The 144,179-nt window shown below is 31.3% G+C and overlaps 1 protein-coding gene across 1 annotated transcript; it reads left to right on the plus strand.

Annotated features, from left to right (window-relative positions):
- Positions 1-1,975: 1,975 nt before the first annotated feature.
- Positions 1,976-105,136, plus strand: LOC142331576 (uncharacterized). Its single transcript, XM_075377578.1, has 2 exons — positions 1,976-2,383; positions 102,069-105,136. The coding sequence occupies exons 1-2, from the start codon at positions 2,381-2,383 to the stop codon at positions 104,499-104,501; spliced, it is 2,436 nt and encodes an 811-aa protein (XP_075233693.1). The 5' UTR covers positions 1,976-2,380; the 3' UTR covers positions 104,502-105,136.
- Positions 105,137-144,179: the final 39,043 nt, after the last annotated feature.

A 144,179-nucleotide genomic window follows, 5' to 3' on the forward strand; every position in this document is an offset into this window, starting at 1 on the left:
ACACCTATTCAAACAATATTTTTAACGAAGGCCAAAACAGCTAAAATATTAGAAATTATAAATAATTCCCTTGTCGTCTACATAAATATTATATTCTGTTTTTATTCTGAATAATGGAAATTAAATCTTAAAAGTGAGTATTTTAAGTACAGATCCTATTCAACATCCTTGTTTTTGGGGATTAAATCTTTTAATGTTATGATTATTCCCTTCTGTAATTAAATTTACGTTCACTAAATTTTACGCGATGCTTCGTTATGAAATACGTTCCGCTGGACGGGTTTATTTAGTCGACCGAAAACGCATTCGATTGAACACTTCTTGATGATGTTTATACTTACTTAATCGCGATTCCGCAGGTTGTTTTATATATATTTTTTTTTTTTGTACAGTTTTCTTTGAAATTTTACAACAGCAGATGAAACACGGGTTCATTATTTACGTCAGAGACAAAACAGCAGTCCAAACAGTTACTGAGAGCAGGTGAAATTGCACCAAAGAAAGCGAAAACGGTTCCATTTGCAAGAAAGGTCAAGGCTTTTGTTCTTTTGGAACTCTTATGATGCGGTGCAAATAGATTGCCTGGAAAAGGACAGGACCGTTACCGAGAAGTATTAAGCTTTATTTCTGGACCGATTGAAGGTTGCTATTTCGGTCAAATATCCACATTCGGCCAAAAAAGAAAGTACGCTTTCACTACGGTAACGCTCCTGCTCACACGTCTCGGATTACTGCAAAACTTCACGCCCTACTCTTCCATTTGTACCGTATTTGCCAGATTTTTCGAAGCGATTACTTTTTATTTCCAAATCTGAAGAAATGGATCGCCGGGACAAAGATTCACTTCAAATAACGAGTTCAAAGGTGAAACAACCGCTCTTTTTTTATACCGAGGGTATTAAAACCGTTGGAAAGTCGTCGGTCTAAATGTATCAAATTGCAAGGGACCGTGTTGAAAAATAAAAAAGAACCCGGCGTTTACTTTGACAGGTCGATTATTTTCCGAAAAAATCTCATGTACGTAGCCAAATATTCGTACCAAATTTTAACTTTTTCGGTCGACAGATTTTCGAGATGTGACGGAAAAATCACCTTTGAATCCGATCGAATTAAAACCTGGAGCTTTAAATAAATTAATAAGAACCTTCAGTCTTCTAAATCTTAATTTTCTACGACCGCTAGGCATCAGTCAAAACTTCAAAATCGCCAAAAATATCTCTTCCTCTTTTTTGCCTAAAATTTAATGTCATCTACGTCTTATACGGAAGAATTTCTAAGTCGCACTCAAAGAATTTTAGTTAGCAAGTCCGAAGATATTAATCAAAATGTAGGATAACACAGCAGAAGATGGAATTCTGGCTATCTGTATGAAGAAGGCTTTCTTCATAATTATTACAACAATATCTTTATGTTTAGTTAAAAACATATTTCCATATTTTGGACTTTTGCTAGATCGTAGTTTTTTGTGGTTTCTCATTATTACTTTTCTCTTTTTTTATCAAACCTTTTTGAAGGATGGCTTTTTCAATACAAACAGGTCGTTTTGTATCATATCTTATATTAAAATAAATCTCAAAGAATGTATCATAAATATAACACAAAAAACAAAGAAAAACAATAAAAAAAGGATTAAAAAACTTTGTCGGTTTTTTTTTTAATTTTAGGTTTTTTAAAATTGTAATTTCAGTGTGTTTTAAGAGAGTATGAACATATGGATTAAATGAATACGTAATTTCACAACTTTTTTTTAGGACAATAAAACAACCTTTTAAAATTGTATCACGATCAAAATTATTCCAAAACACTACGCCTTTTTTTCATTTTTTTTTTTTTAAATTTAAATGCATTTTTAATAATGGCTTAATTTTTTTATCTGTGTCGCTCTAATATTAAAAAAAGCAAAAAAAAAAAAACAACTGAAATCATGTATATAGACTGCCGGAAGAGCGCAAAAATATATTAACTATGACGCATGTTAAGTCCGTCTTTGAAGAACTTGTCGTAGTCTTCGTCCGGTGAATGACAATAACAAATAGAGAAGGAGGCGATGATAATGAGGAGCGGTTTAGAAAGCCGAGAGCTGGAGTCGAGTTGAGAGGACCTGCTATGGCCTTCATAAGTGGGGCACAAGTTTGTTGTAGTCGGTTTGACTTTCCTGCAGCCACAATCCTTTGCTATTATATGACTTCAGTTCGTCCTGCAGACAGCAGAGTAACATCGTCGTTCGTATCCTTTCCAAGCAAACCGGAATAAGATACGATTTTTAATTAGTCGATATAGATTTTGTACGACGGTTTTTAATACCGGTGATATATTTAGTAAAGTGAAGTGTAAACAAATCTATCGGTATTCTGTGTAATCGACATATAATTCTGCTGCTATGGTAAGTAAACGTATACGTTATATATTTTAATATACGTTTAAATGAATTTTTACGTATAGAAATATAAAATAACATCTCATATATAATAAATAGCCTACCTGCATTTCTTCATATTAACTTTTTTAATTTCTTTATTTCTGATAAAAAAATTATATAAATATCCGTTAATTAAAGGTGAAAATAATGATAATATTCACTTCCGGAATATTTTTCTTTAGTGTAGTCCTTATCTTTGTCTAACGAAGAAGCCGATTTAAAAACCTTGCCGACAAATAGAAAACCTGAAAAAAGTGAAATTAAATTATAATTTTAGTTTAATTATATTTAACTTTTATTATAAAAAAAAGAATAGTTGTCTGTAATTCTACCATTTGTTAAAAAAAAAACCAAAAAGTCATTAATCTAATGCATATAAATACTTGTTTTCTTATATATATTTTTAATTGTAAATTTTTTTTTAATTTTATTTTTCTAATGTGTACGTTGCAATCTTTTCAACTAGTAAACAATAAGCAACCCCCACACGACCCGATAAGATGATTTATATGACATGTCGATGAGGAAAAACAGAAAAAGAAAAAACCTGTCAAGAACACCACTGTATCTACTGTCTAGCAATAAAATCCCGTATAAAAACCATCTTTACTAGGACTTGAAACTCAGAATCTTTGACTTCGAAAATCTGCTGTTAAGGAAGAGATTAGTGACGATCAGTTAACCGCTAAACAGTCTGGTGGACACCCAATACTTGAGACAAATTTTATATTGAAGTACAAAAAAAAAATAATTTGTAGTATAATCTACAATATTACATTATACATACATATTACATTATCTCCGGGGATAATGTAATATGTGACTTATCGTTTTGATGTCGAGATGTACAAAAGATTTATCAAACTATACAGTATGACAAAGTACGTTGTCGGGGTCGAAAACTTTGCATTAATTCTTAAAAGGTATCCTATACAGAAACTATCATATACTGGTGCAGAACATAGGTGCTGAATAATTTACTTATTTGGTTAACAACCACGTCATGCAAACTTAGTTTGAGTACATGACGGGTGGTCGATCGGTAATAATATTAAAATGTTATGAACGTTGGATTTCTTAGTCGCTTTATATTTGCTGCTCCTCGCAAAACCGTAAATTTTTTTTTTTTAACTTAACGAGTGTATGTAATAATGGATATTGCCAAGATATTATTACCGAAACTATGTCGGTGTTGTACGTGTCATCATAGAGTTAATTGCCTTTACCTATACGACGTCACGTAATTTATTTATTAGCGTTGCACAAAATCCTTGAGATTGTTTTCGTTATTGTTTAACTTATAGAAACGTAGTTACCGATCTTAACTTACGCGTTTATTATTCTTTTCCCTAAAAAGATAATAAATTGTTACTTTACGCTGTAAGTTTAAAAAAAAAAAAAAAACTTTTATTTAACTACCGATACGAGTATCGTTGTACATTTCCATAATTGTTTATAAGATTAAAAAATAAACTTATAAAGTTTTAAAATCAATATACCTGTAAATAATGACGGGTAAATATTACATTTTTGTTTATCGAATTATAAAAGCTACGTCTGGGGGTAGACGTCAATTTCATTTTATTTTGCATGAGCGAGAAAGTAGGAGAACCGAGAGAGAGATTGTAAATATTTTATTCCTACAATAAACACAAATAACCTTTTCTGATGCGATCGCTATAATTAACGAATAATTTATAAATAGTCTATGCTAATACGAATTCATTTATCGGTTAATCGTCAGACCAATCAGGTATGAAATAAAAACTCCCACCGTTCGGCCAACCTGTTTCAGAAGTCCGATAAGATAACTGTGATATACTGTATTCACGTATCCTGACAGTCGAGTGTTTAATCCTCTTACTGGATACAGTACAAACACAACTGACTAATTGAACTTATACGGAAGACTATTTCGTTTTAATCTTTTTTATATCCTAAAGTACGAACGATATAATAGCTATTGACGTAAAAATAAATTACTATATATTCTAAATACGTATAGAAGAAATTTAACTTGGATTTTTGTAGTTTATTCTGATATCATATATGCTGGTACTTGTACTCATGATTTTTCTTTATTATCGTTTGTAATTATTTGATTCTAGTAGATTATTAGAATATTCCGGTGTAATACACGAGTAAAGACGTACTGCTAACTTTGAAGTTTTGCCAGTTTTACAGATAAATACATAAAAGTTTTACTTTCTCGGAGAATATAAGCGGAATAACTATGTTAAAGGGGAAATTATGGAGAATATGTCAAAAATGGGTATTGGGGTTTTTGTACATCTTTACGTTTTAGGATTCAACCAGTTAATGTAAACAAAAAAAAAAAAAAACAAACCCATCGGGTTGGTCTTGTGGTGATCTCGTCATCGCAAAATCAGCTGATTCTGAAGTCAAAAGTTCTGCGGTTCAAATCCTAGTAAAGGCACAAAAAAAATAATACTTTTATTCGGATTTCAATAGGAGATCGTGAATACCAGTGTTCTTTGGTGGGGATAGGTTTTAATTAACCACATATCTCAGGAATGGTCGACCTTCTTTTTTTTTCTGTTTAGTCTGTGCAACCACCGTAAGGTATTACTTCAGAATATTAATGGGGATGATATGTACCGATGTAAATGAAGTGTAGTCTTGTGCAGTCTCATGTCGATCGTTCCTGAGGTGTGTGGTTAATTGAAATCCGACCGCCAAATAACACCCGTATCCACGATCAAGTATTGAAATTCGTATAAAAGTAACCGTCTTTACTAGGATTTGAACCTTAGAACTCTCAACTTCGAAATCGGCTGATTTACGGTGACTTTGCGGCTGAACCGCTAGACCGACTCAGTGGGTTAGGAACATTCGACCTGAGACTGTACAAGACTACACTTCATTTACATTCGTACATATCGTCCTTTGAAGTAAAACCTAACGGCAGTTCCGAAAGTTAAACAATCAAAAAAACACAAACTATTTACGCGTGTAAATATTTATGGCCCTTTCGTTTCTTAATTGATCAAACAGATTTTCCCCAAATTTGGCTAAAATATTTCTATATATGACACTGATATTTTTTATAAATTCGTAGAGAGGGGGGTTCGCAAAAATCAATTTTGATTTTCTTTAGAAGCATTTTAGGAAAAAGTTTATTAAAACAGATTTTTTACCTTTAATGTTTAAATTGATAATCCAAAAGGTTTCAAAAAATCACTCCCCACCTCTTAAAATTAAAAATATGTTTTTTGTTCTTTTTCTTTATCTCCCTTTGGTTTCAATATTTTTCAAAATTTATTTAAAATTTTATACATCATATACGAGTATAAAGCCGTCAAGAAATATTTACAACTTTTCTAAATCCCGCCGACCTAAAATCTTTTTTTTTTGAAATTTTAGCCTCTTTTACAAAGGATGCTAGATTTAGAGAATATTTTACTTAAGAAAATTTGTTAAGCTTAATCTATATATGAATATTTAAAAAAAAAATTTGTTAAAAAATTTATCTCCTTTAAGAAATATATACTGTGCTTTTTGTTTCTTTTTTCGGTTCTAACTCTTAATTTTTATTGTTAATAGCCGGGAAAGTCATGCATTACGTTACAGCTTTTTTCACACCAAAGTATTCAAGTATAAGTTTGTAAAGTAAAATTAGAACATTCTAGAAAACAAAAGCGGATTTGTAAACGTTTTATTTCAGATTCTTTCAATATTATAAATTAAAAGTGAAAAAAGTGTATACGTGGGTTAAGATTGTACACGTAAAATCTCACTATTAAGATTGATACAAAATAATATATATAATAAAAAGACATGTATTACTTTAACAACTTATTACGTTTTAGTAATAAACTATTAAAATAACATTTTTAATGACTAATATTCGTTCGTAGTGATAATCTAACACGTTGTACATTACAAAGTATAACCGACAGTGATGTAGTTATTATTACTATTCCATATAGCTACTTTATTATTACTACTATAAAAGATTAATGTAGGTCAGATACGTTCAAAATAATAATAATAATAATAATGATATACATTAACAACAAAATTCTACCCGGCTTTATATTTATAAATAAAAAAAAGTAATAGAAATTTAATTAACAACAATATAAAATGTCTTTTATAATCTAATGAAAATTGCAATTCCCTCTATCTTCTATAGATTTTAAAAGGCGTGGCTTAGATAATTTAAAATTATAAGCTTAATTTTTACAAATACTGATGTCCTAAATAAAGCCAGCTATAATGATAATAAAAAAATAAATATAACAACTGTTGTCCGAAATCCTTAAATTTGTATTTTTTTTACATATTATATAGGATTCTTCAACAATGTTATCCATTCAAAAAAACATTTAATAAATAGAGTGATTAAAAGCATCAAGAAAAGGCAACTAAAAACACATTTAAATCGAATCATCAGCTATATTTTAATAGGATAATCAACGGTTCTAATAGTTTACATATATTATCTAAGAGTCTACTGGATATCGTTTTGTCAGTTCTAATAGCCAAAAAATTCTGGTTTGGTTATCCTGAAATGCAAAATATTAAAAGGTATTCTAACTACACGATGAAGGGATTTAGCAAAAATAGTCCGACCAAATTACACTCAGAGAAAAAAAAATTGTTACCTGGAATTTTATGAGTGGAAATGGTAAAGGAGCTTTTAATAAACGCAAAAATATAAGCGGAGGTGGTGGAGGGGTGATTTAGGGGTTGCGGGGTTGAAAAAACTTTCCGATACAAAAGTTGTAGGTCATACAAAAATCTAACTTTGTAGAGGTTACTTTTTAACATAACCTCAAAATTTCCGAGAAAAATGCTAAAAACTTTTTTTTTCGTTTTTTATTTTTCATTTCCGGAAAAATAAGTTAATTTTGACGAAACTTGGTGAAAGTATACGTTTCTGTGTCTTAAATAACCACAAATTTTTTTGATGTCAACTTTCGCTGGAAATCGCGATAATACCATTTTTCACCTCTTTACAACTCCACAAAACAACCCTTACGAAGAAGCATGAGGAGGAAAAATGAAAATGGAAGCTGGCAGCGTTTGAAAAATGCCATGCTTGACCGTGAATTGAATCCAGGAACACCGGATGAAAGGCGGAGACACTATCACTCTAGTACAGAGACAGGGAATTTTGTTTTGAATTTTAAATTATGGTCTCCTCCATTTTATATTAAAATATTTTATGATTTATATTCTGTGGATGAATATTCATAAAAAAACATTTAGAAGACAAAAATAAATAGCAAATAGATTTGGGAAAAAATTCGTATGAAATATTCCTTTTTATTTTGACTGAAGGTTTACGGGTAAACATAAGATTTGGCAATCGTAGGAACAGATCTTGTGTTGTAAATATTCATCCAATGTGTGTTTCCGCTTAAAAATACAAAACATTTTTATCGTCAATTCTCTCAAAATAACTACAAAGTCATACAGTTATTAAAAATTCATCTTTTATTAAATTCGTCATAATTTCTTAAAACTTTTCATATTATTATTTCCTATCGCCTAGGTTTGCCATTAAACCATTATTTTTATTTTCCCTCCTCAGTGTCGAATTCCAACGTATCTGAGGCCTCGGAGATGGAAAATTCTGATCCTCCGAAATAAATCTCGAAGGATGTCTTGCTGCCAGTATCTGATACCGGCTCAGACGGTGCGGTCACCAACACATCTGAGTCAAGACTCGATGCACTCCCCGCTAATGGATGTGGTACGGCTAAAGTCATCACCTTCTCATTTAATAGCCTCCTCGCTTCCGGAAGCTCCATATTTCAAAATCACTTTCTTCTAGAATCTTTACTTCAGACTTTATAGTTTCCTGTATCTTCTGAGTTTCAACTTTGACTATAACTAAATCCCGCTCAGACCTCTTCGGTGGTTTGGCGTCACATTCCTTCATTTACTGAGTGGTCGAAGGTTCTTTCAATATTAATTTAATAATCTTTGATTTGGAGACATCTGGTTTTTTTTCGTAAGTTTTAGACTAATTCTCAGGATGGTCGACTCGTCAATTTTTCTTTAATAATGCGATCGACTATATTTACTAGAGCTGGTGCCAGTTGAGAAACTGTGTCGTCTGGTTTAAATGGAGCAGCAGGAGCTGCAGAAATCTGTGTATAGGACGCAATCCTTGGCGTTCTGCATTGCACGATTTTCCTTTTTTCATAGTAACTGAATTTTGTGTTGTTTTAACCTCTTGAACAGCTATTGAATGCTTACAGATAGGTCAATTCCGAAATTTCAGTGAATCATGCTTACGACAATTGACGCATACAGTTGGATCCTGCACGGGTTATCGGGATGTAACAGTTCTTTGCAGACACAGATCTGTTTCTTCATACAACGTGCCGCAGTGTGTCCGAATCTCTGACATCCAAAGCACCCCAATGAAATCGGGATAAACGAACATACGTCCGATCAATGAAATCCAGTCTTTATTTTCTCTGGATACTTTGGTTTGTCGAGAGTGAATACATGCAACGCGGAGGATGTAACTTCTCCATTGCATCGATTGTTCAGTCACCGACGCACTACTACTCCTTGATTATGTATTTTCTCGACGATTTCTTCCTCCGTACAATTTAGCAGGTTCCTGGCCAAGACCAATCCTTCTGAGGTGTTAAAGTTCCTTGCGGAGAGACCCCGACGTCCGTGACTCCCATTTTCGTCGCTTTCGTTTTTCTTAACGATTCGTTGAGAGGTCTCTACAAATACACCAGCACTAGCCTTTCTTGTCTCCTTTAGAGGCCTGCTGTGACGCTTCGAGATATCACGAAAGGACTAATCCTAGAAAAATCGATTCGTTGAGAGGTCTCTACAAGTACACTAGCACTAGCCTTTCTTGTCTCCTTTACAGTCCTGCTGTGACGCTTCGAGTTATCACGAAAGGATCTCCTTGAAAAATCTCCTTCGTTTATCCTGATTATTAAATCAGGCTTTCCGGTCAAACCTTAGTTCATTCGTCTTCTCAGATTTCGTAACCCCTTCGCTCTTTTTTCGCTTCGCTTCCGAAGTAAAAGGTTCTCCTGGATGAGGTACTTTACGTGGACTTTCTGCCACGGACGTTGTGGGTGTTATTGTTTCCATAACCTATAATTACGCCATTTAATATACCACAAGGTGCGAGCGAAGAGACTGTTGGAAGTGTCCCGGATCATTCATCCTACCAGAGTTCTCCCAGTCAGCCGCCTCTCACAGGTTTAACCCGAGCCGGGGAGTCAGGTACTGCCTGACCCATGATACCGATATCTCAGAGCTCGCACGTAGCAGTAAGGGCTCAGATGTATTTTCCCACGGGACAATTCCTGCCAAGGGCCAAAACGATTGACTCACATTGGGCAGCGCAAGACGTAGGCAGAACAAACTCGCAGCAGCCCACCATCAACCCTACAACCGGGAAGAGGGTTGAGCACTCCCCGTTCACACTCTGCTCAGCATCGGCAAACATAAATCACGATCGTGCCTCCCGCCTCCAAACAACGAAATCGAAAAGCCCAATCGCAACCGGCTCGGCTAGCTTGGGCCTGCCAATCCCGTACCCCACAGGGAGCTCCTGAGCAGAACCGTTGAACCATTGGTTACACAGTAGTCGGTTTAAACTCATCTGCAGACATGGGCAAACCGTCGCAGTTTTCGTTTTTGAATCTGTTCCTCGACTGTTGACCACGGTCAACAGTTGGCTGTTGACCACGGCGATGGCGGATATCCTTATTTCGGCTGCGATTGCAGTGAGACTCTGATGATCTGGCGCAGGCATCGAATTTGGAACACTTCAAGTTTGCTAAGGTCTGTCTTATGTAGTGTCCGCATTTCTGCTTCTTACATATTTTAAGGTTAATTGTATAACACAAAAATTAAAGGAATATACAATTGTATAAAACCATTCTAATGACTGATGATTCAAAAAAGGTGTATAAAAATCATTATATCATACCCGCAATATTTTCTCATCGACTAAAAGATCCTACATACTAAAACTGAATTCAGAAATAAAATATTAAAAAGTAAATAAATAATAAAAAAAAAAATATTGCGAAATATTTTCAATTAAACTAATAATAAAACCGATTCATTAATTATATTCTAGTGTAAACCGACCATCATGAGAACAACGTATTTAAAGTTAAAGTATTCTAAAATTTAACTTTAATAAATTAAATTAAAAAATTAGGAATTTAATAAAGTTTTTACATAACTTTCTGTAATAAAATATAAGGAAAAAATAATAATAAACGTTATAAGCAAATTAAGCGACTTTACTTATAGATTAATTCACGTAAGAGGTCAGTGGCATCACCAACGAGGTTAAAAAAAATTAACCGTTATTCAGAACTGAAATTAAAATATTTCAGGTTAACAGAACAACATTAACTGCATTCTAACAAAATAAATAGGTACAAATCTAATTTAAATCATGGATGTCAATTTATCGATCCAATGACCTATCTTTTAATTGACTATGAATAAAAAATATTATTACGTAAAATTAAAATTATTTATAACTTCTTATCTGAAATAAATTTTCTTACGAAGCAGTAAAACTGTTTATCCGAACATCCACATTCCGGTTTAATTACCGAAATAGTACGATTCGAACAAGCCTGGATGGTATCAAATTTCATAATTTATTTTGATGATAGGTATAAAAGGAGGAATTCATCCTGTTTGCGTAATTTACGTTCAATTTATTTAAAGGTCAGTTTATTTATTATAATAATCTTAATCAAATCCTTTGATGTCATTTTCAATTAATTTGTTTAAATTCGCAATACACATCGAGTTCTATTGTTTTCCTAAAAATCAAAACTGTAACCAAAGTTTATATTAACCTTTACTATTTTTACACAAAGTGATCCACATAAAATACGAGTAACTTTCAGGACATATTCTACTAGTGAAAATAAAGAAGAAAGTACAAATAAATGTAGGTTGTAAACGTTTCTTAAGCAAATTTCAGCTGGCGAATGATTTCGCCTTCGTTAAATAAATATAACGTCAATTTATTACAATTCTTTTACCAGAGTATATCCAAATTTGTAACATCTTTTATTAACATTTGTTTTTCTAGTTTTAAAATGTTTCTGCTCAACCTATAAATACAAAATGGGATCGGTTTGCTGAATAATAGTTTTAGCAAATTTCAATTGAATATAGAAAATAGCAAGATCCCCTACATAAAATTTTTATTTTCCACACACACACACACACACACACACACACACACGCACACACACACACACACACACACACACACACACACACACACACACACACACAATTTTTATGTTTAAAGCTAAGGCAATTTTAAACTGTAATAAATGCGTCACATTTTTTTTGAGGAAAACGCGGGTAAATTTTTGGCATAAGCAATCACAGAGTTCATTTTCTTCCATAAAATAAGTTTGTTAAATATATAATTAACGCATATTAAAACAAAGATGTTTTTATATTTACTTCTATTAAATTTTTTGTTATTTTTTTGATCATTTGCTAGAGTGATGCTTAAAAAACCGATTGTGATATAGAAATGCTTATTTTTTCATAGTATTGAAAAATTTTATGAAATGAAAAAACAAACCTGTGTAAACAGTAGTTATAACGATAGATGAAAAAATTCCAATAAAATAAATCTAAATAAACTATAGCTGATAAAAGTATAATAAAATTATCACATCGAAATTGGTCAGCAATTTTATAGTTCATCGGTGATAATTATTCAAAGCTACGAGTACTAATTAATATTAATGTAATTTATTTTATACTATTTAGATTTAAATTTTAAAATTAGGTAACGCTTACATTTAAAGAGGTAACGAACATGTTGAGGGTTAGAACTTGCTCTCCTTTGCGGAAGGAATACAATTGAAGGTCCGGCCGGACTAGTAAAATTTAATAATGGGTTATAGAAAAATCTACAGATTTATTCCCTACACGAACGAATGGGTTCATTTATCTACGATCTCATACGGCACAACTAACGCTGGAAACTATTGGAAAAGCGGGTTGGGAGCTCCTACCTCATTTTCCTTACCCCTTGGGATTTTTACCTGTTTGGTCCGGTAAAAGAAGCTTTGCGTGGTATCAAGTTCAACGACAACGAAGAGGTAAAGAAAAAGTACAAAACTGGCTTCGAGAAAAGAATTCTTCGCTGAGGGGATAAGAAGACTCATAAAAAGATAGGATAAGCGCAGAGAAGTTGGTGGGATTACGTGAAAAGTAGACAAAAAAATTGCATTTATTTAATAATCCATTTTTGCTGTACAGCTACTTGTCTGTTTAATTAGGGAATGACCCTCGTACTTCCTATACCAAACGACTTCTAATAAATATTATACTCTTATATAGTAGTTATTAAGCTGTAATATACATTCCTTTTATTACGTAATATACATTCCTTTGATTAACGCTCACCAAAGGTGAGCGTTAATCAATAACTACTGAGTTTCTAACTATTCTGGTGGGTGGAGCTTAAATCCATTACTTCTAATTCATTGTAGAAATATTATAAGGTACTGTTATTTTATAGACTAAAATTTACGCTTATTATAATAAATGTTAGAAATAGTTACAAAAAGTCGGATTAAATAACTTTCTCTATGCCGTAAGTAATTTTAACATTCATTAACTAACGGTGAAATTAAACGTTACTTGTACATTTTGCAATTCAATTAGTAGTAAATTCCCACAGATGTTTCAAGTTTAAGGTTACTTCCTGGGAAATAGTATTTATTATTATTTTTTTATACCGTTATAAACAAGTTTAGTAATCACTTTTTCAGTGTATATATATATATATATATATATATATATATATATATATATATAATCATTCTTCTTGTTAAACAGGAATCGATTAAGGTAAATTGAATGATTAAAATATTTATCTTTTATTCAGTAATCCGCTATTTTTCCAATCTACTTGAAGGAAAAATATACCAATAAAGAATAAAATGTTACAAAGAAGTAAATAAAATTGAAGATATACAACTTCCAATCTCCGTGGCGGAGAGGAAGCCTGACAACCTTTCACCAGAAGTTCCGGATTCGTATCCCGGTCAGGTATGATAGTTTTCATACATTACAAATTTCTATAATAATATTTCAACACACAAGATTCTTTGGAAGCTTCTGTGATGAATTCAGACAAAAAAAAAAAAAAAAAATCAATAACAAGAATTATTTTAATCTGCCGGTCTAGTGGTAAACTCGTCGTCGTAAATCAGCTGATTTTGAAATCGATGTTGTCAGGTTCAAATCCTAATAAAGGATTAATTTTATTCGGTTTCAAATACTAGATCATGGATACCGGTGTTCTTTGGTAATTTCCCATTAACGCCCATCAGGGCCATTAATGAGGGGGGGGGGATAAAGTGGCAACCGGAAGCGTCACAAGGCGGGTGTCTTCCTCTACGGGGTTTGGGTGTTCTTTGGCAATTGGGTTTCAATTGCCGGCCTCCGTGGTGCGAGTGGTAGCGTCTCGGCCTTTCATCCGGTGGTCTCGGTTTCGAATCCCTGTCAGGCATGGTATTCTCACACACGCTACAAATCATTCATTTCATCCTCTGAAGTAATACCTAACGGTGGACCCGAGGTTTAAAGAAAAAAAAAACGCCAAAGAACAACATTATCCACGATCTAGTATTCAAATCCGTATAAAAGTAACTGCCATTACTGGATTTATATAGGTTGGATATAAATAGAGCACATCTTCAAAATTTAAGAAGTGCGCAGCGCAGAGCCTTAACTGTATGCACTGGTACTTTTAAAACAATCTCCTACGAGGCTACTATCGTACTGGGAAAAGCTCTCTCAATAGATTCGGTAGTGAAGGTTCGGGCAGCCATGTAGAGATTGCGAAGAGGCCGGGAGGCCGAGGTATTTGGGATACGGTTTCGAGCCGGGGCAGTATCGAAGCGGAACGGTGATCACAATGCACCGGATCTAAATTTTGTTCGGTTGTCCATCTCCTGCCTGCGGAAGAGGCTGCAGAGTCTCGCTATGGAAGCATGGCAGCTGGAATGGGACACTGCGATTAAGGGAAGATCCCTGTATACGTTTATACAGGATCTGGGGGGATGGTATGCCTCCAGCTCGTTTTTAAGGGCAACGGGTGCCCAGGTGCTCACCAACCACGCTAACTTGAACCGATATCTGTTTCGGTTTCGCCTGACAGCTGATGAGCTGTGTGTCTGCGGGAAAGTCCAGTCAAATGAACACCTGATGTTTGACTGCCCTGCTCTTGGTGGGACCAGAGACCTTGGAACTTAGAGGTCAAGAGGAAATCTGGCTACTCACAAGCGGCGAGTCAATGTGGCGAGAGCCGTATTGTCGGACCGTGTGGGAGTTCCCAGATGCGGTTGCTTTTTTCAATCGGCATCCGTAGTTTGCTTAAGGAAAAGACTCTTATCGCATCGCTGTGGGAAGCTAACCCTGAGTACGGCTGACCACAAGCCAATTATTATGGCTCCAAGCGATATTAAATGGTGGACAGGTGGTTGATGGCATTCAGCAACCTAGGCGTGGCAGCGAATTGCTGCCTAGACGAAATAAATTTTATTATGGATGTCATATATACTTTTAGTAGTTGACGGGGTGCGCCTACCCATTTTAGCAAATATACGACAAGTGAGCGGTTGGCACACGTAAGCTGATGGTGTATGGCACCACGTTTAGTCCGCTCACGCTGTTAGGTAAGCTTTAGGAGCTATGTAGGATACCGGTCGCTAAGCTGTTTGAGGCTCAGTAGCCGTTTGCGGCAAGACAGTCGGTCTTATGCTTTAGGGCGATCGAATGGGGCGGCGGCAAGAGAAGTGCTTAGCAAACAAACAAAAACTCTGTAAGGATGTTCATTCTAATGGATATTACATTTACTACTTCATCTCTTTTGTATTTCGTAGAAGTTACTAGGTCCAGTTTTTCCCGATAGGAACTTCAGCCGTTAGACTTGTCTTGCAGCAGCCACCAAACAGAAACAGCCTTAGATCACTCATAGGAAACTTACCTACCTATCAAGAATACGCTGGCTTTATTCAGTATGGATCTATACGGTCAGTCCTATACTCCAGAACCAAAGATGCGAAAGAAGTGATCCGAGCTAAGCAAAAGAGATGATCGATGAAAAACTAATCTAAAATATAAAGAACGATGTATCTACGGAGGAACCTACATACGAGACAAACAACTCGATGAGGAAAAAGGTTGACGACCCCAACCAGGCAGCATGAGTCATCCCGCTCATCTGCTTTTGAGATCGAACATTTTTACCAAAAGAACATTAGCGGTCAAGCAATTTAGCAATTTTAGCTTAAATAACTTAAATATATGCCGTAACAGATTTTTTATCCGGCAATGAAATGGACACAATAACAGGTGCAGAGTTCATAAAGGAACAATCTCGTTTATCAGAAGTGTTGTATGATATGTAAAAGAATCACGAATCACGTTAAAAAAAAAACAAAAAACACCGTTAACCCAGACTCTTACTCTTGAAGTTTTCATCCTTAATGTATCTTTTAGATTTATATTCCACGGTTATCGAGTCGTGAAAAATATCAAATTAATTAATAACCTATATTGGCAGATGTCTCCCCGGTAGGGGAAGACACCCCACCGCTTTGTAACAATCCCGGATCTCCGTTCCTAGTACTGATGAGCCTTACCAGAGGTCATCTTTTAGACATTCTAAACTTGATAACACAACAGTCATCAGTTTGACCTCTGTCAGGATGCTACCGATGCGACAGTCATTTCGATTAGTATTTACACAATTTACTACTGCGCTTTGCCTGGCCTCTTCCAACCACGACCGCCTAGCGTAAGTTACAACCCTCAACCGTCATATTGTAGTGTAAACAAAAAATAACAATAACTTACTCATTCTTAAAGAATTAAAGAGTCTTCGACCCGATTATAATCATTCTGTAACGTCAGTCTGAATCTTGTTTTTCGAATTGCGTTTTCCAAATCTTGTTGATTTCATAAATTTCTTTATTCTTTCATGTTATATCCTTCTGTTTTTCTAGAACCACTGATTCTCCTTTAGATTTTCTAGGTCAGTCAGATTTGCAGTTTTAATCCAGTATGAGAATAGTCATCTGACTACAGTATTATAACGCCTCAATTTTGTGTATATAGAAGGATCCTTTTTTTTATAAATCTCTTTGCCTAGCAATTTTAATCTCCGTAATTCCGAAAATTCCTTGTTTATTGCATTTTACTGATTTTTTCTTTTAAATACTTAAATTGGGTTGTGACATTTATTTTTCCGTACTTGTCTCTATTGGTTTTTTGTGAATAATCTTTAAAGTTTTTCATGATTTCCGGTTTTGAGTAGAAAATTTGCAAACCTGCTATTTTTTTTAGGTCGTCATTGTTTTTATATTTATGTTGTTTGACGAATTAATTCATCGTAGAATTTCGTATGTAGGAATATGGAAATGGAATTTTTTAGAGTATGAAATACCCCAGGCCTGACCGGGATTCGAGCCCGGGATCCCCGGATGAAAAGCCGAGACGCCACCTCTCCACCACAGAGTTCGACAAATTCATTCCTATCTATTTGTTCTTATTATTATTATGTTTTGTTCTGCCGATTCGTATTTGAATCGTACAGATATACGTAACATTAAAAGATAAACATAAAACTTTAAAAAAATGTTTGATTTGCTTTCTTCCGTTTACAAGTAATACACAGTTGTTCATATATTAATATGAAATCAAGAAGTGTGACCAAAATAAAAGCGAAAGTATAGTACTTCCGTTTGAAACACGTGTTACTTCCAGAAATAACCTATTACATCTATAGGCTATGCATAAGCACATGCGTTTAATAAAATAGTTCATGAATATTCATTTCTTCAAGTGATGAAATATTTTTTTCCTGATTCATACAATTATTATTATTATTAAATCAGTATATATATATATATACATTTTATATAATCTTATTTTTGATAAAATTTTATTTGTTTAAGCCATCTTTGGACCATGTTTACATAATTTACTTTCTTTTCCCAAAATTTCCTCATTATCTCTGTTTATTTTATCTTCATTCTTTGCTCTATTTGATTCCTTTAAGGTTTTATTTTTTCTTAAAATTTAAAATAATCAACCAATTTTCTAAATGTATCTCTTTCACATATAAAATCTCTGTTTATCTTTAGTTTCTCAAGATCTTTTTCGATCTGTTTTTACCAATTTCTTAAAACATTTTTCTCAATATATTCTTTTAATAAATAAATAAATATATATATAACATTTTAAAAAATTTCAGAATTTTAGAAATCAATAAATATATTTTTTTCTTTCTTTTTTGTTAATCTCCAATTTTTTCATTTTTATAAAATTAAGCTTTCCTTTCATTCGCATGAGATTAGGATTTCATCAAAACATGAAAGTAATTTTATTATTCTTAGAACATTTATTTATGAGGTTTTTAACGTACTTTTAATATTGTCTTAATTAGCATCCGGATTCGCTTTCATATGTTTAATGCACAACGTATTGGCTATTTTCAGTTCCAAGAACTATAAACATCAACTAGTCTATAATGAGACAGGCATATTTAAAGAAACAATCTATTTATACAGAGTGTTCCATGAAGAGATAAAGAAACTTTCAGGACATGTATTACTGGGGAAAATAGTAAAAAAAAGTATATAAACGTAGGTTTGGAAACGCTTTATTTTCGAGTTACGGCTAGCGAAAGATATCGCCCGTATTTCAGCTTTTGTAATAAAAATAAGCGCTACTGAATTTTTGGGACCCAAATAAGAGAGTAAAGTTGGTGGTTTCTTGTGTAATTTAAGCCTGGAAATAGGATAAAACTGGTCTCAGAACTCTAAGTACTTTTTAAGATAGCTGATGTAAAACACAAACTTCGGTATCGAAAAACAACATTTTTTTTTTAGGTTTGCAGTAGAATAGTTTTATTAAATGACTTATAAATGCAAAAAATTGAGTAATAAAACTTATAGAGAAGTTAATTTTGAGAAAATTATTGTAAATAAAGTCAGTAAAAAAATAAATAATTTTTAAAAATCGGATTTTTATTGAAGCAAAACAGACGAATAATAGACAGAAAACGTACTATTCTTGCTGTACCTAATAAAAATTCATTTTAAAAACAAAAACGTTAATTACTGAAACTATTTTAAACGAAACACAAAATTTACAACATAAACCGATAGTTTAGTTGTGTATATTCAATAATTTATTCAGGTAAAAACGAAATAATTACTTAAAAACCTAAATCGAAATTTAGGAGCATGTATGAGTACGTATTTTTAGAAATATTTTAAAACATTTTATCGTATAGGCTGGCAATACTAACAGCTGGTCAACAATAAAAATTGTGTACTTCGTACATTATTTTAAACCGCAAACTTTACTCCTTAAATTGGATTCCAAAAGTTCCAAAAACTGTACTAGTTTGTTACTTTTTCACGCAAAAACTAATCGACCGATCGAGCTAAAATTTTTCAGTGAACATAGTCTTTATACCGGTAATCCGGTTGTTACCGCAACCGGATTGCTTTCCTTGCCGTTATTCAACTTTACTATCGACAAACCGTTGGCCGGTCTCCACTTGGAAAGTCAATGCTTCTCAAACGGGCTATGTATGTAGCTTGCACCAGAGTCTCCTGAGGGGACAATCTGTAGGTATACATTCCAGAGAGAAAAGCTGTAATGATAAGTCCATTCTTTAGATTGTTCTGTTTACGAACTGTTCCAAGAAAAACACAAAAATTAAAAAAAAATTAAAAATATTAAATAAAAACCACATTAAAAAATCTGTGTACCACATGTACGCCCGATAAATTACATTTCAAATTTTATTTTTCTATAACTCTGGTACCGATAAATATAAGTACCACTTATGATATATCATTGAAAAGCTCTCGATGAGGGATTATTACTACGGTTAAAAAAAAGTCCAAAAACCAAAGTTTTCAGGATTTTGGGCTTTTTCGGACACTTAGTCGATTACAATCAAAAGGGAGGAGCACGACAAGATGTTATAATAGTCCTAAATCAAAAACTTTCAACATCCTACGGCTAATCTTTTTTGAATTACGCGAGGTACATATGTACGTACAGACGTCACGACAAAACTAGTCAAAATGGATTCAGGGATGGCCAAAATGGATATTTCCGTTGAAATACGAAAACTGAAAATTTTCACGATGCAATACTTTCTTTACTTCGTACAAGGAAGTACAAAACACAAAAAAATAGAAACGAAGTACGGTTACCTTCTCGTAGTGTTTTTCGGGCATCGCTAAGAACTGAGCAAAGTACTCTTTTACCCTTTTGCGCTAAGGTCGCCCTTTAAGACCCTTTTGTATTTTAAGACGGAGAGCCGATTACTCTGAAACTGGCCTGACCGTACCGGCCTATTTTGTCCTGTGCTGACCAAACATTTTAGATTGAAGAAATTACAATACCATGATAAATTATATAAATTTAACAGCTTTTAATTATTATTTATTAGTATTATTCTCACAAGGATGAGGATAATGAACGCAATAGAGGTCCGGATGGCGGAGCCCCTTGGCTAGAGGGGAAGAGCGAGCTTTATTCGCCCTGACTGTATAGTATTTAATAATTATGCCGACATATATTTAATTTTATTGTTTACGACTTAAATATATATTTATTGTAAATGGAATTAATACGACTTTCTAAATCGTTCTATAAGGTTAAATCAACTCGTATCCTGTCATTTGACAAGCAGTCACAATTCCGTCGGCTGTACTACTAGGGGAAGCTTAGGCACCAATCCTTAGTATGCTCTTAGAATGTTCATATTATTTTTTTAAAGATTCTGTTAAAAAAGTAATTAAAACAAGTATAAAAATAATTTCAGATCCAAAAAAAATTCATAAAAACTTTTATTTAGTGTTTACAAAGCACGTACAAATATAATTAAATACGATAAAAATATCCCGATAGTATACACTGTTTAATTTTTTATTTTCGTAGTGTCGTAATAATATTTCTCGACTAATAACTAAAGCTAATTTAAAAAATTTCATTTAATAAAAATATTAAAATATTTTTCTAAATAAATTATACTTTCCTAATTTATTCGGAAGCTAATAAAAAACAAATTTATGTTACAGGGAGAGAGTGAATGAACTATTAATAAAAGAATTGATTAAATCTGCGTTTATTTAATAAAAAGGTGCTTTAAATTTTATTTTATCGATGTATTACCGTAAAAAACTGTAAAAACGTGAAAAACTTAGAACTGAATAATCGGAATGCCTTAGTGCGGAAATTATTATTTTTTTCCATTTATAAGTCCTGAATCTACTCTTTTCTTTTATTGCATTCTTTTTGTTTCGGTTTTACAACATGAATTATTCCAATCTAACAATTTGGTAGAAAATGTAGTTATATTTGGAAAGTAGAGAGATTTTAATAAGAAAATATATAAATCGTAAGATTATTCCAAAAATCTGCTTTTGATAAGTAACCAGCGGTTCAATTATCGGTTGAAAAAAATCTCAAAAAACTAATCTTCGTGTTGAAGGCTAAAGTAATTAAAAATATTCATTTCCCAAATAAAAAAATCAAGAAAAAATTCCTGAGTCTAGCAAAATTAAAATAAATATCCAACTACTATTACTAGTTTAAGATTTGATAATATCATCTAAGATATCGATAAATTATAATTCCCTTGTAATTTTATTTTGCAAATTATTTAAACCGAGAAAAACAACCGTATTGCTTCCTTTACAGGCCTCCGTATGGTGTAAAAACGTAACTTTTTTTATTTTAGTACTACTGGTCGAAAAAAATAAAATTTAATTAGTTTTATTTAAATTTATTATTAATGTAAATTTAAATCAAGTCGTATTTTAATCGTTGTAAAAACATTCTCAACAAAGCTGTGTTCTCACACCGACTTTTCCCAGATGAAATTAGAGATTAACAGATTTGTATCGTTAGGGAATGATTTGGTTTTTCGGTAGATTATTATTAAATTACGGAAATCATTTATATAAATGAAGAAAATACTAGTTGTACGCTTATTAAATTACGTATACATACTTTTTTACAATTAGAGGTTAATAATTATTGATAAATCAATATATTTATATTAAAAAAAAAGTTAAAAAAAGGAGATGAAGTCTGATTCAAACCGATATGTCTTCCCTTTATACGATCTAAATATTTCATTAATTAAAATTTTATCGGCTATAACTCTGGAACCGATGAAAATAAGTACCGCTTATGACATATCGTTGAAAAGCTCTCTCTATGAGGACCGATTACTGCAGTCAAGAAAAAATCCAAAATCCAAATTATTTTTTGATTTTGGGCTTTTTTGTACACTTTCGGTCCAGTCAATTGCAATCAAAAGGAGAGGTGCACAATTTGATGTTACAATAGTCCTAAATCCAAAATTTCAATATTCTACGGCTAATAGTTTTTGAGTTACGAGAGATATATATGTACGTACAGTCCCCGCGCCGAAACTAGCCTAAATGGATTCAGGGATGGTCAAAATGGATATTTCCGTTAAAATCTGAAAACCGGAATTTTTCGCCATCACAATACTTCCTTTACTTCGTACAAGGAAATAAAAAATAATAGGCTCAAGAACAGTCTTTGCAGAATACCACACTTAGTTCTTTAAAGGTCATTCGCATAGCGTTTGATTTTAACTATCTGTTTTCGGTTACGCGTGTAACTTCTAAGCCGACTAACTAAAGTTTCTAAAATAGCAAGTTCTACAAATTCTATTTAAAGAATCTTATCTGCGCGGAATCAAAATATTTGATCACAAATGTACGAGTAAAAGACAATTTTTCTTCCTCGTCCAACGAGATGAACATATTTTGTATTAAGTCGGTTACTACGTTTTTTGTTCCTACAATCGGGTGGCATCTGTACTACATTGTAGAGGTGGTCATTATTTTGTAGTAAAGCCGGAATATATACTTTTTATAAGTTTTTCTAGGGTATTTGTCAGATTACATGTAAAGAAACTTATTCTGTGCTTACAAATCATACGCTTCTCACCTTTTTTCAGTTAGGATTACCGTTTAATTTTTATATTAATACCAGCGATTCGGTTAAAAATTTATTTTACCGGTTCAGCAGTATATTTTTTAAGAAGTTGTATTTCTTTAATATCAATATTATCATTCTCCTTAAAATTAATAGATTTTAATTTTTTAGAATTAATTAGTTTTAAACACGCAGTCAGCGTATATTAGCTTCTCGTTTACTGCGCATACATTCCGCCTTCTCTCAGCTGTAAGAACCGGACAAAGAAAAAAGGAATCAGTGCAAAAGCGGATAGAGAATAACTTGTTTAAAGTTCACAGCTTTGGCATACCGAGGATATAGCACAATAAATCAATAAATGGCTGCACAAAAAAAGGAACAACTAAAACGGTATAGATACTTAGATTTCATGTCAACAGAACATTACAAAAGTGAAAACGAAATAAAAACAGGAGTAGCTATGATCGATGAAGCATTTAAGAGAAAAAAGATAACTGTCGACTAAGGCGGAGTTAAAATTGAAGTAGGGTATCGTAAAGTTTTATGTTTTTGGAGTATGTACCTGTATGAATGTGTAATATGTAAGAATAATAAGGGGAAAAAGGAAGGCTAAAGCACTTGAAATGTGGGCGTATAGGAGATATGGCTGGTGGTAGGCTGTTAGTAGAAAAGGCAAAAATCTGGTGGTAGAAGGGTAAAAGGCAAAAATGTAATGAGGAGAGCGAACTAAAATACAAGCTTTATTACAACAATCCCGAATAAGAAAGCCGATCGACTGAGATATATCATGAGATAAGAAAGATTAATTAAAACCGAGCTAAAAAAAACGATAAAAATTGGCATACAAAAAAGTAAGCATTATAGACCACCGTCTAAAAGGAAATGAAGACTATCAGGGTGTTAAAAATTTAACTGGGAATAGCAGAGAGAATCGAAAGGGACTTAAGGCCAGAGACGAGCCTTAGGCAGATACACTAATGATGATATTATTATAGCACATAGCTTTTATTTAAACGATAAACCAAGGTCATATCTTTCTTATAACTATGCCTGTGTTTGTTTAAACCGGATATACACGCGCAATCGTTAAATATTCAATTCATATTTATGAGGATTATGTGTACACAGAGTTATTTACCGCTAAACGGTTGCGTATGTTCCAAGATTAAAAGAAAGTTTTGTTGTAGAGCGATTGTTTCGTATTGTTTTAAAAAACTGAACGAAAAAAATTAATAATTAAAAAATTGGTATTTTTTTCTGCTTACCCATCTTCAAGTCCTTTCCAAGAAAATCGTTTGATTTTCTACGTTTACTATATGAAATGGTAAAAACTAAAAATGTTCACTCCACTAAAAATGTACAACCAATAAAACGTAACATAAGATGATCCTTTTTTGGGATCGGAGGGGTGAATTATAATAAAATTTTATTACATTACGGTTATTAAAAGTTGAAATAAACCGCAAAAAGTTTTAAAAAGTTCAAAAACACGATATTTTTAAAATTTGATTGGCCCCAAATTTTTTTTTTTGAGTCGCTTGCACTACTACTATACCTAGGAAGACGTACAAAAATTCATTTTAAAAATGTAACAAATAAAAAGATATCTTTTTTTTGATTTTTGGGAAAGGGGGAGAACTCGGGAGAAAATGTTTTTTTTTGACGGTAAGATAAGCATGCACGCACGTTAAGCGAGTACGGTTTGGTTCGTTAAGCGAGTGTTAGTATGGTTTGGTTACGTTTGAAAACTTTTTAGAAGATCGATCCGAAAGAAAATACCTACCCCTATCTCCCCTGTAGATACTGAACCCAAAATTTATCGACAAATTTCCCCCCCCACCCGTACACGAGTTTCTGCACAAAATTTCATCAAAATCGGCTTATGAAGTCAAAAATAATTAAGCTTCAAACACGCCAACACGTGTACGTACGAACATTACTCCCCAGTTTTTTTTTTGTTTTTTGGGTTCCAGGATCATAAAACGTCGAGAAATGAAAAAAAGTCTTTCTCGACTGACTACCATATTTTTTTTCTTGCGGCATAGCTATGATTCCAGAAAGTAATATTTATTTACAGTTAATTAAAATAACGTACAATTAATTTATTTTAGTAATATCTCTTTATAATTTCACGGGAATGATATTTATTTTAAAACTATACAGGAAACATGTTATTATATATAACTGAATTTTTACGGGCATCGACTGCTAAGGTCATTAGCCCTCGTCACATTCTTTAAAAGAAATTATTATCTCCATCAGGATCGTCATATGTAAGGATGTAAAGGGCCCTTACATTTTATTTAAAAACATAAACTTCAAAATAAACATTAAAACATAAAAGACAACTGACAACACCCCGGGGTGTAAAACACTTACGGGGTGTAAAGGGCCCCAATATTAAAATTTGGGATAGGTTCTCAAAAGACCATGAAATTAAAATTAAAATTAAACTTATCAATACCATATCTTTCTTTCTTTCTTCTACGAAGTCTCATTTATAGTTTGTTTAAGCACCCTCGGGGCGACCAGAACCGCCGTTGAGCAGTATATCAGTCGTGCCAGGGTGCCGTGGCAGTTGAATCCTTCTTATATCAGGCCATAGGCATGCACGGCGTACACCCATAGCCTCGCGCCCTCAATCCACTCTTGAGGGTCCCCCATGCCATCATCGGAAACATGTTATTATTATAATGTATCTTTTCTTAGAAGTTCTCATTTAAGAATTCTATTTAATACCTCCACTTTTTGTACTTTATACGTGTTTGGTTTTTCATTTTATTAAAAAAAAAAACACAAAAAATTGTAGACTAGATGTAAGAGTGAATATTTTAGCTGTATCAAATTTTGTTTTGTCCCCATCGTGTATTCATATGAGTATAAAGATAGAACGTTTTTACGAATAATTAATTTAAAGAATCGTTATAAATTTTGGGTAAAATTTAATAAAAAAATATTCTTTTTTATTTATAACCCGGATGAAGCCGTGTTTATGATTAATATCTAGTAAAAAAAAATTAAATTTCAATTAATTCGTAACCTAAATTCAAATTTTCACTTGTAATTAATTCAAATTTCATAAAAAAAAATAAATAAATGAATAACTGAACGAGCGGGTTCATACATGTTGCATAATATTGCATGAAATGAATCAACAACGGAAGAGAATGTACTTTATAATAATATTTATTAAAAATAATAGTACTAAAGCTATATAGAAATATAAATAATAATTTTGCATTAAGAAACTCGGTTATAGAATATAAAAACACTGACAGGAAGGTAAATGCTATACTTTCACCGCTTGTCCTTAAAAAAATTTACGTTAAAAACTAATATATGTTTTTTTAATGAACACAATGTGCTCATTATAAATATGCATAAACTACCAAAAGAAGTAAATAAATAAAAATATCTACTCGTTTGAGTTTCTGTACGGATGAGCTTGTATAATTTGTACGTATATGTTTCTGTTAATATGCAGTTAAGTTAAAACATTTCTCTTTTTAAACGCGTATCGTCAATTGTGAAATGCTGACTAACTGTATATGCCATTACTCATAGAGGACGCGACTTATTTCGTTCGCTTAACGGTTTAACTTCATATTTATACTGTTATTAAATATGTGAATTATTGATAAATTAATAATAATGTTAAGAAGTTTTTTAGGCTTATTGATCTGTAGAAATAATTAATTGCTAATTTATTTAACAACTAGGTTTAAGTACAATAAGAAAAAAATAATCTACTCTTAATTTGAATTTAATACAACTAAAATGTAAAAATTATTAAGTTATTTCATTAAAGAAATGCTAAATAAAAAAATAAAATATATAAAAAATATAGTTCATAAAAATATGCAATAATAAGACCGGTATATCAATAATGAAAATTAGTAATTAAGTTATTAAATGTTTTCCATTTTAAATTGATACATATAAAAACCTGAACAAAATTAATTTTATTAAGTTAAAAATTAAAGTAGATTAAAAAGAAAAAAAAAATTCAATAGAAAGAAGTAGAAAGTAAAAAATTATAGTTTTTCAATTCTTCTTTAAATAATCTGTGACAAAATAAAAATAAATAGCTGAATTTAAAAAGGTTGAAATTTTAGGAACAATTAAAATTATTATAATTATTTATTTTTTACTCTTTGGTATATTCTACTTTTATATTCGTTCATAGCGCTCTATCATTAGGGTAACTCCTGTCACAGCTACTGCTCTCCACCTTGTTCTTTTCTTTGCTAATCTCTTGTTTCAGCATATTTTACCTTTTCCATAATCCCATCCTTCAGTTGAAATCTCTTCCTTCCTTTCCTTTCACACCGAGCCTTCTATCGCATCCACTAATAAACACTTTCTCATACAATGTACTAGCCAGTTCCTTTTCTCATATTCAATAATATTTAGTTTTTCTTCTTCTCTCCAATTCTCCTTAATGATTCATTTGTTACACTGTCCTACCATCTGACATTTATCATTCTGCGCCACATCCACATCTCAAAAGTCTCAATTCGTTTTATGTCTGCCTTTCTCATCATCCAAGTTTCAGCTCCATGTGGAGCATATTATTCCAATTTTTATAAAAATTGGTTTTATTACAAAAATTTTAGTATATTACTATTATTATTATTATTATTATTAAAATTATTATTATTATTATTATTACCTCTACTACTACTACTACATGAAAGGAGCAAAACTAAAACTTAAAATTGTCTCCCTTTTTCTGTTTAGACTCCGGAACCATCGTAAGGTATTAATTCGAGAATGAATGAGGATGATAAGTATGAATGTAAATGAAGTGTTGTCTTATACAGTCTCAGGTCAACCATTCATGAGTTGTGTTGTTAACTAAAATTCAACTACTAAAGAACACTGGTATCCACGATCTAGTATTTAAATCCTTATAAAAGTAACTGCCTTTACTAGGATATGAAATTTAAAATGCTATAAAGAAAATGCTATTCAAACGAAAAAAAAAAAACTGATAAATTATTGCAGGACTTTCCCGGCCATCAGTCATAAAAATTATGTTATGAAAAAATATATATAAGTATGAATGTAAATGAAGTGTTGTCTTATACAGTCCCAGGTCAACCATTCATGAGTTGTGTTGTTAACTAAAATTCAACTACTAAAGAACACTGGTATCCACGATCTAGTATTTAAATCCTTATAAAAGTAACTGCCTTTACTAGGATATGAAATTTAAAATGCTATAAAGAAAATGCTATTCAAACGAAAAAAAAAAAACTGATAAATTATTGCAGGACTTTCCCGGCCATCAGTCATAAAAATTATGTTATGAAAAAATATATATAAGTATGAATGTAAATGAAGTGTTGTCTTATACAGTCCCAGGTCAACCATTCATGAGTTGTGTTGTTAACTAAAATTCAACTACTAAAGAACACTGGTATCCACGATCTAGTATTTAAATCCTTATAAAAGTAACTGCCTTTACTAGGATATGAAATTTAAAATGCTATAAAGAAAATGCTATTCAAATGAAAAAAAAAAAAAACTGATAAATTATTGCAGGACTTTCCCGGCCATCAGTCATAAAAATTATGTTATGAAAAAATATATATAAGTATGAATGTAAATGAAGTGTTGTCTTATACAGTCCCAGGTCAACCATTCATGAGTTGTGTTGTTAACTAAAATTCAACTACTAAAGAACACTGGTATCCACGATCTAGTATTTAAATCCTTATAAAAGTAACTGCCTTTACTAGGATATGAAATTTAAAATGCTATAAAGAAAATGCTATTCAAATGAAAAAAAAAAAAAAACTGATAAATTATTGCAGGACTTTCCCGGCCATCAGTCATAAAAATTATGTTATGAAAAAATATATATATATACATTATGCATCACGAAGTTCTACCGAGACTTTCATAACCTATTATATTAGTGAAAATAATGGGAAAAAATTCATATAAACATATGTCCTAAAATGCTTTTTTTACGTATTAACACTTTGAAAGATTTCGCTCGGATTTCAGCTACCCCACTGAAATGAGGTCGTTCTGAAATTTTTAGTAAGTTAGTTAAGAGGTAAAATTAGTGATTTCTTATGTTATTTGACTTGATAAATTTAATAAAATAGGTCCCAGAACCATATCTGCAGTAGTTTGTGAGAAATTTGGGGTGAAAATCAATAAATTGGGGTAAAGATCCCTACGTTTTATGTTTAACGTACAATAATTTTGTTAAATGAGCGATAAACACTTAAATTAAAAAATAAAAACTTATACATAATTTAATTGTGAACATAATAATGTAAGATAAAACAAAGAAAAGTTAGTAAAATTTGAATTTTTTTATTTTAATCTTATTTAGACCAAAGTGTATTACGCGTACCAATTTATAATAAAGGTTCAAAAATGAGCCCGCCATTTTCAACACATTTCTTGACACGCTTCTGTAATGCTTTTTGTTCTTCAGAGCTGTTCTTAAAGGCGAGGAATACATTTTAAGAAATTTTTTTCTAAAAATATTCGTGTATAGGTTAAGCTTAACAAATTTCCATAAGTAAAGTTATCTCGAAATCAAACTACACATTTAATAAGGGTAAAATAAGAAAAAGAACATTTTCAAAAAAAAAAAAATGCATTTTAGGTCCGGAGTCTGTAAGTAAAAATTGTAGACATTTTTTGATAGCTTTATACATTAAAAATATTTCAGACAAAGGCAGACAGAGTAAAAGAACGCAAAATGTTTATTCAATTTTAAGAGAGTTTTGTTTATTAATTGAAAAAAAAAAGGTTGGATTATTTATATTTGCATTGAATGTAACAAATTTACTTTAATAGAGTTTTCTCTAAAATGCCTTGAAAGAAAATCGATTTTTTTGCCGTATCCTCCCATCACGTTAACGAATTTTGAAAAAGTCAATTCCCCATTTATAGAAATCTTGACCAAATTTAAAAAAAAATCGGTTTGGTCAATCCTAAGATATAATGAAAAAAGCAATGCGACAGATGTACGTACACACATACATACATAAATATATATATATATATATATTTTTTTTTTGGTCAAGATGAACAATAAAATTTATTATCTTTATTGAACCGGTTTTATTACATTTGATTTATTACAAAAATTTCAATATTTTATTGTTATTACCTTTTAGTTGGACCCTAAAATATAAAGATCTGGAAAAAAAACAGTTTTTTTCATACTGATATACAAGATACGAAATATATACTGCAAATTATAGTTGTTTAAAAATATATATATTTTTTAAAAATAACACCTGAATTTCGATACAACGGTGGTTAGTAGTGGAACGAGACATTAAATGTTGAATCTATTTACGAAATTTAACGTACATTAAAATGCTGTTACCAACGATACGTAATCCTTGGGTTAACAATTTTCTAACTTTAATTTCGGTCGGAATAATGTTTTTAATTATTAAAAACTCAATAGCTGAATTTGTTGTAACTAATTCATTTATTACAACAACTGAAGGCGAACAGGTTAAATCCAAAAAACCTTATTGAAAAAAGTAAATTAATTTACTAGTATAAAATGCAATCGTATAACTAAAAATAAAATAAAATTTACATCGATTATATATACGTTAAACTAAAAAATTACAACGGTTTGTGAATACAATGAAAGTTATATAAATCACGATAATACAAAACTATGATAGAATAAAATAAACAAAAAATAATTAATAAATAAAAATTTACAATTTTTTTTTTATTATAACGTTACATTAACTTTACAAGATTTAAAATTGAACAACATTTAAATAATCTAAATTTGGAGTGAACATTAAGAAGCTACAGATCCAGTCGTTTGTAACTTAAAAGTTAACAACGAAAAGAAATGAAATTGAAGAGGACTTTGTAAAGCTGTTTACAAAACCACTTAACTAAATCGATATATCAAATCAAGGATACTGTTTGTCATTATTTAAAAAATCGCTGATAGTGTTATCCAATAAATTGACTGCCGTATAATTTCGATGTCGATCCAAACGATTTTGATATCGTTAACCGAGAGATTTCTTGCCTAAAGGTTCGTAATTTAAAATAATTATATATGAGGTTATTTTGCAGTGCTTGTCTGATAACGTTCAAGTTTATTAATATTGAAATCGTTTGCTGTAACCCACAATTCAAGCCCGTAAGTCCAAATTGGTTTCAAGATGGATTTATAAATCAATAATTTATTTTGTACTGAGCCGAGATCTGTGCCTTGGTAGCCAGTACGTGTTTTTAAACTTTAAATCCAACTGAACTCGCTTAGATTTGATATGTTTTACTCGAGTAAGGCGCCGATCAAGATGAAAACCTAAATATTTACGTTCTTGAGAACTTGGAATTGGAATTTTCAAGGTAGAGAGAGTTGGGCAGTTTATCTTCAATATAAGATTGAAACGAAATGTTTTTAAAAATTTGAATTAATCTTTTGAATTCTTGACAAACCCTGTTAAAATCTTCTCTTATCAGCAGGGTAAAGAATTGTTTTCCATACGCGTCGTAATCTCCGGCGTTATTCTATCTTTTCTCTGATGAAGACCGGATATGCATTTTGAGCTGGAGGAGCAGAATCCAAATTGGGAGTGGAGGCCCACGATGGATCAGTTTGGTCGATTCGTGTACCGCATTATTCACATCGGCCGCTGGTTTTAAAGGCACGTCCAACCGTGCATTTCCCTCCAAAACGTCTTCAAAACGTCGTTTACCGGTCAATTTATTAAACAGAGTGGGAGATCGAGCAGTTATCATAACGTCAAAAGATATCGTAAGCACAACAGGTGTACGATCTGACGACAAGTCAAAATGCGGTTCTACGTGTAAATCGTTTTCAGAAATACCTTTGAAATAAAAAAAATCCAGTTTTTGAATTTTACTAAGATCTGAAGGCCAGTAGCTTGATTCTCCAGAAGACAAAAATTCCAAATTATTGTCAGTCATCGATCTAAAAAGTTGCCTGCCTTTTGGTGATGTTAGTCGAGCCAAAACTTCTCCTCAACTTTGAGTTGAGATATGAGAAAACATTGGTATGTGACTGTAAAGCTGGCCGCGAAGCGGCCAGGGGTTGCACTCCCCTAGTATCGTATATCTAAAAAGAAATCTAATAACCTTAGAATCTTATGTGATGATGAAACTCCCATTTTTCGGTTTTCCATTGCACGATTTTGAAGTAATCTTTTTATCAATTAATCAGTTAAAAATTTAATATAAGTGTATTTGTAGATGTAATATTTAGTATGTATATATATATATATATATATATATATATATATATATTTGCTAATTTATAAATTCCATGTTTTATAAATACTAGTAAAACACATAAAAATTAACTCAGTAAAAAAGACTATTAAATTACAAAGAAAAAATACATTAAATAAGTAAAAGATAAATCGTACTGCAATAAACTATTACGTTAAATTAACTATTATTAGTACACATCATACTGTTAGATTATTTATTTTTCAAGGAACGTGTTTTAGTACTCCTATATGGTTAGCTGTAAAACAACATATTTCCGGTTCTTAAGTAAAAAATGAAGAAGAAACAGCAGTTGTTTTTCCAACGCGTACTGAGTTCACTGTTTTTTATTTAACGCAACATTATTCATTGTTAGTAAATAATTAACTTTGAAATAAGAGAAAACAATTTAATCCATTACAACGTAATTTAACTTGTACATCTAATAAATTTTCTTTAAAATAAATTCATAAAATATAAGAATTTTTGTGTAAAATATTCATTTAAATATAAAATTATACTAGATAATATCATTGTATAACGCAATAAATTTGTGTACACAAAAGGTTTAAACTAAGTTATACTTACTAATTATTCTGAATTACAAGCAAGTCATGTTTTATATTGATTACTAGCCGGTCAGTGATCCGCCCGCTGGACCCCTTTTGCGTTCACTATATTCATTCTTGTGAGAATAATACTGATAAATAACGAATAAAGCCTGTTCAATTTATAAAGACAGTGTATTGCAGTTTCTTCAGAGCTAAGGTTTGGTCAGCTCAGGATTCAAAACCAAGCGATCTGAAATATGCCGATTTCAGAATAATCGGCACACATCTTAAAAACAGTAGTAACAACTGACAGGTCTTCGTACGGATAAAACGTATTTAGCGCTGTGTACATATAATTTATGCTGCGAGTTCACGAGAAATTTTTATTTATTTCAAAACTACAATCAAATTTTTAATCTGAGCATAAAATTTCACGTTATTTAAATTTAACCTGATCCAGGAGAGAAGAAATTGATAAATAATATAAGCTTGAAAATTGATTTTAAATTTTATAAAAGAAAATTACAAAACAAAATTTATGCATTATTAAGATAGAAAGTCAAGTGAAAGTTAATAACTTTATATCAGAGTAGAATTTTGAAAACAAAGTAAAACATCTTCAATATTAGAAATTAAAAAAAAATCGATTTAAATTACCATAAATAATTTACCGCATATGAAAGCTATGTAAATACATTGTTAACATAAATAACTAAAATATATATTTTATTTATTTATTTTTGTTGTATTTTTGTTTTGTGTATCGATTTATTTACAATCAGTTTCTTTAACAATGAAACTATAAGTAAATTGTACCGTGTAATTATGATGTGAATCCCAAGACAATACAATAAAAGTTTAAACAAAGTACAATGCGATAAAAAGTGTAATGAATAAAAACATAGTTCGTAACGAAGTACAAACGAAAAAAGGGAATCGACGACATGGCTGCCGATGATCGCGATCAGATAATTCAGCAAGTGTGTTCAAGTGAATTTTTTAGTACCCAATTTGATTAATCAGCAGATGTAACAAACATTTCTCGGTTCTTATGTTTTTTGAGATATGAATACGACAGGGATGAATGGATCAGAGAAAATATGTTGTTTTGCATATCAATTACCTTATAATGTAACAGAACAATGTCTTTTTGATGTTTTTTATGAAGCCACTAAAAAATTTAATTTAGATTGAAGAAAATATGTTACAGTACGTATGATGATGCTAAGGTGATAACAGGAAAGACCAGTGGATTTCTGAAAAAAATTAAAAGCACGTCCTATACGAAGAGCGGAATGGACACACTGCTTCCTTCATATCTATGCGCTTATGCTCTTGCCACAAAAGATCTAAACATTTTTTTTAAAGCTGTAAAAATGGTTAATTTTATTGTCGATCATTATAGAAAAGGCTGTTTGCTAAAGTATGTGATGAAATGGGCGAAAGAAAAAAAATCTCTTCTTTTCCACAAATGGAAAAGCGCAGAAAAGAGAAAGTTAACTCGGTTATTGGAATTGCGAGATGAATTGATAATATGTTTCCAGAATAAACAAAAGCCATTCTCAATGATTTTATATAGGTGTTGGCTTAGTTAGCTGATGTATTTTCGTATTTAAATAATTTGATTGTGAATTTACAAGGGCGAGATAAAAACATTAAATTAAGACAAAGTTGATGCTTTCATTAAGAAGCAGATATCTGGATTATTCCCTTCAAAGCGAAGATTTTGATATGTTTCTAATCACTTCCGATTATATTAAGAAAAATTTTGATGAGCAGTATGAAGATGTATTTGCGTGTGCTTAAAGTTCAGTTGGTGGAATATTTTTCGGAAGATAAAACCGATTTCTCGAAGAGATAGTTACTGATCCAGTTAGTAAAATCGTTGTTGCAGCTAAGTTATCGGTTCACGACCGGCTCGTCGAAATGTTTGCCGATAAAATGTTAAAACTACAATTCACATCTGATTATTTAGATACTTACTTAGGTCTATCTTAAATGTTTTCTGTGCACCATAAACATAAGAAAGGGTGTGACTTTTTTGTATAATGTTATGACAACATTATATCTCGATAAAAATATTTAATTTTATGAGATTTGTTAAAATTTTATTGTAATAAAAATTTTTCGTTTATCTTTTATATAAAGTATAAATTATTATTTTTTTCAGTCTGTTTGTTTATTTCTTTCAACGATCTCACATCACGCGACAACCAACCGACCGATTGCTTTCAAATTTGCAGGATACATTCGTATTATCTCAGGAAAGATAGATCCTAGCCCCCTTCGGGGTGAGGTTATCGATTAAATATATTCGTTAAAGAAAAAGATAATTAATAATTAAATTAATTTCTATCTCCACGGCAACAAAAATAAGTTGTGAAGTTTTCCTCATCAAAGGTGTGTGTACTTTAGTTAGCATAGTTATTATATTCTACCGCTAGACCAACCCGGTGAACTCGTCGTCGCAAATGAGCTGATTTCAAAGTCGAGATTTCTAAGGTTCAAATCCTAGTTAAGGCTTTTATGTGGATTTGAATACTAGATCGTGGATACCGGTGTTCTTTGGTGATTGGGTTTTAATTAACCACACATAAATGGTCGACCTGAGACTGTACAAGATTGCACTTTATTTATATACATATCCTCATTCATCCTTTGAAGAAATACCTTACAGTAGTTCCGGAGGCTAAACAGAAAGAGAGAGAGAGAATTAATGTGCCCGCACGTGTGTGTGTGTGTGTGTGTGTGTGTGTGTGCGTGCGCGTGCGCGCGCACACACACACAGAGTAAATACTGTATACAGCAATACAGTATAATTATATACAAGTAAAAAAAATTACAAACAAAAGAGAAATCTGACAATAAAGAGAAAATATCATTCTGACAATCGTTATCAGTAATGATGTTCCTGTAAACAATGTTTACGATGTTACTAATTCAATAAAATTATTTTAAGCACCGGTTAAACTTCGCAGAATCATTTACGACTGAAAGTTATAAAGTATTTGTAGTCTACCGTTCATCAAACGATTAATAAATACAGTTACGACTTTAAAACGTAGTTTTGTTTCTAAAAATATTTTTCAATCGATATGTTACTCTTACCGGTTTTCAAGGAATTACAAGACTATCTATTTGTCATACAGTCACTGTAGAATCCTGTGATATTTGAATGCAAGTTGAAGTTACACTACATAACTGGGCACAACATTAAAGGGCATATTCCAATCTAAAATTGTGTGAAAAACGTTATAAAGCAGTTATATGAAGCGCATTCATAAGAAGTAACAGCAGACGAGTGTAGAAACCATATGCATTAGCCTGGTAACGTACTACTACTACCCACGAGAAAGGACGGTTTCTTTACGACAAACATCTCGCACGAACGATTTCCATGGTAGTACAGCGAGGTAAATTATAACCGGTAAATTATCGTAGGTATAAATTTGTAATAACTTAAATTAGATCGTCTACATGCTCTAGCAACCGATTTTAAAAATATTATCAGATTTTTAATTAACCAAATATATGCGTTATTAGTATAGAAAGATTGTTTTTCTATAGAATCTTTCTTAGAAAATGTAAAAGATGATATGTTTGTCGTAACTTTAACTTTTTTCTTGTATAAATATGTTTTAAAATTCTTTCCCCCGTTGTTCGTGAGACACCGAATGTGTAAAATGTAAATTAAGTAGACAACCCTTAAATAACTTTAAAATAATTAAACATTGAAAAATTAAATTTAACAAATTCTCCTACCTTAAAACGATTTAATTTTCGGTACGAAACCACTTCATCCCAATTACCCAAGAAGAAGCAGCTTAAAGGTATAAAAATTGAAAGGACAGATTGAGAGAATCATTTAAAATGGAATTGGAAAATAAAAAAAATTGAGCTACGATAACTAACCAAAATGGGGGCTATTTAATATTTTTCACGCAATCTAATTTTAATTTTGCGTACCATTTTTACATGCGAGTCTAGTTGTTTCTACTTCTCTTTTAGTATTTTTCACTATTTTTTGATGATTTTATCTAAAATATAATTGAAGAGAATTGCAGGAAGTCAATCCCTCTTTCTTACTTCAGTTTTTATTTCAAAAGGATCCGTTATTGTACTCCTGTTTTCTATTCATCTTATATATGTTTTATTTTATTCAGCAAAATACGACGACCACTCGATAATTAAAGACAAAGAATATCGGATGGGGTTGTGTTGGGGCGCACGGCCGTCGGTTTCACGTGAAACGTTAATGAGCTTGGATGAAGTTCTTTCGAGTTGCAGACCGACCAACTTATCTATTAAGATAAATGGGAGATACACCATAGTATTTTTTTTTAACAAAACTGAAAGTCTCCAAAAGAAAATTTTTGTTCCTTTATTTGGCCAACTCTACAGATAAATTGGTCGGTCTGTATGTCAGCGAATAACCGAATCGCTTTTAACGTATCGGTTTGAAATAAAAACGAGACATTAACTGCGTACAAAATTTAATTTTAACACAAAACAGACAGTAAACGATACATGATATTTATTTCGACTATTAATCGACGACAATTTTGTTCAACATTGGTCTTTGATATGAGAAGTAACAGACATAAAGCATAATAAGCAGCGGTAGAGATGCTCGCGCCGTCGGCGTCGTTCACTGGGCGCGCCGTGCCAGCTTTGCGACGCTTCCAAAACAGTCTCGCTTGTTCGGCACCGGAAATTAACTTGTTCGTGGCCCATAACTTCCCCTTTCCAACAATATGCGTAATTTATATATCCGGCCGCAGATGCGGATTTACAAATGTGCCGCCTATAGGCTGAACGACCGGCCGGCACTGCCGCCGTGGGGCCCATTACCGCCTTAAAAAATTTGCCGCCTAAGAAAGTTTTCCGCCGAAAGCTATGACCTACCTAGCTTATTTAGAATCCGCCATTGTCCGGCTGGCTTTTGCGCGGGCTGAGGCTGATATATTAAATTTATATACTTTTCTACACGTTTGCTTTAACGTTAATGTTAATTCTTTACGCATAAATATTGTCCAAAATACACTTATTATGACGTAAATCGATATTATTCGACAAAATCTAAATAAAAACACACGAATCACCGCGCTATCACTTCTAAGTCGTAGTTACACTGAATGGAAATGAGCGAGAGCGTCAGTTTTGGCCGATCAGCGCTTTGCCCCTCCACGCCAACCGGCTCGTCCGTGACGCAAACTTAAAGTCGTATCGCTGAGCTGACCGTGTAAATTATAAAATGACACCGCATTTACGTCTCTGAGACTAATAGTTACGGATATTTAGAACGTTATAAATCTTTTCGTTACGCTACAAATTTCTGTTCCGGTACCCATATGATTCGGTGTGATTTTAAAGACGTTTCACGCCAAAATTGCTCTGGAGCTAAAAACGTTCGTTTAATCGATGTGACGTTTTTCACTTTTCAAAATAATCTCCAGCAGCATTAATACACTTGTCGTATATCTGAATCGGCGTATTTATTCCTGCTGAAAATAATCTTTGTCTTTATATCGGAGTCAATTTAGAATATATACTGATGTTGCTGGCATCAAATTTATTTCCAGGTGGCGTCTTGTTGAGTGAATCATACAAATAGAAATCCGATGCTGCCAAATCAGAAAGATATGGAAGTGAAATGATACTTTCCGATCCGATTTATTGTTTTCTGGAATTACCTGAGCCGTATAAGTCGAGCATTATCGTGAAGTAGAACAACACCTTTACGCTGAGATCCTACAGTGTTTCTTCAGTACTGCTAGCTACATTTAGTTAATAAGCGTTTCACAGTAGTATAAACTGTTTATTGTTCGCTGATTTTTTAGAAAATCAATAAAAACCGGGCCTTTTGCATCCTAAAAGATTGCCATAATTTCCCTTGTACTGATCGGGTTCGGGATTTCATCTTGACAGGTGAACTCGAATGCTTCCACTTCATTCTCTGTCTTTTTTATTCCGGTTCATAACGATGAATCCATGTCTTATCACAGATTAAAATACTGTGAAAAAAACATCGCCTTTGTGATGATGCTGTTGTTTCAGTTCTGTGCTCTTACGAAATCTTGTCTCCTTATGGTGATCGAACTCTCTTGGAAACAATTTTGTACTTGAGCCGGGTGATAATGTTATGAACTGTACCGACGTTTACGTGTAACTTTTTATCTATAATCTCAATTGTAATACATTGGTTTCCTTACATAAGAGTGTGTACCCTTGTTTCAAACGCTAGAGTTTAAAATTCAATCTGACTTCCAAAAGCACCGTTTTGCACTTCAGAATGAAGTTTCAACTTTAGCACTCGAAACACGCATAGACTTTATCATCTAAGAAAACCAATCGATTACAGTTCAGATTATAACTAAAAAATTACGATAGCTAAAAACTTATGATGCTCACTGAAGTTTGACCGTCTTTCAATTTTTCTAAGCGCTCGTAAAAATGTCTGCGGTTTATATAAGTTTTGTTTGGTTAAACGAGAGTAAATATTAACCGGTTTTTCGCATTCGGAAAGGAAAAAACGGATCGGTGTTCAACTGTTTCGCAAACTTAAAGAAGATTCTCCATCGTAAAATGAGATTTTGATGTTATAAACAAAACAGTTTTTAGTCAAACAGTTCATCAAAAGTCATCACAGGGTTACCACCTTACTGTTCTGAAAGTATCATAATCTTCTTACTGTTTGCTTACACAGCTATTTTGCGTTTATTAACTAAATGAACATCGTATAACACAAAATAAGAATTTAACTTCATAAATATTTACCTACAGATTCATACTTTATGAAACTTCCAAGAAGCTGGTTTAACGTATACAATAAAATTTCATATTAATATTTATTTCGTATATACACATTATAAAATATATATCCCAATTAAAACCTATTTAATCATTATTTAACTTTAATTGACAAACATCGTGACTGTTTAATAACGTATTTAATTTTTATCATAACATCTTTGTTTTATCCTAGTAATTAAATCTATAATTATTATTTCGTTATTAAAAAAAAACCTTGAAAAACAAATATCATATTCACTAAACAAAAACTCCTAATCCTTACACGTCAAAACTTTTACTTTTATTTCCATTGTAATTATTTCAGGATACCTAGAAATTAGCAGATTAAACATATGTAAAAATATAATAAACATTTTTTTTCCAAAATACGTAGAGAACATAGTTTGGGTTATTAAAAAGAAAGGCATAAAAATATGTTTTTACAAAATTATTTAACAAATGATTTCACATAATTTAAAACCCCAAAACTGTGTACCATAACAGACTAGTTAGTATAGTTCCTAACATACAATAGAAATTCGTCAATTTTGTCGCAAAAGGAACCTGGTTATTGTGAATAATACTATTAATAATAGTAAAAAAATAATAATAAATCCAAATTTATTTCAACAAAAAGAAATTGCACATAATTATAATATAAAAAAATAGCTACAAAATACTGTTACTCTTGATGACTCTGTCAAGCTTAATTGCATTTTTATTTTTCTAATGTGTACATTGAAATCTATTCAGCTAGTGAACAATAAGCAACTCCTCTTTCACGGCCCATTGAGATTAGAATATGTATGAGATATAAATGAGGTGTAGTTTTGTACAGATTTTGACCATCCATTTTTGAGACGTGCGGTTAATCGAACCCTATCCACCAAAGTACACTGGTGTTCGCTGTCTAATATTCAAATCCGTATAAAAGCAACTAACTAATAATTATTAACAAATCGATTTATTTAAATTAAAAAAAAGGTTACAAAGAGGAGATGAAGTCTGATTCGAACTGATGTGCCTTCCTCTAGTAAGATTCAAATATTTCATTAATTTAAATTTTATTTGGCTATAAACTCTGGAAGCGATGAAAATAATTACCGCTTAGGATATAATCTCTCAAAATCAACGGCTTATTACTGCAATTAAGAAAAAGTTCAAAATCCATTTTTTTTTTGGATTTGAGCTTTTTGGACACTTTTGGTCTAATCGATTGCAATCAAAAGAAGAGATTCACAATCAGATGTTACCACAGTCCTAAATCCAAAATTTCATCTTCCTACGACTAATCGTTTTTTAATTATACCAGATACATGCATACGTACGTAGAGACGTCACGCCGAAACTAGTCAAATTGAATTCAGGGATGGTCAAAATGGATATTTCCGTTGAATTCTGAAAACCGCGATACAAAACTTCCTTTACTTCGTACAAGGAAGTAAAAATTACATCGTTTCTTAATTGTACAGGTATTTTTAATTTTTATTATCGTCCTGCCATATATTTATCATAGGAATGATTTCTCTTACGCGTTTCGGCGCATCAATGTATTAGCATCATCAGTGAATTAAAATTACCCTTATCACGTTTCGTTAGTCTTACGCAAAAAAAATCTCATCAGATTAGTAGAATTTTAATCAGTTCAGGCTTAAAGTTAGATAATCGGATAACATGGAAAATTTGCGTGCTTTTTGTAAATGTATATTTTAAAGTTACGTGTTTTTTTTGTGTAAGTCTAACTTACTTAGGGTAAAGTCGGGAATTAAAGAAATTCATGAAGGAAAAAAGATCGGTCCATTTACTTCATTATTGTATTTCTGCCTCCATCGCAAAGAAATAAGTTATGAATTTTCGTCTTCAAGTTATACGTACTTTAGTTACAGTAGCTGCTATTATTCTGTCTTTTATAATTTAGTTTTTATCGTGTTTTATAAAGCCTGAATACTTGTATTGTTATTTATCAGTACTACGCTTACCATCATGAGGAACGAACAGTGCGGGGGTTCAGGGAGCGGAGCCCTCTGGATAGAAGCAAATGGCGACCGAAGCGACCTCTGCAGGTGTCCAAGGCGCCTTCTCCCTGTAACACGGGAATGAGGAGTAAAGAGAGCTGTGCTGCCATGAGGTAAGCCCCGTGACCCCGGAAGGCCCGAGGAGCCCCTGTGTTGGCGCCGGGGTTTGCCTGGGCTCTGAGGATCCGTGTTCCGGTTAGAACCCGGGTCCTTAGGTTCGGCTAGTGCTATATAATATTTGTATTTTTTAATAACACGAGTATATTAATTACGGTAACAGTAGCAGCGTTAATATTGACGGAGAAAGTTGAAATTACTTTCCCGATTTAAGTAAATACCATTTACTATTCTTAAAACGTTTCAAATTTATATCGATTTAATTTTATTTTTGCATGCGAATAGATTAAAAAATTATTTATAAAATATCAATTTTGTTCATTTTTCCGTTAGAGAAATACTAAGATAAAAATTTGAATTCGATTAAATAAATAAAAATTCAAAGAGTTCGTTGACTTTTTGTGCTATAAATTAAGTATAGACGACCGACTATGAATTGCTTACAACTTTAAAAACTTGTAACGCGTGTTTTTGTTTTTCTTTTTTAATCGAAAGGTCAGCCACTTTAAGTAATCAAAACAAGACATGTTAATGATTCTATTACTTCTTACTGCATTTCATTTTTATTACACGTAATACTCCATCAATTTAATTTACTATATGAGTATATACGGCTGAAATGTAACTCGTAATTTTCTTATTTTTTTAAATTATTTCAACTCAAATAAAAAAAAAACAAAAAAAACAGTGTTTAAAAATATTTTAGTTTAACGTATTCAGTATATCTTGTTAAATTCTGCTTTAAAAAATATATGACTGATGTAAGGTATTAGATTTTTTCTTGTAGCGAATAGATACTAAAATTAACCGGCAAACATGACTGGTCTAGTGGTAATATTATTATGTTTGAAGTTACTACTTAGAGCATTTATAAATACTTTACCTTTTATTGTGTAATACAAAAAATAAATGAGTTATATGACATAACATATTATTATACTAACATACATTAAATATATAAGTGTAGCTGCTTTATGTAGACTTAGGCTGTCACAATGTGTGTGTATACATATAAGTTACATTTTATTATATTTAACAACCGCTTTCACATTTTAATTTAATTTTATGTCGGTCAAAACAAGCTTAATTATTAATTAAAAAATAAATATTAAAACTAGATAAAAATTATGGAAAAATTACGACCAAAAATAGTTAAGTTTTTTTCAAATATCATACGATAAGTATTTATTTATTTATCTGTTCCTTGTTACGTTAATAATAATTAAAAATTTCTCAGAAGAGAAATTTTTGATTATTATTAATAATAATTAATTATTACTCGATGACTATAAATTTCCGAATTTCTTTTCTTAATAAATAATTACAGGATACAATTTTACTTTTTAATCCGGCTAAAACGAGAGAAGGGGAGTTGAAAGATATTTTTGTTTGCCGTCCTGTAATTTCAGAAACGGATGTTCCAGTGTTAAGTAATAAGGATTTTCTAATAGCTATTGAGTAATACTGGGTATATAAATATATTTAATGGAAATAAAATGACAAACGGTTTTCGCCACCGACAAATTAAAATTGTTTAAATATCATCAAATAAAATGAAAATATCGTGTAATTAAAACCGATATATAAATATAAATATATATGTATACTAGCGGACCCGACAGACGTTGTCCTGCGGCATTATTCTGTAATAAATGCACACACATAAATATAAGTAACATAATTAAGTTAAACTTAGCAGGAATGTGTTTTAAATTTCATTAAAATGACTATTAGTATGATATCAGTTTGTGATTGTTGTATTATTGTAATAGGTTTATTGATTAATTATGTGTAGTATGGTTAATATTTATTTTCACTAAATATTGAGATGTGCGTGAAAATTTAATTAAAAAATTTAAACGTAGTAAAATTAATAATTAATGTAATTAATAAATTTTCATCCACATTACTACTAATTTTCACTTAACATCATTCTAAAAAAGTACCTCCTACATATTTTTTTTTTTATTTAATAATATTGATGTTTCATGACCATGTAACAGTTTAATTAATTAATTAATAAAAAAATTAAAGCGCTGTAAAAAAAGCAACGTAGTTAAAATTTTAGTAGAAATTTTTATCATTTTTCTCATTCTTTATTTTAATATCTATTTTACCAAATTTTTGATAATTGTAAATTAAAAATAATTTTAGAAAATTTTTTATAAAATTAATCGGCTAAAACATTATGAATTCAATTTTTTAAATATACTTTAAACTATATTATAAGTAACTTATATTTTAATTTTATAAATGTTATAATTTATTTTACAAACTTAAATTTTTATTTTCAAAGAGCCGTTCAATAATCCATAAGTTGCATAGAATCAAATGAGAACTGACAATTTAAATTTGTAGATTAGTTGATTGTTATTGAATGCACGTGTATACATCATTAAAATTCATGTAAAATACTCACTTCAATACTGCACCTTACAAATTTGCACAATGTACATTTTTTAATTAAACTTTAAGACGTTAATTTCAATAAATAATAATTATATTAAGCGCGCAATTCTAGCAGACTCGGCAATGCTTCGCTATTGCTAGATCTGAGTATACATACAGATTAAATGACAACAATTGAAAGTTTAATAAAACCTTAAAAAACTGAACATTAGCAATTTAACCTTTCACTTTATAAAAGTCAGATTGTAAATAAATCCAAATGGCAAAAAAACAGCACTACCTATCGGATTTTATTCACACCACTCTCTAATCACAGTTTTCGGTGGAAAATAATTTTTTAACGAAAAGTGTTGTGGCTGCAAAATCATTACAATTAATACTGAACATTAAGAAACTTATAAAACATTACGGAAACTTATTAAATTTCACCTTTAACTTTATAAAATTCAGAATGTAAATAAATCCAATTGTCAGAACAGCACTACCTATCGGATTTAATTCAAACTATTCTCTAAACACAGTAGTCCATTAAAACTACGAATTTTAATGTAAGAACAACACTAAGCTACGACGCAAGTAACTGAAATGCGAAAAAGCAACAAAATAAAATAAAAAATTCCTAGAATCCGATCGTAGCACCAACTACCGGGTTTGACAGATAAACCAAAGATTAAAAAAAAACTTCTAAAACGCGATCGCAGCTCTGCCTACCGGACCCAATTGTGAACCTTAACCATCCCAAGATCAACAACACATAAATAAATTAAAAAAACATTTTCACTTCAGTACCTTACAAATTTGCACAATGTATATTTTTCAATTACACTTTAAAACGTTATTTCAATAAATAATAATAATATATTATTTCTCAATACGCGCACAATTCTAAACGCGATCGCAGTGCTGCCTACTTGTTACTTAATCAGTTGTGATTTTGTTTACATTGGCAACGGCCATACAGGCTCTTTGTGATTGGTCGTTGTGTTTGACAGCGGCCATCTTGCATTGATCTGATTGGTTTTCCTTTGTTTACATTTCCATCTGATTTATTAGCCTCTTATTTATTAAAATAATGTTTTCTCGCGATTATTTGTAACAGAATAATAACACAAAATTACGAAATATTTTTCTCAATTTGATCGCAGTACCAACTGTCGGGACAAACTAAAATTAAAATAGAATATTATTGAATATTCGATACTGCGATGGTAGCGCAGTCTGCCGGATCCAATGTAAAACATTCCAAAATCAACAACTACTTATAAATAAAAAATTAATAAAAAAAACATTTTCCAGTGGACCAAATTGTGTATCTAAACCATTCTCGAATCCCCTTGAACACACACAAAAAATTTCATTAAAATCGGTCCAGCCGTTTAGGAGAAATTCAGTGACATACACACGCACACAAGAAATATATATATAAAGATATATATATATTTATATTAACAAAACGTATATATTTCCCGTTCAGATAGCGCTATAGCTCTGTTAGAAGGGAAAGAATTGTAATCGGTCCAATTTGGGCATATGCGGTTTTCAACGGATTCTTACGTTTTGACACCTAAGGAACAAAAAAAATTAAAAAACCGGTTGAAAATTAATGTTCTTATATACACGTGTGCTCGGTGTTGGCCTCTAAATCACCTTATATATCCAGAACTACTGGACCGATCTTGACCAAACTTGGACCGATTACTTATATAAATGGGGGGGGGGGGCATTAATGCCATTAAATTTTCAACTTAAAAGGTAAAGAGGGTGAGGTTGTAGGGCAAAATCTCCCTCAGTATCTTGAGATTTCACTTAATTAAGGTCATATTTTTTTTACACGCATTTTTTAACGATTATAAAATAACAATATTTTTGTAATAAATTTTCAAAAGAGGATTTTTGGAAAATCACATCCTCACCCCAAAAAATGCTGTTATGTCGACTGCTATGTTGTGACGTCACATTCAGTCCGTAGAATTAAATAAATGAATAATATTTAAAGTGTAAAAAGGTAACTCGGGGTGGTTGTGTCTCGAACTTGATCACCTGATTGACTCTGTACCTGGTGCGTTAAGCCTCACAGCTACACCAGTCTACTGACCGTACAAGCAGAATTTGTTTTATGTAAGTTGGGAAATTACATTAGTTTAGTTAGTACCGTTTGTCGCCGCTAGTACCGCTACGTCCGCACGAATTAAATACGGTATGCGTAAGCGCTTTAGTTTGATCGATTGAATTAAATAAATTAAAAAATATTCCATTTAAATAAAATGATAAATATTTTTAATTAAGTTGTATGTGCGTATGTAAATGTAAGCCGTGCTTCAGAAAAAACCCATAGTTGTCGCAGCTTCGCCCGCTCTATAAAGTTACTTGCGTTTCCCGTCGCGGTCAGTTTTTTTTAAATTTTATATTTTCTAGTCAAATAACTGGAAGGCAGGTGCAGCCAGTCACGTCGCACATTCAGTTAACAGTAACAGTAGCTACGTCGGTTGAGTCGCCGCTCTATACACCGTCGCACCAAAATCGAAATGCCAAAAACCCGAAATTGTTTTTAGATATTTATCTGAAGAATATTTGCAAACTTAGATCAATCGAATATATCGTTTAGTAAAGTCGGAAATGAGAAAAATTTAGGATCATTTTTCAAAATTTCTTTACGTTTATTCACCCCTTTCAAGGCTGAATTTCTATAATATCTGGAATTTCAGAAAAATCTAAAAATTCATTTTATGATATTCTCATGGAGAATAAACACACCAATACTCAACTTGATTTGTTACAGAAAAATAAAAAAAAATAATAGTTTCAAAAAAAATTCTAGATTTTAATGTTTTAAACTGAGAATTTGGAATTTGGCAAATGCTTCTTGTACCTCAAAACGATCTCTTTTTTTGGTATGAGATTAATAATTTTGGTATATTGTCTCCTATTTTTGAAGCAAAGCAAATAAAATGTTATTAACATATCTATTGACAAGGAATGTTTGCAACAAAAAATCAACATCCTATTACGTGAAAACTAAACACTACAAAACAACAAGAAGACCTGAATGTTTATATTCTACAGGAAAAATGACACTACCTAATTAAACAATAATAGCAAAAAATCCTTAAGGAAAAAAAGGAAAATCCAAAGAATAGACTGGAAAATCCAGAGTGCAAAGAAAATAAAAACCGGTTAAAATCAAATGAACAGCTGTACCAGAGATTTGAAAAAAGAGGTTATGTTTCTTTGGACGTTTAAAAAGAATGAATAAAAACAGATTAACCCAGAAAATACTTAACTATTTCATAAAACTTAGGAAAACATACTTACTTTAATGAAATTATTACAAAGAACTAGATATAAAGAAAGAAGAAACTTATGAAGAGAAATTCCGATCTCCGTGGCCGAGTGGTAGCGTCTTAGTCTTTCATTCGGAGATCCTGTGTTTGAATCCCGGTCAGGCATGGTATTTTTCATACGCTAAAAATTTTCATTTTCCACGTATAGACTTCTTTGTAAGCTTCTGTGGTGAATCGACTCAAAAGTGAAAAAATGAAAAAAAAAACTGAATAAAAAATAAAGCCAAAAATGAAATACAAGAAGTTTTTTTAACTGAACGGAATTTGTCTTAATTACTTTATAAAACCGTATTTATGAAAATTGTTAAACCGGGTGGTTAAAAATCGAAAGCATTAAAAAAAGTAATTACTTTAAAAATATAAATTTTTCTAATGAAAAATCCGACTAAATTTTAGAATAAACATTTTTAGTTACGGAACAATTTCTTTTGTGATTTCTTCAGAAATTGGTTGTACACTCATCTTGGCGTCAGCCCCATATGTGTTTTAATTGGAACTGTGTATTAACAAAAATATCTTTTAGTGTCTGAATATGTTATAATGTTTATTAAACTTTTTAACTTCCTAGTACGAAGCGAAAGAAGTATTGTGATCGCGAAAAATTTCGGTTTTCAGATTTCAACGGAAATATCCATTTTTGTATATCCCTGGATCCATTTTGATTAGTTTTGGCGTGACCTGTGTATGTACATATGTATTTCGCATAACTCAAAAACGATTAGCCACAGCATTTTAAAATTTTGGATTTAGGAAGTTGTAACATCTAGTTGTGCACCTCCCCTTTTGATTGCAATCGATCGAACCAAAAGTGTTCAAAAAAACCCAAAATCCAAAAAAAAGGATTTTGGATTTTCTTTTAACTGCAATAAGCTCTCTCATTCAGAGCTTTTCAACGATATATTATAAGTGGTACTTATTTTCAATAGTTCCATAGTTATAGCCAAATAACATTTTAATTAATGAAATAATTGGATCTTGTAAGGGGAAGGAACATTTATTCGATCCGACTTATTTCCTTTTTTTAACTTAAATGTATTGATTTATTAATAGTTATTAACCTCTGATTGTAAAAAAAAAATATAATAAATAACAATTCAATAATAAAAAAAAAAAAATAAAGAAATGAAAAAATCAGAGGTTATTTGTGAAATAAAATTTTATGTACTTTTAAAAATGTGTATATGTTATTTAACGGAAGTTATGTGCTGTCCAAACCAAATTTTTTAATTTGCAATGAAATGATTTTTTAATGGTTTCGATGCAAAATCTATATAGCAATATATATACATATATATTTATATATATTATCATATCAAATATAAATTATATATTTTTTGTCATTGCTTAGTATTAAACTGCAATAACGAACTGAATGTAGTTTGGTATTCAAAGTACAGTCATACAAAACTTAAAAGAAAAAGTCGGTTGGAAAAATTATAATTATAATTATAATATTACAGAAAGCCTTAGCTCATGCGCAATAGTAATCTGTCATCTTTTCATTGTGTACTTCCATCTCAAAACTCATTTTTTAAATCAACTTTTGCATACGAAAATGAAATTTTCGTATGAGCATAATGTTTTTTCTGTAGTTACCGATTTTTAAAAATGGAAATAAATATAATTGTTTTTTCTTTAAATAGTTGTAATAATAAATAACCAAAAACGATTTCACAAAATTAAATAAAAAATTATATATATATATATATATATATGTATGAATAATTTTTTTTTATTTAACTTCTTTAACTAATATTTAGTGGCTGTTTATTTTAATTTCCCTTCGAATTAAAGTCGAAATAAAAAAAATGAATTTAAAAAAAAAATTTTTCTACTTTTCTCTATAGGAGATTTAAATCGGGTTGTATAAGGAGGTACATACTTGGAGTATATATAGCAGTATATAGTATATGGTGGTACATGGAGTAGATACATTTTGTTTGCTTTTCTATCATTTTCCGGGTTTTTAAAACTATTCTTTATAAAACTTTGTTATTACTTCTCTTTCCTCCCATTTTGTTTACCAGATAATCTGTTTAATATTTATATATTTTTGGAATTTAAAAATTCATTTGATTATTTTACCGACTTAAAATTGTTTGTAACATATTGAGTACTGCAAAACCCCTTATAAATTAAAATGTTCCTTTACCAATCCCCTCTGCTGATCTTTCTTCAACCACCCGACATTATTCATTTTCTTATAAAGCAGCTAGTCAAGAGGCGGGGTTTAGCTAGCGGTGTGTTTAACCTTACTGCGCATGTTTGATTTTTTTTTTTGATTTGTAGATATAAGTCAATCACTGCCTCGTAGATTTTCTGTGTAATTCTGTTAAACAATTTCATCTTTATCACTCTGATTATCATTACAGAATTCTAATCGATCTATTTCTATTAAAAAAAAGTTGACAAAAAAGTTGTTATACCGTCTCGGTATTGGTTATTTTATTTATTCTTATATCGCGGAGAAATAATGATATAAGAAAAAAAAATTTGAAAAATATTTATTTTTAAACTTTGTCTCCTCTTCTACCTCCAAATGACCTCCCAAGAATTTTTATTTTTTTTTATTTTTCTGCTTCTAATATGTTAAATGAGAGAAATTAATGAAAAAATCCAATGAAATATATACAAGCAAAAAAAAATGTTACTTAAGATCTTTCGTTTTTTATGGGTTGGGGTGAATAAAGATGAAATTTTATTGTAATATTAAGTAAAGGTTTAAATAAATTTAAAAAAATAATTTTTTAACTTTGATCGGCTCTTCCATCCCCAATATTTTCCCCAAAGTATTCTTTTGGGAAAAAAGATTTCTACTATAATAAGGAAGACATTAAAAAGAAATCCAGTTAAAAAATATGCACTAAATAAACGGATACTTTTTCAATTTTTGGGAAAGGGAAAAATTTCGGAGGAAAACTTTTTAAAAGGTAAGATAAGCTTGTTCCCGTGTACTAAGGTTAATATAAAGTGGGGTTTTTTTCACAAAATATATTGAAAATTGATCACAAAGAAACTATTTACTCCATCTCCTACAGATATTGACCCCAAATATTTACTAACAAATTGCCTCATTTACACGAGTCTTACCAAATTTCTTCAAAATCATGCTATCCAGTCAAAGATTATTAAATTTTAAACACGCCAACACACGTACATACGTATAACGTACGTACATAATATGGTAATTACCCCGTACTTTCTTTTGTCATTTGGGATCGCTAGGTCATGAAACGTGGAGAAATAAAAAAAAAACGTGCCCCTATTTTTTTGACCGGTTACCGTACTTTCTTTCTTGCAGAGTAACACTAAAGAATAGAAAAGGAAAAATAGGCGTTAGGTACTCCTGAACTAAGAGGTTATGAAATATTGAGGAAACATTTGGTGACGATATTATGAACATTACACAGAAAAAATAATACGGTATATTTGTAAAAAAAAAAAACAAAAACAGTACTTTAGTGGAAAAGGTTTTTCCTCCTTAAATGAGGAAATGTATCATGTATCAAAGTACATGGAATATGTGTATAGAAAAGAGCTGTATCATCCGTAAATGAAATTACGCTACCTCTGAAATCACCGCCATGTATAAATCATTTACATAAATGAGGAACAAAATTGGTCCAAACAACACTGACTTCTGTAGTAGGCTATGCTTAGTCATTAAGTAATTATACGCATTATTAACGTGAACTGTTTAGTTTTGATTTTTCAAAATCAAACAAAATCTTCAAAGTAAATCTTAATTAGAATTAAAATATCATCAGATTTTATATTTAAAAGAAAAAGAATTATTTTCGTAAAATATCAAACTCTATTTATATATTCTATTTTAATATCTTAAGAAATTGGACAAATCGATTGTGAGTAAAAATTTTGGATCGCTGGAACGTTTACGTCATTAAATCATAAAACCAATAATTTACGAAAAAAAAAATAAAGGATCGTAAAAATGTCTACGTAACATACTAAAATTACAATTATAAAAGAGATACATATTTTTAACTATTTTAAAAATTAAATTTAAAATCAGATACGACAATCAGAAAGAAAAATTGCAAAAACGGATTTCCTAGACGGATGCTTATTTGATAAATAATTAATGATCTCTTTTACTTCTCTTTACACGATTTGTAATAATTATTATTTAAAAATAGAAAATTTAATGCGGACGCTTACAGCATATTTCCTCTGCATTAATTTAATTATATAAAATAATATTTGGTAATTTAATAGATACTAAATTAAGCATTACATTTTTTCGAATAACTTCGAGTAACTCGGCTTTGGTTTAATTTGAGTTCAGGTAAATGCAGTGTAACTGAAGAAAAAGTAGATCGTAATAAATCTTTACTGTTGGTAAATTTACAGATATAACAAGCTAAACGGTTTCAATTTAACTACGATTATAAAATTTAAATATAAATGGAAAATGAGCATAACAACCGAACTGTCAATACTTATATTTGTTAATTTGTTGCATGAAATTAAGTCAGGGCAATAACAATTTATTAAACAACTTAGATAAGTTTATAGGTGAAACCTGTTTTGTATATATTTAAAAAAAATGTTTTTATGCAAATATATCCGAATTTCCAGGAAATAGCTGCCAATCGATTTATCCTGAATTTTAGAGGACAAATCCAAACTATTTTGTGTAATAAGTTCATTTCTCGTAAGTTAACTAATTTGTAAAGGGACATCTTTTTCGTTTATTACCGATATCCGCGAAAATTACCGAGCCAATTATTACCAAATTTTAACTGTAGCTTTCTTAGGATCCTTGAATGTCAACCAAAATTCTAACACCACCAATGTTACCGATATATGAATCATAAATTTAAAAAAAATGTATAAATAAATAACCTAGAATTTCTTTTACTCTCTTTTTCTGTCTAGCCTCCGGGAGCACCCTGTGAGTTATTACTTCAGAGAATGAATGAGGATGATATATATAAATGTAAATGAAGTATATTCTTGTATAGTCTCTCGAGACTTGCTGAGATTTACAGTTAAATGGAACCCAACCAACGAAGAACTCCGATATCCACGATCTAGTATTCAAAATTCATATAAAAAGAATTGCCTTTACTAGGATTTAAATCTTAGAACTCGACTTCGAAATCAGCTTATTTGCTGTGACGAGTTGACCGCTAGACGGATCCAGAAAATTAGAATTTCTTATAGTAAATTTAAAGTCATTGTCTATCGATTGATATTGTCTCATCGATCATTGTCAACATCGACATCGCCTTCTTCAGAGATTTATGTAAACAACTAACTTCAATATCATTGTCTATGAAAGATCAATCTGTACAGTTATTGTTATTATTATTATTATTATTATTATTATCATAATGTATGTAAAAATAAGTGAGTTTCATAATGGGAATGATGACTATTTAGATACCTAACAAATTTTTTTATGGTTTGAGAAATATTAAATTTTGATATCAAAATCAATATCTTCAGAAAGTTATGTGATTTACTAAATTTAATGTGATCGCCTAAACTGGCGAAAATTCATCCTCGCGAGAGTAAAGCACCTGTCTGTGTAGATTTTTATATCGTAAACTAAGAAGTTCAATCGCGGAAAGCCATACATATAATTGGCAGAGATTCGGTTTTCAATTACATATTAATATTTTCATAACGCCAAGTTCAGTGAGATCACAGATAAGAAAAAGAACTTCTAGGGTTACTAGAATAATTGTCGGCTACGTGAATCGACGCCAGGGCGTTTTCATCTGAATTTGCAAGATATTCTATTAGGTAATATGATAAAATATGTAACCGTTGCGTGCCAATAAATGGAATGATGAAATTCCTGGACTTTTAATATCGTATAAATTTGATTTTGGGAACACATCCTTTAAATAAAATTTTATTTTAACCGATAATAACAATAACTCTGAAAGCAACAGGCCACACGTAAAACTACTTTATTAAAAAACTACTTCCAATTTTCGAAGTTCCATAAGCGGGCGAACCCGTGATGGGAGATGGTATTTCTTTATAATTTATAAATGACTCTTCTTGAATAGTTTATAGATCTACTAATAACTGAAATACTGAAGTTCTGAGGTACTGAAATGAAACAAGTAGTCTGCTGTTATTATAGTATTTTAGTATACAACGAAACTATTTGTTCTAGTACAATATTTGAATAAATTTTTAAATATAAATTATACATTTTTGAATCATTTAATTTTAATTCCGTTACTAATTTTTTTTTATTATGCGTACTTTATCTAGTGTACAGGACTTAAATGTATTGTTATTGATTTTTGATAATGACGTGATTTTTTCTATGTATGAAAAAATATGAGTTTATTTTCCCAAATACGATTAGATTTTTAAGTATATTTATTTGGTTGTAAATGTTCTGCATTTTTTTGTAATTTTCTGTTGTTCTTTTGTTTTCTTCGTAATTGATTTTTTTTCTTTTACGATTTATCTCTTTACAATCTACTATAAAAAAAAAAAAGTTTGGTTTGTTAGGCCTATAAATATTTAACCCTACCGGGCTGGTCTAGCGGTTAAACTCGTCATCGCAAATCAGCTGATTTCGAAGTCGAGAGTTCTAAGGTTCAAATCCTAGTAAAAGCATTTACTTTTATATGAATTGGAAATTGGAATACTAAATCGTGGATACCGTTATTCTTTGGCGGTTGGGTTTTAATTAACCACACTTCTCAGGAGTGGTCGACCTGAGATCGTACAAGATTATACTTCATTCACATTCATATTTATAATTCTCATTCGTCCTCTGAAGTAACACCTTATGGTGATTCCGGAGCTAAACAGAAAAAAGAGAGACTATAAATATTAGATTTAAATTTCTTATTGAAAGCGATATAAGCGACAAAAATATTGTTTTATAAAAAATAACTATATTCTGCTATATTTATTTATGCTCGCCAGGCTGTTCCAGTAGTTAACTCATAGTCACAAATCACTTGTTTAACAGCTGATTTTCAAAATCGAAGACTCTGAGATTCAAATCCTAGAAAAATGTGTTTGCTTTTATATGGATTTAAATTCTAGTAGATACCGGTGTAATTTGTTGGTTGGAGTTCAATTATTCAGAAGATTACACCCCATTTACATGTCGTACACATCATCAAAAGAAAAACACATGCTTTTGTAACTAAGTGCAAGTTAAGTGGAAAATAAATATATTTGTAAGGCTATTAGCAGAAAAAATGTGTAATTATTTTTCTTTTTTTACCTGTAAAAAACAAACAAAAATCTGATGTGGACACCACATGACTCCCTTGTACGCCTATTAAATTACACATACACATTTTTTGCTGCTCTTCATCTAAAATTAATTTCATTTGACATCAAATATTTATATAATTATTAATTTAACAATCTTACATAAAATATTAGGATAGATAAAGTCCCTTTATTACTTGTGTTACTAGATCAGGATTATTCGTATCTTCGTGAGTTGCTGATTAAAAAAAGTTTTAGATTTCTGGTGTGTGGTATAAATAAAAGATAATAATAATAAAACTATTCTGTTTAGTGAAGTCCTGTACGCTGGTTACAAATGTTAATTTCGACCTTACGGTGTAAAGTATTTAGTTTTTATCATTGGATTATTTTGTGAATAATCAAAAATTTAAAAGAAACAATCATAAAAGAAAAAAAAAGATTATTTGAAGAAATATATCTCAAAAAACGATAAGAAGATGAATATGAAGAGGAAGAGATTGTTAAAATCAAAGAAAGTATAAAAATATTAACAGAAGATGATAAATACAAAGGGAAGAAAACATTAAAACAAAGAAAAGAATGAAAAGATTAAGAGAGGATGATGAATATAAGAGAGAGAAAATTTGAAAACTAGAAAATGTGAACAGAAATTAAGATCAGAAGAATTGTATCGACCTAAAGAGCGATCGGCAAGAAAAAACCAAATAAACGAAGTGATGATCAATTCCGATAGAGAGAATATTGGCTGATAATATCAAGGAAGTGATGAACTAAAAGATAAAAATTTTTTGTAATTTATTAAAGATCGGGCATGTATTCCTCAGAGTACGTGTTGTTGCTCAGTCACTCTGTAGTTAATTTTAATGCGGTTTAAATACAATAAGAATAATAAAAAAAATAAATAAACAGAAATTCACCTAGAAAATCCAAAAATAATACGATTCTAAATTATAATTTTCAATTAATATCAAATAATCAGCTGTTCCACCAAATCTATTACATATACACATATGTAATAATGTGTATTAAATTACACGTACACGTTTTTAAAAGTGAATAAAATTTTACTTCACTAACAAGGTCTGCTATTTTTTCATATATATATATTTTTTTATTGTTATTATTGAATACTTATTTATTATAATTTTTTTTTACAACGACGGGTTAATAATTATTAATAAATCAATATATTTAAAAAAAAATTAAAAAATAGATTAAAAAGAAAGGAAATGAAGACAAATTCCAACCGATGTGCCTTTTGATATATCACAAGTGGTACTTACTTTCATGGGTTTCAGAGAGAGCTTTTCAACGATATATCGTTGAAAAGCTCTCAATGAGGGCCTATTATTGCAGTTAGGAAAAAGTAAAAAATCCAAGTTTTGGATTTGGGGCTTTTTTTGGACACTTTTGGTCCAGTCAATTGCAATGAAAAGGGGAGGTGCACAACTAGATGTTATTATAGTCCTAAATCCAAAATTTCCACATCTTACCGCTAATCGTTTACGAGTTATGCGAGATACATTCGTACAGACGTCATGCCAAAACTAGTCAAAATGTATTCAGGGACGGTCAAAATGAATATTTCCGTTGAAATCTGAAAACCGAAATTTTTCGCAATCACAATACTTACTTTATTTCAAAAAGGAAGTAAAAACGTCACAATTGAAGTAAAATTTAAGTAAAGAGATTTTTTACAGAGAGACATTTTTACATTCATGGGTATAGTTAAATCACTACTGCAGCAGCTTATATAATAAAGAGAAAATACAGCGATCGGCCAAACTTTTATGGATCGGACTTTTTGAAAATGTAGGTACGCGTGTTGGCTTGTGTTTGTTAGTAACTCTAGTAAGACTAGTTCAACATAAATTGTTTGGAAACCGTTAAAGAAATATCTAATATGGAGCATTGATGACATTAACAACAAGATGAAAAAAATGGGGTTGGTAGTTTTCGCCATTTTAATTTTTGATTTTTGGAATAGTGGACGTAGAAAATTGAGGTTTAGCACGATGAAAGAACTTATTAAATTGTTCAAAAGTTTAAGTTCGAGACCGATTGTAAACACACGATTTACGAGTTAAAAAAACTTTTTCAAAGTTTTAAGTCAATCGCATTTAGGAGAAGGGAATATTCAACATTATTTCAACGTATTTTTACGTAGTATCTTGAAAGTTTCCGTTGGCTAAAGAGCACGATATTTTTTTGCCCTGCTGAATAACATTACACCAAACCGGGCCAATTTATTGATATAAATAATCACTTCATTAAACAAACTTTAAGGATCTAAAATACAAGGGAGATACTCTTCCTAAACTATAATTTTAAAAATTGAAAATTCAACTGTAATTGAACGTATTACAAAAAGGGGATCCAATTTAAGAATTTAAAAACCTCTTGCGCAGTTCCGCGCAACAAAATCGACTTTTTGTTTCCGATGCAGTCAAAAGTGTACTGATTTTCAGAGTACAACGCACTATATACGTTAAAGTAACGAGTAGATTCTACACGTAAGCATCAAGTTTCAGCTCACTTATCGCTGTGAGACACTGCATAAGCACGTATGAAAAATATACCGATATAAAGTTAAGATAAACTCTGAGTCAGGTTACGCTGTCTGTTGTCAACCTTAAATTCAGAGTAAGACAAGAACGACTCAACCGACCTTCATAAGATTTTTACATGCACAACTTCACATATACTACTACAGCACATCTAATTTCCGATGAAATTGACTAAGTAGTTTTAGAGATTTTCTAGCCGCGGTATGCAATACCATGATTTTCCAGCAACGGTGTTTTCGTACTCCTTGTACCTCAAAACACAAAGAAAAATTAATTTCACCCCTCAATCACACCGTGCGACCGAAACTAATACCCTACTTTTCTTCGAAAAGTCGGTAAAAAGTTTGCAATTTTTTACAATCTTTAATACTTATTCTCTGTTTTTATTTTCCCGTCTGGATAGCTCAATAGTAGAGCTGTAGCTCTAGAAGAAAAAGTATTGTAGTCGGTCCTATTTGGGAATATGCGGTTTTCACAGGATCATGACGTTTTGACTTTTAAGGAACCCAAAAAACCGGATGGAAATTTTCCAGATATTAATGTACGTAAACGTGTGTTCGGTGTTGGCGTCTAAATCACCTTATACCTCCAGAACTACAGGACCGATTTTCATCAAACTTTGTCAGATTACGTTTATAAATGAACCGTTGATGCCATTAAATTTTTAACTTAGAAGATCAAGGGGTAAGGCTGTAGAGCACGGTCACCGTCAGTATCTCGAGATTTCGCCTAATTAAGGTCATATTTTTCTTAGGCGCATTTGATAACGATTAAAAAATAACAATATTTGCAAAACATTTTTTCAAAATCACACCCCCATTCCAAAAAATGTTGGAAAAATTTTCATAGATTAGTGGTAGAATTATCGTATCTGGTGCGTTAAGCCTCACGGCTATACCAGTCTGCCGACTGTACATGCAAAATTTCTTCTATGTTAAGATGTGAAATTACATTAGTTTACTTAGTGCTGACCGTCACCGTTAGTACCGCAATACCCGCGCGAACTAAATACGATATGCGCGCGCGATTTAATTAGAATCATTGAATTAAATAAACGAAAAAATATTATATTTAAATAAAATGATAAATATTTAAAATTATGTTTGTGTGTAAGCCGCGCATCAGAAACAACGACAGGAACATCGAACTACATTTTTTAATTGTAATCCTTGGATATTTTATAAAGTATCGATTTTAGAATGTCGTTTAATCGATCAGGGGACATAATGCTTGGATGTAAAAAACCTTTACTTGGGTAAACGTAATTAATACTCATTTTAGCGATAAAGTGTTCGACTTCAGCTATACATTCATGAAATAAAAAAAAGGGAAATTCCTTGAACTGTGTGGTCAGATTTTTTAAGTTGCAGTTATGAAAAACGTTACACGAGTTAGATATTAAGCAAGACTCGATAAAATGAAACCGAAACATTTTTTAGTAAATGATTTTAATTTTTTTTTTTTTTTTACAATTATGCTTGTATTATACAATATATTGTATTATAATATATCAAAATATATTATAATTTTGATAATAAAAACATAATTTGTTCAAGGGAACAATTTTTTATTCAAAAAATTTTATTTCCCTTTTTATTTAAGACATTTTTTTCCCCGGTTATACGTTTAATTTACATAATTTTAAAGATAAATTCATTATTTGATCAAGGGAACAATTCGAACCCAAATTTCTTACTGATAATTTTTATATTTTTCGAAATGATTTTCTAAATATTGCACATTGACGTCACTAATAAAAAGAAAAAAAAAACTATAGCATATTTGTAATAAAAATCAGTCCAGGACAAAGCCGGGAAATTTATGCAACCTTTACCGGTATTTTTTTTTGTATCAGTTCATACGCTAAGATTCTTTTCAATATAGACTGAATTTCTACTAAAATTAAGAGAAAACAAATCATTTTATCATTTACACTTATCATTATCTGTAGAATATTTGTAACGCTAGAAAGATGTTATAAAAAGTTGATGATACCGGAGATATAATATGTTGCAGTATAACATTAAAAACTTGAAAAAATCAGAATTAAATAGACCGCAAATTACAACCTGATATCAAGAAAGCAATATTTAAAGCTAAAAAGATATTCTTAATTACAATAAAACATAATACTTGTATAATAATTTCGTTTATAATTGAAGTTAAAAGTTAATATTGTATATATGACTTTAGCCCTATACACCTAATACACGTATTATTATACTTGTATTATAACGTATAATACACGTATTATAATCTTGAAAGTAAAAATCGTGATTGTAAAATGAAGACTACGCTTTCTTAACAACAAGCGCCGCAGAAAAGTAATTTGATTCATTCTCAGATTAAAATGTAAAATCTTTGTTTAAGTATAACTTGAACGAAAGTTAAAGATAACCGGCTGGGAAGATTCAAATTAGATATTCAGTCGTTTGAAAACATTAAATATAAGAAACATACACCTGACGTATAACCTTTCAACATTTCGATAAATTATAATTATTTTTTTTTCCGTCTAGCGATATAGCAGAGCTATAAATATAGAAAGAAAAGTATCGATCTAACTTGGACGTATGTGGTTTTCACCGGATCTTAAAGACAAGCAACCAAAAAATCGGATGGAAATTCTATTTTGGTATGTTCGTATATATGTGTGTGTGAGTTCGGCGTCGCACTCTAAATCACCTTATATATCAAGAACTACTGGACCGATTTTGACTAAACTTGGTCACATTACTTCTATAAATGGGGCATTGATGCCGTTAAATTTTCAGCTTGAAATGTCAAGAGGGTGAGAATGTAGAGCAAAAATGATCTAAACTACTGTTATGTTGTATGTCACAGGTGAGCGGTACAATTAAATTAATTAATAATATTTAACGTGTAAAAAAGTAACTAGGTCTGGCTGGGTATCGAACTCCGGTATCTGGTACGTTATGCCTCGCGGTTACACCAGTTTTCCGACCGCACAAGCGAAATTTGTTCTATGTAAGTTGTGAAATTACATAATTTAATTATTTCCGACCGTCGCCACTAGTACGGCCACATCCACGTATAATTAAATACGGTATGCGCACGCGCTTTAGTTTTTTTTCCCCGGTGAGTCGGAGGAATACCATTTACGTACTGAGTGTCGGGCTCGCTAACAGGTTTCGCAAGATGTTATTAACAGTGCGTATGTGTACCTACGTCCTACTGACTAAACCTCCTATCTCGCCGATCCTTTCCTTCCGGAGACGTTTTAGCAATTAAGCGTTACTCATTTCAACCCCTAGGTTGCCTTTAAGCTTAGGGGTTCAGTAGTCCCGGTCTCTCATCACCGACGCCCATCTTCGCAAGCGTAGGCGAACGGCGGCTCCAATGAGTGCTATCCTTCACCCGTTCGCTCTCCAGCTCTGTCTCCTCTTATCCAGTCTTCAGTCAGCTAATTAGCATTCCGTTCTCTGTGCTCTATTTCTTTGGTTTAGATGATCCTCACAATGCATTTCTCTACCGAATTCCATTGTTGCGGCTCTGCAAGCATGTGTGTTATAATATCGTCTATGTTGATCCAGTTTAGTCTAGTTTCAGTCTTGATTTGTAACCACCTCGAGCAGACGAAAAAAGTATGCGCACGGAGTCCTCCTCCCCCCAGTATATACACAGTCCAGAGTCCTTTATCTCAAAACGATGCAGATACACACCGAACTTCCATGCCCGGACAGGAATTGTGTGAGATGGTAACCCACCTCACCATACCTCTTACCGATCCACGGTTCTAATCTAGGTATAAGCTCTCTGGTCCGACAATCCTTGGTTCTGATTTCCCACTCGTTCTGTCACTCCTGAAAGAGCAGGTTTTTGCCCCTGTTTTGGACATACCTTGGTAGACTCTAATTAACTGAGAAGCTCTCAAGCGGATATGTGGTACTTCTGCCAAGACCTCGGCTGCTTCTCTGGAGATCGTCCTGTATGCCATCGTAATTTAATTCGTAGTTCTCCATTGAAGTGAGACCAATTTACTTATGTTTTTCTTTCTATTTAGCTCTTCCGACCAAGCGGGTAGAACATACAAAAATACCGATGTGGCTGCTGTCATTATCAGTCGTCTCTTAGTTGGTCTGGGACCCCACGTACTATATCCATAAGTCTGCTCAGTGTATTTATCACCCCTTCCGTTATTTTGGTGACTTCATCAATATGTTTATTATGAAGGCAGAACTTTGCAATCCACACGCCAAGAATGCGGTACGACTAGACAGACCGACCTTAGTGTCGATAAATATCTTTAATTTTTTTACGTCAGACCATGGCGACCATTATAGTTTTCTTGGGCGCAAGTTTCACGCCTCTTTCCTTGAGTCAACCGCTGACTCGTACTGCCTCAGTAGCTACTTCTTCAACTTCGCGTTCAGTACGTCCCGTAACTAGCAGGTCTAGGTCGTCGGCATACGCTATCACAGACGTATCTCCTCTGAACTCCAGCTCCAAGAGCTCGTCAAGATTGTATCCCAGAGGATAGGACCCAAAACACAGCACTGGGGGACCCCACCACACATTTGGAACTCTTCACTCCCTTCCACTGTCTGACCTTCAGATTTCGTTCGTACAGATAATTATTAATTACATCTTTGAGATATTTGCTGAACCTTCTCTACTTCAGCGCCTCCAGTATTACTAGCCAGAGCACACTATTAAATACATTGTGCTCATCCAATAGAACAACAACATCGCTTCTCGACCTCTGGCTCCATGCTGTAAAACTTGTGTTTACAGCTACCGTAGCTTTCTACAAGTACAGCGTGCCTACGTTCACGTCGTCGGGGCTGACAACGATCAGTGGTTGTCAGCCAACCTGCGCTGCTGTGGAGTTTGGGCTACACAGCTTCTCGTAATGTGATGCAGTAGTGCCGCTGTCAGCTAAGTAATTTGCAAAGAAGGGGGGGGGGGCGACCGGAACGTCACTAGGCGGTTGTCTTCCCCTACGGGGTTGATGTCAGCTAAGTAAGGACGTTTCTTGTTTAAATCGTGTCCCCTTTTCATAGGTTCGTGAGGCCAAAGAATCTTTGTAGATCCTCTGGTAGATTCGGGAAGCGATTCACTCCGACATCGCCGGTGGTCTGACTTAGGAGCTTTCAGCTTTTGAGACTTTTCGAGCGGGTTGTGTGAGATGGACAGCCTTGCTCGGGAAAGAGATTGTGAACGCTCACCAGGTCTGGAGATAGGTTTCATTCAGGCTGAAAACGTAGCGCCTGGTGTTTTAGTCGGTGCTGTTTAATTTCAAGCTGCTATGGAGGAATCTAGAGGAGATTGCTTGGGATAAAAATTTAGAATGAACGGGGGCCATATTTCCTTTAACTTCAATCTCCTCTCCCTTACCCTTCCTGACGGATAACATGCACATAGCTATGTCACATCAAACAGTTTCTTTGACCTGTTTCAATAAATTTGCGTACGATGTCCCTCTCTTTGCAGAACCACCGTTTTGTTTCACGGGGTTGCCGGTTTTTCTTTCCTTCCTGTGGAAGATGCAGGGTGATATCTACGTTTTCTCGTCTAGCCCAATTTTTAATAACTTTCCTAGTAGTGGCACCATAGTGGTTGCCACAACATGTGGTCCAAGGTCTACCTTACTTATTTTTTCCAGGCCTATGGTCTACGGCCTGTCTGCCTTCCCCTTCTACGAGTACGAAATAATTGAAATCACTTGTCGGTTCATTTTCCTTTCCAGCTAGTATTTAAGATGTTTTCCGAATTTCAGAACAAGGTGTGAGCTTACCCTTCTCAAGCTTACGTTTTACACCAGGCGCAACCCCGCAAACATGTTCCGAAAAATGATCCCTTTTATTGCTCAATAGATCTACGATGTAGATTGTAGCACTATCTACCTCTTCGCACGTGTAGTCCTTCTCCTCCTTATTCCTTTCAAACACGTGGTGTGGCCATCTCCTCTCCACAACTTCAAACAGTTCTTGCCGTGTTTCCGGCTTTAATATTTCCTGTAATGTCGCAGGATCTGCGCGCAAGTTTCAAATCATCGTCTCTAATCCCAGCCACCACGTCCGTGGACTGATTATTAAGTCTACACACGGACTCTTTTATCTTCTTTTTAGTGTTAGTGTAGGTATTGCATAGTTCTACAAGCGTTTCTACCTCTGTCAGTAGTATATCAATCTTTATTGAATCACTGAATTAAAAGAAAAAATATTATATTTAAATAAAATGATACATATTTTGAAATAAGTTATGTGTGTATGTCGTGCATCAGAAACTACGACGTTGTCAGTTTTTTATATAATATTTCACTTTTTTTATTTTTGCTATATCCAAGCAAAATCTATATTAATTTTGAACATTTTTTCTAAAACAGAATAATGAGAATTATTTTACTTTGTTTAATTAAAATTTCGGTTAGGTTTTATAGTATTAAAATTTTATATAATAAAAACAACATTTACATTAAGTATAGTCAGGTGTAGTAAATTTAGTTATGTTTTCAAATATCAGTAAAATGAAAGTATTAAATTTTATTACGAAGTTAAATAATAACAAATATATGTTCTCATATATATATATTTAATACAAAAATGTAGACAAATGTAACTTGAAAGTAAAAATTCAGGGACAAAAATGTGGTTGACAATATTTCCGATAATGGAATATATTATTTATTTTATTGGACGATTAAATAATTAATTTAAATTTCAAGGCTATATTTTGGCAATAAGTCGAAAATAAATAGTATAAATTGAGAAAATAAGGTTGCACGCGATACAGTTAAATAAAATAACATCTATTAATATTTTTTGTAACGCAAATATTGCCAAGAAAAAAATAATAACTATCACTTTTTTTTGCCGTCAAAAATAATTTAACAAATTTAGCAAAATTGTGTCGGTTTTGTAAGAAAACTAATAACCGTAGCTAAAAGCTTAGGGGCATTCAAATAAAAATATCAAATTTTACTTTCTTGAACGAAGTAAAGAATGTATTATCATCGCGAAAAATCTCGGTTTTCAGATTTCAACGGAAATAACCATTTTAACCATCGCTGAATCCATTTTGATTGTCGGTGTGATGTCTGTATGTACGAACGTACGTATGTGTGTTTGTACCTCGCATAACTCAAAAACGATTAGCTGTAAGATGTTGAAGTTTTGGATTTAGGATTGTTATAACATCTGATTGTGCACCTCCCCTTTTGATTGCAATTGATCTAACAAAAAAGTGTCTAAAAAAGCACGAAATCCAAAAAAAGTGAATTTTTTACTTTTTCTTAACTGCAGTAATAAGCCCTCATCGAGAGCTTTTCAACAATATATCAGAAGTAGTACTTAATTTTGTTGGTTCTAGAGTATTGCCAAATAAAATTTCAATTAATAAATTATTTGGATCTTACAAGTTGAAGGCAGATCGGTTCAAATCAGACTTAATCTCCTTTTTTAATTTAAATATTGATATATTAATAATTATTAACCTCTAATTGTAAAAACAAATTACAGTAAATAATAATTCAATAAAAACAATTAAAAAAAAAATATGAAAAAATGTCGAAGTTATTAGCGAAATAAAATTTTATATACTTTTAAAAATGTGTAGATGTAGTTTAATAGACGTTCAAGGAAGTAATATGGCTTTACATCAGATTTTTAGGTTGATTTCATAAGAAAGTTACCTATTGTAATGGATAAAATGATTAAACTTTTGGAAAATTTTGACATATCTTCCGTTTCACATCCCCCAGATCACAAAACCACCATTAGTCCAAAATTTTACATATATGTATATATATATATATATATATATATATATATATATCACTTCCTTGTGGAAACGATAACTGCCGTAATTTTGCGTATCACTTTCAAATTTATACATAAAATATAACGACCCAAAAACTCGGTCGAGTTCGTTAATAGGCAAAATCGGACCATGGGGGTGGAAATGGAGGCTTTTTCGAAAAAAAATATCGTTATAACCTTCTATTTAAGTAAAATATCGAATTCATTTAAAGTTCCTACTATTCTCTGGAAATGGACCAAGGTTTGAAAAAAGGGGTTTCAAGTACAAAACAAAACATAGCTCCCTTTTGCACTATCAAATCGTTTACTCAACATCAATGTTGTTACATTTATACGTGGTTTTAAATAAAACTTTCTGACAACATTGTCTTTTTTTTATCAATACAAAGAGACAACCTAGAATCTCTCACTTATCCTCAAATACGTGTGTTGTCAAGCAGTTCAGGAAAAATCAAATGAGAAAACGTAGTCCGTAAAACATGAAAAGTAATGTTTGATACGAGCTCGTACAATCCGAGTTCGCTTACCCCTATTTTGCCCCGGTGAAATCTACCTCCGCTTCCCGGTGTGCCGAAAGAAATTTTTTTTTATTTAGTTTTATCAAATCATATTCCTGAAGTATTTCGTTGTTTCTTTATATCAGACAAAATATACATCTTACGTAAAATAAAGCCGAAAGTTTGTCTTCTTCTTTGTTCTTGGATCACGCGAGAACCATTCGACCGATTGTTTTCAACATTACAGGGTACATTTCTGTTATGCCAGTGAAGGTTTTAAGCTATACATCTAGGCCAAAAGGGGGTGAAGTTTGAATTAAATAAATTTATTAAAGAAGAAAAAACGTGCGGTTGAAAATATATGTAAATGTGTAAATGTGTAAATCGAAATGGAAATTTCAGTTTGTAATATAAAAATATGTTTTAAGTTATTGTTAAATATTATTAAATAAACTGCTCGTAAATAAACTTGCTGACAAAAAAATAATAAAGTTGTAAAATAGGTTATTTTATGGGTTCACTCCTTATTCCCATTTTGCATTGGCAACTGGGCTAATTAATTTTACATGTGTTATCTCATTCGCTAAGTTATAAATAATTTTTGCGGTTAAAATTATATAGTTTCAAATAGTGCTGTACAATGTAAATAAATTTAAAAAAATTGTAAACTATAAATATGACCTACATTAACTTCATTAATTTTTATTGTGTGTGTGCACGCATGTGCGTGTGAGTGTGTGTGCGCTCGCGAGAGTGGTTTCTGTATTATACTTCTATGTAGATTATATTTATATTTAAGATTATATACTATTGTATAATACCTTTATAATTAATCTCTCTTATGAGCATGATTTGGTAACATTTTTTCCAAAATTTCAATATAGTTGATAGGGGGAAACATATTTTTTACTTAATGAATTAATTCATCACTGACGCTTACAGAGAAACTTATAGGTAGGAATATGGAAATGAAATTTTGTAGCATATGAAAGACGCCATGTCCGACCGGGATTCGAACCCGGGACCCGGGGATGAAAGACCGAGACGCTACCACTCCGGCACAGAGATCTGCTGATTTTTTTAGCTGTATTAAATTTATTATTATTTTTATTATTAATACAATACAGGCATCCTGAACATCATTATCATTGTACTATGTATGTATGTATGTATGTACATATATATAATATTATAAAAGCAGATATAATATTAATCATTACACCAGCATCACCTACGGTTATTGGATCAGCAATGACTACATTGTTATTTTTATTTAATAGTATAATAATAATATTAGTAATAGAAATAGTAATACCTTCACACGATTTCGATTCTATCTACTTTCTCCGTTCACTTTCCACTGTTGTTTTCTGCATTGGTATGTGAAGGTATAGATTGAACAATCTTTTATTCTGCAAACGGAAATAAAAATCTAGTCGGTCAAATATTTTTTTTTTTTAAAGTGAAATAAAGAAACTAATATACATTCATTATACGTGTCACCAGTTACAAAATTTTATCGTTAGTGTCATAGTCTTTTGATGATTTATATATTTTTTTTAAAGAAAATAAATAATGCTTTGACTGGACCCGGATGCATTTCTATTTCTAATACTCTACCTCTAAAAATCATGAGACCTTGCCGATGGTGAGTGAGCTTGAGTGTACAGTGATACAGAGTAGCTGGACCGAAGATGCAACCATATCGGAGAGGTATCTCTTCAGAGCCAGACTAAGGAATGATTCCTGAAAGAGGGCAGGAGCTCTTTCAGTAGTTATCAATGGCGTAGTAGTCAGGATGACTTAAACGACCATATCAACATCACTCAATCTTCTGAGTACTGCGCAGCTGAAAGCAATGGAAAACTACAGTTGCTTTTTTCCCAAGAAAATTTAATTCTTTGCATATTCATATAACAAAGACGAAGCCTTCATCTTTGTTATATGAAGTCCCCACCCGGAGATTCGGATCTCCGGGTGGGGATTACTAAGGTAGGGGGTCACCTGAAAATTAAAAAAATAACATTCTACGAGTCGTAGCGTGGAATGGTAGAAGTCTAAAATAGGTTGGTGAGTTAGAAAATTTAATTTAGCGAGGTTCGATGGGAAGAGGAAAACGATCTTTTGTCAGGTGATTTTAGAATAATTAACTCAGCTTCAAATAACGGGCAGGCAGGAGTAGGTTTCATAATGAACAAGACGATAGGGAAGAGAGTAGAGTATTTCAAAATGAATAGCGATAGAATCATTGTAATAAGGATAAAATCAAAACCTAAACCGACAACGATGTTAACATGCCCATGATGATGGTGAGGTAGAGTGTGTATACGAAGAAATTAACGAATAAATTAAACCCATAAAAGGAGATGAAAATTTAATAACAGTTGGAGATTGAACGCAAGCACTGGAAAAGGCAAGGAAGGAAATATAGTGAGTGAATAACGACTGGACAAAAAGAATGAAAGAGGGGACCGACTTATAGAGTTTTGCACGAAGCATAATTTAGTAATTGCCAACACCCAGTTTAAAAATCATAATAGAAGAATATACGCGTGGAAAAAGCCAGGTGATACTGCAAGGTATCAGATAGATTATATCATGGTAAAGAAAAGATTTAAAAATCAACTCGTCGACTGCAAAGCTTATCCTGGAGCAGACATTGATAGCGACAATAATATAATAATAATAATGAAATTTACATTGGGGTTTAAAATCCCGAAAATCCTGAAGAAAATGTGTCACATGAATCGGTGGAATTTAGAAAAGCTTGAGAAAGAGGAGGTAAAGAAGAGTTTTGAGGAGGACATCGCAAGAGGTCTGAGTAAAAAAGATAAGGTAAAAAATGTATACGAAGAGTGGGAGAATTTTAAAAAGGAAATTATTACATCAGCAGAAGTGAACTTAAGCGGAACAAAGAAACCTGGTAGAAAACCTTCAGTTTCAGAGGATATATTGCAGCTGATGGGTGAACGTAGAAAATATAAGAATGCTAGTGATGAAGAGAGTAAAAGGAACTATCCAAATTTAAGAAATAATATAAACAGGAAATGCAAACTAGCGAAAGAAGAGTGGATTAAAAAAAAGTGTTCAGAAGTGGAAAGAGAAATGATCAATGGTAAAATAAAGGGAATTGAAGAAGAGGTAAATGAATAAATAAATATTTTTTAAATATGAAGCAAACGACAATTCAAACAAGATAAATTACGAGTAGATTGCAAAGATAGAAAAAAATTAATCAAACAATAATCGAACCAGAAAACGGCCCTCAAAATAAGGAATGCTCAAACAGAGTGATTTTATCTACAAAGGGAAGTAAAACAAGGGATGATGCCTACCGTCGTTAAAAGTACCGTAAGTTAAAAGTTTGATAAAGGAATCGATATAGAAGGAAGAAGAATAAATTGTATAAAGTTCACAGATCATTTTTTTTTATTGTAGTAGATGAAGCAACAGATTATTCAACGACGATTTCAAAATTAGAAAACAAAGTGAAAGAATAATGAATTATAGGAAAAGTGAAATCATAAAGATAGAAGACAATAAGTCGGAAGTGTCTGCGTAAGAGAAGGAATTTCGAACCTGTTAAACGGTACAGATACTTGGTACCATATTTAGAGAAATTTGCAAAAGTTAAAACGAAGTAAAAATAAGACTAGCAACGGCTAAAGAAACACTAAATAGAGAACGATATTTATTACGAAATAAAATGGAGTCAGAATGGAGGAAGAAACATTTTATAGAATGTTTCTTTTAGAGTATACATTTGTACGGGTATAAACATGGACACTAAGAATTAAAAAAAAGAAAGCCTGGAACCGTTTGAAATGTGGGGAAATATATTCGTGATTGGAGAACACATAGTGGAGAGACAAAGTGAAAAATGAAGAAGTAACGAGGACAGTGAATGAGAATTGAAGCTTAATCAGAATGATTCCCAGTAGGGGAGCAAAATGGCTGAGCCATATAATGATAGAGAAGTACTGATTAAAAACGTTCTTCAAGGTTTTTAAATAGATTATCGGTTCTTCAAATATAATAGTTTTTAAAAATATAGTTCATTTTTAATAAATACAGTATAGTATTTTTGGTAAATACAGATAATAGTTCTTCAAAAATATAAATAGATTAAAATTATTAAGAAAACGAATAAAAATGTAATTTATTACTTTTAAGAAAATCAGGTTAGAAATTATTTTGGATGCAAAAAAAGAAGAAATTCACGCACATTATTACTTAGTTATGGAATAAAATCTGCGCACACATTTTTCTTATAAATTTATCCATCAGTTATAGCGGCACTACTCGTAATTAATTATTCGTTACTAAACGTAAAACTGATATATTTCCTATTCCCTGCGTACAAAAATAAACAACTACTTCCAATTTCAGTTTGCTGTATTATACTCATGTATCGCTCCACGAACGAGTAGAATTAGATAAATCGCCTTTACACAACATTATTTATCATCGTTATCGTTTAACGAGGGACATTTCACTATCCTGTACGCAAAACCTAGACTGAATAATTGACTGCACCAGTCAGTAACAGTCAGCGATATAACTATTATAATCTAATAAAGGTTGAAATATAATTACTACACCGCCAGATAAGATAAACAGCAGCAATTTAATATTGTAGTAATATTATTACTAGCAGGCCCGACAATAGTTCGCTATTGCTAGATTTGAGTATATATATATATATATATATATATATATATATACAAAACCTTAATTTATATAAATAACTTTTTAACGAAAAGAGATATGGCTGCAAAATCATCATAATTAATATCAAACATTATGAAACTTACAAAACATTAAGGAACTTCACAAAATTTAACCTTTCACTTTATAAAAGTCAGAATGTAAATAAATCCAATTGGCAAAACAGCACTACCTATCGGATTTAATTCCAACTACTGTCTAAACACAGTAGTGGGTTCAAAATACCCCTAACCTTCTTTCTACTGATCAGATCGAAGATTTCAATAGCTTTACACTTTCTCCGGACAACGCGGACCATTTTTCAAAAACCCGAGCGTAAATCGGTCCAGTAGTTTTTTTAGTCTATAGCGGTCACACATACGGACATCGCCTGTTATATAAGAAGAAACTCTATTTGTAAATTTGTTTCGTTAATATCTTGACACTGACGCCACCTAGCGGGTATAGTTTTTGCAAAATTTTTTTAAAACTAATATATATTCTGAATACGAGCCAAATCGGCCCATAAATATAATTTTTCTAAATATATCAACCCCAGTGCCATTTAGCGGGTCCAAACTAATTCAGAAACCTTTTACGGGCGTGCGCACAACAACTCACCAAGGTTTCATCGCGATCGGATTAATGGTATAGGAACACATACGGGACAAACAAGCATTCATTTATATATATATATATATATATAGATTTAATTTATGAATAATTTATATAACAATATTAATAATTCAGAAAACGAAAATTATGGGATTTACCCGCTTTTGAAATAGACCCGTATTTTATTAAATGTAAAATAGATAATTCAAAATCGAACTTAAAATAATTTTATTCCTGTTTTAGTTTACGGTAAGTAGTATTAAAATAATTTCTTATAATTAATTCATACTTATTTATAAAAGACTTTAATTAATACTCATATTTACTAAAAAAGGTTGAGTTTAGATCCAAAAGTGTACAATGTGCACAGTAGATAAAGCGTAAAAATAAATATCATAACGAACGCAAGCTACCTGAATATCTTCAGAAACAGAAATCGACCGCAGATTTCTTTCTTTCTTTTTTTTAATGTTCATCCTTACTTTTGTTTTATTTCTAATAAAATTTTCATTGTCATTACTCAAGCAAAACAAAATATGCCAGAGCGCAAAGGGACAGAAACAGCTTATACGTGTTCCGTGTATATAAAAAATAGACACCGCAATATAAAAAGCTTGAAATATGCATGCAAATATGCATTAAAAATGTTTAAAATATGAATGAAAAGTGTCAAAATATGCACCTTTAAATCATAAAAAAATAGTAATTTTTATTTTTTTTATTTCAAAATCAGCGTACAATTAATAAGTAGTTGAATAACTTATCGATATATTCGATAATTAACAATTATTTAACATTTTGTTACTTTTGTAAACATAAACACTAAGAGGTACTGTTGCGCGACTGCTTAGTGCTCTCTAAGAGCCGTGCAGCTAATAGGTTTGGCCGGCTACAACGTAAGATTTCATTTATTAACAAGGCACCTACCGAAAGATATAAATTTAGCGAAAATATGCATCGTCACTAGATTTTAAGGAAAATATGCAATAACCGGTGAGAATCGGCTTAATATGGAAATGCATATAATCAGGTCTCTAGTAATGAAGTTTATTATTTATTTATACATCTGTCACTTTCGGAGTATTGTTTTTGCTTCTTCTTAGTTGAATTCTTAACTACAGTATGTTATTTTTTCATTAACCAATCATCTTTTTTAATTTTTGGATTAGAAAGTGTTTGTGTTACCCCTTCCAATATTAATACTGAACTTAACACTAACATTCAATCGCATTTGTTTACTGAATTCCCTTTTTGTATAATTTATAATTTAAATTTTTTCTATATTTTGGATAATTTTTTTGTTAATCGCTTTCAAAAATAGCAGACGTTTTGAAAATTTCATGATTTTTGAATACTTTTAAAATATTTCTTTCTTCCAATCTGTAATTTATTCTGATGTGCGCTCGATTTGCGGTTTCCATTTTTCCAATATTTTCGGTATATTTGATCTACGCAAGGTTATAATAAGAAATAAATTCAATTATATTTATGATACGTGACAAACGTATAAAAATGAAGGATATTTTTTTGTCATTAAACAATAATAAATGTTCAAATATTTGAGTTACAATATGATTAAAAATGGCGTACTAAACGGTTTCGGAAAATAAGAAATTTAAGATCCGAAATTTGAAAACCTTTACGATTTTTAAACGCTCTAACAGTGGATACTGGTAACTAATAAAAAAGTAAGATAATGAAGAAACATTAATAAATATAATTAGGAAATAAAACTATTCATCAATGAAAAGTCTAGTAAGTCTTTCCCAAACGAACAATCTTATTGTTATTGTTACTTCATTCAATCATTAATTTATTTCTAAAAAAATTGTTACCTCCAACTTCTAATTAACTCAGATTATTATATATTACATATTTGTATAATATATTTACATATTATTGTTTGATTTAATGCAATTGCTATTTTATATCTATATATATAGTATATCTGAAATATATTTGCATATAATATGTATATTTAAAATATACCAGCCGGTTAGGGTTAGCTTCGTTCGCCATTCCCGTCTAGTCAGGGGGCTTCATTGCCTCTACTTTCGCAGCGTTTGTTATCCTCATGGTTGTGGGAATGATACTGATAAATAAAAATAAAGTATGTATTTAGGTTTTGTAGAAACCTAAAATAGAAACTAAATTACAAAAGAGAAGGGTGTAACTATGGTAACTAAAGCACACAAACTTTTAACGACGAAAATTTTACAACTCAACATCCCCCCCCCCCCAACCAAGGTGCGTAGGGCCTCGATCGATGGCTTAAAACAATCCTTGGGAAAATTTGAAAGAAATCAATCGGTTGATTCTCTCGTGATGTTATTGTAAACGGACAGAATCCACTATAAACTTTCGCATTTATGTATTATATAATTATAATATTTAATATATGTTGTTATAATTAGTCGAATAATGTCATTATTGTATATATAATTTTTTTTCCTGTTTAACCTTCGGGAATTACCGTTTAGGTATTACTTCAGAGGATGAATGAGGATGATATTTATGAGTGTAAATGAAGTTTAGTCTTGTACAGTCTCAGGCCATCCGTTCCTGAGATGTGTGGTTAATTGAAACCCAACCGCCAAAGAACACCGGTATCCACGATCTAGTATTCAAATACGTATAAAAGTAACTGCCTTTACTGGGACTTGAACGCTGGTACTCTCGACTTCCAAATCAGCCGATTTGGGAAGACGCGTTCACCACTAGACCAACCCGATGGGTCCATTATTGTATTAAATAGTTATTGTTTATTAAGTAATTATTTGTATGTTTTAAACTATCCTTTGGTCACGTGACCATTATTTGGTGGCTGATCAAATCGGTTGTCACATATAATGTTAATTACAATTTACAGTCATATGTGATGGTTCCTTTTAAATAACTGTTATAAATGAAAAGTTACAGATTTTTAAAAATGTTTAATTTATTTTAAAATATGCAGGTAGCGCAAATGAGTTTGTTATGGTTGTATTAGATTTCTTTTAGAGTTCTACATACGCTAAAAAGTTAATATAACGTACGGCACATTTTATTTTTTTCCATTATTAAAAAGTTAGATTTTCCATCATTTGTAGTGTTACACTTGCTTTAAAAAACCGATATTTGAATATTCATCCATTTTGGTAAACTTTACATCAGTACATTTAAAATAAGTCTATAGCTTACACGGTTATTGCGTTACGATTATTATAAAATTTTAATTTTGGCCGCAATTTTGAGGTGAACCAGATGGCCGATCGCGGCCATTTATGAATTTTTATAATCCTCTAAAGTCGCTTAATCCGAACCCAAAATAAAAATAAAAATCCCAGAAAAAATTGTTCGTACACATTCATATTAAAAATCAACAAAGAACAAACTGTTCGTAAAAAATATAAAAATCTACAACAATATAGAAGCAAAAATATATATGTTTTTAAACTCTAATTATAACAATATTATACGTCGAAAAGAAGTACAAAACTAGACGAATACGGGTACAATCAATTTTGTAATTAAATCTGAGTAAGGTCATTTTTATAATTTATTCTTAAAACAGACTAATTTATTAAATCAGATAAGGCGATGCCTTCCAAAGTTTTAACTCGACCAAGAGCTACGTAAATCTGCCTCTTGCAAAGTTTTTCTTTCCGAGGATTATCACAGCCCTGCCAAGAGTTGTAGCCTGCAGTTTGTGAATAGTTACAGCCCGGCTTAATGTACGAGGTAGCATTCTTTGCTCTACATCTCCATATCTCTTTATCTTGTGGATTGTGGTAAAACCGGTAAAACGGTTATACAACCGTCAACATCTTTCGTACTAGGACGGATAGTCTCATCGTCAAATTTTATGAGTACGGCTTCCGGTACCTCTCCTTCCGTGTATATTAAGCCGTGACGGTGAGAACGTAGCTCTTGAGTTTTGTTTGACAAATGTTTGCGTATTAAATTGACACGACGATCACGACTCTATCGACTTTCATTCGGTAAGAATCGACTGTTATATCTTCCCGTTTGTGAGAGTCTAGATTTTGACCGTTGAGAAGTCTCTGCCGAAATATTCACGGCACCTCTTTCTCTATTTTTCGTTAAACGTTAAACTTTTCTTTAAACGTCGCTGTCTCATTTGAGCAGCATACCGGTAGCAGGCCTACCGGTATTTTAATTATACAATAATATACTCGTATCTATGTACTTAATATAATATATTTTGGTCGTAATATATTAAATGTAAATTATATATACATATATTATATAAGTACTAAATACTAATAATTTATCGCATTTTATTATAATGAATTACCGGTCTCCAGATGTTTTACGGTCTATTAAAAAGAGTGAAAGTTGATTAGCAACAATATAATCATTATAATTAATAATTTTACTTTGTCAATGAACGTTATTATTTGGTATTTCTATTTATTAAACCGGTCGCTTAATATTTTTAGTCGACTTTTATTTCATAAATAAACAATTTATAAAACTTATTAAAAAATAATAACGAACAGCCGATTAAACACGTCAATACTATTTTAATGAAAAATATATATTATTTTATTTCCTTTTATACAAATAACCAATAGTATTCATTACATATCTGGAAAAATACTCGATGAGAGATTACAACAGAACAGCGATATCTAACATAACCAAGAAATAGCCGAAGTATTAAAAACAAAACTAACTTCACTCATCTCGTACTAATGTTCAAACGTAACAAAGAAAAATGTCTAATAGAATAAAATTTCTGTAACTATCACCTTGCATTAAATAATTAGCTGCAAATTTAGGCTAACAATTTCATTTTTATTATAAATAATATATTTTATAGCCGTTATAAAATTAAGTTAAATAAAAATTATAAAACCTGATATGCGTTTCAAGAAGATATTCTATCACAATACCATAAAGTTTGAATTGATATTATAAAACGTAAATTTTTCTTTAACAAATTTAGTAAAAATAAGGGAAGTATATTTAAGATAAAATCAAGTACCGATACGTCGAAATATATGTATTCTAATATAAATTTTACCGATTCAATCCGATTCATCGATTCTATCATTTGACAACTAACTAAATATGGGGTTTTTTCAAGGATTTAACGAAGCCAAAAATAATGTGTACTGACACTTCATAAAAAACGAACGTAATTAACTATGATCTCAAATTAAAAGAGAGTTTTGGTTTGTCATTTCATTAACACTTCCGATAGCATTATCTTTGAGCGATTTAAAAATAAACGCGAATAAGAACCTTTTTGTATCTATAAATACGGTATTCAAAGAAATGATAAAATTCCGATAAAAGTTAACATAAAAATCCTCTCCTGCGCATTTATTTATCGATCAAAATTTATCCGTTTAATATAAAACTGTATATTTATATACAAGCAAGAAATTATTTTAGTTTAAATAAAACATGATTGTAATATTACATACAGTAGTTCGTGTACTAAAGTGTTCTATTTTATTAAAATATTATTTTGAGTTGAATAATAAAATTTTCTCGCGGATTTATAAAAATTAAAAACGTTATAGGTTTTTAAAAACAATTAGCTTTGTATTTATTTTCTCATAAAAACCAATTTCAATTTTCGTGATTTTCAGAAATAAATTTGAAATGTTTTTCAGATTTTTATTTTTATTGGTAATTAACAAAGCGAATAAACTCAAAAGTGTATTTTATTGATTTAATTTTTTGTGACTTTCAAAAAGATTTTATCGAGAGTTTGAAGATAGAGGTTCTGGAACCATTCTGTGCGTTTTTTTACTTCCTTGTACGAAGTAAATGAAGTATTGCGATCGTGAAAAATTTCGGTTTTCATATTTTAACGGAAATTATCATTTTGAACATTCCTGAATCCGTTATGACTAGTTTCGGCGTGACGTCTGTGCGTACGTACATGTGTATCTCGCATAACTCAAAAACGATTAGCCGTAGGATTGAAATTTTGGATTTAGGACCGTTGTAACATCTAGTTGTGCACCTCCCCTTTTGATTGCAAATCAAGTGTTCAAAAAAGCCCGCAATCCAAAAAATTTGGATTTAGGACTTTTTCGTAACCGCAATAATAAGACCTTATTGAGAGCTTTTCAACAATGTATCAAATGAGGTACTTATTTTCATCGGTTCCATAGTTATAGCCAAATAAAATTTTAATTAATTAAATATTTGGATCCTTTTTTTAAACTTACTTTCTAAAATTAAATATCTTGATTTATTAATACGTAATTATTGACCTCTGAAATATTTTCATGAAATGAAAATTCGATAAATAATAATTTAATAACATAAAAAAAAAAAAAAAATGAAAACTTACTAATTTTTCTCTATAATCATTCTTTCAATAATTTCCTTGGTATCTCATATTATTATATTCTTGGAGCACAAATATAGAATGAAATATTTTAGGAGCTATAACTCAAAAATAAAGAATTTCTGGACCTACGGTTATATGAATTTTCGTTTAAATTTATTTTAAAAACATACTCCAGGAGTGCAATATCTCACTGCTACATAAACAAACAAGTTCTTTTCATTCGTTCCCGATAACCGCGAAAACTACTGAACCGATCATTACGAAATTGTAATTGCAACTTTCTTATGACCCTCGGAATTTACAAACTTCACTAATCTCACTTCTATATAAAGAAAAAAGTGTATATAATAACCTAGAACTTTTTTTGTAACTTTTAGCGTATGAAAATATGCCATGCCTGACCGGAATTCAAATTCGTGACTTCCGGATGAAAGGCCGAGATCATTTATATCAATATCGACTTCTACATACAGTTATTACGTGATTTACTACATTTAATGTCATTGTTTATAAAATATCAATTTATTATTATCATATTTTACGTAAAACCATACTAGTTTGATAATGTTGTTAAAGGTAATAACAATCATTTTAAACATTTAACGACTGAAAAGTTATACTGAAAATAAAGATGGCTGAAAAAGTTATTCGTTCAAATTAATCTATTTTATATGGTTGGTTGTGAATAGCGAAAACTTTGGGGGCAACAGCCCATAATTACTAAAAATTATTTACTACTTTTACTACTTTTATACGCAAGTAGCACGGACGAGCCGGAACAAGGGATGCTAATACATATATATATATATATACGAGGTGTGATCAAAAAATACGGTGAATGAATTTTTATAGCGGCAACTGCCGACGCTACGTCCATATGCTGTAATTTGTCCAATAGCGTGATCAACTGAGACAGGCAGGGACAAGTTGTAACACGTTTGAGCTTGCCAGTCAGCTGCCAGAGCCGGTAGAGTAATGTTGTGTTTATCGTGTCTGTCGCGCAACATGGATTTTGAACAACGCATTACATTAAGTTTTGTTTTAAGTCGCAAAAGAGTGCCAAAGAAGCTCACGAAATGTTAGAATATAATATAATATGATAGAAGGTTACGGCGATAATGCGGTAACTTTGAAGACTGTGTACAAGCGGTATGACCGATTTAAAAACGGAAATGAGTCTGTTGAAGACGAGCAGCGTGCGGGACGTCCAGTAACCTCAAAAACAGTTGAAAACGTGCAAAAAGTGGAAACAGTGGTTCGTTCAAACAGGCGAATGACTATTCGAGAGCTATCGGAAGACCTTAACATCTCGTACGGATCCGTTCAAAGCATTTTAACTAATGAATTGCAAATGAGACGAGCGAGTGCAAAATTTGTTCCCAGACTTGAGTGATGAACAGAAGGAAAATCGTGTGTCAATTTACACGGAGTTGAAGGGTCGTCTTCATGCAGATCCGGACTTCATGGCCAAAATTGTAACTGGAGATGAACGTTGGGCCTACGGCTATAACCCTGAGACCAAAATACAGAGTTCCCAATTGAAAACTAGTTCATCTCCTCTCCCTAAAAAGGCACGTCAGTCAAAATCCAACATCAAGGTCACGCTCGTTGTTTTTTCGATAGCGAGGGCATAGTGCGATCAGAGTTCGTTCCAAGGGGAACAACTGTAAACTCTGAATTTTATAAGGGTGTACTGCAACGTTTGCGAAACGACGTACGAAGAAAGCGACCAGAAAAATGGACCGATGGCTTCCTTCTTCACCACGACAACGCGCCGTGTCACACCTCGCTTCTCATTCGCGAGTTTTTGGCCGAAAAAAGTATTCCTGTCTGTCTACATCCGCCATTCTCATCGAATTTAGCACCGTGCGACTTTTGGCTCTTCCAAAAATTAAAACTGTGCTTAAAGGAAAACGTTTTGACACCATTGCTGACATTGAGAGGGCCACGACCGAGCAGCTGAAAACTCTTCCGAAAGACGCCTTCCAGAAATGCCTCCCAGTCATGGAGTCGACGTTGGGATAAGTGCATTGCTAGCCAAGGACAGTACTTTGAAGGAGATTAAATCGAGTTCTATGTAACCTTATTACTCTTTTTAATAAAAAATTATTCACCGTTTTTTTGATCACACCTCGTATATATGTCGTGGGCAAACAACTTTTACCTAAGTTAAATAAGTGAAACCAAATAGTGTTCTATTATATTCCTCTTTTTCTTAATATATTATTTTCCTATCAGACAGCATTTTGACTATTCCAATTACACCCAAAGAGCTTCTAATTATTTTGCAGGTTATGTTGGTCGTTATAGTTTTATCTGTTCCCGCCAAATCACAAATATGAATATTGCATTTACTGATTTGAGGTTATGTATCAGTGATCTATAAATATTTTAAATACCAGTTTGAAGTTTTTTTAGACTGAAGGGGTCTAAGGTCTCTTATTTGTTAGAGTTACCGTTGTAATTTATAAGCCAATTAAATGAGCTACCTGTACAAGATTTTAAATTAAATATACCTGGTTTCTAACATTAAAATTGTTTGATGTAATTGTTTTGCGACTTATATTAATTTTTCGTATCATGTATATGAAGTAAGGTAAAAAGGTTTCTACTCTTAACAGATGAGAAATATACATGTTTTACTTAAGCGATACACGAGTATCATTATATCACTTACGCCATGCCCAATTGCACGGTTGCTTTTAACTATGATATAAATAAAAAACTTTCAATACGTAAAATAACATTATAAATCATCATTAATGCGATTTAAAAATAATTTTCGCCAACCGGAAATTTCAAATAATTCGTAGTCCTCCTGCATTATTTTACAGTTATAGATAAATTTGATTGTTTATAGTCATCTGCTTCACGTTACATGATTATAACATGTTAATTATCTTGTAAAACTAGTCCACCTTATACGGTTTCGTTTGTAAAATTAAAAATATTTATAAAACCGTTAGCAAAAGCTACCCCTAACTGACACAATGGTCAGTCAAATATTATCTGTCTTGGAAAATAATATAATCACTAAAAGAAGAAGGAATAACATTTCAGTCAGGCGATTGTTATTTACATACGAAATTGATTTTGACTTTCCCGGCAAATATAGCTAGAGTAGAGGGTAGATTAAAGGGTAGATTATGAATATCATGTTAAAAATAGGATATCGGTTTTTCCAGATCTTTATGTTTTAGGGCCTATTAGTTCATCTAGACCATTCGTCCTCAAAATGGGTGATAACGCCCCCTAGTGGGCGCTGGAGAGGCCCACAGAAAATTGGGGGCGTTCAGGCGGTCTACGAAAGCGATGGCTGATTAAAAAAAAGCGAAAATTATGTTTTCTGATATTTCAAACTAAAATGTAAAGTAAAATGCAAGTTTTAACTAAGAAATAGGATGTGCCATATTGAAAAACAGTAATTGCAATTGCTGTTTTTAAGAGCACATCTTAAAAACAGCAATTGCAATTATTATTTTTAACACATGGTAAGTTTAAAAATTTTGGGGCGCTAGAAAATGTTTGATTCTCAGTGTTGGTGGTGGGCGAAAACGTTTGAGAATTAATGATCTAGACAAAAAAAAAAAAATGGTTATATGTGCGTATGTCTTTGTTATCCGTTGTTTTGACCTTATATATCAGGATTGACCCGACCGATTTTCTTCAAATTTGGCTTAAATATTTCTATATATAGGCCATTGATCATATTAATTTTTTTCTCAAAAATTTTAACGGTGTGGGGAATATCGCGAAAAAACTAATTTCGATTTTCTTCATAGTCTTTTTAATGAAAACTTTTTTAAAGCAAATTAGTTACCTAGAATGCTTATAGAAGTTATCCAACAAAATTTTTTGGGACCCAAAATAAGAAGCATTTTTTTTTTCAAAACTTTCATATATTTTTTAAAATATTTTAATAAATTGTCTTTTCAATTATTATTATTTTATTTAATAAGACTTACCTTTATTTTTTAAATTACAAAAACTTTTCGGCTTCGCTGGAAAGTTTTGAATGAAAAAGCTGTACAAGTTATTGTACGACTTGGTTGATCGACTTAGCAAGGAAAATCGTGCAATACTTTGCCAGTTTTTATACAGGCTTATATATAAATATATAATATTTTTATTTGACCAAAATGGCACTGTTAACTTAATATATTTTATAGTTATGTTAAACTAACGGCACTTTCACAGGAATGCATGACCCTAGAAAATATTGGACAAGAACAAATTCTGAATTTTAATTAGTTTTTATAACCGGTTTTAAGTTCTGAAATACGTAAAACGAATAAAGTAAAATAATACTAAAGATTAAAGTAAAAGTGTTTTATGTGAAACAAGGTTGTACAGATTATACAAGGAAAACATGATAAAAAAATTTCTTTATAAAGTAGAACGTAATTTAAATCAAAATCACTCTGTTAAAAAAATAAATTATGGTATTTAACTAAAATGAACTGAAATTATAATGGAAATCGATTAATATTTTAATATTCTAATATTCGTACATAAATTATCTCCTTCTCGTGTGTATGTGAATACCAGATTCTTCTATTAATATGTTATATGATGTGGATTGCATGCAACACTTCAGACTATTGAATAAAGAAATACTCGTAACTTAGTTCTTGTTAAACCAGTTCTTACTGACTGCAGAATACCTGTTCAACTGAAATGAAATGGGGTCACAATCTTCATCCATTCATTAAAAAAAAATAATAAAAAAAACACCTGTCCATTTTCTTGTCTATTGTTTATCAGTATTTCACGTAAATTTACCGATATATTTCATAACCATTAGTATCGATTAGTAATATCGTATAAAGTAAAAGTTTATTATTAAAATTTATAATTTTTTTAAATACGCTTAAAGATATTTGGTAAAATATTATATCTGTACATACCTGATTAGTTTTGTCTTAATTGATTATACTATTAAATTAAGTTTTAAATAAACAAACTTTTTTTCATATTTAATTGCTAGTCGTAGTAGCAGTAGAAATTTACAGCAGGGCTAGTCAAAATTGTTGTTAGGTAGGTTATTGAATTAAAACCACATTAAAACATTCTATATGTGGAACCTACTTGAATGAACTAGTTCACGTTCAAGTATTTCTTATAGCGTACCGTACTTTATTTGACTATTGATACGGATGTTAAGAAAAATAGAATTAAAAAAAGTTATATATATAAAATCAATTTCCGCCTCTAACCTATCACCTTGCCAGGACAGGAATTTGATCTTAGATCAACACAAATGACCGGTAAGAGAGAAATTGTTTTCCGCTTATTTTTATTTTTTGCAAGAATTTAATTTATTACGAATATTCCTGCCGGCATGAATTTTTTCGGTCATAATTATCTCGGTCCCAGTAAATCATTTAATAAAGGGCCATCATCTTGACCGTTTAGAGAAAGACACTCGGAAGACGATCAACCTCCTCCCCCGATCATCAAACCTCCTCCGATCCTAGCCCTGATGGGCTTTACCGAAAGTCGTCTTTTAGATCCTCTAAACTTAATAACACATCACAGCCATCAGTTTGGCTTCTGTCAGGATGCCATGCAAATGCCTCGGCAGACATTTCTATCAGCGTACGAGTATTTACACAACTTACTATCGCCTTCGTATGGCTTTTTCTAACCACGACCACCTACCATAACTTACAACCCTCAATCATCAAATTAACCGATTTGCGGAAGCGCGATCCCCGCACCTTCCTCTATCACCGAAGGTTTCACACAATATCTCTTCTTATATATAGCTTAGACTATGCGCTCAGATCATTACTTGATTGAGTATTTAAACAACAAAATACCTATCCTCATACCAACAAAACAAGTGATCGCAACAACGACAATTTTCTCCTACAATCCGATCTACTCAAAGTCCTCTTGACTTACTTAAAAATCAAGAAACAGATTCTCTAATGAAAAGATACTCTGTCCTCTGATCCGCATTTGGGAGTGAGGTCAATGCTTACACCCTTTCGGACTACAGTTCCATCATAGAGTTCTCCATACATCCATCTCATCCTAACAGCCAATATCTAAGCTAACAGGTGGTTGATGCCAAAACGCCTATATTAGAAAAGTAGACACCCAGGCGGGCCACTAGCCACGCCGTGCCAATGTAATAGCACGTGTTGCTATTATATCTATGATAGCATCAGACCCCCCTCAACCGTGCTCTGCAGGGCTAAGAATCTTCGGAAGCCAGCAACTATGTTCCATTCCCTTTCGGGTTTCCAACAGGTCAAAACCGGAATTGATTCTAGCAAGCTCTAGGTAGCTACTTTGGTACTTTCAACTTCGTACGCGGGGCAGACATATAACGTCAGTCAAATTAATGGCTCACAACAACATCAATAGCCTCACATTTCGGACAGAAGCCTGATTAATCGAACCAAATCTGGGCCACCCGTCTCGAAAATAATGGGCCACCAGTTGACGTCAATTATAAGTACATCCGCTAACCCAAATACCAATTGAACATATAACTGTAATAGACCGACAGGCTCTTATCATTCTTATTAGGGTTTTCAATCTGACTAGGAATCAATATATCTCGTCGGTGTAGGCGACCTTTTAGCAAAACAACTCGTTCGGTCTAGCCTACTGTTATTCTACATCTAAAAACGTCAGAAAATCGAGCATTAGGTGTTCTAATTGATGATAAACTTAAACAAATTCAAGAACCAAATCGCTTCAAATTGTAGTAGAGATCACCACAAATGATTGTGTAATTTTCATTAATTTACTATTATTATTTTTTATTAATAATTTTTATTACGTTTAGTGGAGGAAGTAAAAAAGACAAAAAATTATCGTCTAATATTACGGTGTGCAAGCGCACTACCAGGTTAACTGTCTGCAATAACTTAATTGTTTATCGACGGATTTTTACAAATGAGGTGTCATTTCGATCAAAATAAAATGCTAAATAAATTTTGTGAAAGTAAAAATTTGATCAAAAAAATAATTACAAAGATATATAAGATTAAAAAATTAAGAGAACGCCATTTTAAAATTTTTGAAGGTGAGGTTTTCAAAATTGTTTATTTTGTAGAAAAAAGACTCTAGTCTTAGATTTGCCAAATTTTATTAAAGGAGGTTCACCCGTTCCTGAGAAACAATTTTTTTTTGGTGTCAAAAATCAATTCCTGAAGTTCAGATAAAACGTTCCGGAAAACTTTGTATGCAGTTTTGATTTATTTTATTCAAATACAATAATAACTACAGTCATCGAGGAGGATAATGACTGATTAATTCTTTCAATTAAATTAAATTACCTTATGTTTTTCTAATTAGTAGTGATAATTTAACGACAAAGGATTTTAAAATTTCTAGTTGTATAAGTTGAGTTTAAGTTTAAAAAATAATGTTTAAATTACATCTTTAATTATCATATAAACTTAAGCGACTAGAGAAAAGTATAAAAAATTTGCATAATTACAATAAATAAAATTTTGATGCGATATTATCATCATATGGCAATAAAAATAAACATCTTAAAATTTAACCTTGCCAAGTTCTTATCATAAATTATGATACGAATTGAAAATTCTTTTTTTAAGTAAATAAATTTTATTTAATAAAGGTGAAATAATTAAGATAAAGGGTAATCTATTAAATATACACTTATTTAACGTTATACCTCACAATAGAAAAATATTTTTATTTTTTTATTTACGCTTTTTTATATTAGTTTATTTTTTTGTTTGGGTTTTTTGAAAGGAAATTTTCAAACCAATCTTGCGATGCTCAGTTTGCAATTCCCGCATTTGCAGTTCGGCTTCTTCCCAGCAGAGCAATATAATCCGCAAAAGCTAGGCGATTAGAATTCAAAATATTTGTTCCTATTTTGATTCCGCTGTTTTTATTCGGTATCCGATTTTATACCGTGATTATTTTTACTAGAGTGCATTTGAAGAACAGGAACGACAGGCAATATCCTTGACCGATTCTAATCTTGAATTCAAATTATTCGGAAATTTCACTCACGAGTTTTACTTTAGAATAGGCGTGTGAAAGTGTAGCTTTATCAGGTTCATCGTCTTGTTTATTTATAATTCTTTTAGTGTGGACATTAAGAAAATCCTATGTACGATTTCGTATGCTTTTTGGAGTTCTATGAAAGCGTACTTTTTCTTGAGAATCTGCAGCAGCCCGTTTCCGTTTGAGTTTAAATAACTGTTCCTCACACGATCTGTTTTGTCTGAATCCTCCCCGATATTCTCTCAGTTACGGATAAAATTTAGCGGAGCTTCAGATAAATTTTTGTACGTTACATCTAGCAGTGAGATTTATGGATTTGTTTTATCACTTTTTTTATTAAGCGGGTGCATTAGAGCAATCTTCCTATTGGGAAATATAAATATAGATTACATAAGATGCGATTGCAAAAAAGTATAATTTTTTAGACTTCCGGACATCAGTGTCTTAGTACAGTAGCTGTAATTTAAACAGATTTCATTTTTATAACGTTTACATATATTATAAACTAGCCGGCCTGTCAAGCCTGGACCCTCGGGTTCCAGCTAAATCTTGGAAGCAACTAAGGATCTCTGGGCCCTACTCCAGGGTCGCAGAGCTCGCTTAGTTCGCCGTTCCCGTTTTGCCAGGAGGAACCCCTGGACATCGCGGAGCTCCCTTTGGTCGCCATTCCCGTCTATATAAAGGGCTCCACCCCTTTGAACCCCGCACCGTTCGTTATCCTCACAGTCGAGAGAATAACACTGATAAATAACAATTAAAATATTCAGGCTTTATAGCGACGTGAAAAAGAAATTAAATTACAAAAGACAGAATAGTAGTAACTATGGTAACTGAAATAAAAACATATTTAACGACGAAAAATCCATAACTTACTTCTTTATCGTGGTGGTAGAAATGTAATAATGAAGTACAAGGATTGATCTTTTTTCTTTAATGAATATCTTTTATTCACAACTTCACCCTCAGACAACCTATTAACAAATACTCGTTTGAGTTTTGAAAATCGGACGATTGTTTGCAGAGATATTATAAGAGCACTCCATCGCACCTCCCAAATCAAAGCCCCAGGGAAACCCCATTTGTTACCGGTTGATGGTGATGATTGATCTAGCCTTCCACGAGGTGTCACACATCTCACCAGTCTAGCCTCACACACAATCTCACGGGAAGCCCGTTATTGTTAAACGTAATTTTTTTTAAATTTATTTAATATTATTTTATTTAACGTAAATGTAATTCTATTATTTTTTTAATATTATTCATTCGATTGATTCGAATCATTCAGCACACCCGGCTCTCACTGTGACTCACGGTTTACAGTTCATTAACTGAGCCGATTAAAGTTTGTAGTTCAACCGGCAAATCTCCATTACTACATATACATATATATTTTAGATATGAAATATATCTGAAAACTTGGATAAAAATTTGGTCGATTGAAATTCGGTTTGACTGAGTAGTTCTTAGTTTATCCGGAATAAACAAAAACCATCTTCCTGTTTATATAATAGTATACCTTAAATATTTTGTCCTGAATTTTCTTACAGATGTATCTTAGTATTTCCAATTAGTTTAATAATCAGTATGATTCCTCATGTTTAATTCCTTTGTATATATTACTCGACGCATTAAATAACCTGTTGCGATCGAATTAGGAAATTCATGTCCGAATGTTCGCAAAAAGTTATTATTTTTTTACGAGACATATTTTATGTAATTTATATTAAACGCATTTTCAATGGGGAAAAAAACACTTTTATTTTAATATATTCAAGTTGTTTTTCATTTTAATACTTAAGAGCTTGATTTTTTTCACTGGACTTCTAACATATATCAACAGCCACGAGTTGTTTAACATGATCGTTAAAATAAAGGTGGAATAAAGCCTTGCTCAGATACGGTATTATAATTATTATGCTACATTATATCTTACTAACGTAAAATTATGCACGGTCTTTAATCGAGTAGTATTTTTATTACTATGGGTTTTTACATCGGTTTTATTATTTATTTAATTAAATACATTTTCGTCTTATTTAGAATAAGAACAGATCATTGAAAAACGTTACGTGAATGAAAACTGTAACAGGAAACGAAAAAGATGCGAAATCTGTGATTTGGTAAAAGTAAGAAAGGTTACGCAAAAATATTTGAACATACATTTTTAAAAAATGGATAGATATCACTGGAATTGAGTACCTCTTCCTTTTTTGAATACAGTTAAGATAAAAAAATTAATAATACTAATAAGAGGAATTTAAATGAATTATGATAGTTTGCATGCATTTGAATTTTATAGTGTACAATTGAATTTAACTAATACGAGGTACATGAACCGTTTGTTTATAATTCTAAAAATATAAAGAACTTTGCTTACTCTGTAACAATTCACTACAGAAACTCGAAGCTTGTGTAATTTTAACAAGTAGAAATTACAAAGAAAAATTAAATAATAATACTAATAATAATATGCAGGCTATTTTTATAAATTAACCACCGGTTGAGAATTAAAACAATCCTAGCACTACAAACAACGGTTTTATGAGAGAATGGTGCAGGAAAATCAATCAAAGGCGAACTAATTTGTACGACGAGGAAGGAAAAGGGCGAAATTCCATTGTGATTGATTAACTTACTGAAAATATTAAAAATTACTGTTCGTAATAAACACCGCTTCATAATTACTGAACTTAAAGAAAATTTTCCTGAAATTCTAAAATCAATTCTTGATGAAGTTTTTACTGATAGATTAGGTTTTCCTAAGTACTTTTTAGCGTAAATACTGAATCAATTTACAGATGACCGCAAAACAAAATGAATGAGAGCGGAATTGACTTTCTTTCAGCAATACCAGAATAAAAAAATTGGATTTCTTGATAGTATTTTTACTGGGGAAGAGATATGAATTAGTTCATTATCATTGAGACAAAAGAATGTTCCAAACAGTGGATGCAAACATTCTCGCCGAACAAGCCCAAAAAATTCAAACAAACCGATTCAAACAAAAAAATTATGTCTACAATATTTTGAGACCGTAGAGATTTTTGGCAGAATCTATAATAATAACCCACCGGGTTGGGTCATCGCTATTCAGCTGATTTGGTTGAGAGTTCCAGCGTTCAACTCCTAGTAAAAGCAGTTACTTTTATACGGATTTGAATTCTAGATCGTGGATACCGGCGTTCTTTGGTGGCTGGGTATCAATTAACCACATATTTCAAGAATGGTCGACCTGAGACTGTAGAAGGACTACATTTCATTTACATTCATACATATTATCCCCATTCATCCCGTAAAGTATTACCTTACAGTTGTTCCAGAGGCTAAACTTTGGCGGCACCGTTCTTTGAAAACGGAAAAGACAGGCTAAGCTGGTGTCAAGGTACTAGTGCTTGAATTTGGTCGGAAACTATATCGAGAAATAATTTAATTGTGTATGCAACTAGCCTCCATATAATAAAAACTAGCATAAGTTATTTCATACATAATTAAAACTGTGTAGATAAAGAAATAAGAAATAAAATCAACTGCGCTGGTAAATTGTGTTGCGGAGTTCAATACACCATTAAATTATGTGTATTAATTGCAAGGTCATCAACTAGTGAGATATCTGAATTGCAATTTACTGTACTACTACGTTATAGAGTGATAGTGAAAGTAAATTTCCTTAATAGGGTAAAACATTGTAAAACAACATTAAAATAAAATAAGTTTCTCTATTTCATTAAATTAAATGTAAATTTGCTAATATTTTTGTTGTAATGATAAATTTATGTATTTATTTGTAATGACGTAATATTCCTTTTTAAGTTTCTTTACTTTTTATATTACTGCAATTTGTGTCTATATATATATATATATATATACATATACTAGAATCCCCGTCACGGCTTCGCCCCTCTACATGGTTACTTATGTTTTCTGATGCGGTCAGGTCAATGATTCTTTTTTTTTGTTTTAGTCTAGTTACCGGAAGCAGGGGCAGCCAGTCGCGACGCACATACAGTAACAAACAGGGGCATCAGCTGTGTAGGTTGAGTCGCCACGGTCAACACCATATCACTCCTAAAAAATTGACATTCAATAAACCCGCAAATGATTTTTAGATATTTATCTGAAGAGTATTTTAAACACCAAATCAAACTGAATATCTCGTTTAGTATAGTCTGAAATGGGGAAAATATGCAATCATTGTTCAAATTTTTTTTTACTTTTCTTCGTCCGTTTAAAGGTCGAATTTAAGGAAATTTAGAAATTATTCGCATGAAGATTATACGCACAAAAAATCACGTTGTATCTTCATTTGTTACCAAGAAATTAAGAAAGATAACCGAGTTTCAAACAAAAATCAAAAATCCATTTTAATCCTATAAACTCGGAATTTAAAAATCTAGAAACCGGTCTTTACATATTCTAATTTTTGTATAATAATAATAATGATGATGCTCCGAATTAATCCAACCCCACGTCCGTGCGTTAACATTTATGCCCAAGTTCGGGGCGGGCAACCACATCCTACTTCGGTACTTTCACTTAGGTCGGCCGACGGGGAAATGATCTTGCTCAGGAGCTCTCTGTGGAGTACGGGATTGGCGGATTCGAGTTATCCAAACCGGTTGCAGTTGTGCTTCTCAATTTTGCTGTTTGCAGCGGTGTCGAGGGACATGACCGTGATCTGTTTTCCCGACGCTGGACTAAGTGCGGACGGGGAGTGCTCATCCCTCTTCTCGGTTGTGGAGCCGGGTTGAAAGTGGGCTGCTGTAAACTTGCTCTGCCGAAGTCTTAAGCGACCTGTCTCGCTTACTTGCGCTTTAGAAAAAAACTTTAGAACGCATGATAAACTATCGACTTATGTGGGTCCTTGAAAAAGAAGAATGGATATCAACCCATCAAGCGGGATATCGTAAATTTCATTCCATCACAGACCGGATGAATAACGTTAAAAATTTCAAATTGAATAGCTTTATAAATAAAAAAACATTGCGGTTGCCGTTATCGATTTAGAGAAAGCCTTTGATACGGCTTGGAGATACTGCATCTTAAAACAACTACAAAATTGGGGAATAAAAGGAAGACTCCCGACTACTGGTTATTTAGAAGAAAGACACTTATACATTAGAATTGGAAACGAATACTCGTCACTCAGGAAGTTACAAAATGGTGTATCACAAGAATCGCCGCTTAGCGAACTTTGTTCACAATCACAGTGAACAAGCTTATTCCCGCTATACCACCTGATATGAAAGAAGTTTATACGTGGACGACCTTGTGATTTTTTACGCCAGCAGTCAAACTGCAATGATCAAATACAAGCTACAGACGGCTATTAACAATCTCGTCGAAGTAACAAATATGAATGGGTTTCGGTTTTCAACTGAGAAGACTTGTGCAGTTCACTACAAAAAAATCGGAATATAGAACTCCATTTTGGATAACAGACAACAGTATTATTGGATATAAAGAAACAGTTTGTTTCTTTGGTTTCACTTTGGATAGATACCTTTCATAGATGGCGCTACAACAGAGTTAGTAACTAAGTGTCAGAAAGCCCTAATATCATCAAGTGTCTGTCAAATTTGAATTGCGGCTCTAATAAAGAAGTATTGTTGAGACTTTACAAAGAAAGCATTGGTCCAATCTAGAATAGATTACGGATCAATAGCGTATGGCTCCGCCAAAAAGTCTCATCTGAGGAAACTCGACGTGATCCATAACAAAGGAATCAGGCTTGCTACAGTTTGCTACATTCCGTTCCAGTCCGATCGACAGCATATTGTCAGAAGCAGAAATGATGCCGCTGAACTACAGAAGGGAAACAATCCTGCTAAGACATGCAGCTTACGTCTTGGTCAGCCCAATATATATAAATTTTGTTTCCTTTTATAAACGCAGTTTGGCTGAACAGTATCGGAAAAAACACACTTTTTCTAGACCGGCTGGAATAAGGAGAATGGAAATCTGCGGAAGCTATGGTATTGATCTGCCAGACGTTCTTCCTGTCTCCAGAAGAGAAGCCCTTGTTATTTCTTTCCTGTTTAGCCTCCGGTAACTACAGTTTAGATAATTCTTCAGAGGATGAATGAGGATGATATGTATGAATGTAAATGAAGTGTAGTCTTGTACATTCTCAGTTCGACCGTTCCTGAGATGTGTGGTTAATTGAAAACCCAACCGCCAAAGAACACCGGTATCCACGATCTAGTATTCAAATCCGTGTAAAAATAACCGGCTTTACTAGGACTTGAACGCTGGAACTCTCGACTTCCAAATCAGCTGATTTGGGAAGACGCGTTCACCACTAGACCAATCCGGTGGGTTAAGAAGAGAATCCCTGCCGTGGTTGATGTCTACGGTGGAGAACCGCATAGATCTGAAGGAGAAGATAGAACAGCGATTACCAGACGTTTATATTCCAAATGCTTTTCGACGACTGACTGCGGAATTTAGAAATTTCACCCGTGTATTCACTGATGGGTGTTAGACTGAGAACGGCGTCGGAAGATCGCAGTCTTATATGACGTATCGCACTTTTGGGGATTATCTGCAAAACCTAGTGTCTACAAGGCAGAGTTATACGAAATTCAGCAAGCTCTTCGTTATGTATCACATTACAACGAATAGAGAGTGCTTCTCTGCTCCGATTCTTTAAGTGCAATCACTGGTTTAAGGGGAATGGCTTCGTACTAGAGTTCCGGATGTGAAACATCTCCGAGACGAAGAGAGATCTTAATAATCCATAGATTATTTCTAATAATCGTTCAAGATTTTCTACTCTATAGGTTTTCAAAAGATTGCATTTAACGAGTTTTATACTTGAAAAAAAAAAAATCTTTTTGTATTTGTTATCTTTTTTAATATTTTTTATGATTTATTTTTACAATAATGGTATCAGAGCTATAGAGGACAGCTTTACGCTGCAAGAAGGAAAGTAAAAAAAAAAATTGGGTATAGTTTTTTTGCATTTATTGATGTTTCATTACCCAGGGATCCCAATAAAAAAAAATAAATAAAAAATAAAAAATAGTAAGGGAACGTTCATACATACATAAATATGTATGGGAATGCGTGTTTCAAGCTTTATATTTTTAATAAAATGTAAAGTGTTACTTTTAATATTTTTAAAAATCTACATAATAAACTTTTAGTAACAATATTACAATAAAATTTCACCATAATTCACTTCCGTACAACAAAAAAAGAAATCTTAGTTAACTTTTTATTGACTGTAAATTTTTAGTAGAATTGTTTTTAGTTTCTTCCATTTAATAAAGTAAATAAAGAAAAATTAAAATATTTCTTGGAAAATGATTTTGGAGATGGAGAGAAAGAGAAAATAAAAAACATACTAATTTTGAAAACTTTTTTTCTGTATTTAAACATGATAATTTTACAATAAAACTTCATCCTAAATGAAGTTTTTATAAGTTTTATCCTAATGAAGTATCCCCACCACTTCAAAAAAGAAATTGTAGATAACATTTTTCTTGTGTAATTATTTTTCCACTACATAAGAATAAATAACCAACGACAGGAAAGTATTACAAGTTTGTTATCAGATTTTATCCATTGAAGATTAGAAATCCGAGTTTTTCCACTATTTCTTTAAAAAACTAACATTCAATCTCTGTTGCTGAGTGATAGCGTGTCTGCATTTATTCGGGGTTCCCGGGTTTGAATCCCCGTCAGGCATGGCATTTTTCATTCGCTACAAAATTCCATTTCTATATTCTCACGTACAAGCTTCAAATACTTCTGAGATGAATTAATAAATCGATTCGTTACAAATATAATAATTACTGGCACGTAATTTAACTATTAAATTTTGTTTTAATTTTAGGTTATTTTTCTACGCTTAACTTTTTTATAATCCAGTAAAAGAGAACTAGAATTTCGATATACTACATCTGAACAAAAATTAAAATTTTAACTTTTTCTACATTAACTTATATAATAATTGTTTTCGTAATTGAAATAAGTCAACATTTTATATAATTTGTTTTCTTCAAAAATTAGAAATAATTATCAAAACCATGTAGAATGTTAAAGAAAGTAAAATGTAAACCGATAAAATAAAGGAATAACTAAAAATATTTTTAAAAAATACTGAAAAAAAAATTATTTACCCACCTGGACTGAAAATTACAGGTATAAAATATTAATACATACATCTTTTTATGAGAACCCCTTTTTTTAACGTTTGCCCATTGTTAAGTATTTTATATGGAGCAAAAAAAAAAAAAATTCTTCTTTATGCATTATAATTTGTTATTGATATTATCGTTATGTTGCTGTTCATCAATAAGATTACCTCCTTCGGATTTATGATTTCTAATAAGGGGATATTATTCAGGTAAATTAATAAAAATTCATGATGACCTCTTGAAAAAATACTGAAGGTTATAGTTAATAGTGAAGAAAAAATTAGTCTCTTGATTGTATATGTTACCTTGTTAATTGTAGTAAATAAGTCTATATGATCAGTAATTACAAGTATTATTATATAAAAATTTTTTAACAAAATGCAATTTTGCAGCAGTAATAATATTTTCTATGTAACTTCTAATATAGATTGAATTAAGAGTTAGTCATGAATAAAAATAGATTTTAATACGATTGAAAATTATTACCTACGTCGAACAGGACTTAAAAATTAAATTTCAAATAAAAATCTCAATTTCTATCTATCTGAACAGATAGTAGCACATTAAAATCTACCTAAGATTTATGTTTAAACTCTTTTTGTTGGAAAAATAATTTTTGATAAAAATTTATTTAATTTTATTTATTTTACACCTCGGTCTTTCATTCGGAGGTCCCGTGAACAACTTTCATTCGGAGCTCCCGTGAACGAATCTAAATCAGGCACGGCATTTTTCATTCGCTACAAAATTCCATTTCCGTATCCCACGCGCAAGCTTTAAGGTTACGTGGCGATATAATAAGCCAAAAAGAAAAAAAAATTATAGCGTATAAACCAAAACTAACTTATGTACTTATGTACTAAAAATATTTACTAGCCCGTGAAATTTAAAATAAGTGACAAGAAACACTTGTCCTGTAGTAGAAGAAAGTAGTAGTTGTTTAAGAAAAACTTCAACAGAGCACTACGAGTTAAGAAAAAATGTTTAAGGCATTAAATATTTAACACGTTAAATGCTTAATGTTAAGTTAATAAAAAATGTTTGATATTAAACGATAAAGATTATAATGCGTATTCTGGGTACGCTACAGGCCATTTTCGCGCTACCCTCGTGCCGTTGAGCAAGATTTTATGGTTTTCACTCACAGACGTTCCTATTTGCCGATCAGAGTCAAGCACGTACTCGATAAACCGATCCGAGAAACGGATTGATATACTGTCCCTCCTTCAAGTAGATTCGACGCAGAGATTAATTTTTGTTGACCTGCTTGAAGAATTATTAGCGGCTACGGTCATGGCCCCGCCCTACCACACTGTAGTCATACGACTTCAGTTGAATCACCGCGCAAGACAGAGTCACTTTGTTTATTAGCAACAAACAAGGTTCTGACCCATCAGAGAGTAACAACGATGTAGTTAGTCAAAACATTTCTATAGAAACAAAAAACATATTTCTTAACAAAAGAAAATAAACAATTCTCTTATGTTAATTTAATTTTCTATTGTTGATATGCATTTACATTAAATAAATTGCCTCTGCAATTTTTCTCGTTACCTTGTTTTGTAAGCGTTGTACGATATCTACGTTACTATTATTTGCTGTTCCCCACAACTTCACTCCGTAAGTCTAGATTAGTCGTAGGATAACTTTGTAAATCAGAACTATCGGACGACGTGAGTTTCTCCGCAGAAGCCGATGCAGTTCCTTCTACTTCGCCTTCAGTTGTTTTCTTTTGATCCTACGTGAGACTTTCTGGTCAAACGCCGATCTAGTTGACGTCCTAGGTATCGCGTTCATTCTGCTTGTGGGATCAATACACCATCCACGTACACACTGGAACAGTCACCTTTAATTACAGCAAATGCGACGTGCTTTGATTTATCCTGGTTAACGTTAATCTTCCATATTTTCTGCCGCGCACAGATACAAGGTCTAATGCCATTTGCCGTGGCAAATGGCATTAGACCTTGTCTGTGCCATATAATCAAATACAGAGATAATTAAATTTACAAGTAATAGTTATTTTTTTTAAGTATTGTTATTAATTTGCCGTGGCAAATGGCATTAGACCTTGTCTGTGCCATATAATCAAATACAGAGATAATTAAATTTACAAGTAATAGTTATTTTTTTTAAGTATTGTTATTATTTTTGATTTTTGTTTTATTTAAAATATTAGGAGCTGTTGCTGCTATGCAATGTAATGAATTAAAAGGAATTTAAAAAAAATTCTTGCATAGTTCTGCGCAAGAATTTTTTGTTTATTTTGTACCAACTTTTTATTTTATTTTGTATAATATTGAAGGGAAGCTTCTTAACGCAGTTTTCGGAATGAGGAGTCAACTAAGAAAAAATGAGCGTCACTAAAAAGCGTCACACGTTAGCTGATTATGCCTACCACCCATTATGCCTATCGCGTACTTTACATACATAAACATGCATGTTTGCTAAGCGTGCTCTCATTCATTCTCTCTCACTCTCTCTGTCTTTCTCTCACTCTCTCTCTCTCATACACGGTTTATGCATATACGCGTGTAATAAATATGTAAATAAATATATTTTATGATACGTGTATCTCATTGTTAGTTCATATTTCTTATTAACAAAAGATTTTATCTTTGTGTAAATTGCGAATACATTATTTTACTCCATTAATAATTCATATAATTGCGTAAGAAGCTTAGCTTCCGTCGAGTGTCCAGGCATCGACGCACTCTTCTTTTTTTTTTTGTTTTTGTATGATTATTTGAATAATTTCTTGCGCAGAAATATACAAAACAAAAATTAAATAAGAAAACCAAAATAGATATATATTTTTAAATTTTATATTAAAATATATTTTCTGTTTATAAGAAAATAAATTTATTATAATCGTAATTCGATGAAACAATTAAAAACATCACAATTGTGATTCACATCATAATTCGACACAAACATCACATTTAAAATCGCTCACCACTGTGACTTGCTGCTTAAGAGCGAATGAAAAATATTCTAATACAAAGTAAAAATAACTTCAAATTGAGATTCTATTATCTATTGTCGACCTTAAATTGAGCGTAACTGAAGAACGACTCGACCGATCTTCATCAAATTCTAACATGCACAACTTCAGATAAACTGCTACAGCGTATCTCTAAATTGTCAGGGGTCAGCTCTTCGATTGGCTCCTGCCTTTGCTTCGTCCTACCTAGGACAATCAAACGCAGTGTGCTCCGGGGTATCTTCAGAGCCACAATGTATACATACCGGTGACTCTCTCCTACGAAATCTAAGTAGGTAGCTGGTGAATTCACCGTGGGCCGAAAGGAACTGGACGAGATAGTAATCCATCTCACCGTGATTTCTCCGAACCCACGGCCGCACATCCGGAATCAATTTTCTCGTCCAAGGAGACAAATGTGGGGGAGCACCTTTCCACTCCATCTGACATTCATCCATAGCAAGAATCAAAGCTTCTTTTTTCGGCATACCCTCATAGGATCTTTATCGCGGGCCATTTTCAATCCTATCGGCATGAAGTCAGCAATAACTTCAATGGATCTATGCGAGACAGTGCGGTATGCCGAAACTAACGTGTAGCAGCCCGCCGCTGAAAAGAATTCAATTTGTTTATGTTTCTCTTTACTTTGAGGGCGTCCGCTCAAGCAGGCGTATACTAACACTGGCAGTACCACCGAAAAAATAAGCCGCCTAACCTTCGGTCGGGGACCGTATCTATTCCTCATGAAATTACACAAGTAGTTCATGATCCCTTTAGCCCTTTTGGTAATCCATTTAGGTGAGCACTTTATGCACCCCGACGAGGTGCACCCCATTTGGGCCGAGGTACTTTATGCACCCCGACGTAGCTACTCTAACTCCACTCACCTGAATTACAATATGCCGGAGCTGCCTCCTACCACCAGCGCCAAACAGGCAGATTTGTGGGGGGCCACAGATAAATAACTAAAAACCATTTTCGGTTTTTTATTAAATTCGATTTTTTAATGGGTATAGTACGGCGGCTCAACCAACATAGCCACTATTACTGTATGTGCAACACGACTGGCTGCACCTACCTCCGGTTACTTGACCATAAGGACGTAAAATAAAAGTAATTAAAAAATTTAAAAAAAAGAAATAATTAAAAAAATAAATAAATAAAAGGATTGAAGTGCGGTCACCTCATAGTAAACTTTGTCAAGTAACGCTAAGAACCGGGAAAAATACCTTTTTACCCGTTCTTCGAAGGGGTAACTGATTCTAACTAATATTTTTAAGATGGATGCCGACTATTTTGAAACCCGAATTCTTCAGATCACCGAAAGTTTCGGGTTCTGTACTGACCAAATTGGTTGGTCTGAAGAAATTCCAACGCATTGATAGTTTATCGCAATTTTTATTTATCATTATTTTTCTCAAAAGTATGAGTTTAATGAACGTAGAGGGGTCCAGGAGGCGAGTCCCTGGCTAGACGTGAAAAGCGAGCGAAACTGGCTCTGACATGCTAAATATCCCGACCTCGACAAAAATCAAGTAACCATATAGCGCGAGCGAAGCCGCGACGGGGATGATAGTTATATTATATATATATTTAAAAGTAAATGTATACTGCAATTAAAATAAGCTACGTTTAAATACTACTTTTTTAAATCTAGAATAAAAAATAAACTTAAAATTAAAATATTTGAATTAAGACTTAATGAAAAGAATTTTTAAGACTTTCTGAAGTAGGCATCAAATTAAATCTGTTAACATCATGTCTATTTTCTACTTTTCCTAAATTTAAAAAATCTCATGCGGACACCACATGACTTCCTCGAACACCTATTAAATTGCATATACACATTTTTTGTTGCACTTCATTTAAACTTATTTCATTTGGAAGTGAGATACGTTCCTCCAATTTTTCAGCACAGTTGCTGAAATATTAGTTTTTATTAACATCAACTATTTACACAATTATTAATTCGACAATCTTACATAAAATGTTAGGATAAAGCCCCTTTATTAATCATATTACTAGACCGACATTATTCGTATCTTCGTGAGTCGGTTAACAAACGTTTTAGATTTCTCGTGCGTCGTATAAATAAAAGTTAATAATAATTAAATTTTAGTTTAATGAACTCCTGTATACCGGTTACAAATGTTAATTTCAACCTTACGGTGTAAAATATTTAGTTTTTATTATTGGATTATTTGGTCGATAATCAAAAATGAAAAAGAAAAAATCAAAGAGGAAAAAGAAAGATAAGATGAGGAAATATATCTAAAAAAATACGACAAGAAGATAAATACATAGGGCAAGAAAATGTTAAAACCAAAGAATGTATAAAAAGATTGAGAGAGGTTGATGAATATAAAGACAGAGCAAATTTGAAAACTAGAGAACGTGTACACAAATTACGATCACAAGAATTATAACAAAACAAAAAGCGATTAAACAATTGGCAACAGAAAACAAATAAACGAAATGATGATCAACTCCTTCTTAGGGAGAATATTGTCCGACAATATCAGAGGAGAAATGAAATAAAATATAAGAATTAATTGCAATTTATTAATGATCGAGCATGTACGCCTCAGCGTATATGTTGTTATTGTGAGAGTCTATTTTTCAGTCACTGTCGTTAACGTTAATGTAGATAAAATTAAACAGAAATTCCAGAATAATTAAATAAAATTAAAGAGAATCATACTAAAAAATCCAAAAATAATACGATTCTAAATTATAAAATATAATTAATATTAAGTAATCAGGTGTTCCACCAAATCTATTACTACACATTTATAAAAGTACATAAAATTTTATTTCACTAATTAAGAACTTCTGATTTTTTTTATTGTTATTATTCAATTATTATTTATTGTAAAAATATTTTTACAATCACGAGTTAATAATTAATTATTGAATCAATAAATTAAAAATAAATTAAATATAATTAATCAATAAATTAATTAATTATATTTAAATTTAAAAAAAAGTTAACAGAAATAAATTTTAAAAAAAAGTTTTCAAAAAAAGAAGTCTGACGTACCTTCCCTTGTAAGATCCAAACATTTCCATTAATTAAAATTTTATTTGCCTATAACTCTGGAACCGATGAAAATAAGTACCGCTTAAGATATATCGTTGAAAAGTTTTCAATGAGAGTATATTACTGCAGTTAAAAAAAAGTACAAAATATTAATATTTTGGGATTTTGGGCTTTTTTGGACACTTTTGGTTCAGGCGAGTGCAATCAAAAGGGAAGCTGCACAACTATATATTACAACAATTCTAAATCCTAAATTTCAACATCCTACGGCTAATCTTTTTTGAGTTTTGCTAGATACATAAATACATACGTACGTACGTACAGACGTCACGCCGAAAGTAACAAAAATGGATTCAGGAATGCATTTAATTTGTTTTTTTATTTATTTATTTTTTTATTATTATTTTTTTTTTTTTTGAGAGAGGAAATTCCTTTGGGTATTGGCAATCAATTATTTTCAGGATAAAGAAAATTAAAAATTTTCAAAATAAAGATTCATGTCCATTTACTCACGTTGTAAATATTTTTATTGAACTTTCATTATATGCATAAAATAATGACGGGTATTTTTCTATTTCTAAATATTACTTTTTTACAAGGTATATATACTACATCTAATATTATCTATATACAATGTATTATAGATATTTTATCTGATATGATAGATATAGATATTTTATTATCTGAATAAAATATCTTACTGTATCTATTGTTGATTTAAAACTGGTTTTCATAGGAAAAATGTCTTCCCATTAAGACATAATTTACAAGCGGTTTTTAGTTTCAACAACTGATTTTGTCAGATAATTCTGTGCAACAATCAATCAGGAGGAACTTCGTTTCCTAAAATTCAATTGATATTAAATCTGTCATATATTGAACTGAGAGGATAAGAATGACAATCGGCATCTTTCCAGACAGAATTGGTATATATTGATTTTGTATTTAAAAAAAAATAATAATAATAAAAATAAAAAAACAAATTAAATGGATTTGATTCAAAGTTAAAAAGTGAGTTTTAAGTAAAAATTATGATATCGATTAATTCCGAATAGGAAAATTTCAAAAATATTTCTTATTCAACGAAATTACATTAAAATAACCTTGTCAACAATTTTGCAGATTTTTTATAACATTTATTACATAAAAGTGTATTTGATCAGTATTAATAAATCAGACATATTATAAATTGATTAATTACATTTACATAATAATTTACATATTCTTTAAAATCATTTTCAAAATATTTTAGTAATTATACGCATTTTTTTTCCAAGTACAGTAATTCATAACGTACCACAAAAAGGGGCTTGTTTTTATATTATTTTTACGTCTTGAATTACAAAAAAAGTACAAAATGCAGATAGGGAGTAGTGGAGGATATTAAAAAGATCAAAGCTCTTTGAAATCTCAAGCGAATTCTTTTGAAATTTTAGATGAAGGGTAAAAGAAAAACCAACCCGACAAGTTCAATCAATACTTTTATAACTTTTTTCTCTCTCTTTCGTTGTAAAATGGACTAGTAAATAAATATAATAGATAAATATATCAAATATTTTTTTTTTTTTAATGTGATTACAATATATTTTAGGAGTTTAATTTATTAAAAATTAATCTATAATCTGAATAAAATAACATAAAAATTTTTTTTTATAAATTCATAACATTTTTTTTTTTATCCTTAGTTACATTTATGATGTTAATTTTAATATATTTTATAATTAAAAATATTTATTTAGATTAATATATTTTTATATAATATGCGGCATACCGTATTTCATCCTTGCGAGTGTGGCGGTACTAGCAGCGACGGTCGGCACTAACTAACGTAATTTCACCACTTACATAGAACAAATTTCGCTATACGGTCGACAGACTGGTATAGCCGCGAGGCTTAACGCACCAAGTACCTAGTCAACCGGGCGATCGAGTTCGAAACCCAGCGAGACCGAGTTACTTTTTTACGCTTTAGATATTATTCATTTGTTAATTCTACCGCTCACTTGTAACATCACAACAGTTTTTGAACCGCGATATAGCGGGGTCTTACTGTATAAATCGGTGAAATAAACTTTAAAAATCATAATTTTCCAATGAGAAGCAAAGATTCTTTTCTTTAAGGACCTTCTTTAACATTTCCAAATCGAATTGAAAATTATTCCGTACCCTGTGCGTATTACAACGAATAATTAATTGAACGTTTCAGTTTGATTTAGAGGTAGCTGAAAACACTTACGGGAATTCGTGTCCCATAAATGCAATACGAAAATCATTTTTTTTTAAATAAAGAGAAAGAAAGTGAGACAGAAGAGAGAGTGAATGAGAGAGGAAGAGATGTATGAATTTAACTTAGTTTTTTTTTAACTTTCTGTTAGTATTTTTATTTATGAAAGTTTAAATGTAGCTTTGGGTATTAAATTATTAAACTTTGGCATCATAACAAATTTACCAATTTAATCGCGTAGTTTATTTTTAATATTTAAATATCAATTATTTTTTTTATTTTATTTAACTAAAATTATTTAATTTAATTACTTTCTAACAAAAATTGTGATTGAAGAGTGGAAATAAAAACGTGTACATTCTTACAGTAGTTTGGGAGTAGTTACGTGAGAAGGACCTCTTTTATTTTTGAATGCATAGTTGAACAGAGCGATTACACTTTTCTGCATTTAATAAATGCTATCTATTAACAGACAAAATAGTTCTCCCGTATTAGGAATAACTGTATTTTTTATAATTCATTTTTTCAATAAATCAGAAATAATTTGTATCCCTTTATATTGAAAATTGTCGAACCTCTAAGCACAATTTCTTTACTTTTAATTATACAAAAAACAATACAATTTTTAATAGATTTTTAGAGCTGATCTAGAGAAAATTGAAGATTAAAATACTTAGAAATTTTAAATAATTAAATAAAAACATATTAATCATTTGATACCACTATGTTTTAAGTTTAAACAAGAAAACTAAAATTGTTAAAAGCCCTATCGACAAAACTATTACTACGTGAATTCATTTACCCCCACGTACGTTTTACTTACTAAAACACTTCCTGATTTGTTTAATCGTTTAATACTTTAACTGAATGTCAAATTTATGAACAGATAGGCTTTCTTACTATTAACGGATTAACATATCCATTTTCTGAGAAGAAATTTTTCTGGCGTAGCATAAAACATTATAAATTTATGTTGAGTAATGATGCACACCATCCAAAATATTTAAATGTTCTATATATATATATATTTTTTTTTTTTTTGTTACAGGGAGTAAGCAGATTTATTTGGAGTACATTAATACTTGGAACGTGTTATTTGGTAATATTGTCTGCCCAAGAATTAAAAGAAACAATTTCAAAGGAAGAAACAGAAGTGTCAAAAATAGATGATGATAATGATAGCGTAATACTTAATGAAATATTAACCAGAAAACCGAACGCGAATAAAACAGTAGCAAAAGTTGAAGCGATATTAGCAAAAGACCCGACGTTACCTAGATTAACACGCGGTGAGATAATAGCGATTTTAGAGAATATAACTAAAACAGGTACAAATAAAACCGAAGAACAAAATGAAACCGTACATAAAAATAACGATGATGATGATAATAATAATAGTACACGAAAAGAAAAATCTTTGTTAGTCGTGCTTCCGTATAATCCAAATAACGATTCAAGAGGTGGATTAGAAGTTTTGTATACTAAAGAGCCGATGACAAGATTACTTTTGGAAGGTACTACAACGCCATCTTACAAAAATTTAACTAACAGTGTAAATCCGACCGCTGAAACTTCTACTACACCGTCCACAACGCGCCGTCAAAATAAAAGACGAAGAAAACCGATGAAACCTATCGTAGTGATGCCGTTAGAAGAAAAACGACCGGTGTATGTACAAAATTTAAAAACATCTACCACAACTCAGCCGCCATTAGAATCTAGTAGCGAAGAACAATGGAAACCGTATACCGCCTACGATTCTCCATTTGTTGTAACACAAAAACCATCGACTGTTGAAATTCCGTTACCAGATAATATGAGAAACACGTTAAACAGTCTTAATTTACCAAAAAATCATAAACCGGAGGGACATATAATGTACGTAACGTTACCAGAAAATCATCCCAGACAAGAAACAACATTAAAACCGACAACAACCGCACCACCAAGCACTACCACAAAAAGGCCAAGAAAGAAATCATCAAAACCAAAAACAACCGCAACACTAATGCCAGATATATCAGGTGCAGTGGAAAGTTTAACGCCCGAAATGAAACAGATGTTAGCCGATTTAGGTTTGGTACCGGGACAACCAGACGGTGGTATGAATACAAGAAAATTGGAAAAAACTACGACGTCAGCACCAATACCGGTTAATTTTCAACCTATTAATCCGACTGTTGACATCAGTTCATATATGTCGTTCAAACCTTTACCGGTTAAAAGTAAATACAACGATAATAACGTAATGGATAACGATATGAAAAAAATATTGTCGAATTTCGGTTTATTAAGCAGTAATCAACCGCCATCGATGCACAGGTTGCAAAAATCATTAGATTTTGATGAAGATAAACAAGAACAGTCGTCTGATAATTCTACTGATACTGATACCGTTGATAGTACGACGATAGAAAACGATAAAGAAAATATATATAATATTAATAATACTAAGGAACAAAGTACAGAACGAAATAATACAAGTATAACTTTAGCAGATATAAATACGGATGTATTAAGCGACGAAATGAGAGATATGTTAGAAGATCTAGGAGTAATAAAAGATTCAAAACGAAGAGGTAAAGGTCATATATTTAATCCTGTAACGCAATCTGCATTACTGGATAAACCGGATCAAGCCGAAAGAATAAGTAAAATCTTAGGCGATATTAAAAAATTATCTGAAAATAACGAAACGTATTCGTTAAATCCTGATGAATTTAGAGCACAGCTGGATAATATAACGGCGATTGTTTTTAACGATGATAATAAAGAAATCGAAGACGATTTAAGTTTTTCACAAAGTGAAAACGAAGCGGATGATGAAGAAGATCACGGTGTTGTATACGGTGCAAACGGTAATTTTGACGGTTATGAACCGGATGAAGAAGAACTTGTAAGAATTCAAGGTGTTCCAGGTAATCCGTTTGTAAATAATATCAACAATGTAAATTCTTTTATCAAATGGAATTATACAAATAACGAAGAAAATAAAGACTCATTGTCGGTAAAATTACAAGAAATTATAACGCAACCGGATCCATTATCGATGGAAGAACTTCATCAAATGCAAGAAGCGTATAAAAATGAAGTTAAAAGGCAACAACCGGAAAGTACATCAGAATCAGACACATCTTCATCATCAGAATCTGAAACGACTTCTCCGACTGAAGATTCATCTGAAACAACTTCAGATCCTTCAACATCTGAACCCGCACAATCTTCATCATCATCATCAACAGATAGCGATACATCATCATCTGAAACAACTACTACAACAACAACTGAATCTTCACCAAACATAAAAGACTTAGAAGATTCATTTGGTGGTGAAACACCTCCGTCACGACCGAATGGACTTTATTTTCTGTTAGACTGGAATACCTTTTTAAGAGTTGGACAAGATAACAGAACTGTTAACCTACAATTTGCTCCAAAAGTTGGCGATCCAAGAAATTTTATTCCAGTTACTGTTCCTTAATTAACCTAGATTTAATGACTGAAATACAATTATCAATCGTTCAAAATCCAAATTACAAATGAAAATAAGGATAAATCTTTTTAATTTTCATTATAATTTTAGTAAATCTTTCATATGTATTATCGGAACGAAATAATCAGTATTTCGTGTTATAAAGTTAGAAATATTCTTTAAGTTTATAAAAACTGCTCAAATCTTAGATGGTTACTCGACTATTAAAAAAATCATTATTACACAGCGTTTTTACCAATCTTAAACTCCTATTATTGAAAGAGAAGATGAATTCGTCTTCTAAAAAGTTTATTGGAAAAATAATAGATGACCCGGTTGTATAGTTTCGATTCGTGCTAGTTCAATGACGTTTGTAAATAGTTACTGTTCATCTCCTTTTTTATTATTAGAGGATCTGATTTGAATAATCTGTTTTAATATCTACAATTCTGGGTATCTAAGTTTTTCCCAATAATTAATTATACGTCCGTATAAAGACTTTCAATTTGGTGGGATTTGCAAAATTTTGCGGTTAAGGTAATTTTTTCTTTGTAGTTATGAAATTTTCATTAGCCTCTCGTTTTTAACTTCATAAGTAGTAAAAAATGAATTTTGGTGATTTTGATGCAACTTATAAATGACAATAAATCATACGTTTCAAAAATGTTACTATATAAGTGTTTATGTTTTATAATTTTAAGTTTAAATATTTTAAAACTATTTAAAATATTAAATTATTAGTTAATAACTAAGTTATAACTAGGTTATATTAATATAGTTTATTTAAAACTAATATTTAAAATATTAGTTATTAAAATATTATGAAGTATTTAAAAACTATTTTAAAACTACTTATGTATTAAAACAATACTTAGGAATAATTAATCTATTCATCATTAGAATAGTTTGGTTAAAGAAGGTTTAGATTAATTACAAAATTGACAAAAAATTAAAGCGATTTAAAAAAAAAAAAAATAGTCCACTTTTTTATATTGCTTAATAAGAAATCTGCTTGAAATTCATAAAATGAAAAAAAAATTGTTTAAATATTAATTTAATAAAAAAAATCAATAAATTGACTTTTTCTAAAAAAAGTTTAAGCTATTTATAACAACTGATCTTGGATGCACGACGGTTAAAAAAAGAGATATTATTTAATAATTATGAAATCCGATAGCTATTTCCGATTTAGAGAATTCAGTGATAAAAAGATATATGGTTTTCTTTACCCTATTTGTTAAAATAAATATTATAATTTATTTTTCCATAGATTTGTTTATTCCATTTAATAAATAAAGATTCGTTTTATTGGTTTTCCTTGCTTGGAAAACCTTTTTGTTAGTTTAACTATCATTTTGACTCTATCAAAGATTTATTTTAACTTGTTAACGTATCGTTCTTCCTACAGTCAAAAGTATTTTTAATTGCTTGCCCTTTTGAGTTTCTAAAATAAATTCCCTTAGATTAACGTAAAATTTATAGATTCAATTTAAATTCGATTTCTGTACGGAGGTTATTTTAATTTTTATCATATTACCTCAGCTTTGTCTTTCAAATAGTGAATTATTAAATGTCCCCATCATTTTTTGATTAAAAACTTGATTCATGAAATCCTTTTTCCGAGTTAAAATCGGGTTAATAAAAATGTTAACGAAATTTTAAAAATGAAATTTCCTAATTACTATTTATCCTGAATTACTTTCCTGGCGAATATAGCTAGAATACATATATTAAAAGGAAAATTATAGTAATCATGTAAAAATTGCAGTAATCATGTATTGCATTTTTTAAATTTTTTTACGTTTTAGGATCCAACTAGCTCACCTTTTTGGTTTTTAAGCCTCCGGAACCACCGTTAGGTATTGCATCAAAGGATGAGATAAAATGAAAATTTTGTAGCGTGTAAAAATTTCATGCCTGACCAGGATTCGAACCCGGAACCTCCGGATGAAAAGCCGAGAAACTATAATTCACCTTAAATTAACTAGTTCACCTAGCAAAAAAAAAAAAAAAGTTTGTGCTATATAACGCATAATTATAACGCATTGCTTTTGGCCTTATATATCAGTATTGACCGAAACGAATTGTTTCAAATTTGGCTAAAATATTTCTATAAATGGGACATTGTTTGTATTCATTTTTTTAAAAAACTCCTTAAGGGGTGGGGGATCGTGATAAAACCAATTTCGATTTTCTTCAGAGGGATTTTAGAGAATACTTTAATAAACCAAATTTTTTACCTACAATGATTGTTTAAATAACCCAATGATGTGTTTTCTTCAAAAAATCAACTTCCATCTGTTAAAAAATTGAAATATTTTTTTTGTTTTTTCTGTATCTCACTTCGTTTTAAATATTTCTCAAAAAATTCTTTTGAAAGTTTATACTTCATATCAAGCACAATCAAGGAGCTATTAAGAAAGGTTTACAATTTTTTATTTTTAATTATAGACCTCACCCTAAATTGCAGAAGTTTTCTTCAAAATCGTTTTTTTTTTTGCATATTTCAGCCTCTACTGAAGGAATTATAGTTAAGTTTACAAAAAACCTTTCTTAAACAGATTTGTTAAGGTTAACCATAGGCTACATGAATATTTTTAGAAAAATGTTTCTTAAAATTTATTCCCAACCTCTAAAAAAATATATTAATTTTTTTTCAGGATCTAACACTAATTTTTATTAAAAAAAGATTGGTTTTCTTTGCGACTTTAAAAACAATTAAAATTTAAGTAATTTTTGGATCTATAACGTACATCGAATCCAACAAAATAAGAATATTTTTTTTATTAATATCATAAGGTTTTTAATTTATTTTTTCATATTTTTAAACAATTTTATTTAATTCTTTTTTGTTATTTCTTTATAAAATAAATTTTACAAAATTGTCCTCATAGAGTAAGGGAGACCCCGAAATCAAAACATTTTTATTTTAAATTTGGAAAAGACGGTTAAACCTTTTTGTTTCCCTAATCAATATTATCGATAAAAATAATCTCATTCATAAGGGACCCCAAAATTAAAAATAATTTTACTTTATTTTTACTTATATTTTAAATTTTTATTTTACTTATTTTTTACTTATATTTTAAACGATTATTATTGAAAATTAAAAAAAGACTTTTAGTAATTAAACTGAAAAAACTTACCGGTAAAGCCAGAAAGGTTATTTCAATAATAAAACAATCATATTTACTTCAATTTATATTTAATTAAAAAAAAAACTTTTAGGAATTAGATTTATTGTCTTTTAAATCTACGTTATTTGAATCTTATTTTTCCCTTAAATAAAAGATAATTTTATAAATATAATAGCAGATATATATAATTGATGTTTTCTATTGTACATCAAGATGAAAGCGTGAATTTGTCGTTTAAACACAAGAATTCCCGATTAACTAACTAGTGCATAACTCTTTGTCATGCAACTATAATTTTTTTCCATTTTCAATGTGTCGTTACAATCTGTAATAAACTTTAAGATTACAATATTAAAAATAAAAACAATTTATTATATAGCTTTCTTGAATTATTATCGTGTAACGTTTTAATCGTTATAAAAAACCTCAACAAAGCGAAGAACTTTTAACGACGTTCGTTACGTTTCGTTAAGTTAAATAATATGCTAAAAGGTCTAATGAGTTAATTACCTCATATTATTATGTTTTAACCTTTTTTTTTTACAGGTTTAATTATGTTTATTTATGAAGTAGATTAGGCCATTTATAAAGAAGATAGCGTTCTACCACGACTACCCGATTTTCACATCGATAGGTACTTTACATCAGTTTTGCTAATTAACGACTGTACCTTTCATACTCTGTTTTCAACCTCAAGACCGACTAAATAAAATAAAATATAAAATTACTTTTATTTAACTTTGAAACGATAATATATAAACGACTCAAATGAAAAACTACAAAAAAATCGAAAAGTGTTATATTAAAGTTATCAGTTATATCACTTTAACGATTTATTTATATTTTTAATTTACGGGCAAAATCTACGAGTATATAGCTGCTGGAATTAAGGAAAGATATGGTCTGGTTTTTTTCAAATCTCGATTTACATGATCCCTTCAACTGAAAAATACAAAAAACAACTCCAGAAGGATGTTTGTGTTGACCAGTATTTTCTTCTAATATCTCTAGACTGTCAAACATTAAAACGTGAAAATCGGCTCAAATAATTCAATGTGTGGGATGTGAATGCAATTAAACTTTGAACTTAATTAAATAAAGGGTGGGGGCATACTTTCCACCGTTTTAAATATCAAATTTTTTACCGGTATTGTAGTAACTTGAAATTCGATCCAGTTGTATTTCTACAAGAGTTATCCGCAGAACTAAAATTTTAAATCGATCGGACTTAAAGAGGGGAATACAATCGGGTTAATTTTTTTTATTAATTTGGTTATGAAAATTTTCGAGACGAATTACTGACAAGTTTTAAGTCTGTTAAAAATTAAAAAACACGACTGCAAAAAAAAAAAAAAATAGGGTGTCCGGCCCGTGCAGTACACAACAGTGTAATGTAGAAGTGCGAAGTCCCTACACTTCGGACCGTTGCCGTTAGATCTGTGAAGCCAATATGAATGAGTTTGTCGAATATTACGCATCACAAGTTGAAAGTTTTGAACGAAATTATTAGGCTCAACTTCATTATGGCGTAAGCGACCGCAAACAGGAACATTTTTTCTCACAGTTGAGAGGGCGTAAAACAGATAGATAATCGATTTGTTATCTCCTTACGTTACTCGTAAGCTTTGATCGGAAGAGTAGTGAAGCGATTGTATGCAAGAGCCGTTCAAGCGCCATTTTGATTTTATTATCATCGACGCAAATAGAGTTCGCCACAGCGGTTGAAATCGGAAGCTTCTGGGCACGGTTTTTGGAATTCGCATTTGATTCTTAAACGAGCGTGTTAGGCGTGCGGCTGAGAAACACTGCTCTTTAATATAGGATAGTTAAAGAGCGTGCGGTAACAATTTTGTTTATAGTATATTTTTTGAATTTATTTAAACATATATATATATATATATACATATTTATATAACCTATGACACTAAACCGATCACGGAATACGCCATATTCAAAATTATATTTTTTTAGATTTTTATCTTCGTATTTTTAAGCCAACTTAATCATCAGATACCAAATTAGGCCGAAGTATTTCTGTGTTTGAGATCTTAATTTTATTAATTTTTAGGGTGCTGTAGAGGAGTGAATAAGGCGGTCCCTAATTTCACGTTTTATTTTCTTAAAATATAATTAAAGAGATTTTATATTAAAGCGTGTAATTTAATTAAAATGGTTCCATATAAGGGACTCATATAGCGGGATATTCATTTTTACATACGTAAAACATTAATATATTCGACGATCTCTATCATCTAGTGAAATTTCGTCAGAATATTTACTAACATCCTGTAAAAATTAATTTAAAAGGTCGTTTGTTAAATTTATTATCTAAAATCTATTTTAATTTTGTATTTTACAGTTCACTCCATCAATTATAAATAATAATATTAAAGTATTTAATATTTATAAACCCTATAGAGTATTTGAAATAAAAATCTGTCAAGGATAAAGCTGGGAAAATTATTCAAAACTTTGCCGGAATTTTCTACATAATTAAAACCCTTAATGTTACAATCTATTTCTGTTTATTTTTATTCAACTACCTTTTTTTTAATTAAAAATTTCATTTGACTCTTTTATAAATAAGAATTGAATTGTTTTTTGTTTAAAAATGTAATTTTTATTAAAAAATTACAAAGAATAATGTTTATAATATTGTAATATTATATATTACTCTAAGAAATTAATTATATTTATATTATCATTTAGTTAAAAAATCCCAATCGTTCCTGGCCTAATGACATTAATTAAAACCCAAGATATCGAAATATTATTATAAAAATAACATTTAATTTAATTATAATAAAAAATAAAATTAAATTAGTACATTTGAATCTGAGTTCTATAGCATTACAAAATTTCTAATCACAGCTCATCGGTAATGTTAATGTAGAGAGAGAGAATTATAAAAGTTATACGTATATAAATTTAAATAATGAATACCTTTACCTTTTTTTATTACTATTTTATTGTAATTATTAATAAAATATTGTTTGAATGTCTACAGTCGGCAATATTGATGCTTTAACAAAAATAGAGAAATAATATATCGGGAATATTACTTCTACCTAACATTACTTTCAATAAAATACATACAAACCATCTTATATTATAAATATGAATGTACAGATGTAAGAAGTTTCTTCTTGATATACTTTCATAAACTTCATATAATAGTTTGATTTCAGGCAGAGAAACGCGTATTCTTTTTTTTTTTGTGTAATAATGAAAAAAGAATATTGCTTTTCTTCTATATTGTTTTTTTATTTGTTTGATTTCAGGCGGAGAAACTATATTGCTTTTTTTTTATAAATACAAATATATAGATTGGTAGGCGATTTGATTTTTAAGTATTTATCAATAAATATTTAAATATATAATTAATCCTATTTATTAACTCTATTATATAAAAAAGTGTCTTAATCGATTCCTATGTTTCTTATTTAAAGGTCATTCTGTTTTTTTAAAAATAATCCTTATTTTTATTTATTTATTTTTTTTTAATTTGCTTACTCTTTTTATAAAGCGTAACGAAAAAAGTATACCTTATTTAAAACTATTTAAATCCTTTTTATTTAAATGTTGTAATAGATCGTTTAGCAAACTACTTTAAAAAATAATAAAATGTATTTGTTAAAGTTAGACGATTCAAATATAAAAAAAAACTAAACGAATAAAAATTTCCAAAAAAAATGAGGTAACCATTAAGTAGTAGGTAGAATAAATATTTTATTTAGTTTATATATATAAACATATAATTAAGTGTCATTGAACTTTGTAATTATATAATCAAAATAAAAGACTTATTTAATTATTATAACTACTATCCTATGCTCAAAGACTTTGAAAGCACAGTAATTTTTTTTTCATACATATATCAATGTTAAGTGTAAAATAATGCTAAACAAATTTTAATTTTAATGAGAGTAATAATACTTAACGCTAATATAATATGAAATAAATATTTTGAAATTTTTTCAACAGATTATTTTGTTTTTATATTATTAATTGTATTTAGGCTAAATATTTTCAGGTACTGTTGAAAATATATTAGAGTATTTAGCGGTATTTTAATACAAAATCAGGTTTATTTATGAAATATTATAACACGGTATAAAAGAGATGTAAATAGCTTCATGAATTTTGCTGTTATCCTTGTAGCGGACGGAGAACAGACAGTTAAGTAAATTATATCGTTTAATTGGACCCTAATCGTCCTAATATTTAAAATTTATTCAAATAAAACGGTTGAATTTTATTTAAATTATTAAACTTTTCTATTGATTCCACGGATTTCCATTTAAATTACGGTTAAAAAATATTAATCTGTAACGCGTAGATAGTAATATTGCATACGATGAAATCTTTTACCTAATAATCGTTAGGAGTTTTTAGAGAGAAACCGGAAAAAATACAATTTTTGATTCGAAAGAAGTTAAAAGAAATAATCTTTCCCGTCGCTTTTCAGCTTAAGTATAAAATAATAATACAAGGATTTTAGAATAAACTAAGTTCGGTGTAGATAAAATTTATTAAAGAAAATAAATAATAGCGATGCTTAAGGAACGAGGAGATCAGAAGAAGAATTGGAGCAACCGGTAAAGTGATTGACGTTTTGGAGGGAAGAAGACTACAATGGTACGGGCAAGTTCGGAAAACGGAGGAGGAAAATGAAGGTCTAGGAGGATGTTGAAATGGACACCAGGAGAGAGGAGGAAAAGCGGACGACCTGCAAAGCAGTGAATGTCTGAAGCGGTGGAGAAGGAATTTGGAGGTGGAAAGTTGGCGGGATAGAAGTGTTTGGAAGTTGGGATGGAGAGACGGCCTTTATAGCTATAAACACTAGCCTAGAAGTAGATAAATAATGCGATAAAATTAATTTATCAAAGAAACAATGTAAATAATATCAACAATTTAGTAAATTGCGGTAAAAAAAATCGACTACAATAGGATAAATAATGCATTAAAACTTGAAAAATTTGTTGTTTTGATAACATAAAAAAGGATATTTTCACGAGGAAATAAATCTGCTAGTATCAAGTAAAATATAAAAATAATCGTAACATATAAATATCTATTTGAGTTTGGTATGGATTTTTATACTGGGGAAACATGGACAATAGTAAAATCAGAAAGAAGAATAATAAGCGGGTTTTGAAATGTAGTTTTACAGGTAAAGGTTTAGTAAAGCTCGTAATGAACAACTTTTAATCGCTACAATAGAAGAATAAAATAAATAAATTTTGGGAGAATTTTTAAAGAGACGACATAAACAATTAATATATATTAAAACATCCTGGATGTGATATTTGGAAAAGTTATTAAGTAAAATACTGATATATATTAAAAAAAAGAAACACATTTAGCATAAAGGATGTAATAAATACGTTAAAAAAAGAAAAGAAAAACATTATGATAAAATTAAAATGAATGAAGATAGCATCATGCCAATCAATAATATGACATGATGATTCAATAAAAAAAGGAAAAAAATAAAACCAAAAGTTATCAATGAGAAGTCTAGTGAGATTTTCCTGAACAAATATTCTCATTATTATTACTATTCTCTCGATTATTAATTAATTCATTTCTAACAAAGCTATTATCTCTAACTCTTTATACGCTAAATTAATATAATCTGTTTATATTTATTTTTAGTAATTTTATGGCATATTTTTTCAAATATTTCCTACCGAATGTAACAAAACGAGTGATGGATAACGGATCAAAAATTGCTTGTGATTTTTAAAGTTCAGATAATTTTAATTATAACGAACAATTTTATACATATATACATAAAAATATAAATATATATATAAAATATATATAACTAAATTATTGATATTAATGATACCAACACAATGATATTACTCTAATTGTTTATGTATAATGTAAATTTTTTCCTGAAACGTGTTTTAAGACCACTGATAGTATTTTAATTTAAAAAAATACTTCCTCTATTTTAATTACAACGCCCGTGGTAGCAGTAACGAAGTCTTTTACATCATTGTTAGTTGAAAACCTGTTTTAAATATAAACAACTTTTATTTTAAACTATATTTGTTAATTATTTTTAACAATAATAAAAATTTAATTCACGTGTTTAGTAATTATTATTATTTTCCGTTGGTGAGCGCAGTAGAATTATTTCACCAGGTTTTGGAGGCTTGTTAGTGTAACTCCAAGGACGCCATTACTATTGGACCTTCAGTGGTCTTCTTTTTCCATAGTCGATTTATAGCTTTTTTTTTTAAGTTCTTCCTGTTGGAGTCGACGTTCACCGGGAATAGCGATATCTCTTATCCAAACGCGTTTTTTCCTCCCTACAGTGATGTCTGGTGTGTTGTACTCTGTCGGTTTGAATTCTGAAATCCCAGAGGATCAATTTTCATTCGGTCGTTTTCAACTATTTTGCTTGGCTGATGTTTCCACCAATTTTTTTTCGTTTAGCGTGCACAGTGATGGAACTACCGCAGACTCCGGGCATCATACTTTTAACGGAAGGAGCAAAAATATTGGTATCGTTCCTAGGAGCCGTGCTGGCACTAAAAGGCCCAAGAACAACACCCCCTGAGTTTGTGGGAGTTGAACTCGTTAAACCAAAAACTGTGCCTTATTCCCAGTCTAGAAACCTGACTCGCCAAAAGGTTTGCGCGGTTCTCAGACATGTATGAACCCTTAGCGGGGATGCATCGGACAATATGTTCCTCCAGTCCAGTCCGCATCAATGCCACCGAAAGGTGACGGTTTCACGAGGGTCTGGTGTCTCGCGAGCGTCATTACCACCGTTCACCCGTGCTTGTGCGGACAGAACGGTTCCTCTGTCACGCTGACCTCTCCCCCGGGTCAATCGGCCCTACAACGCCGTTCCTCGATACCCGGATCTTCATGAGGTTTTCAAGGCATCTTCTTCGAAGCCGTTTTTTTTTCTTGGCGAACAGTGCTGTACTAAAAACCGAATCGTGTAATTCACGCTTCTCGGTCCTTATATCGTAATATTTCGTGGACAAAAGCTTTAATAATATTTCACCGCTTTTTGCTGTTCCTTTTCTACACTTCTTGTTTAATTGCCGATGAATGATAGCGGCTACTTTGTTATGCCTCTTTAAATAGTCCGTTTATGCGATCTTCTTGCAGCTGATAATTAAGCGTTAATTGTCTCTTCAGCCTCTTTGCACAGTTGACATTTGCTATCGCTCTGAGTCTTATCGATTTTGGCCTTTGATGGTATCGATTTGTAGTGCTTGGCTTTGAACTGCTACTACAAGATCTTCCGTTTCTTTCTTCAATGTTCTTTACTTTAGCCACTGCTTTTGCTAACCTCTAGGACCTCTTGGATGTTGTTAATATACTGGCCGAGCAGTGGTTTATTCAGACATCTTTCTCTTCTGTTATTAGCCATTAGACTTTTCTATTGTTTCTTACTATGTTCCCTTTTAGAGTCCCTTCTTTGCAGGCTTCCTTCAACCGTTCTTGACTTCAATATATTCTGTCAGCGCTCGCTTTTCTTCCTCTACTGACTGCTACCTTTAAATCACGCCTAATTATTACTATTACTTTTTAAGAATGTTACCGTAAAAAAAAATATGGAAAAAATTATTTATTTCTTTATTTTTATATATAATGTAATGTAATAAAAATAATGTGAAATATATTTAATATGTTTGCGTAAATCATGTAAGTTATGTATTAGAGTGTAAGATTGTAATATTATATTAAAAACATTTTTGTAAAATATATTAAGTAAAAAAAAATAAATTATAAATGTAATCGTACCTGAATAAACTATATCATTATTATTAAGGTGTGGGAAATAAAAAAAAAAAAAAACAAAAACAAAAAATGTAATAACATTAACTTAACATTGTCCATTGAATAGATTTCTTTTGTAAGGTATATTATAATATGTAAGAATATATATAAGAATAAAAAAAATTTAAATGTTTATACGCATTTTTGTAGAATAATTATTATTTTATAATAAAATAAAATTTATTATTGAAAAATCTGTGTTTTTTTTTTTGCTTACTTTTAATTTCTAACCATAATCTATTATCTATTCGTGATAATATATATATATTTATATGCAATGGTGTCACTGAGCTTAGGGTTTGCATGAATGTAGTTTTTGTACCTACAAAGAATATATGACTATTGTAGTTACGAAATGTTTCACAGCTTCAAGATGGTGGCCATTTTAATGGCTTACGGTAACAACCGGATTAAGTTCCTTGCCGATATTCAAATTTATTACGGCCAAACGGTTAGTGAAATAGAATTGAGAGAGCGTTTGCAGTATTTGAAATTAAATTTTCAACAAAGAACGGTCTTTCTGTTTTTTTCGAAATATCTTTCGATTATCGATAAAAGCATCTTTAAAGTGCAACGCTGAACGCCGTACATTAGTTTAGACTTGTCCTTTACTTTCAAGCGCCTCCAGTTTCTACTGGGAAATCACAAAGGCAGATGCTTTAAGTTGTTGATCTCAATCAGGAGAATCAACGGTTCTCATACGGGCAAATATATGTGGCTTGCTCGAGTCACCTGTGAGAACAATCTGTATATAACACTCCTGGCAGAAAAGCTGTAAATATTGTAAATTTTTAGATTATGTAGTTCACAAAGCGTTCCATAATAAAAACAAAAACACAAAAAAGGTAAAACATAAAAAAGAGAAACGAAGTAGTCATCTTCCGGTGGTGTCTGTCTAGTAACGCTAATAACCACTAACAATGCTAAGCCTAGTAACCGGGTAAAACTACTGTTTTTACTTCAGAAAGATTTGAGTAGACTGCTGTGATAGGGGCAAGATATTCTTTAAACAACTTCAATAACCTCTTGATTTCAATAAACATCTTATTTTGGGAATATATTTTTTATCTCAATATTTTATTTTATCCGGTAAGTTGTGAGTAGCGATAACTGCTACTCAGCTCACATATACTAAAAAACTATTTCCAATTTTTGATGCTTTGTACGTTTAAAGAAAGGACGAATCCATTATGTTATTTGTATATTTATAGCTTATACACAGTTGTTTCTATTTTTATATCATATATATATATATATATATGTATATGTATGTAAAAAAGTTGTCTATTTAAAAGTTATAGTTCGGGATTCAAAACTCCAGCTAATATGATTTATTCAGCTTTGGAATAAGGAAATTTATAAAACTGTAAAAAATAATCCTACAGGTATATCATATTACGCAAAACCAATAATTTATAAATAAAAAAATGTACAAGATGCATAGTTCTTATCTAATTTAATTAAAATTACATCTCTATCGAAATAATATATTAAAGAATATTTTAGGTAAATTCTACAATATAATCGTGAAAAAACTACGAAATAATATATTAAAGAATATTTTAGGTAAATTCTACAATATAATCATGAAAAAACTACTAATCTACATATTAAAATCAAGAAAGTATTTGTGAATGCAGACCTTTTACTTCATTATAAATTAACGGAAACATAAAAAGCAGGGCACTCATTCGACCATTTTTAGATATATTTTTGTTAATGTATATAACCGGTTATATTATTTAAACAATGCTCTAAATTCATTTACCTTTCCACATATTTATAAACATTAAAAAATCTTTTTTTTCTTCGTGTCCATTATCTTAATCGTGACATAGATTTTATTTAATTTATAGATATTTTTCAAATATATTTAAAGCGTTTCGAAAAAAAATAAAGATTATGTATAAATTGATAAATTAAATAAAAAAACATTATTGTTTCGTTTATATCGTAGAATAAATAAGAAAATTGATCCTTTCGTTGAATTTAAAAAAATGATTTGTTCATTTCAGATGATATTAAAAATGATTTTTTTTGTGATTTTAAGAAAAAAATAACAATTCCAAATAAATGTTGGGTGAAGAGACATTTATCTTTAAAAGAATCTAACGAAGGCTACTAAATAAAGAAAAAAAAAAGTTATTACGTTTTTAATTATTACTAGGATACCGAAATTCATATACAACATTTTTACGTCAAAAATAATAATTTAACCACCGATTTTTACAGGACTACCTAAATGAAGTGTAATGTATTTAGGGTGTATGTGTGTATGTAAATATACACATACACACTAAAGTGGAAATTTGCCGGTTGAAGCACAAACTTTAATAAATTGAATTTAATGAACTGTGAGCCTTTGTAGTTACAAACGAACACGGTTGTGTTAGTTTGGTTTGAATTGAATGATTCAAATCAATCAAATGAATAATATCGCAAAAATAATAAAATTAAATTTACATTAAATAAATTAATATTAAATATATATTTTTTTAAATCTGTTAATAATAATGGTCTTCCCGTTGGGACTGCGTGCGAGGCTAGAAAGTGAGATGATGCGAACACCTTGTGTGAGGCTAGACCGATGATAAGAAACCGGTAAGAAACAGGGTGCCTCTGGGGCGCTGTTTTGGAAGCTACTTTTTGGGTGTTCTTAATATCTCGGAAAACAATCGTCTGATTTTCAAAATTGGAACCGGTAGTTTTGTTAGTATTTCAAGGCTAAATTTTGTATACACTATCTAACAGATCAAGGTTGCTGGGAAATGTTATATTTTCGCAGCCGATCTTATGATTCTCGAAATTCAAACGGGGTATTTGCTAGCGTAATACAAAATCTCGATGGAACCAAACAAGAATAAAAATTAACTAAGCCGAGACCTGCTTGAGCCCGGCGAGCTCTCACAAACGGTCTTTAGAGTTTGATGACAGTGCGATTAGAGGTGATGCTGTAGTCACTGGGTGGAGGATCGAACCCGCTCTAGTCGAATTCGATGTATCAGGGGGACAGGGTAGAGTGGAACGGCGTTTGGGCTGTGACGGTGAATAAACTACGAGGGACTACCCTAGGTAGGCTGTCATAACTGTGAGCACTCGCATCTTTGCCAAAGGCCAGGCTACGTAGCACTGAGTCGCCTGAGACGATCGGAGAGTTTAGCCGTTAGGTGTTTGGACCCCAGAAAATTATTTTACGATTCACACGATTAAAAGTCTCTCGAGGAACTCAATCGCTTGAGATATCTGGAAGTTTAGATTAGTAAAGGCAAACTGAAATGTTTCCTCGTTTGGCTGGCTACGTAAAATAAGTTATATCCATACGTTTTCGACCTGTAAATTAAAAAATACAATAAATGGAATTAAAAAATAAAACAAGGTATGGAAACTAAGGACTAAACGTCATTATGCAGTATTCTATTAAATAAAATAAGGGTGACCGATCAACTTTCGACAGTTTTAATCTGTTTAAATATATTTTTCGCGTTGTAGAGGTAGCTGGCATTTAATGTTATCTAATGATTAAGTTCTCACCAGATCTTACATCTATAAGAAAATTTGTCCTTCCACGAAAATATTTAAATGCAGTCGGGGGGCTTTATAAAATAGAATCGTTTATACAGAACTCTTTAATATAGCAGAATTACTATTCAGAGTCCCCCGAATGCATTTAAAGTTTTAAATGCAGTCATAAACGCAGTTATACATTTAATAATGTAACATATACATTATGATAAATTATTATCCCGTATACGTCTCTACAATGAACGTAACGCAAAAATTCAATTTTTGATGATGTCCTAAATTTTTTGCTCCATGTCGTTCCTTTTATTGAAGCCAAAACAACATTTTTTTTTGTCTTGAGAATAATTTATTAATTTCAAGAAATATAAAACATTTTATCGTACAGTATTTACCACAAAATTTATGTTTAATTTTACGTTAAAAAAAAAAAAAAACTTTTTCAGAGTGATCTTTTATGTGCTTTATAAAAAATTGAACAAATATTACGTTGATTAATTTTAATAAATTTTATTAAAAAGTATGAAATACTTTTAATAATCTAAAGGTATTTTTTCATGTTACAATTTAAAAAAATAATACGTAATTTGTAACGGTTAATTGTTAATTTTAAATACAACATCTTATTTTTTAGTAAAATTTATTACGTATAATAAAAAATAATTTAAATTTCAACATGATAACTAAGAAATAATTTAAAACCATAGCTAGGCTTTGTAACTATCATATAAAATCTGTGTTCTTTTAGCTGTATAAAAGAGATATGTTTATCAAATTAAATGGAACTTTCACTTTAATAAACCACGTACGCAGTTCTTATAGGTAAAAATATTTGCAATGTAATTAAAAAAAAAAAAAATTGATTGTATTTCTTTTTTTGAAAAAAAAAATTATCATAATTACCAGCTGTGCTCAAAAATATATATTTACATTTTTATTTTATACGGACATTTTAAATAACATTTATACTATAGAATAAAATAAAGCTGTATTATGCAACAAAAATAATAATTTACCTAAGTAGCTGATATAAAAATGTTGTTACTCCACCATTTCTTGTAAGTGTAAAAAAGTAATTATTTACTGTTATACTTGTAGTAAAGCTTTATTAATATTTTATAATGATATAGTTATTTGGTACTAGTAAACATACACTACTTTAGTACCTATTTTATTTTTAAATTATATTTAGGTTATGTAAGCTCTCGATGCGTTCGGATGTGTTTTTCCCCGTTCCGTGTTTCTGCATTTTTCCTTACGGTTTTGCATTATTATTTAGTTGTTTTTTTTTTCGTTTTTGAGTTACTTTTGTTGTTTTATGTTACTGTTAGTCGTTTTGTTTTGTTTTTGTTTGTTTTAAATTATATTTTCTAGTGTTTGCCCACGGTAACCAAGGACTGCTTGCTTGTTACCCGGCTGATAGTATTAATTTATGCGGTTTGTTTATATTCGTTTATTAGTTTTGTTTCATTTTAGATTACTTTTCTTTAATTTATTTTTTGTTTTTGTTGGACTACGGCTGAACCAGATCCGTCCGGAGGCGCGTTCCCACCTGTTGGAGGAAATTTTACTCCCGTTGCGGGAAGGCGGTCCGAAAGGAGAGGGGGAAGCTGTTGGTGCTTGAGGTCCCCTTGGACAGCAGCTGGATAGATAGTGTGGAGGAAATGGAGATTGCGGAATTTCGGCGGAAAGAGCGACTGATGAAAGACGCAAAGAAAGGAAAAAGAAATACACGTCGGCTCGGTGCCGGGGACAGGCTATCGGTTTTAGCGCTGCGGATTTCGCTGGTGGTAGCGGCCTTGAGGAGGACTTCCTGCCTCTTCCCGTAAGGTTTGAGGATGATATGGGGCAGAGAATTCCGAAGAAATCTGCGAAACTGAGATTGCGCCTTTCTCTACCGGTCGCTGAGGAAACAAAGAAGACCACGGCTGATAGAATGGGTTCTTTGTACTCCTCAGAGGCTCTGAAAAGGAGAAGTGCGGTTCAATCCAGGGAGTTTCCCACACGGATGAGAGGAAGACGGATGTGAAGAGGAGTGCAGGTGTTGCAAAAAGCTTTAAACTCCGGAAGAGATGTTTTAATAATAACGTGACTTTTTTGTTTAACCACTTGAAGGAGTTAAGCTCGCTTGTGTGGCAGCATGACGAACACAAAATTAGAACTGAAGGAGTGTTCCGAACGTGCGGATCCCTCTGTGCGTATGATGAAGGTGTTTCAAGATGTTCTTGATGAAATAATTATAGAGCTTCAGGAGGACAATCGACTCGGTTGGGTACGGTGGAAGAGGCCACCCGGACATATTTCATTGTCACGGACATGGCTCCGCAGACTCCAGCCGCGGGTCTTGCCCGGACTGCGTCCTGGTCAGGTGCAGAGCTCCGTCTAATGATTGATGATGGTGTTGCTGACGAAGACATTGAGTGGCTGGTCCTTCGGATATTTACAATCTTCAGTCCTGGTGGAGGGTACCGCTGGGTTAGAAGAAGGTACTGAATTTGCATGGATAATTGATCTGGCGGATGGCGTCGACCACCTAATCGCACTGCAGTATTTTGTAAATCACGATTGATCGGGGACCCGGCTCGTTCGGGTAAACTGACGCCGGGCCATGTTGTTTTTGTAGTCATCTGATCGAGACCTGTCCGGGGACGGTGGTGGTTCCAAAATTAACCTTAGTCGGACACCCTAATCATTAACTAGGCGAGTAGGGACCGTGACGTGCCCTCCATTGTCTGCCGGTCGGTTTCTCAGGTGATGAAGGATGGATACAGTCGGGCGGTATGTTATTCACCAACATCGGGGCGAGTTAGGTGACTTTTGCGCCTCACAGTTGAATATTTCAGTGGACGGGTCGGGAAGAGACGCTTTGTGCAACTGTTAGTGTCGATGCGGAAGGATGTCGGCAGGAATCGGCCGGTGTACCCACCGACGATAACAGTGGTAATCAAAACGGAGGGGAAAACTTACGCTGACTTCCCCCGCTTAGTAAAAGGTGCTGTGTCGCCAGGTGAAGTCGGGGTTCTCTACGCGCGTACGGGGTAGGATGAGAAACTCCACATCCGTTTGCGGGCTGACAGTGGTGTTTCTGAAGGATAAGTAAGTATATTTCTGCGATGGTAGAGGGCAACACTGCAGATCTGACAGGGAGGGTGTATGTCCATGCGAACGGCCTATGTGCGATGGAGGTAGTCACCGTGACCGTGTCGCCCGTTCTTGCGGATAAATTGTTGGCTTATGGACGTATCAGTATCGGATGGGTGGGTTGTAGGGTCATGAGACGTTCATTTGACGACCTTTATTTTCGCTGCTGGAAGCCGGGCCACAGGGCCAATTCGTATACCGGGCCAGATCGTAGCGGCCACTGTTTCACCTGCGGTGAGGCTGGTTATCTATGGAAGTACTACCGGCGAGAGGCTCGGTGTTCTTCCTGTCGGTTACATGGATATACAGCCGGGGGTAGGGGATGCAAGGCTTCACCTGCGATATGAAGATGCGGCGCCTGCTCGTGCTGATGGATGTCTGTGGTGGACAGCACCGTCCAGGAGAGGTGGGAGGCTCCGGCGTCCACCATCAGTGATCGGACGGGGACTCTTTCGCAGCACCTCTGGGGGAGAGAATGTAAGGCCGTAGTCTCTGAGGGAAGGACCCTTTGGGGTTCCCCATCAGAGGCAAGGCATTAAGACCGGAGTCCCAGTGAGGGAACCCCTTTGGGTTCCTCTCATTAGTGGCGTGGCATGTACTACAAGACCGAGTCCCGGCTATCTGGGCGGGACCTTGTGTTCTGCTGAGATAGTTTGAGGCGAATGCACCCCTCCGGAGCCGAGTTATGCTTAGATGCTGTTCCGGCTCTGTGAGGCGGGCAAAATGAAGTTGAAAAAAAAATTAAATCATTTTAGTTATATTTAATCGAGTATTATAGGAGATAAAATAATAAAATTTAAAATAACCCTTTTCATTGTAATAAATTGAAAGGATTTTAAGGAAAAGATGATTAATAACATAAGCAATTTTTTTTGTTTTTTCATGTAAGTTTTGAAATTTCAACTGTGTATTGCAGTAATACTAAGTAAAGTGTACAGATTTAAGTCGGTTCTAGGCCAACTATTTTGTGGTTTTTGGGTTTGATGAATTACACAGAAAAAAGCTTATACTGTCTACGGAATAAGAAAGTTTTGAAGCGTATGAAAAATCCCATGTCTGGTGAGGATTTGAACCCTGGACCTCCGGTTGGAAGACTGCTACCGCTTCGCCAATTATTATTATTATTACATTAATAATAAACCATTATTAGTATTATTATACCGCATTACTACTTTTCTTTTTTGCTGCTATACCACATGAAGAAGCAAGCCTTCATCGTGGCCTCTCTCAAGACTATCTTTCTGCTCCTATCTTTTGATTGTCTTGTTCCAGGATGTCTGGCGATCACTTTCTTAGTTTATCTCTCCTCTTTTCTTCTACAGGTTTCTCGTCGAAACTTCTTACTGCTTGATATTTAGTTCGCGTTATACGTTAAGTGATTTAACGCAATCTTCCATGTTTAATTGTGACTAATAATATCTTCCTTTGCGTAAAACTCATCAAGATTATTTTATCGCCAGTTCTTACATCAATTTCAAAGATACTCCTCAAAATCTTCATCTCCCATCCGCATTTTAATGACTGGTCTTCTTTTGTCGACAAAGTTCTCATTTCTAACTCATATCTCAGCGCTGTATTATAAATTTTTATTATAGAACTTATATTTTTTGATTTCCTTATAGTAACAAGGGCATCTATTCTCAATATCCATTTTGTTTTTGGTATTTAACAAATTATTTTCGTTTCAAATATTTAAAAATTCTGAGGATTAAACACGAATGATTTCCGTTCTTTAATTTATTCCCGATCCATGTATTCCTCTTTGCTTTCTAAATGTCACAGAAGACGTTTTTAACTCTTTCTAAAACCTCAACGTCGTCAGCACGTCAGCATAAGACATTTTTTGGAATACCCGACTAGATGATTGTTTTGTGTCGATCGGGAGCTTTCTAACTGCTCTTACCGATATTAAGTAATAGAAAATTGCAGACAATATAAATTCCTAATATTTTTATCCTAAAATTATACGTTATCTATACAATTATTTTCACGTTGCTTTCGTTCAAGTCTAACGCTCGATTATTAAAATTTAATCCGTTATATAGAAAAAATATAGATTATTTTAAATTTTAATCCGCTCATTCATAATAAAGGTAAAACACAAAAGGGCATTCCTGTATTATTCTTTAACTTTTACCTAACTCATTAAATTTAGATTCCTTAATTAAAATTTACCTTAAAGTTTATAAAAAAGTACGGTTTTATTTTATACAAATCTGATACGTGAAAAAATGTGAGAAAAGAGTGATTATTAAGGAGGCAGATAATGCATGTCATCAAGATAAGAAGACAATAGAATCTGGCGCAGATGAAGATCCAGTTCAATTTTAGAAAGATCATAGATACAAGAAAGGTCATTCTGTTTAATCCTAGAAAACAAGGTTAAAAATAATAGTCAACTGCATAACATTAATGGATATAATGCAGTACAGAATAAAAATTTTAACATTTTAAAGAAAAATTAAGCAGAAATATAGAGAAAAAGATTTATATATTATCTAAAAAAATGAGGTAACAGAGATAATAGTAGATCAATGATTTGGAACAAGGATTTAGTCTCCCTACATAGCGTTTCATCTATAAAACAAAAAGAATATTGAAAATGAAAGAGAACTATTGTAGCGAATTAACTATCAATAAAAATTTACGATTCACCTTTGATATTGTTCTTTCAATTGAACTAGAAACGAGAGAAAAGAAAAAAGTATATTTTATTCTGATCGATACAAAATAAATACATTATACAGATCAAGTCCCGGAATGGACATGTAATTCCGCTGATAAAAAAAGGTTGCCTGGATGGATCAAGGAAAAACATTGAGCAGAGCAACATCGTAAAATAAATCAAATAAATCACAATTCAAAAGAGTTTAATGAAAATGTTTTTAAGCGCATGTTTATAAAGACGTTGAACAGAGACTCAATAAAATATACTTTTTAAAAATTTTTAAGAAATTACCCTCACGGTTGGGAGAATAATAATTAAAGTACGCAGGATTTATAGAATCCTGAAAAAGAAACTAAATTACAAAATACAGTACAGTAGTAATTTTTTCTGTATTTTAGCAATCACGGTTAAAGTATACACACCTTTGACGATGAAAATTTTATAATTTATTTCTGTTGCCATAGTGACAGAAATATAACAATGAAGTAAAAGGATTAATCTATTTTTTTCTTTAATGGATATCTTTAACAACTTAACCCTTAAAGGGGCCTTAAAACCTTCTATGATATACCGCGAATGTAACCTGCAAATTTGAAAGCGATCGGTCGGTTGGCTTTTCATGTAATGTCAGAACAAACAAACAACTGACAGACAAACAAATTTTTGGCTTAATGTATAAGCTTCTGAACGGCACGGATTTATAATTAAAAAAGAAATTATGTTTTAAAATAAATAAGAATAAAATAAAGACTCTGAAATGCGATAGAAAAGAAGATAATTAGAAATTAAAATGGCGATCTTCGTAGCGGAATATTAGTCTCGGCCTTTCAGCCTAAGGTCCCGGATTTGAATCCCGGCCAGTTATGGCATTTTTCATACGCACAAAAATTTCGTTTCCATATCCCACGCACAAGCTTCAAGCTTATGTAACTAAATCATCAAGCTAAAAAAATGATGCTTATTTAAATTAACTTTGAATAGGCTTTTTCTAATAAAACAAAAAAAATAAAAAATAAATATACGCAGACAATATGTATCAAAATTTACCGATGACATAAAATTACAACCTTGCTATCGTTCATTATTAATTTGGTTATTTGTAAATATACAGATTTTTATTTAAGATTTAATGACGTCTCTAATAAAATGATACTTCAATCGCTTTTATTAGCAATTATTAATCTGAAACTTCTCTATATTAATTCAGATAAATAATTGAAAGGACCTCCTGTCTTAAATCAATCACGCAGTTAACTGTAAATAAAAACTGGTATCTGATTAATACTGGTGTTTAATTATTATATAATATTGTACGATAAAAAAAAACAAATTAATTACTAGACTGTGAAAGAAGGGTAGTCATGTTTACAATATGATATAAAATTATTTGTCCTACTGTCCCAAGTGATACTGAAGAAAATCCAAAATCAAATTCGAAAGACGTTAAAATAATAAGCTAAGTTTAAAAAATTTCGTTTTTAATGTTTTTTTCTGCTTTTATAATTCGAATTTAATTTATTTTTCAAAAAGTGTGTTTGTTATAACTACATAGAGATTAAATCCAGTGTGATTTTTTCAAATAGTTAATGTTAAAAACCAACTGTTTTTATATAAACTGTAGCCCTGAGGTAAAGGACACTATGACTATTTTTGTCGAAATTAGGTTTATGAATGATTCGTACTATTTTTGCGCTCTTTTCAGCGGTATACTTTACTATCTCTAGTTGTGAATAAAAAACGAGATAGCTACCTTTAAAATGAGTACAAGTAAAAATTTTATTGCTTAATGTCAGTAGCCATCCCCAGTTTACGATAAAGATAGAAGAATCTTTGTAAGGAACTGTGCGCTTCATTTCCAGCGGCGTGGTGTTTGGCTGTTGTGCGCATGCGCACATAGAAACCCGCACTCGAGGCTGCGAGAGAGAGAGAGAAAGAGAAAGAGAGAGCACTGTCGCTCCCGCAGTGCCGACCCTGGCGTGCTGGTGAAAGGTAGTTTTTTTTTTACTCCCGTGTGTTGTGCTTAAAAACCGTGTATCGTATTCTTGAATGCGATAAAGTGTAGAATTAGATTATTATCCTGCTTCCAGCTAATCTAGTCGATTCATTTTTCTTCCGTTCTTTTATTTTACAGAAAACTTTAACCGTGGCCTTGAAAAGGCCCAGAAAAACATTTTCTGTAGCAGCACCCCCTACTAATTTTAGCTACCAGCCGCCGCTGATTTTCGGTGAATTATTTTATAAATACGAAACCGATATTGATAAAGAATTTCTTTCAGTCAATTTACGAAGAAATTTGAGAAAAAATGGACGTCAAGTTTCCAGATGTACTTTATGTCGTTAGAATCGATCCAAAACCGATATCTCTATTAAATTACAAAGACCTGTTAACTCTACTTAAGTATTTTCCATCAAAGTGTCATCTGCTTTATCAAAACATACGTAACTACAGTGAAGTAAATGATTTCACTGAAGAAGAAAGTGAAGACGATTAGTGGAAATAATTATTTTTAATGAAAAATTTAGTTTAAACTATTAGTTTTACTAATAAATTGTATTTGAATACGTTGTAAATTTTCTACTATTTAATCATTTTTTATTATTAATTTTGAATTTTTATCGTACAGTAAATAATGTTACTATTGAAGAAATAATGATTATATTATATGTATATATATATATTTTTTTTTTTTTTTTGCGTATCGGTAACAATAATATGTTGTATTACCAATTTTTATATAAGCAAAATAATTTTATAGTAATTAAAGTCTTTTAATTACCTTTTTCTTTTCATTGTAACAGTGTTACGATATTGTAGAATTAGAATTATTTTATTTCGCAATTTATTTGTCTCTTTGATTAATCAGAACGTTGTGTTGCGCTAATATTATTATCTTTTATCTTTTCTTCAGACTTATTGCTTTTCTTTCACCAATGACTAGACATGATATTAGAGTTCATAAAAAAAAATGTTAAGTACTTAACCAATTATAATACACCATGTCCCTTTTAAAATATAAAACAAAAATTAATAAATATGTAATAGCATCTATTATGCACCTAAATAAGGTATTTTAGTAGAGATAATTATGATGGAAGGATGGTGATGAGTAAAAGAATTTAAAAAAGCTAATTTCAAATTTCAAACTGTTCTACTGTAAAATTGTAAAAATGGAGATGGTGTCCTTTACTGTATCAGATAAATATGCAACGATGTAATGGTTTAATGAAGCTATAAGATAGTACATCTTGATTTTTTCCATTTAAAATTTTCAAATGTTAAAATTTATGCAACTTTTACTTCTTTGTACCTAATATTAATTCTTTTAAAACAGGTTACTGGTTTATAAAAAAAAAATAATAATAAAGCAAACTAAAAATATTTATTTAAAAATTATTTTATAGAAGTTAAAAAATATCTTTAGTAAAATATACATTACTACAAAAACCTATTGATAAGATAATAAAATAATTCGTATAATATTTATCGATATTAAATCGATTATATCGATACCGATATATCGATTATAAATGGATCGGTGTGAATATAGATATATTCATATAATATTAATCGATATTATAGTAATACCAGATTGATATTTAGATATCGATAAAAAATTTATCACCGTTTGATAACTCCTTCAAAATTTCGGTCACTCAATCTTTATTTTGCTTGAATTTCTTTATTTACAGTCAACTTCCTGAACAATGAAACTATAAGTAAATTTTGCAGAGTAATAATGACGTAAAGGAAGGCATCCGTTGATTCCTCCCAAGACAATACAATAAAAGTTTAAAAAAGTACAATACAATAAAAAGTATGACGAATAAAATATAACTAAGCGTAACAAAGTACACGCAATTCGAAAATTAACTGTTAAGAACAAAAAAAAAGTTAAATGTAAAAAGATTTTCAGAAATAATATATGAGAAAAAAAGAAGCCAAATTAACAGCGGTCGCACATAAGACAACGTGAAAACTATGAGACTTAAAAAATCATAAACGGCAGATCAAAAGATTCAAATTACTAAGTTAAAATAATTTATAAATAATATCTGCAAAAAATTTTAGTAACAAAAGAAAGATATTCTACGCCCAACAGCCTTTAGATCCAATACGTGAAGCTTCTTTAGTATTTTCACTATGAACAGCCAGATGGTTTTCGTGCGCGTTAATTGCAAAGTACGTACTTTGTACTTAGCCTGTGGATTTCTTCACGAAAAGATAGCATGCCTAGGTAATCGTGGATCTGCTTGTTCCTCGCAAACCGCGGTCCCTCCGAAATGTTATTCGGCTCTTTGTTCTGGAACCCTTGGATGATGTCAATAATGCTGTTGGTTCTTTTCCAAACAACCGCTGATGAAAACAAAACTCTACGAATTTGTTCGGTGCTGCAGGGCCCACTCCGGAAAACAAATCGGTGGTCAAGAATAACAGTCCCTTTTAGTAAAGTAGGTCTAATTCCTCAAAGAGTCTCACTAAGATCTTGAGAGATTAGGTAAAAGGACGATAAGACCTATCGTCCTTTTACCTAATCTCTCAAGAGACCTCATGTAGACCACATGAAGATATATCTTCTACACACAGGTTTGCCCGATTTTGGGATCATCGTCACTCGTGACTCCTTCCATTATGAAGAGAAATCCGTCGTCTGAAGGATGCCATTTTTTAAGGTTACTTAAATGAAAATAAATTGTTAGGAAAAAATTGAACGGATAATTTTAGGTAATTCGTAATCATAAGAACTAAAGATAGGTTCTCAAACAAATGAAAATAAAAAATTCCAATACATTGTCATTAAAAATAGAAAAAATTAGCTTAATTACAAATGTAATATGAAAATTATGTTTACAGAACAATTATATTTAAATATCATTATTATTATTATTGTCATAGTAAAACATTCGGATATTGGTTAAAAATTCTTTATTTGAATAATACAAAAGAATTTACTCCTTGAACTAATATGACCTTTACTGTAAATTATATTCAATGAGCTAATAATATAATTAGAAACTTTATTAATACTGAATTATATTAAAAATATTATTGAAGACCTTTAACCGTGTTATTCTTTTAAATGAAATAATATAATTTAATAATTTTTTATGGATCGTTAATAATATATATATACTCTAAATAAAATTAATTCATTTAATAATATAGCGTATTTTAAAAGGAATCTAGAAACAATTAGAGGGATCTATTATATATATATATATATTTTTTTTTACTAATAGAATTTTTTATATTTTGAATGATATTTTAACAGAATTAGTTTTATGATAAATTTTAGAATTTTTATTTGGCATCGTTTATTTTATTTAATTTTTCAATGTAATGACTTAAATCGAACGTAATTTTTGAGATAAAATTTTATGTTTCTAAATTAGGTTCCTGATGAAAACAACAATAGTTGCAAACAATTACCGTTATCAAAACGAGAGTTTTACTCGAATTATTTTTAACTAATTTTTTACATTTCTATTCGTAGTGAATTTGTTTTTAACTAATTCCCAACTACCTGAACAACTTTTTACTTATACATGTGTCCACGAGTTTAAAAAACCTTCAAATAATTAGCAATGATATTATTACGCCGTAAAATTTCTATTAATAAATCTTTATTAAAAAAAGAAAAAGTAGTCTCGTATTCTTTAATTTACTACGATTATAATGACGGGTTTCTTGCCTCATTCTTTTGGTACTAAATAACGCATTTATCTTTAAAGAGTTACATTCATTGCCTTCGATTTTTATATTTTCAATGTTAATCGGGTTAATGTAAATGTCGCTTCACAGAATTCAGCTAAGTTCAGAAATTCCTTTTCTGATATAAATAAGTTCCTTTTAAAATTAGCCATCACCACAAAAATTTGCTTCAAAATCGTAATTAGTTCAACCATAACACATGTTGTTATACATATGAGCGTGTGCACGCGCGCACACATTCACATCTAAATATCGAATTACAACTAAAAAACAGAAAAATACTTTAGTATAACGACTCAAAAGAGTGATTTTTATAAGATAATTAATAAGGAAATAATGATAATTTTATAATTATAGTGATCTCTACCACCCCTCTGTCAACCCTATCCCTTCCAAATATACATAGCCCGGCAGGCAGAAGAGAATGGAAAAAGCAAAAACACAGTAGAACAGCAAAGATTCCTCGGTAAATCGTGAAATAACAACGCAAACATTATCGTACGAAATACTGAAAATGATTTTATAAAAATAAAAGAAAATTTCCAAAGAGCTGAAGAAGTTAGTCGTGATTGCTAAAGATATACAAAATGCAGTTCTGGATATAGAGAATACAGAACAAAAACGCTTAAAAAATATTTACTAAAACAGATTTCTTTCATATTTCTGAAAAATATTAGAAAAACTGAAAGAAATTAATTTCATTTCACAAACGCGACGTTAGATTGAAACATCTATCGTAAAATCATAAATATTTTAAAGCGATGAGTTACTCGTCGTTATTATGTCAAATGTAAATTACGTAAGATTGAAATGATAAAAATTTATTAGAAATTTCACAAATGAAAAATAAAATCGAGGTAAAGTGAAAAAATAACAGTATTTGTAAGTCGTTCTTACAATTAAATAAAGTTATATTAATTAAATCTAGAACTGTGCCGAAGTATCGATCTAAGGAAAAATTATTAAATTTATAAATCTATGTATTTCATTCGGTAATAACCTCAAACGGTTTATTGTTTTAGAATTAAAAATCATTTAAGTAAAAAATATGACTAATCCGAGCTAAAAATTATAAAACAAAATCTGTTCAGCCTGATAAACTAAAAAGCCAAGAAATAATTTATAAATGATGAAAAAAGATAATACTTAAATGAAAAGTCTAGTCTTAATGAATATGAAAGCGGAGGAAAACTTATTTCAAGAGATGCACGATGTTTTCAGTATTACCACCTTCTACATTAGGAAATTATTTTTCCTGATCGTTTGCAAAATCTTTTTAAAAAATTATCTTAGTATTCAATTTCCGTTTTACCTTTTATTTGTTTTCAGTCCGCTTTAAATCTCGTTGCACTATATTTTTTTTACGCGAAGTTACATTATACTGTTAATAATTACTTTTTAGAAAAAAAGTAGTTTATAGAGTTGACGAATTAAGTAAATTAAATTTTATTTTACGTAATGAAATGAAAAATTTGTAACAGTTTGACTACAATTATATGTAATTTAATTAAAACCCTAACTTTGTTCGTAAGTTTTGATATTTCAATATAAGTAGATCGCAAATAACTCCACGATTCAAAATAATAATAATGTGATATTACATATCAAGTTTTCGAGTTTTACGTGGTAAATAACACCTCAATAAGGATTTTATAACAATTTAGTTGAATTTTTTATTTGAAATTTCCCGGTAGAATTTTTTGAAAATAACTAAAATTTATATGGAATCGTATGAAGGTTTGAAAAATGATTTCAGATAATTTTGACGACCCGTTATTAAGATATAATTTGAACTAAGAAAGAAACATCGAAACTGAAAAAATTAAATCTTTCGATAAAGTTATTTCATTAATTATTATTGCCTAGAAGAGAAGCGGTTCTGTTTTGGATATTCAACAGATTTTTGACAAGATCTGGCTGCCTGGTGTTCTTCATAAACTAAAATGCAGCCTTCCACAATCCTTTTACCTGGTTTTGCGGAACTACGTCGACGGCTATTTTTCCCAGATCACATGCAACGATGAGTTATCTGGATTCTTTGACGTTAGATCGGGGATTCCACAAGGCTCCGTCAGGAACAGTCCTGTATTCAATTTTCACTGCAAACCTTTCGGCTCCAGACCATGTCACCGTCGCCTCGTTTGTTGATGATACAGCAATCCTTGCTGCCGACGAAGATTAACAATTAGTCTCGGCGAAGCTCTAATCGGCACGTGACTTGATCGGCGTACGAATAACAAATAAACAACAAGGCCTAATCGGGCGTGACATCAAATAAAGGGTGGGGTGTTGACTAAACGTTATATAAAGAGTAACAGAAATTTAAATGTACCAGTACAATAAGTTTTGACTGTGGAGTTATTCTGAAACGCGTCATTACGTAATAAAAGAATGAAGCTAAGAAAGGTAAACAGTACCGGCGTAGAAACACATTAAAATGTCCAGGATTACTGATTTCGGTCGTGGATGTAAGTATAGATTGTAAAGACATTAAAGTAAATCTATTTTTAAAATCTATGAAATAAATAACTGTAGCCGTTAGAGGTATGTTGAAATTAAAGAAATTAACAAAGAATACGAAGAAATATTGACGTTCATCATACCAGTCAAATGCATAATGAGAAAAAAGGAATTAAACTGTGTGTTTGGAAGATGACCATTAAATTTAATGTTAACGTACAATGTTAACAACAATTTCACATACATGTAAAGAGAAATACTACGAACTTCGTTATTAAGCTTATTATTATAATAGGCAATGAGTATTAATAAACGGGGTTCATATAATAATCTATAGGCAATTTATCGACTATGATAATAATTATAATAACGATCTGCAATCGGATTTATTTAGGGAATGATTGTCAAAATAACCTATATTTAGCTTATAGCGCTTTACAAGCGCCCCAAAGTAGATGCGTACATTCAAATAAAGAGTTTTCCAAATCATTGCTTATAATATGGCTAATTAATATAAAATCTTAATAATATAAAACGAAGAAATTTTTCAAATTTTTGAATGTAAATGAAAAGAAATCAAGTGTACTCTACTAAAAAAGGAGAAAAATTGTATATTTGGCGATTTTCAAAAAATAATTATCGAACTTTTTTTTAAAATAAAATAACATTAAAAAACATTAATAATAAATACGAATTAAAATACTTTTCTTCTAATTAAAAAAATTAGCAAAGAATTCCATTATTTACTCGGTTATTTAAATATTCATATTTAGGTTAAGGTGAATAAATTTCATTACGTTATCTCCAAATCTCATCCCTTCAACAAAGGTAAAAACAAGAACTTAAAAATTTTCAAAAACGTGTTTTGTATTTAAGGTTCGGAGTACATAATTTTGAAAAATTGTAGAGATTTCTTATAAATCTACATATGATGTATAAAATAAAAAAAAAAAAAAACTCTTTAAAAATATTTAAATCGAAGATATAGGAAAAGAACAACAAACACTTATATTTGAATTTTAAGAGGTTGGGCTTGATTTTTTGAAAAAACAAAATGTTATATATGGATTGTAAACTACAAACTTGATTTATTAAATTTTTCTCTAAAACGATTACGAAGATAATCCAAGTTGATTTTTTCGCGATACCCCTCCTCTTAAAAAACTTTCAACCCCAAAGTTGAGGATAATCATTTCAGTCGATCCTGAATCGACCTAATATTTGATATTATTCGTTTGGTTATTAGTGAATTATCTCACCGATAAAAAAGTACGGTACATTGGTTTGCTATATGCGCTCACATTTTTATTTTGAATGAAGCGCTACCATATAGCAGAAAAAATTGAACTACCAACTATATAATAAATTGTCTACTACAAACATTACTTTGCATATTAACATTTACTATACTTATTATTTTTTTTACATTTTGCTAAAAAAAGGAGTTATTGCAGTCATAAGTTTTGCTGATACTTGTATATTATAACAGCATCACTATCATTGGGAAGTTACAACCAGCGTGACTGGTGTCGAGTTAAATAACTACGTTCTACTTCCTAATAAAATTATAAATATCATTTAACCCACACTCGCTGGTGAAGGTTAGCGAGCGAAGAGAGCGTACATTAAGTTTGGTTAGATTATATTTATAATTTTACGACCAATTTAGGTACTCCGATAACAAGTTTTTCTTTACTGGCTAAGCGATAGACTTTGACTAGCCCCATCTGACAACTAACTGACTAATCGTAGTGACGCCGTTGTAATACGTAAGTACCGTTTTGCTAGAGATTTTATAAAAATAAATAAGTATAGAACCACCATGCTTCTTGATACGAACGATATATATATATATATTTATATAATATGTAAAGGTATTAATCCTCTTACTCGTTATATTTCTGTCACCATGGCAACGAAATTTTAAGTAAAATTACTAATCTTTTTTTCTTTAATGAATATCTGTAAAATACTTAATATGATCAGAAACATGAGGATGCGAACGCGTCGAGGATACATGAGCGGTCAAGGCTCCCTTTGCTCGGCTGACCGATTAGTACTTATATATTTTTTGATCGATTGTTTAAGATATGTAAAGGCCTACAAAATTCTTCGCGTACGATAAAAAAAATGGAAAATAAGACATTTTATAATGCCTTCTAGCTGAAATACAGCCAATTATGAGAAAATATGTTTAAACAACTTCAGAGTAGAATCGTAAAATTTTTTCAGTTAAATCGCTTCTCAGACTCTGGCTCCGTACCGTAAACTTGCATCGCAATACCGGTGCGATTTTCTGCAAGAACAGTGTTCTACTGTTCTTGCAGTAGAACACTGCAAGAACAGTGTGTGCGTCGTTGGGGCTGTACAACGATCGGTGGCGGTTAGTCAACGTTTCTTAGGATTGCAAACAAAACAGCGGCACAGTGTGTTGCAGTAGCGCCACCGTCGGATAAATAAGGACGTTTCCTTTATATATAGGTGTCCCTATTCATAGTTCATCAGGCCGAGGAAAGCTTCAGATCCTCTGGCAGGTTCGGGAAGCGATTTCGCTCCGACCTCAGCGGTGGTCACATAGGAGATTTTAGCTTCGACTACTCGAGTGGGTTGTATGCGAACGGATGGCTGATCTTGAGGAAGAAATTTTTGAACGTTCACCTTGTTTTGGGTTAGGCGGGTGATAGATTCATTCAGGCTGTGTACGTAGTGCTTGGCGTCACAGTTTGTGCTTTACTTTTAAGCTGCGATGGAGCGATCCGGGGGAGGTTTCTTGGAGGATTTAATCGGCCTGGTCAAGGACTTGGTAGCCGGGAATTCCTTCCTGCTGAGAAGATCAATCGGCAGGTCTCCGTCGAGGCTCCGGTCCTCCGCAAAGGAGATCTCTGAGGTCTCCACAGGGTTAGTGGAGCGCCTTAGTGCGGCAGATTGCACTAAAACTCCGACCAAAACCTCTGTCACGAGTTGTGCGGGGAAGACTGCGCATTCCTTGTGCGGATCTGACCTCAGACTTCCCCGCAGAAGGAATGCGCGGCAACGGGGGGACAGCCAACCCCGAAGACCGGCTTCCCGCAGAGTCTGGGAAGGCGGAAAACAGCGGTGCGGTGATCAGCCCTGAGCTGGAGGTTGCTGAAGGGAAGTCTGCTGGGCGAAAGGTGAACTCTGGGTTCGAAAGTTTCGGACGGATCGAAGAGATACGGGCAGAATGGTCCAAAATCCGGATCCGCACAGACTGCGGCGCGAGGGCGCAGGCTGCCTTGCACGGGCCTACTTATGTAAAGGCCTACAAAATTCTTCCCGTGCGAAAAAATAAATGGAAAAAGACATTTTATAATTCCTTCTAGTTGAAATATACCCGATTATGAGAAAACATGTTTAAATAATGTCGGAGTAGAACCATACATTTTTTTCAGTTAAAACACAATTTTTAATTTAATTAACAAAAAAGTAACGCTGAGAAATTACGTAATTAATGTGGAATACATAATATTAATTATTTTTTCCGATTAATTTACTTTAAATTTTGTACGAAATGTTTTACAATATAATAATGAAAGCTACAATTTATTTTTACGATATGAAATCCGCTAACTAATCAACGATGAAAACAAATGAAAAATATTTTTAAGTCATATATATGAAAAAAGACATTAAACCTTTCGCGTAATAAAAATTCTTCTCTTTTATTTATTTGAAAAAATATACAATGGGACCCCCAAAGAAACTTCCTCTACAAAATAACTCAAGAATTATCGAAATCTTTCCGTTTTCTTAAAAATAAAGCTTGGTGATTGAATTGTGAATTTTTTCTTTTTATTGAAATCAGTTAAGAAATTCATTTAATAAGCTGGCATCTGATTTTATTATTATTATAATAAATGTGAGAAGATTTTTTCATCAACCATTAATAAAATTTTGCATATTTTATTACATAATTATTATTTGTGAACTTTTAATAGTTTTTCTCTTATTTTACATCAAGGGGAAAAAGAGTTTTTACACAGTTATTTCAGACATTTATCTAATACAATTGTTACCTTGTAAGTAAATTCTAATATATCGTACTAAATTTTTTTCCCATATGTAGCTGTAAGATTATGTTTCATGTAGAATAATTCTGCAGGTGTGGGAATTCTTATACTTTGGAAACCTCTTGGTAGATGAAATAATTCCACGTAAATGTTATCATACAATCATTTTAGCTGAATATATTAACCGAATTTGAGTTCATAATTTATTATAAGTTAAACAAAGATAATTATGTTATTTTTAATTTAATCTTTAAATTATAAATTAACATAATTCATACGTTATATATTTTATAAATAAGCATCCGGTTTAAAAACTAGAAATTAATGCTGCTTTTAATTCCAATAGATAGACTTTCATATACTAAATTTGGATGTTCAATAAAACATTACCATATTGAATTAAACAGAAATTTTTCTCAAATTTAAATATAAATAAGAAAAAGTTTTCATAAATCTTTACACACACACACACACACACACACACACACACACACACACACACGCGCGCGCGCGCGCGCGCGCACATACACACACGCACACATACACACACACACACACACACATTAATATACCGCATTAACAGAATGTCTACACTCTTCCTTTTAACTGACTTTCTGGTGTTTATACGAGTACATCTACACTAAATAAATCTTGAGAATAGCCGTATTATAGTTACCGTATTATGGTTTTTTTTTGGGAAGGGGTTTTTTTAGAGGAGATGTATCAAAAATGTTGAAAATGTTTCTTTGTACAAAGAAATCTCAAAAGTTCTGCAATATTATTATAAAAAAAGATATATCCTTAAAACGATTTCGACAAAAAGCGTATAAAAAATAACTGCAGTGATGTAAGCCTCACAAAGATTAATTTTTTAAAAATTTCTATACAAAATAAAAGTATCAAAAATTATAATTTCAAGAAGCAGTCGACTTTTCTCAAATCTTACCGATTAGTGTTTTAAATAATGACGATAATGTCATCTAATAAAATAAATTATTCGAATACTTAGGTTAAATTAAATGAAAAGAAAATTTTGCTACGAATATGAAAAAATTCCTGGGATTTTGGGTTCAAGCCATATTCAGAAATTATATTTTTCATAAATTGATCATCAATTCATCAGCACAATTACTGGACGCAAACTATTGTATTAAAAGTAAATAAAGTTTACGACGTTAGTAAATTATTGTTATATTTTTTTTATCTCTTTTAATGTCAATGTTAATCCATTTCAGCTAGCGGTTAATTAAATAAAAAAGATTACATCAAAACTCATTGCATCTTAAGCCACGTACTAAACTAAAAGCTATCGAGCGATATTAAAAAGTAAAATCCAACTTTTCTTAAGAATAAACAAGAGTATTCGTATGCGTCTTGGCCCGTTGCGGCATCCTTGGGAACGAACGGGCTGATAAGGCAGCCAAGAGAGCGGCAATAAATGGCCTCCGATTAGAATTAACTTGTAAGAGCGACTTCATGAAGACAGTCCGTGTCAAACTACGCACTCAGCAGAATAAGTTCTGACTGCTAAGTCCTCCCACGACTTTACATCCGGGAGAACGTGTTCGAGAAACCTTTTATCTTAAACAATAGAAGAGACCAACCAATTCATCCTAAATCGGCTGAGGATTGGATACACAAAACTAACCCGCGCCCGTCTATTTGGCTTTCCTTTAAAGACTATTAGTATATACAACAACAAGATTGCACGCAGGATAAATAAATTTTTTATTATAAATAAACGAGAAAAAAGGGAATTTTTATTCATAAGTTAAGTATTTGTAAATTTAATGCGTTAGGTAATTATAATAAATAATATATAAAATTTTGTCTCATTTTATTGTATCAGAAGACCAGTAGTAAATAAAATTTATTTTTTTATAAATAATTAATTATTTTAATTACATATGTAAGTTTATTCTTAAATAATTTATGTAATTAAATTTTAGTAAATAAAATTCAAATAAATCGAGCGGATTTGATTAAAATATTATTGTTAACAAATAGATTTTTTCACAATTTAAAGATAAACTACTGAACTAGTAATTTTTTATATTGAAATTGATGAAATTTAAAAGAAAATAGATAAAACTTAATAATTTGTGTCGTAAATTTAAACACATCCATATAATTATTTTCATAACATTTAAAATATAAATACGTATAATTAATTTTCTTTGTCTCATTCTCTGAAAAAATTACGCAAATTTTTTTTTAAAAAGTTCGAAAATTTAATTAAAAAATATCTCAGATCTGCCTTCGGTAGTTCTGAAAATACTTTTGAAAATAAGATCTCTAATAATCTAAATCTGTCTTCATTATTTGTTCTATTAATAAAAAAAGTTATAAATATAATAGATTAATATAAATTATACATTTTTTTAAGTAATATTTAAAAATTTATTTATTTATTTTTATTTTAAAATCAGAAAATTTTTTTTTCCATCGTTTATTTATAATCGCATCAACGATAATAATCATTAACGATTTAAATATAACTACACGATCACAAATAATTAAAAATTAATGCCAAACACAATAAACAATAAAGACAAACTAGAATAATAAATCGGTAATAACTATTGGAAAATCATATATTTTCATTGTGCACACAGTATACCGTAAGGGATCTCACGAAAGAAAAACCGGTAAATTAAGTTTTTCATCCCGCTATCAGAGAGAAACCGAAAAGTCTCTTTTGTATTTCTTTCGGTTGAGTAAACACTTCACATCTGAACCCAGGTTTAGTCGTCGAATAGACCCGAACGTAAAAGAATTTAGTAAACAATTTCAGAAATTTTACGCAGAGAATTCTTAGATGTAACGGTGATATTTCACTATCTGGTACTGAACGAGTAGTAATGTGAACTTATTTAAAAATTAATAACCCGCAGTATTTTTCCTTTATAAGGTAAATTAAATCTCTCGATTTAATAAAATATTTTGTTAATGGTATTGGAAAAAACTAATAAATGTGATATCCGGTACCTCTATCCGGTCGTCTATAGGGATGCAAACTGACAATTTTATGTCTGTTTTCACGCGTAATTTTTATAATCCACTTAAAACATTTCACTCATATCACACAGATTTTTATCAATCGATTTGAATAAATACGGTGTCATTTTATTCAAAATAGAAGACTTAGCAAATTATCTGATAAATCGTTATTCTATAAAACTAATTTTTTGTAGCTATTAATGTTAAAAATAATTTAAACGGATGAAATTTGGATTTTTCAAAAGTAAAATTTTGTAAGTTTTTTGTAGATAATATATCAAATTTTATTAAAATTCTCAATATGTTCTTAGGATATATACATTTAATAAAACGGTAAACGGGGAGTAAATAAAGGGAGATAAAACATAAGTTTTTCGCTTATTTTTTATATTTTATTTTTTTGGCTTGATGATAACGCCACATATAAGCTTAAAGCTTGTGCGTCGGGTAAGGAAATGGAATTTCGTAGCGTATGAAAAATGCCATCGTCTGGCCGGGATTCGAACCCGGGGGACCTCCGGATGAAAGACCAAGACGCTACCACTCCGTCACGGGTATCAGCGCAATCCTATATCTACCAGGGTAATCCTATAATTACTGGCGGGGGGAAAAATCGCGGACAGAGGAAGTATGAAGCGAGCTAGAGGATTTATCTAAATGATGTTTTTGTTTACTTTGATGTCCTGAATCAATCCGTTAAATTTAGCCAACACCTTTCAAAAAATGGTTCTGCGATAGTCCTTTGTCCATTACGGTTAAAAATCAGATAAAACTGGGATATATACAGCCAAATATTTGTTCCAAATCTTTTTTTAGTTCATACGGGTTTCGAGATTCTAAATTTAAAATTTAAATTACCTATTAAGTTCTTTCATCGTACCAAAGCTCGATTTTCTAAAAAAAAAAATATTCAAACTGGCGGAAACTATCCGACCCTTTTTTATTTTTTCCTCAAATTTAATGTCATCAACGTAGAAATGCGTAGATATCTTTTTAGCCCTATCGATGAAATTATTTAATACCGGCAGCGCTTGTTCAATAGAACATAATACGTAATACTCGTACCTAATAGAACGCTTGTACCTACATAGATACATCTTCAGAAATTTCTTCAGCTTTCTTACGATTTTTGAAATCAAGAAATCGTGAAAGGTCGTAATTTCCAAAGACACTGATATAAACATTTTGGATTGGATCTATATAATACTTTATATAGTTCTACTTGCTTTTAGCAGCAATAGAGCTATACATTAAAAGTAAAAATAATATTTTGGCCAGCTTTTTCGTTTTTGTAGAAGAAAATTATTTTAAATAAATAAATAAAAAGGCATAACTTGCTTGCATTCTATTCATGTAGCGCATAGAATTCTCAAAATTAATTTTAAGAAACATCTCAAAACTATACATCTATTCTTCTATTTTAATAAAATTCTTAATTTTTATAAATTCTTAAACATTCGTCTACGCCAAACATAAAACCTCCTCTTTCTTCATAATAAACCACGACAAAAATTATCCAAAATAATATAAGACCTAAATTTAAAAAAAAATGATTCGTAGTGTCGAAAAAACTTTTAATTTATTTAATTTTGGATGGAATAATACATTTTTCAATATATTTTTAGCACCGATTTTCAAAACGCAATAAAAAAACCGCTTCAATTAAACAAATTTTTTTCTGAATTTTTCAAAAAGTCATCTCACTTTTTAAAAATTTAAACGGTAAATTGTAATTTTAAAAACCTGATGTCGATACCATATGACTTCCTTGTACGCTTATTAAATTACATATACACATTTTTTTACAAACAGAGGTTAATAATTATTAATAAATCGATATATTTAAATTAAAAAAAAAGGAAATGAAATTTGATTCGAACCGATGTGCCTTCTCCTTGTAAGATCCAAATATTTTATTAATTAAAATTTTATTTGGCTATAACTCTGAAAATAATGAAAATAAGTACCGCTTATGACATCGTTGAAAAGCTCTCGATGAGGGTTTATTACTGCAGTTACGAAAAAGTAAAAAATCCAGATTTCTTTTGGATTTTGGGCTTTTTTGGACACTTTTGGTCCAGTCGTTTGCAATAAAAAGGGGAAGCTCACAACTAGATGTTACAACAGTCTTAAATCCAAAATTTCTACATCCTACGGCTAATGGTTTTTGATGTATGCAAAATACGTATGTACGTACGTTCGTGCAGACGTCATGCCGAAACTAGTCAAAATGGATATTTCTTTTGAAATTTGAAAACCCGGCGGTGATTGTTTTTACAGCTTTTTTATTAAAGGGAAATAATTGCGAAAACAATTTTAACTTTTATTTAATAAAATGTTTTATTTTGCTAGATATTCAGAAACTTCTACGAAAAGAATATTTGGTTACTGAAGATATATTTTCCTAACTATTTTTACAAGCTGCATTATTCGTTAGGCTAATGCTCCTAGTAATAATATAATCCACTAATTGTTTTGCGATGCAGTTATGCAAAAAACGGTGGACAATTTTATATTTAACCCAGCGGGTTGGTTCAGCGGTTAACTCGTCGCAAATCAGTTAATTAACAGCTGCTTTTCGAAGTCGAAGGTTCTGAGGTTCACATACTAGTAACAGTTAGTTTTTTTTTACACGGGTTTGACAGTGGATACTGGTGTACTTTGGTGGTTGAGGTTCAATTAACAACACGCCTCAAGAGTGGTCGGCTGACTATGTACAAGACTACAACTCATTTACATATCATCTTCATCTCATTGGACCGTGAACAATGAGATGAAGATACTGTTCACTTTTCAGTAGGACAATATTTTTTTATTTTATATATATTCAATAAATTTAGAAAAAAGTTATAGATGAGATATACCATATGTCTTATTCATGTAATTCAAATAACTTTTCAATCGGTGCAGATGTGATTTTTATTTAATTTCAAATTATGCAGGTTTACTACATTTATAGCTACAAATTTCCCTAATGTTTAGATTAACATTTATGGAATAATTCATTTAAATGGATATTTTATACTGAAGTAAACTAATTTTGTGCGTAAATATTTTAGTATTTTTATCTACTGTTTATAAATTAATAATATATAGCTAAACCAAATGTTTTAATAAGAAATTCTTTATCGTCAAAATTATTAAAAATTAAAATAAATAAATAAGAAAACTGAAACCCATTTAATTTGTATTACCTCTACAGATTAAGGATACTTCCCGAAAACGTTAAGAACTTTTTTTTTGCAAGACGAAGCTAAGTAGTAAGCGACTAAAACATAAAACAAAAATTACGGAAACGATTTCTTCTTTTTTTTATAAATAAATTAAATATTGCAGGTGCAATTAGTTATTTCATTACTACTTATTTTCTTCCACTTTAGTTTTTTTACAGACATCTCTACTTCATTAGAGCAAAAAAAGAGAGTAGAAAGTGATAAAATAATTTTATAAATAAATAATGTATACGTAGAATTCTCTATGCGAATATGCACATGTATTATATACAATATATTTTACTAATCAGTTGCAAAGCCGGATGAGAAGCAGAAGTTATGATGAAAGTGATCGTATCGATAACGCCTTTATTAAAACGATATCGTCACTCGGTAGGTTTATTTAATAATTTTTTTTTTTTTTTTTGCCGTCAGTCATTTGACTGGCTCTATACAGCTCTCCAAGATTCCCAATCCAGTGCTAGTCGTTTCATTTCAGTATACCCTCTAAATCCTACATCCCTAACAATTTGTTTTATTTAATAAATTAAATACATATTTTTTTCTGTTTTTTTATATCCCACTTTTCTTTTTCCTGTTTAACCTCTGGGATTACCGTTCAGAAATTACTTCCTGCCTCTACTAGAACTTGAACGCTGGAACTCTCGACTTCCAAATCAGCTGATTTAGGAATTCGCGTTCACCACTAGACCAACCCGGTGGGTTACATTCCTCTACTTAAACTATAATTTACGTACATGTAACACTATCTAGTGGTAAATGTTTAAACCTATTAAAATTAGATTTAAATAATCTACATACAGGATTAACATATTAACAAAATAAACAGATCGCACAAAATACTATACAACCTATCGACACATATACCCAAATTATATCATTTATTTTCATTTAATCTTGAAGGGTAATATAGCGCTTGGACTTTTACTAAGAAGTTTTTAAAAATGTAATTCCAAAAGGAAAAATAAAAAATTCATAA

The sequence above is a fragment of the Lycorma delicatula genome, chromosome 10 (assembly GCF_047948215.1).
Source record: "Lycorma delicatula isolate Av1 chromosome 10, ASM4794821v1, whole genome shotgun sequence".
NCBI lineage: Eukaryota > Metazoa > Arthropoda > Insecta > Hemiptera > Fulgoridae > Lycorma > Lycorma delicatula.